This window comes from Pseudochaenichthys georgianus, chromosome 13 (genome assembly GCF_902827115.2).
Source record: "Pseudochaenichthys georgianus chromosome 13, fPseGeo1.2, whole genome shotgun sequence".
NCBI lineage: Eukaryota > Metazoa > Chordata > Actinopteri > Perciformes > Channichthyidae > Pseudochaenichthys > Pseudochaenichthys georgianus.
Genome location: NC_047515.1, coordinates 21,188,210 through 21,297,683, shown reverse-complemented (window position 1 = coordinate 21,297,683; position 109,474 = coordinate 21,188,210). Strand labels below are relative to the sequence as shown.

The 109,474-nt window shown below is 41.3% G+C and overlaps 4 protein-coding genes across 5 annotated transcripts; 1 reads left to right on the top strand and 3 right to left on the bottom strand.

Moving 5' to 3' along the window:
- Positions 1–2,676: 2,676 nt before the first annotated feature.
- Positions 2,677–5,176, bottom strand: LOC117456921 (zona pellucida-like domain-containing protein 1). The gene is made up of 10 exons (XM_034096787.1): positions 5,077–5,176; positions 4,752–4,978; positions 4,413–4,597; positions 4,248–4,320; positions 4,060–4,157; positions 3,897–3,977; positions 3,603–3,774; positions 3,390–3,486; positions 2,935–2,964; positions 2,677–2,813 (listed from the first exon to the last, which is right to left on the bottom strand). Exons 1-10 carry the CDS (start codon positions 5,174–5,176, stop codon positions 2,677–2,679), a joined length of 1,200 nt encoding a protein of 399 aa, XP_033952678.1.
- Positions 5,177–19,877: 14,701 nt separating this feature from the next.
- Positions 19,878–24,252, top strand: hspa8b (heat shock protein family A (Hsp70) member 8b). Its single transcript, XM_034098185.2, has 9 exons — positions 19,878–20,040; positions 21,192–21,401; positions 21,487–21,692; positions 21,833–21,985; positions 22,192–22,747; positions 22,861–23,063; positions 23,167–23,365; positions 23,459–23,691; positions 23,791–24,252. Exons 2-9 carry the CDS (start codon positions 21,197–21,199, stop codon positions 23,998–24,000), a joined length of 1,965 nt encoding a protein of 654 aa, XP_033954076.1. The 5' UTR covers positions 19,878–20,040; positions 21,192–21,196; the 3' UTR covers positions 24,001–24,252.
- Positions 24,253–24,948: 696 nt separating this feature from the next.
- lim2.3 (lens intrinsic membrane protein 2.3) lies at positions 24,949–26,314 on the bottom strand. Its single transcript, XM_034098060.1, has 4 exons — positions 26,077–26,314; positions 25,452–25,601; positions 25,227–25,361; positions 24,949–25,132 (listed from the first exon to the last, which is right to left on the bottom strand). Exons 1-4 carry the CDS (start codon positions 26,249–26,251, stop codon positions 25,071–25,073), a joined length of 522 nt encoding a protein of 173 aa, XP_033953951.1. The 5' UTR covers positions 26,252–26,314; the 3' UTR covers positions 24,949–25,070.
- Positions 26,315–37,525: 11,211 nt separating this feature from the next.
- On the bottom strand, positions 37,526–109,235 carry LOC117456849 (roundabout homolog 2). 2 transcript variants are annotated; one of them, XM_034096686.2, is made up of 26 exons: positions 108,743–109,235; positions 98,820–99,146; positions 81,406–81,563; positions 76,803–76,923; positions 75,999–76,137; positions 74,600–74,727; positions 71,496–71,620; positions 69,061–69,232; positions 68,447–68,652; positions 66,194–66,275; positions 65,832–66,000; positions 63,298–63,464; positions 62,861–62,982; positions 62,444–62,660; positions 61,787–61,905; positions 58,290–58,467; positions 57,085–57,303; positions 56,267–56,306; positions 56,051–56,184; positions 55,668–55,955; positions 50,753–50,891; positions 49,120–49,439; positions 48,804–48,920; positions 47,925–48,104; positions 47,479–47,600; positions 37,526–38,116 (listed from the first exon to the last, which is right to left on the bottom strand). In XM_034096686.2, exons 1-26 carry the CDS (start codon positions 108,795–108,797, stop codon positions 38,105–38,107), a joined length of 4,056 nt encoding a protein of 1,351 aa, XP_033952577.1. In that variant the 5' UTR covers positions 108,798–109,235; the 3' UTR covers positions 37,526–38,104. The 2 variants fall into 2 exon arrangements, with proteins under 2 accessions (XP_033952577.1, XP_033952578.1); XM_034096687.2 differs by having other exon boundaries at positions 47,925–48,086.
- Between the last annotated feature and the right edge of the window lie 239 nt (positions 109,236–109,474).

The following is a 109,474-nucleotide window of genomic DNA, read 5'->3' as shown; positions in this document are numbered from 1 at the left end:
ACCCCTGCTGTAAATAATAATAAAAACCCTTGATTTTTAACTTAAAGGTGGTGTAGGTAAGTTTCAGAAACCGGCTCGAGATACACTTTTTGTTATATTCCATGGAATGCTCTTAACATCCCGATAGCAATGAATAGCTTAAGTGCTTTGACAAAAAATCCATAAAAAAATGTCATCTGTAGAAGCCGTAATACTGTAAAAAGTACAACTTGACTCCATGTCAGCCCAGATTTACAAACTCCTGGCAGGACAAGCTCCAGCTCAATTCTCTCACTGAACAGAACAAAGTGAGAGAGGGACTGCAATATAAGAGGGAAAGAAAGAGAAACTTTAAAACTGTTCAATTGTTATGATGTGTAAAGACTGATATTGTTCTATAATCGGCTGAAACTGTTAAGTCATGATGTGAAACGGTTAACAAAGAAAAAGGGACACTCAAGCTGCTGCTACACTTTATTTTATTTATCTAAAATTAAGCACTTTTAAGATGCACATATTTTCAAAAGCTATTTTATTTATTTTCTCTATTTTATTTGTAAATGCAGCCCGAGAGGAACATTACACATATCCACAGTATTTAATGTTAATTGACAATAAATATTGTTGTTTTTGAATTGTACTTTCTTTATTTGATTGGCAGTCAGTTGTTGATTACATGCAGACGTTGATAAAGCTACAGGTCACTTCAATATATATCACACTAATTCATGAAGCAACTTAGACATTTTGATGTTCCGGACCTTTGCATGGGGACATTTTCTCTAACTGGACCTCGTTGAATTTTAGTTGAAGACCCCTGTACTAGGGCATTGCGTTCCAAGAATGCAGGGTTGTTGGTTGTTCCTAGAATCTCTAAAAGTACAATGGGAGCCAGAGCCTTTTCTTATCAAGCTCCACATTTGTGGAATCAGCTTCCAGTTTGTGTTCGGGCGGCAGACAGCCTATCTGTTTTTAAGAGTGTGCTTAAGACCTTTCTTTTTGATAAAGCTTATAGTTAGGGCTAATTAGATTCAGCCCCTAGTTTTGCTGATATACTGTAGGCTTAGTTTGTCGGGGGACACCTTACTTCTTCCTTCTCTCTGTCTGCACCAAATTTTCTTTTTCTTGTCTATCTACAGCGGGATCCTGAGTCGTGGCTGATCCTGTTGCTGTGGTCCTGAGTCCTGGATCGCAAGCCCTGGATCTTGAGTCGTGGCTGTGCCTGTTGCTGTGGTCCTGGATCATGAGTCCTGGATGGATATCCTCGTGGATTCATCTTCCTATTATAGACACATGCATTTCCAAACATTTGGACTACCTATGTTGTAAATGTATTATCTTTTCAATTTACACACGGCATCTATTGCACGTCTGTCCGTCCTGGGAGAGGGATCCCTCCTCTGTTGCTCTCCCTGAGGTTTCTCCCATTTTTCCCTTTAAACTGTGGGTTTTCTCCGGAAGTTTTTCCTTGTACGATGTGAGGGTCTAAGGACAGAGGGTGTCGTATTGTCATACTGATATTCTGTACAAACTGTGAAGTCCACTGAGACAAATGTAACATTTGTGATATTGGGCTATATAAATAAACATTGATTGATTGTATTATTGGGATGGCAGTGGAAATCTGAAATCTCAAAACCAATCAGAGACTCATTGTTAGAAGACTGTGCAATGCCACAGATAACACATATGCTGGCCAGAAACCCAACTCGCTATGAATAATGATGTCACTTCCACACTGTCGTACGTGTAAATAAGTAACTGTTTGCTAAGGCGTCAACCATATTAACTCAAAAGGTGATGATATATCAATGTTCATAACTATTTTCCACTGCTCCAAAAAGATCAGTTATTGCATATTAAAATACATGCACCATGTAAAGTTACTAATATTTACTAATAGTAACTGAAATAATAATGGCTTAAACATTTTAATATAGCTTATAAAGCAATGCTTCACTATGAAATGGGGTGTAAGATTTGGTTAAAATCGTTATATATACAGTCTAGGTAAACATGTATAAATAAGGGCTTTTATCATTTTAGTTTAATTTGCATTTTAGTGTTGAATATTATCAAACAAATATGTTATTAATCAAGTGAGCTATTGAGACACATTTTGGCACACACTGCTGACCATACAGTGCAGTATACCAGAGTGATTATTTAATGTTATTCAAAGCCTGCATGTGAGGACAGTAAAAACTATTATTTATATTTGGTCATAGGCAACCAGACTTGTATCTGCAATTTTTTCATGTTTTTTTTATTCAGTCTTTTCAGCCATACAGTGAGAGACAGTGAACATTTGAATGTTTGACTAAGCAGAATTGTTTTCATCAATCTCATTGAGAACAATTCAAAAGTATAACATTTCTAAATGATAACAAAAATCTTAATCAACCACCATTCTTTAAATACTTCAATATGACTGTGACAACATGATTAAACTAACATATAATTATAGTAAAGATTCTCCATCTCCATATTAATAAACAATGTGACAAATTATGATTATCAAGCAAGCCTAGATTACTACTAATGTTATAATGTGTGTAAAATGGTAATATGATAGTATGACATTTCTGACTAACGTCTCTCAATTAATATCTGTGTATAACATCATTGCTTTGTAGATCATGAAGTACTAAGCTGGCACTCAGATTGGGGAAGGACTCAGCTCTCAGTCAGGGTTTGTTACTGGATGATTGGTTTTCTCTGTCTGCTGTACAATGTAAAGTAAACAGCCATGGCAAGGATGAGAATAGTCAGGACGACAATGCAGACAATAACAGCCACCACGGGGCTGCTGTAGTTGCTCTCAACTGGTGTACCTATGTGAGCGGGGAAGAAATAAGGCATAATGGCATCACACAGTACTACACCTCATGGTAATATTAGTTCATGTTGCTAATTACTGACTGAGAAAGTAACATCAATAAACTCGATTCTTACCGTAAGAAGCTGAGAAAGTTTGAGCTTCTCCTGAAGATGAAACCAAACTCAATTAATAATTGACAGGGTTCACTTGAAAAAATAAGTTGATGCTATTTGCTAATAAAATCATAATATTTCATGCACAAGTTGTTTTTGTGCCCTAACTTTACAAAATCTTGATCATAATGAAACCTGTTTTTGTTTTTTTCACGTTATTTGAAAGCATAAAGATAATGTGTTTACCTGCTAATAGTGGATGTTCAGAAAGTGCTTCTGTGGTTTTAGGCACCAACAAACTATGTTTTTCTTTTGATACATTCAGAGGACTCTTTTTGTTTAAAAAAGTGTACTCAGTACAATTTGCACATTTTATGGTACTATACCTAACCATTTATATCTTTTTTTCACAAAGGAAATTGTTATTGTTATCAGATGAGGGGATATATCAGTTCAATTGTGCCCAAAAGACTCACCACTGGTTTGTCTTCCCACCAGAATGGCAGGCGAGGTGACGGTAGCATTGGGCAACACATCCTGGACCGCTCTCTTTCTCCGATTTGTTGTACAGTCCTGTTCAACATTAATAAAGATAATCAAAACTACGGTGTATAAATGAATTATTGTAAGTAACTATTTGTGATATCTTTAAAGAAGGTCCTTTTAAAGGAAATCTGGTGTCTACTCACAGGGAACAATTTGCTACACGCCGACGGCTCACAGAGCCTGGTGACACAGTGCAGGAAGAAGGTGGAAACTGTCTTGTTTTTGTGCTGCACAAATCTGAAGGCCTCAAAGGAGAAGTGTGCCTCCTGCTTCTCTCCATTAAGATCCACCTTAGTTTGTGGGTCACGGTTACACCTTGAATGAAAAAATATGGCTATGTGACTGCAAGTGGGGAAGTACCATAGCTGGATTGGATTGGAGTGTAAAAGGAGGAGGTTTCATACTGTGGTAACTTGTAAACTTGGATTGAGACTCACCCGACAAAAAGGTCATAATAGGTTAACTGAATGGGATCTGGATTTGTTGTTACGTAGCATCTGTCTAGCATCACGTTGAACCTGTGAAGACAGACAGGTGTTTTTTATGTATCTTTTCTTGATGTAACACGACGTTTGCTGTTAGCTGCAACATCATAAATACCTGTCTGTTAGATTGTTTGCTTTAACTGCAACATAAATCTTGGTCTTCAGATTTAGTCCTGTTTCTGGTATAATCAACCTTTCTTGGTACAGTTCATCCTGTTCCACAGAAAAATGAATACAAAATGCATAACATCATAACATTTTGAAACATATTCTCTGTCCAATTCCTAAAGAGAGAGAACTTACTTTGAAGAGCAGAATACTCAGTGTGCTGATGAAACTACCATTGTTGTCTCTTATGGCAAGACTCGAACCTGATCTGTATCGAATGAAAATAAACTTAAATTAATACAAATTTCACTCAGTGCCTATTTCCCATGCCGTGTTCAGTGCTATTCATGACATACTCACACGCTCAGTTGGGTGTTGTTCACGAGATACTGCATCGGGTAGAAGCAGGAGAACTTGTATAAGATCTGCGGGAGATAAGTGATCATACCTGAAGAGGGGTCTACTGAGTTTATAGTGCCGGAGATGTTGACATATTGGACTTTGGAGAAGTCAGCAAAGTCTCCAGTTCCAACCTGATCGGATATCTGTTGAAATAAAACAGCATTTATTTCACAGAAATCAGTGTCTGATTCATTCTTTGATGTATGAGTGACTAAATAATCCTTGAGTTTTATATACAAAATGAAAACTTTTACCACATGGCACCAATTCTCTTTTTAAAGGTATAGTAAAGAATACCTTAAAGTCATTGTTGCAGGATGAAACAGAACTTTCATTCATTGGAAATCTGAATTTTAAGACTGGTGGGGTCATGGTCCAGTCGGCAGTCCCAAAACACTCAGGTGTGTTTATCTGATTATTGAGGACCATCAGAGACTCATTGTAAAGCGCTTGGTACACTGGACAAATGTAGATGCTCAGGTCCATAAACTGAGTGCCGCAGTCCACAGTGATGTCCGAGTTTTCTGAGGGATTTAAAAAAAAAAGGTGGATATAATTCAAACTACGATGGAGAAATTTGAATATCAGTCATTTAAGACTATGTGTAATAAACGTCACAAACCTGGAGCTCTGTTTGTTTCGCTTAGAGCGCAATCTTCTGGTAGCTGGGCCTCAGTCCTCATAAAGAGGCTAAACAGGCACACAAGGATGACCAGCCTCATTGTTCTGAATGTGGACCTGTAAGAAAACAGCAAAACAATGGGAACTGAGGCATTCACCATCTTCTTTCAACCTTAGTGTACGCTAGGGAAATCCCTACAAAGGTAATATAATTACTTCAGGCCATTAGACAACATACAATCACTCTAAAGAAGAAAAATGAATAATTCAACCAGCGCTATCATGATTTATGTAGTGTTTTAGAAAAAAGTAGCTTAACATAAAATAACTAGTAGATCCTTCAATTCGGTTACATTTAAAACCACTATATCTCGACACAACATACTATCATGCATTTTGCATTTTATTCAAATTAGAAATAAACTTCCATTATTGATCACATGGTGACCACTCAGATTAAATTGCATATGTCAGGTTTGATTTAACAACCTAAATGAATGCATGAAAAAATAATTGCAGATTTTTCTGTGTTGTTGATAGACAAATTATTAAAAAAAAAGTATATAATATATTAATGAAAGAGGTCTATTTGATGCAAAGCATTATAAAGCCATACAACCTATACTGTAGGTATGCTGACACCAGCAGAAATATACGTTATAATGTTATCGCAGGGACTCACCAGTAAGTCTTCATTTTCTGTCTTGATATCAGCGACCAGAGCTCTACATTTATACTGTCGCCTCCACAGGGGCGTGTGCGGGAACATCTCACACAATAGTGTAACGTGAGTGGAGCTTGTAACATCTTTAATTTCATTTTTTTAATATTGTACATGCATTTTGAATTTGATTAACAATAAATCTAAAATTAAGAGGGTTGAAGATTCTCCTTCTATTGATTGTAACATGCAGCTTTTAAGCCACTTTTAATCCCACATACAGCTCTCTGTCTCAGTTCACTGGTGTTTTAGAATACTGTTTTGTTATGAGGATTTATTAATCAGCAGTTTGGTTGGAATTATTAATGTGACGATATGAATCTCACAGCGAAAATGTAATTAAGCTTGTCCCATCCTCAGAGAGCTCAGATAGACCAATAGAGACATTTGAGAATTGTGTGCTTTTCTTTGAGATGTGAAGGAGTTCTCTGATAAGTTACAAGACAACATTGTTTTATCAATAGTTTGCTTTTAATAATGTGTTTTGTGTTGAACAGCAGGGTGCCAGATTGATTCTGAATTGTTTCCCCCTTAATGCCACATTAACAGAATGAGCTTTATATACCCAGTATTGCAATGGCAATCATCTCATCTGGTCTGGCATAAGATGCAACTTGATGTTAATTCTAGGTTGATGTAGATGCCGTACGATAGAAAAACCTTTTGTTGCTGTGTTGGGTATGGGCAGGGAGAGCTTTGCATAAACCTTAAGAAACCATAACATATACATAACAGCAGTGTTTTATTTTTCGTAGGTTTATGAAAGAGCAGGGTCAGTGATCATAACAAGGTGCACCTATTCAGAGATCTTATGATGTGATACTAGTCTCATTATTGTTCTACCGTATACTTTTTGTAATGGATCAGTTTTTGTTATGGCCTCAGGCTGTAAACTGTATATAGAACACTTCAGTGCTGTTTTGTACAGTCAGCCAATAAAAGACACACCTATCTGAGAGAAATCCAAAGTCTTTTGTGCATCACAACACGAAAGAGACTCCTGAGTAACTCGGGTCCCCAAAGAACAGCACCACAATACACCATGACGATACAGCCTGAAAAAGGTGCTTGTTATATTACTTTACACGTATCCAATGTCAAATGCCAGTTTTAATCTCCCCTTTGTTGTCCAAATACGTTTTTGTCCGCAAGACATGCCATCAGTGTGACTGAGGGCACATTTCTTTCAAACTTGGGCCTATAAGCAGCAATTGTGGTCACACTTGGGAAATAAAGAAATTAACCTGGTACAAGCTGTGGGGAATATAGGTCGGAGTAATTATCAAAAACCAAAATGTTTCGTAATAAAGGAAGAGGATAACGTTTGTGTGCACTCAAGGTTTGTTTGAATGTAAAGGTCTCACAAATGTAGTTCTTTAATCCAAATGATGACTCTTGACTGAGTTTGTATTTAAAAGTGTACAATACTTGCAACAGACAGAGTTATTGACTGGCTGGAGAACATAGTGGAGAATTTAGGAGCTTAAAAAGCAGATTTTTCCAACAGGAGTTACTAAACGCAGGATGTATCAATAAGCAACTGTTTGCCCACATGTATGCAATATTAACTTAACAGATATACAGTAGGCCTATATCAATGTTGTGTTTACAAATCTGAATCTTTAAGAAATTTGTATCAAACATACTTGCTTGCTTATGCCATGTCTTTGTGTTGAATATCAAATGTTTCCAACTCTCAATAGCCATACTGAAAATAATATTGGCCTCAGAAATTCAGTATCCACTGTAAACAGCTGACAAGTATGGTGGCCCTGAAGTGCAAAATACCACATCATTTCAGAAAACACTACAGCATTTTAAAAAACACTACACCGTTTCACAAAACGCCACAGCATTTCAGAAAACACCACATCATTTCAGAAAACGCCACAGCATTTCAGAAAACACCACCACATTTCACATTGGACGGAAAGGGTATTGCTTTAGGGAGAACACCTGTTTGTGATTAGACAGAGCCAGCCAGAGAAGCACTGCTATCTTGGTTGTTTTTGCTGCCAGTCAAGAAATGACGCTTCGTGATTGGTCAGCAGCACCCGACAGCTCAACATGTCCCAATACATTAGCCGTTAGCTGTTAGCACACACTCAGAGCTCACAGCCCCTCATATCTATTCAGAAACTGGACAAAAGTTAAACATGTACAAACCACAGACTGTCTATGTCATGGCGAATACAGTCGCTGCTTTATTTATGTCTGTATGACGTTGTTGTGAGTGTGGAGGACGGAGCAGCTACGGGTTAGTTTAGCCTGATCGGTCCGTCCGCGGGCCCTTCTCACTTCTGTTAAAGGTGACATGTCATGCTTTTCCGGTTATTGCCCGTCCCCTTGTGTGTTATGAAGGTTTTTATGCATTGAAACGGTCTGCAGAGTCAACACCCTCAAAGTACACCATGTAGGGAGTAAAACTCTAAAACAGAAAATACCTCCCCAAAACGCCTCGTTGGAGATACGTCACTGTCCATTTGATTCTTCCGGGTACATCATGATGTCATGTCGTCCCCGGAACGAAATGGACCAATCCATGGAGCCGTTACGTTACGTCCGCGGAGCCGTTACGTTAAGCCCCCGCTGATTGGTCCAAATTTACCAATCCACGGACTTCCTCACACACTCAGTGCATGCAGCTCTGCTGATCTCTCCTCCCTGGCTGCAGGCTGATAACAGACAGTTGGGATCGCGGCGAAATTCTCTCTGCAGACCCATTCTCACAGCGTTTATCAACCTTTTTCTTACTCAATATCAAGCCACACTTATTGTTTTTACTTCGGCTGTGACTTTGTGTGTGCTCAGGGTGAGTTTGGCTGTGTTTCGCTGTGTATCGCTAAACAAGGAAATCACACCTCCACGAAGCTTAGCGCGATTCACAACGTCCCGACTGGTCCCGACCAATCGGAGCACACTGGGCTCACAGGGAGGGGGGGGGCAAGAGCTGCAACAAGCCATTTAGTGGAGAGAGTGAATACACATACTTTACAGAGATGCTGTATGAGAAACCAATGTGAGTTTGGAAAATTGCACAGTATAAATCTATTCTAGTAGATCACAACAATGTAATTATGATCAGTGGAAATGGCCATGACATGTGACCTTTAAATGGATTCCTTGGCCGTGTCTCAATTCAGCGGCTGCACCCTTCGGAGTACGCAGCCTACGCGGTCCACGGAGGACCCAACCCACGTAGACCAGGTAGGCTGGACCGAGCGGCCTACAAAATGAGACGGTCTAGCCTACGGAGCGCTTCGTATTTACGTCACGTGATACGCGCTGTTCGGTTGCGCTGCTCCTGCAGCCTGCTAGCAAATTAGCTTACAAGCTAACTCAGCTGAAAAGGATCCAGTAACTTTACTTTTACATTTTTTGGAGATCACCGTCGGCGATGAATTAAAGAGGACCATGGCCAGGTAAATAAGATGAAGCTGTTCCTTTAGCCCCCAGTAATGTTACAGTAGTAAGTTAACAAGTAAATTATATATAGCTGATGTAATTTAATCATATCCGTCGGTTAAATGAAATCCTTGCTTCCCTCACTTGCGTCGGTTCCCTGCGTCTAGTCCCTTCCACCAGGGAAGCATGGAGGGACGCAAGGAAACCACGAGAAGCAGGGAAATGAGTTTTAAGAGCAATGGGACGTCCTTTCCTCCAGAGCGTCACGTGAAGCGACGTCCGTTTGTGATGACGCCGCACAGCTGTTCGTCTGACAGCAGGGTTGCGTTCCTATAGAGAGGCGAAGTCACGCCCATCTACTTCCGGCCCATGGGACCCCGGAAGCGAAAAATGTACATTGAATTCAATGGAGAGAGAAAACGTATCTTTTGATCCCGTTTGAATTGTGCCACGAACTACACATATGATGTTTGTCAATCTTAAACAATAAGTTCCATGTCAAAAAAGTCACATTTTGTCGTAAAACTGTTGAAATATAAAACTATGAAAAATACGCGACTACAAAGACTACAAATCCCAAATCCCATTCTGGGTCGCGTAAGTGATGTCACAGGCGAAAATGCTCCAAGTGGTTGCGACTCGTAATTAAAGTGAAGAAGAAGAAGATCTCATAACTGATTTATTCCCTCCAATAAATAAGAGATTGCTAAAAATAAATTCACTTTTACAAGATACCTGTGTGCTTTGTACCAGGTTGTAATCACATAAGTGATCATACCACTTGCTCGTTCTATCGATTCCCGTCTGATGAAAGGACCAGGAGTCACTGGATCAGACATATCAGGTAATATACATGTTGTGCATGGAACATAGTCAAGTTAGCTACCTAGCTAGTAGCGACGAGTAGCGAGCACGTTAGTTAGCATTACATTACTTAGCCTTGACATTTTTAGTAGCCTTACCATGAAGTTATTATTTTATTACATGAAGTAAACCAACATTTTAAACAGTAAGAGTATTCATGATGGTAAGTATTTCATGAAACATTTGAAGAGTAGCCTACTGTGCCATCCACCGGGTGCTAAGGAAGCAGTCAGGGAGAGTCGAAGGCAGGCAGGGAGCTTTGCATGACATTCTTCTGGACGTGTTTCATTGTGATGACAGTAAGGGTGAGTCAATCTGTTTGTTGGAAAGACAGTAGTTGAGTGATTACTGAGAGAAAATTATTAGAAGAGATAATTATTCAAAGTGTTGTTACTTTAAAGTGTTGTTACTGACCTTTTTCTCTTTTATTTCCTTTCCCTCACCTGTAACTGCTGAGACCCTGAAGAACATGCACACTGACCTGCTCTGGCAACCTGATTTCCACTGTACGCAATAGTATTTGGTTATGGTATATTATTTATATACATCAAAGGCACAATGCACCCCCCAGAGACACACATGTATTGAGTGTGATATTTTGCATAGGTCAAGTGAAATCATCTTTACACACGAGAAAACTGTAGGAGCGGCAACTTGTTTTGAAATTGAATTTTTAATATCCGATAATAAAGTTGATCTGTTTTCTTTATTCTTCTCTCTTCCCAGCTCCATCCATCACCATGCTCTGTTCCTGCAGGTCCTGCTTGCTAATCAATGCTTTATTTTTTTACACAATTACAAATAAAGTCAATGTATTGTATGACATGAAGTTGTGCTTCATTCTGAGTCAATAATAAATTAATTCTGCCTTCAACTGCACAATGACTGTGGACTGCACCGACATCCATGTAGCTGCCCCCCAGTAAGATGAACCAAGCAAAGAGGGTCACCATCATGCCCAAGGACATCCAGCTGGCCCGCCGCATCCGCGGAGAGAGGGCTTAGACTGACCTGAGACCAGCACACCCAAACACAACAGCTCTTTTAAGAGCCACCTACAGTTTCAAAGAGTTGCAATCCTACATTATTATAATGATTAAACTGGTTCATGTGTCACTTAGTTTACTGAACCGTGATGAATGAAAGAAATGAGTGAGGTAGTGGTTTACTGAAGTTACAAAGACATTAATATATGAGTAACAGGTCAGTGTAAACACAAGCTTCTGTCAATTATGGATCATTCAAACTATATACAAATAATATGTAATAAAGTTCTAAAATAAGTATTCGGTATATTCCTAGATAGCTTTTGGAGAAGGTTGTTTTTAAGTTTACTAAAATCTATCGTTTCAACTGTTTCACTTTATAAAAAGGAACAGGTGAGTAGAGCATTATTGAGTTTCTTATTCTGTCAGTAAATTATCCAAATGAAATGTTTTTCATTATTTTAGTCAACCCTAAACAAATTGATTGTACCTTTTTATAATGACCTTACATGGTCGCCAAAGTTAAATTAACTTCAGAAAATCAAATCAGTTCTGAGAAAAAACTAATAAATGTTTAAAGATAGGAACTTGCCATCCCACTGAAAAACAGTCCGTAGTTGTAGTTCAGTCCAACGTTTCATTTGGATTCATTTCTCCAACAGTCAACTATTTTCATAAAGAATATATATATTTTTCAAAGTCAACTTTATTGTCAATCTTACTCAGTTTGTGTTTATAGACAGAGAGATCAAAAATACTTTTAAATCAAATAAAATTATACAATTTACAGATATGTATACAAATATATATATATCCGATATACACCATCATGTATAATGATGGTGGACACTTCACCTCCAGCAGGGCAGATGGCTGCACAAGTCCATCGGGGGATGCTCCCAAAACACAGACTCACTCACAAAGAGACCAGACTCGAACACTGTCACCTGATAGGCCTGCACAAAAGCCTTCACCCCTTCGGCCTCATTTACAACCCCCCAGTTGACAGCCATGACTCCGTCCAAGTTGTACCCCCCGAGCACCCTCTTCATGAGGGACGCGCATGGAGTGGATGAAAGTCCCGACCGCAGCACAGCACCAAACTTGCTGGCTGTCAACCTGCCCCGCCTGTGTAACTGCCACTGAGGATTTGTCCGCTGTCCTCCGGTGGCTGTCTGGATGGCAGCTTGCTGGTCTCTGCTCAGTCGCATTGAGGCAAGAATTGCCTCAAGCCCCCGACCCCCATGCCCCTCACCAGCTCCGGCATGGTGACAATGGCCTGATGTTGAGGCCGCGGCTCTGGCTCAGGTGACAAAAGCCATGCCATGCCACACTGTGCGCCCCTCAGTGCAGACCTGAACCAGTCTACATCCTCAGTGGCGATGTCTCTGGCCAGTGGGTTGTATGTCTCCTCTCACTGTTGGTAAAGTTGAGACACCGGCTGGACTACTTTGGAAGTGCCAGGCTTCCTCCACTGGCACTCAACATATGTGGAGCTGATCTGCCACATGGCTCATATTGCCAATGCTGCAGCGTGGCTGCATTTGTACATCCCCCGTGCACAATCACAGACAGCGCTCTGCATCGCGCCATCGTCTCCCATGCAGATCTGTACAAATAAAGTAAGTACCATGTTTGTTAGCATGCTATAATAGATTGAATGAGCAATAATACAAGGATGGTCCGGATCTGGGGGTGGGAGGGGTTATTTTTCCATAGTTGTGTCCTCTTGTCTGATTGTTGTTATTGTTTGTTTTTTTCTGTATTTTTTGTAATTTGTGTTGTACTGGTTGTGATTGTACATTGTATTTTTCTAAATGTGTATGAATACAATTTTGAAAAACATTTGATCAACAATAAAAAAGGATTTGGTCAGGATCTAGACTCAGTGTGTAGTTTATTAATTAATCAACGCTCTCTACATTAGGAAAACACATACCAGTGTACCCGAGGAAGTCACACACAGCTGTGCCTGGATAACCAAACAAATTGACAAGATAACCAAAACCCTTGAATCTACACACAGCAAATAAACTCAAATGACACAACGAGATGTAAAAGGAGATCACACATACAGTATAGTCGATATAAAACTGGCCGCTTCAATCTGAAGAGCAACTAAAACAAAATACGGGAGTGTACCTTGTTCTTGTGAACACTAATGTAATCCACAGCATACACAGAGACCACGAAGTTCTTAAGGAGAAAACTAGTTACTGAAACAAAACACGTTAGTGTACCTTGTTAGCTAATGTTAGCAAGCTGACATTAACGTTACACATTGCACTCATATTACTCACCGAAACCTTGTAAAGCCGGTCCCGCATGCTGGCTCTTACAGAACCGACTAACTCCCCTTTCGTGTATGTACAGCTCTCAACGTGTCCAGACTTGTAGTGATGTTCACCTCGTTTTATACTTTTATTCTCATTCTGAAAGAAACAGGTGAAATTTGCTAACGTGACGGCCGTCTTTGTGATGGTGACGCGTATTGTGCGAGACCAGAGACCTGTAGTTCACTCAGTGGTTTCACACAAAAAAATGTGTAACTTCACAGTTTTACGACACATTTTTATTTTCTATTTTTCTATAGAAAAAGGGAGCCTCCATGGGACCCCGGAAGCGTAAAATTATACATTGAAGTCAATGGAGAGAGAAAGGTTATCTTTTGATCCCGTTTGAATTGTGCCACGAATGACACATGATGTTTGTCAATTTTAAAGAATATTTTGCAAGTCAAAAAAATAAAAATGTGAAGTTACACATTTTTTTGTGTGAAACAGCTGAGTGAACTACAGGTCTCTGGTCTCGCACAATACGCGTCACCATCACAAAGACGGCCGTCACGTTAGCAAATTTCACCTGTTTCTTTCAGAATGAGAATACAAGTATAAAACGAGGTGAACATCACTACAAGTCTGGACACGTTGAGAGCTGTACATACACGAAAGGGGAGTTAGTCGGTTCTGTAAGAGCAGCGGGACCGGCTTTACAAGATGTTGGTGAGTAATATGAGTGCAATGTGTAACGTTAATGTCAGCTAGCTAACATTAGCTAACAAGGTACACTAACGTGTTTTGTTTCAGTAACTAGTTTTCTCCTTAAGAACTTCGTGGTTTCTGTGTATGCTGTGGATAACATTAGTGTTCACAAGAACAAGGTACACTCCCGTGTTTTGTTTTAGTTGCTCTTCAGATTGAAGCGGCCAGTTTTATATCGACTATACAGTATAGTCTATACTGTATGTGTGATCTCCTTTTACATCTCGTTGTGTCATTTGAGTTTATTTGCTGTGTGTAGATTCAAGGATTTTGGTGACATGAACATGACCATCGCGGAGGCAGTCCAGTTACCATCCTTCTGTCTCCGTGAGGAGGGTGTGTCATATCACCCATACTGGCACCAGTCCAAGGGCAGCTGCACATCACAGACCGGAGTCTCTGCTACTTTGTTGTGTGGACCACGAAGGAGGCGATCATCATCCTCATCCCCAAAGACCCTGCATGGCATGGAAATCTCCTCCTCCTGGAAAAATTCTACACCCAGCATATGCTCCCTGTGTTGGCCAGTAGAGAGGAGGACATTTAAATAAACATACTCTTAACACCCTCGGACTCTGCGTTGTGTTTCGTATGTGTGATGGGGTGTTATGCAGAGGGGAGGAAAACAGGACACAGCAGATTGGGATTGTGGTGGAGATGCTGAGCAGTTATTTAATTGTTGCATGTAATTATTATTATACTGCGTGCTTCTTAGTTATTCCATCTTTTGCTGTAACATGGATCTGTATGTAACTCTATATTTACTTGTTATCTACCACACTCCCTTCTACATCATACACCATCATTATACATGATGGTGTATATAGGATATATATATTTGTATACATATCTGTAAATTGTATAATTTTATTTAAACGTCTTTTTGATCTCTCCGTCTATAAACACAAACTGAGTAAGATTGACAATAAAGTTGACTTTGAAAAATATATATATTCTTTATGAAAATAGTTGCCTGTTGGCGAAATGAATCCAAATGAAACGTTGGACTGAACTACAACTACGCCTTTAAATCTCTACGGACTGTTCTTCAGTGGGATGGCAAGTTCCTATCTTTAAACATTTATTAGTTTTTTCTCAACAGATTTGATTTTCTGAAGTTAATTTAACTTTGGTGACCAATGTAAGGTCATTATTAAAAAGGTACAATTTGTTTAGGGTTGAATAAAATAATGATAAACATTTCATTTGGATAATTTACTGACAGAATAAGAAACTCAATGATGCTCTATTCACCTGTTCCCTTTTTATAAAGTGAAACAGTTGAAACGATAGATTTTAGTAAACTTAAAAACAACCTTCTCCAAACGCTATCAAGGAATATACCGAATACTTGTTTTAGAACTTTATTACATATTTTTATATAAATAGTTTGAATGATCCATAATTGACAGAAGCTTGTGTTTACACTGACCCGTTACTCATATATTAATGTCTTTGTAACTTCAGTAAACCACTACCTCACTAATTTCTTTCATTCATCACTGTTCAGTAAACTAAGTGATACATGAACCAGTTTAATAATTATAACAACGTAGGATTGCAACTCTTTGAAACTGTAGGTGGCTCTTAAAAGAGCCGTTGTGTTTGGGTGTGCTGGTCTCGGGTCAGTTTAATGCCTCTCTCGCGGATGCAGCGGGCCAGCTGGATGTCCTTAGGCATGATGGTGACCCTCTTTGCTTGGTTCATCTTACTGGGGGGCAGCTACATGGATGTCGTGCAGTCCACAGTTGAAGGCAGAATGGATGAAGGCAGAATGAATTTATTATTGACTCCGAATGAAACACAACTTCATGTCATACAATACATTGACTTTATTTGTAATTGTGTACAAAAATATGAGCATTGATTAGCAAGCAGGACCTGCAGGAACAGAGCATGGTGATGGATCGAGCTGGGAAGAGAGAAGAATAAAGAAAACAGATCAACTTTATTATCGGATATTAAAAATTCAATTTCAAAACAAGTTGCCGCTCCTACAGTTTTCTAGTACGTAAAGATGATTTCACATGACCTATGCAAAATATCACACTCAATACATGTGTGTCTCTGGGGGGTGCATTGTGCCTTTGATGTATATAAATAATATACCATAACCAAATACTATTACGTACAGTGGAAATCAGGTTGCCAGGGCAGGTCAGTGTGCATGTTCCTCAGGGTCTCAGCAGTTACAGGTGAGGTAAAGAAAATAAAAGAGAAAAAGGTCAGTAACAACACTTTAAAGTAACAACACTTTGAATAATTATCTCTTTTAATAATGTTCTATCAGTAATCACTCAACTACTGTCTTTCCAACAAACAGATTGACTCACTATCATCACAATGAAACACGTCCAGAAGAATGGACCACAGATGGAAATTAGCTATTAGCTATAATCTGGCATATTGCATCTCTTCTCTTTGCTGATATTAATGTTTTTGTATGCATGGTCCTTCTATAAATAAATAAATAAATAAATGTCATGCAAAGCTGCCTGCCTTCCTTCCTTCGACTCTCCCTGAACTGCCTGATCTTTTAATGTTCAATGTTAACCATTTGAGCAGATAGCATTAAGTAGAAAAGATCGCAGATGCTAATGTGCCGTTGTTACCGTTTAACTGGTTACACCGGGGAAGTCGTTACGTTACGTTAACGGTAGGAATGGGGCGTGTACTTTGAGGAGCCATTGTCGAATAGCCAGGAAATACACATTTTGATCGCTTCTTTTGTTGTTTACATTTATCTTTTGGTATATTTGGCTCCATAGGAACACTTTGATGCACATTCAGTATCAGTGTGTGAGGTTGTGATGAAAAATGAGAGAGAGATAGCGACAGAGAGATAGAGAGCGAGACAGATAGTGAGACAGATAGAGATAGATAGCGACAGAGAGATAGATAGCGAGACAGATAGAGATAGATAAAACTCAAATAAATGTTTTTCTTTTATGGAAAATGAGCAATATACCAGATATATTCATACAAGATAATAAAGGATAATTGTCAACAATTTTCTTTTTTCCAAGCCATCAGCATAAATATCGTGGATCATAAAATCCATCAGTTGTTTAACAACTCCTGAATCTCTTGATTAGCCCTACAGCTATTCTCTCCCACACACACACACACACACACACACACACACACACACACACACACACACACACACACACACACACACACACACACACACACACACACACACACACACACACACACACACACACACACACACACACACACACACACACACACACACACACACACACACACACACACACACACACACACACACACACACACACACACACACACACACACACACACGCACACGCATACACACACACAACTCACTTACGCACAGCCGATCTTTCTCTATGTCTATCTCTACATTATCTCGATCTATGTCTCTATCGCTCTCTATCTCTCTGTCGCTATCTCTCTCTCTCTATAATCACAAACCAAGAAAGTTGTGACACTTCCGCCGGTTTATATAGCCTAGACAATGTAGGATAGAAATAAATATAAATATATATAGCATGTATATATATATATATATATATATGTATATACATATATAAAATAACAATTTCATTATATGGATTCAACTTGTGCCCCCCCCCGCTAGACTAGTCTGTGGTTTAGCCGTCACTGTGATATCAGTATCAGCCATGGAAGATAGTTTGTTTGTTTCATTCTAAACTATCCAGCAAGGTTATTTTCATTTATGTTTTTTTTTTTCTGCACAGTGTAGAGTCGTGTTGTGATGAGAGGGATGGAGGTATTTAATAAAAACCTTGCTCGCTGGAGAATAGCTACAGAAGTCCTGTCACAAGTTAATCGAGAGGATCACAGCTGGCCACGGATGTCGATGCTGCATTCGGGCTGTGAGTAAACAACTTGTGTCTTACTTTGAGGCTGTCTGGAGGTATGGACAGCTATCAAAGCTACTAAACATCACATTAACAACGATGTACAAATGACAGTCGGAGACAAATACATATTTGAAATGATTTATTCACGTTTGCAATGTTTTGAACAGACATCCCCAGTCACCTCATTGTCATGTTGTAGTCCTCGCTGTACGCGTCCGGATATCGGCATCGCAACCACAACCTCACACACTAGCCGCGTTCACACTGCGGTACTTTTCCCACAAAGGTTCATGCAAACTCTTTAGTTCGCATGAACTAAGTACAGATCGCGTTCACACCAGAAAAAGTCCCTGGGGGTGGATTAGGCAAATGAAGCCGCTGACGTCACTTCTTCTTCTTCTGCTTTGGGTTTACTGGCAGGCCGCAAACCACTTCACGGCGTATACTGCCGCCCAAAGTCCCCAGAGTTGGGGACTGGCTTCAGTAGAAGCTGCTGGGAGTCCCAGCAGCTTCTACTGAAGCCTTCCGAGTAAATCGCCAGAACGCCGACACCTCCTCATCTCCACCGCTCCCATGTTTTATTTTGTGTTGCCATAAGTTAGTCTCTCTGCGTTTCTGCGCTGGGCTAATGCTAATAATGCTAATGCGAGGATAATAAAATGGCGGCTTCACAAAACTTTTTGGGAGTTTTACGAGGCGTGGTTTGCAATCCGCCCAGCCAATCAGGAATATAGCTCTTTTCTCAAAAAAGAGCCGCTCGAAAGTCCCTGCTCTCTAGCAGGGACTTTCGAGGGGGTAAAAAGGTTCGCATGAACTACTTTTAGTACCGGCTCTTTTTGGTGTGAACGCGATCATGAACTAAGTTCGCATGAACCTTTGTCGGAAAAGTACCGCAGTGTGAACGCGGCTACTGATACTGAATGTGCATCAAAGTGTTCCTATGGAGCCAAATATACCAAAAGATAAATGTAAACAACAAAAGAAGCGATCGAAATGTGTATTTCCTGGCTATTCGACAATGGCTCCTCAAAGTACACGCCCCATTCCTACCGTTAACGTAACGTAACGACTTCCCCGGTTTAACCAGTTAAACGGTAACACCGTTAGCTTACCTCCCGCCCCCTTAGCACCTGGTGGAGGGGGCGATAGGCTCCTCTTCAAATGTTTCACAAAATACTTACCATCATGACTACTCTAACTGTTTAACATTTGAGTTTACTTCATGTTAAGGCTAATACAAATGACAAGGCTAAGTAATGTGATGCTAACTAACGTGCTCGCTACTAGCTATGTAGCTAACTTGACTATGTTCCATGCAAAACATGTGTATTACCTGATATGTCTGATCCAACGACTCCTGGTCCTTTCATCAGACGGGAAGCGATAGAACGAGCAAAGTGGTATGATCACTTATGTGATTACAACCTGGTACAAAGCACACAGGCATCTTGTAAAAGTGAATTTATTTTTAGCAATCTCTTATTTATTGGAGGGAATAAATCAGTTATGAGATCTTCTTCTTCTTCCCTTTAATTACGAGTCGCAACCACTTGGAGCATTATCGCCTGTGACATCACTTACGCGAGCCAGAATGGGATTTGGGATTTGTAGTCTTTGTAGTCGTGTATTTTTCATAGTCTTATATTTCAACAGTTTTACGACAAAATGTGACTTTTTTGACATGGAAATGATTGTTTAAGATTGACAAACATCATATGTGTAGTTCGTGGCACAATTCAAACGGGATCAAAAGATACGTTTTCTCTCTCCATTGAATTCAATGTACATTTTTCGCTTCCGGGGTCCCATGGGCCGGAAGTAGATGGGAGTGACTTCGCCTCTCTATTTCAGACGCAGCGATTTGATGCAGGATGATTGGCCAGCATCGCTCCTCCCGTGTTCTAGAGAGTTCTTAGAGGGAGTGCAGTGAGGAGGCGCGGCCGCTCACACTCATTGACAGAGGGGAGAAACGGAGAAACACACCGACACACCGACTCTCTCAGGGCGAAGCCACTGCCAGCCATACAGCTTCGAAAAATAACCCAAAACAACGGCGGACTGAATTTAACGGAGGTGAGTATTAATATACTGTAACTTTTCTGGACAGAGACGTTACATAAAATCGACTACGATTAATGGTTGCGCCAACTTTTTTTGTGTGTGCATGGTATTATCACATGGACATGCAATGGCTGACAACAGGTATTTCCATGTAGCTAACACACTCTTTTGCAATTTGGTTAGGAAATGTGTTAATATTCGATGAAGAAATGCACGTCATACCTGGACTTCATTGCAAGTTATGAGGGAGCGAAAGGAAAGGTCCAGAAAGTTCCAGCCTCCTGAAATGTGGAGTGTCACGCCCTACAGTACTGCTGTTGATAGCAAAGCTAATGGTGCAGCCGGGTGCAGCACAGCCGATTTTATACAGTCTATGAGTAGGCCTACAGTATATCCTACTCTTACCCCGCACGTGCTCTGGTTATGTCACAATATTTCTTTCATAACCCACTTACCCAAATATGAAATGTACCATTAACAATATTTGGGGAAACTAAACTACTATAGTTGCAACAGGAGTCATGTCATAATTGCCTTACCTCGAACATAAGCTTGCATTTTAGTCATTAGTTTCGTTTTGCAAATACAATATGCAAGATTTTGCTTACTGTAGAAGACTCTCTTGCTATATTTTCAGTACTGCAATGACCCAAATAAAATCAGAATACTTAAAAAATAGATCTATAAAGTACCAAACCCTGTAATTGATGTATAGCATATTTATTTAATGAACAGCTAAATATATTATAACAAATTCTTCACTCATGTTGGCTCTCCTGCATAGGCAAAGTTTTGCATTATTTTCTTGACATGAACAATGAACTGATGATCAAAATAGTGGGTGCATAATGTCTCTTGAACGAGTAACATTTTAGCCTAAGGATGGACTAAAGCCCCTGTCCTCCCTGTTGTCTGTTGTTGCCATAACAGAAGAAGCTGTTGTCAGTCCGTCAAATGTAGTAGGCTTAAAAAAACAGGTGTTATAGGCATTTGCCTCTCTGAAAGAGTGTTTCCACTTCTGTTTGAGCTGCTCACCCTCTAAAAATAGCCTCATTACACCATACAAAGGTTCATCGTGATGGCAAGCCGCAGCAACACCATTTGTCATATACACAGATTTGCAGTTTTGTGCCAATATCTGATTTGTAGCTAATCCCTTTCAGGAACCATGTCCAAGGGACCAGCAGTCGGCATTGATCTGGGCACTACCTACTCCTGCGTGGGAGTGTTTCAGCATGGCAAAGTAGAGATCATTGCCAATGATCAAGGAAACAGGACCACACCCAGTTATGTTGCCTTCACTGACACTGAAAGGCTGATTGGGGATGCAGCCAAGAATCAGGTGGCCCTGAACCCAACCAACACCGTGTTCGGTATGAAACATTTTCTTTAAGTTATTATGATACGTTCAATTTTCAGTTCTCTCATTTGTTGCATTTTTCTTAAATTGTTCAACAGATGCAAAGCGTCTTATTGGACGTCGATTTGATGACGACGTGGTCCAGTCAGACATGAAACATTGGCCTTTTACTGTCATTGATGATGCTACACGCCCCAAAGTACAGGTGGATTACAAGGGCGAGACCAAAAGCTTCTACCCAGAAGAGATCTCCTCCATGGTGCTCATTAAAATGAAGGAGATTGCAGAAGCGTACCTCGGCAAGGTACAACTTGATTGCAACAAGAAAAACTATACAAGGGATCTGCAACTCTAATCAAAGTTAACATGATATTAAATCTACTTTTAATGCTGAGAATGTAATTTACGTGTCTTAATAATTACTGTAACTTCTCCTTCTTGCAGACTGTATCAAATGCAGTAGTAACTGTGCCTGCCTACTTCAATGACTCTCAGCGCCAGGCCACCAAAGATGCAGGGACCATTTCCGGGCTTAATGTCCTGCGTATCATCAACGAGCCGACTGCTGCCGCTATTGCTTATGGCCTGGACAAAAAGGTGAAATAATCCTAAAGCTAAGCTTATGTAAATCCAGACATTTCATGTGATGGACAGCACTAAATATTGCTTTTTTTAAGTAAATTGTAGAGTTCACATCAATAATTGAAATATGTCGAAGTAATATACACTTTGATTGCAAGGTTTTGAAATATGTATCCAATTCCAAAATAAACTAACTACAATACAATAATGTCAAACTACAGGTTGGATCTGAGAGAAACGTCCTCATCTTTGACCTGGGTGGTGGCACATTTGACGTCTCCATCTTGACTATTGAAGATGGCATCTTTGAGGTGAAGTCCACAGCAGGTGACACCCATTTGGGTGGGGAAGACTTTGATAACCGCATGGTCAACCACTTCATCTCTGAGTTCAAACGCAAGTACAAGAAAGACATCAGCGACAACAAGAGGGCGGTGCGTCGTCTGCGCACTGCGTGTGAGAGGGCCAAGCGCACTCTGTCCTCCAGCACTCAGGCCAGCATTGAAATCGATTCTCTGTACGAGGGAGTTGATTTCTACACCTCGATCACCCGGGCCCGGTTTGAGGAGCTGAACGCAGACCTGTTCCGAGGAACCCTTGAGCCTGTGGAAAAGGCTCTCCGTGACGCCAAGATGGACAAAGCTCAAATCCACGACATTGTCCTGGTTGGAGGTTCCACTCGTATTCCCAAGATCCAAAAGCTGCTGCAGGACCTTTTCAACGGCAAGGAACTCAATAAGAGTATCAACCCTGACGAAGCAGTGGCTTATGGTGCAGGTATGAGCCCTTCATGTCCATAAATCAAATTGTAAACAAAGATCCTGACAAAGAGATTCAACAAGAAATTAGCTGCAAATGTAAAAATCTAAATCCATTATATTGTATTGCAGCTGTGCAGGCAGCCATCCTGTCGGGGGACAAATCGGAGAATGTGCAGGACCTGCTGCTGCTGGATGTGACCCCCCTGTCTCTGGGCATCGAGACTGCTGGAGGGGTCATGACTGTTCTCATCAAAAGGAATACCACTATCCCCACCAAGCAGACCCAGACTTTTACCACCTATTCAGACAACCAGCCTGGTGTGCTCATTCAGGTGTGACCACAGTCATTAGACAAAAAGAGAAGGTCATTATATAAGAGAATGAATTACATTTCAAAGAAATCATAATTAATGTTTTAAACCATTGCATTAACAGGTGTTTGAAGGGGAAAGGGCCATGACCAAAGACAACAACCTCTTGGGGAAATTTGAGCTGATTGGAATCCCCCCTGCACCACGAGGGGTTCCTCAGATTGAGGTGACCTTCGATATTGACGCCAACGGCATCATGAATGTGTCCGCGGCTGACAAGAGCACCGGGAAGGAAAACAAGATCACCATCACCAACGACAAAGGTAACCTGAAGAAGAATGTTGACGCTGTATATCTCCATTGTGACATTTGATACGATATTACATTTTGTTTCAATTTACAAAAAATACTATCAGGTCGCTTGAGCAAGGACGACATTGAGCGTATGGTCCAGGAAGCAGAGAATTACAGGGCTGAGGACGACGTGCAGAGAGAGAAGGTGATTGCTAAGAATGGTCTGGAGTCTTACTCCTTCAATATGAAGTCCACTGTGGAGGACGAGAAGCTGAAGGACAAGATCAGCGACGAGGACAAAAAGAAGATTGTGGACAAGTGTAACGAGGTCATCAGCTGGCTGGATAGAAACCAGGTATGAAACAAAATATGTTTGGTGGTCAGCTTTGGCAGCATAGGTGCTAAAGAAAATATGTGTTGGCATCAGATTATTAACTTCCTTTCCCTTTCTCAGACTGCAGAAAAAGAAGAGTTTGAGCATCAGCAGAAGGAGCTGGAGAAGCTCTGCAACCCCATCATGACCAAGCTGTACCAGAATGCGGGGGGGGTGCCCGGAGGGATGCCCGGAGGGATGCCAGGGGGGATGCCAGGCGGCTTCCCCGGCGCTGGTGGTGCTCCGGGAGGGGGGGCATCATCCGGCCCCACCATTGAGGAGGTTGACTAAAGTAGAGCTTCACAAAATGGTTATATTCAGAAAAATGTACCAGGCAACTTTGGGTTTGTTTTGTTCCTCTTTGTACACCAGGCTTAAGTAAACACTTCTACTGTTTGTTCTTGGTTATTTTCTAGCAGAGCTCTTCATCCAATTAAACCAGTTATTTGTATCACCGCAGGTTCTTTTTTTTTAATGGAGTTTGTTGTACGGTTTCAGTGCATTTAAAAAATAAGACTAAATAAAATAATTTTTGAACTTGAAGTAATAGTGCACCTCATTCATAAAACTGTGACTGATTTTGTGTGTCAGTGTATATATGCTTAACACAATATTTTTCAGAAATTATATTATTATATATAAAGCTATTCATTAAGTGAATTGTATGATGTGGAGTTCAGGTATAAGTCATTTTAAAGTTGTTTATACCTGAACTCTACATCATATAATCCAGGGCTGCAGTTGATCAAATATATAAATATTCTGATCATGATTTTAACTTTCCACAATACAATGAACATTAAGAGCGATATTGTCAAATGAATTCACCTGCTCATAGAAAACTCAAATGAATATCATATAAAGTGATTCCTAAACCAACAGCCAGCCAGCAGGGGGCGATCGAGATGTTCTGGCTTCACTTTTGAAGAGTCATCACTTTGCTCTGGCAGCATTTAGAAACTGAATGTTTTGACTGCAGTTGAAAAAATGTAAAAGTAAAAGGGAGAAAATGCAGTGAATTCAGGAGGACATAAGAAGTCTTATTTTTGATTGAATAAGACTGTGATATGAATGATTTAACTACACACTTTTGGAAGACGTTTAATACTAAAATGGTCACTGCTTCGGTTGTAAACATTAGCTGAAATACATTTAGCTGCATCACCTCAAATGTTGGTATACCATTGTGTCCCTCTGCTTAAAGTTGTATTAATTTAGAGAGACAATACATCCAACAAATGCCTTTTTCTTCCCTAATTTTATTTTGCTTATTCAGGAAGAAGTTGAGTTCATTTGAGTATTGGTTCCTCTTGGTCATACATTATAGACCAGTGCTTTTGTGTGTGGAAGTCATTGGCAGGTTAGCGCGAGTTAGAGTTTCTTGGGCATTCGTGCATCCGGTAGGCACACATGTAGAAGATACCTAGAAGAGAATAACCAGATAATTAGACATCATCATATATATCCATGATGCACACATATGTGTTTTATCTGAGTTGATCTGGTACGATGCATACCTGAGAAGAAAGTGAGCACCACTGCCACCCAGCCCATTATATAGGACCAGGAGAACCGCCAGCTGCCATAGCGTTTACCATAGAAGTTCACCGTCACTCCTGTGTAGACAGCCATGGCCAGCAACACAAAGAAGCCTGCACAATATATACAATCATTAGGTTTAACTGACCAAGGTCTTCCTTACAAAAGAGAGGCGTGCATGTAGCTCTGGTGGAGGAGCTTACAGGAGATGAAGAAGAGAATGCCGGCTGCAAATGTCTTGTCAAACCCATCAAAGGAGGAGTAGTGGATGAAGGCCATGACGCCGATCACAATGCCAATGAAACAAGCCAGCAGGGAAAGAATCATGAAGGCACGGGTGGCGTCCCAGTACGCTGTGGGTGAGGGATGAGTGACACATCAGATTTATGTCTTGTGCTCAATGAGGATTTCAGATTTATTTTAATATTTTATTCACATAACCCATGTCATTTATAGTGAAGGAATGTTTAATTTTCAGTCATTCATTTAAACATTTTTCTTATCTAGCTTTTTATCCAATAACGTTTATGACAGATTACTGAAAATGATTTATTTCCCTTGCATATATTAAATATATCAAGGTACTATTTCTTAAAAGTCACAAAAACAATTAACTTAACTAGCAATCTCACATGACATATAGCCTACTACTTTGCATTTGTAGGCTTAACAATCGCTATATTTTAGCCAACAACCCAACAAGGCTAAAAAAATAGGTAATTTCCACATGGATCGGGGTAAGTGTAGAATTGAGAGTTGACAGACTGGTTGTCAGCAAACTAATACATATAAATGAGGATGTGCCCCTGCACATGCAGCGAGTCTTACCGATGCTGTCAGTGTGAGCCATGCATTTCCCGGGCACACAGTACCGCCACAGACCCTGGTGCATGTAATTGCTGGAGTGACGGTACTGCATCCAGTAGTCAGTTGCCGTGGAGACGATGAGGAGTATGTTCCCGATTCCGGCACAGAACAACCCACCTCCCATGAAGCTGTACATCCTGCCAAAAACACTGACAAACACACAGAGAACAGCAGAGCAGGTCAGACTATCCCAATTAGAGCAGGCATGTCCTGTTTCAGAGCATGGGGATACACTCAAAGTGTATAAAACAATATCTAATACAAATTCAGTAGGGTGACAGAAAAATGTGCTGGACCTTGACATGTCTGAATATAGTAACAGTACTCAATGACACTGAGAGGGAATCTACACAGTGGACAGGCGGCCAACTCACCCTGACAATTAATTAACCTCCAACACCACCATGCTGAGAGGTGGGTCCAATTAAAAAAAAAAACATATTTGTATTTTAAATAAGGACCACTAGTTTCTAAAGATACTTTACATATCATTTTGAACTACGAAGGTGAATTGAATAAAATGATGGCCACCACATAAAGAATACTTTCTTTATAATCTCACTGTTAGGTATTTATAATATCATGGCATCTTGGAGTTCAATAGTTCATCAAAATAGGGGTGCATGCCCCACAATTTAAAGCTCCTGAAATGGGTAATCATGTGAGATAAATGAAGAGTTCAAAAGGTTAACTAACAATTGTTGGATAAAGAACGATAAGACAGAGAATTAATCTTTTGAAACATGAACATAAACTCTATTTCACACAATATATTTTGATATTGATAGCCTACCTTTATCTTCTTCCCTCAGAAAAAGTCAGAGATTCCAATATTTCGTGTTGTCAAAGCACAGAGGAGCCCAATATTGCGCAGAGCAGGCAGGAAAGTTTTGTTTGTGCGTAGGAAACCAAGCGAACAAACGGGTGATGGAACAATGGAGCATGCTGAGCCACAACCAATCACAGAGGATGAGTTTTGTGTTTTAGGGAATTTGCTGAAAATACAAAACTGTTAAAGCGCTGTGCACATCTGAGTAATACTGATGACACAGAGCTTTTAATTCAAAATGCTGCACAACCAGTAAACTCATGGCCTGCAATAGGCTTAACCAGTAGCCATTGCTGGACAATCTTATTTAACAGTTTTGAAACTAACTCATTTTTAATTATGTTTCTGCTTATATGTTTAGGGACAATCATTGTCTATAATGGTGATGTAATTAACATGAAATACTCAAGTCCTTTCTGCCTTTAAATACAAATGATTGTAATTAAAGTAGTGTGCTCATTTATATAAAATCAATACTTTTTTAAAGGCATGACATATAAATGATGAAGATACTAAAGCAACAACACTCACTGTGTGTGCTTGTAATGTATTTTCATCTTTCATAATAAAGGTTGAAATACACACTTTATTCATTAATATTTAGACTCATACTTAGTGTTTGCACAGCACTTAGTTGGCAAGGCTAGACCAGGGTCAGTTTAAATTATATTCTAGATGGAAAACTGCTCAGACATTCATAAAAAACACAGCTGCATAAATCCACAGGAGAAAATGCATACAGATAACTTTTAGCAGCAAAGAGTATGATGATCTGGATGGTGGACTTCTGATGACATCTGTGTTTACATCTGCTTTGTAATCAGTAAATCTGCTGCTAAAAGATTGTTTTTTCATAGCATCATGTAGAGTAGGAGTTGGAAAATAGTTAGTATTGCTGATAAATCATTTACTCCTTTCATGGTGTTCAGTAGCGTTTTAAATAGAGGAGTGGGTCACAGATGATACATCAGGACATTGTACTTTTAAGATAGAAACAGTGGTGGGGCAACAAGTACAACATCACCAAGTTACAATTTCACACTTGTGCCATTTCACATCTCCCTCAAAGTTAAACGGTTTTATCCGACTGGGTAGGCTACATACCTTCTCTACTCAATGTGCTGTTACCGCTCAATCCTGTATGCTGCGGGTACAGCCGTAGGCCTAAATTAACGTCTGCTGAGCAAACTAATTTTACCACAAGTTACCATGCTGCTTGCATGTTTGGGTAACTCTCAGAAAGATGCTTGGGATCCTGACAGCCTGAGAAGGTATGCTAATATCCCTTATGGACAACACACATGGTAAGCTAGCATTTAGCCATTTGGTTTTTGGGAACCTCTCCATATTATTATTTATGTAGATAGTTTTGAGACATGCTAAGGACACAAGGTGATATTCATTCCCCAAATAGCTACGCTTTCAATTAAAACTTTGAAAACCAGATGCTCTTTATTTGCTCCTTATACAAGTTATTGAAAGATTCTGTTCCTTCATTCCTGTTTCTTCTTGTTAATGTAAAAGTAGGTTTTTACGTTGTGTTACCTGGAATAGGTGCGACTTTTTCTCGAGCGACCCACAGGAAATCTCCCACGTTGAGCTTCCTCACATCGAAGCTCACTCCGTTCCTCTGCAGCTCTTTGACCAGATCCTGCTTGCAGTTTTTGCTGCCGCTGCACAAACACACCGACAATTCAGGAAACACACACACATTTATACGTTTGATTCACACAGATAAAACACACAGCTGTCTTAACCAGTTGTCTCAATGAAGTCAACACAGAGGATGATCTAGGAGCCAAGAAGAAGACTCCATGCATTTGGGGTTCTGCTCGTTGCCGGTACATTTTGGGGTTTTCCTGAAAAGAACATTCCAGGAATGACAATCCTCGGCTGGGAAGCAGAGGTCGGCCTCTCTGTAGGTCTGGAAAAAGAAAGTTCAATTAATTTTAATGTATTTACAATCAGTTCAACAATAGTGCAATCATAAGACATACTGAAGATATTTCTGTCTTAAATATATTACTAACACATCCATAATTGGAGAGAGTTCATGTATTAAACAGAAACATTACAAGCTAAAACACACAAAGTAAAGTCAAGTAAAGTCTACATATTTGTATATCTACTTTTGCATTTTACTTGCACCATTCTGTTTCTTTTTGGACTATATGTATTCCTTTTAATGTCGTTAGTTGTTGGAAGAGGCTGGGATTTAGGATTGTCATGACCAAGACTATAGGTTATTTTGAATCTTGAATGTTTAAATGGTCCCAAAACATTTATTGTATCAGTCCAAGCATAAGTTAAAATATATTGATCGGAGAAACACAAACATATGACAAGGAGGAAAATAATGGTACGAATTAAATGCATTTCAGAGTAGAAACTAGTAGTACATTATCTTTTTGAGATAATGATAATTTTTGTCCCAGAAGAAGGTAAAGACTTCTAGGTTTTGAAGCACACTCACTGTATTATCTCCTCTTCCTTCTCCTCTTCATCATCATCACTAGCAGTGAGGTCAACAAGCCCCGGGCCACTTTCCTCTTCATCTTCCTCCTCGTTTCCTTCACTCCTGTCCTGGCCTCCTCTCTATCTCCTTCTGGACCTTTGGTTGCCTCTAAAGACTCTAAGCGCTGCTCTAAAGCCAGACTCTCTTCTGTCAGGGAAAACCTGAAGAGGGAGGAAGAAATCCTACAGAAACAATTTGTGTGTGTGTGTGTACCTTGCATGGGTTGTGGGTCCTGTGAGAAATACAGGTAATATACTACTACTACTACTACTACTATTACTACTAGTAGCCTACTACTTCTACTTTTACTTACAGTAGCCTATACTACTATATACATTTGATATATAACTCCTTCAGCCCACTTTCAGCTCGGAAAACCATTGAACTATAACATTTTCCAGCTATTTCAGGACATTGAGGCTATAGTACATGTTGTTGTTAAGCTTCATCACTATTTTTCCTACTCTTCCAATTCAACATGTCAATTTGAAGTTTTCAACAAAGTCAGTGCAATGCATTTGAGCTGTTAACAAATCATTTAACTTTTCTGCATTTTTCCGCAAAGTTCAGCAATACACGTACTGTAGGCATACTTGGTGTCTGCTGCTAAAAGCATCTCACCATTCAACTATTAAAATATTCAGCTTTTTCTGCATTTTTAGCTAAATTAAGCAACACATTTGCGCAGCTTACACCATTCGCACGCATTTTCTAGTTATACGTCCATGTTCTTATTATACATCCATGATCCATGGGCCCATCCCGATATCTATGATATCCATCCGCTGTACGCATGCGCACTGATGGCTGTCCACATTCGGGACACTTGACTTTTGGTGCGTGCGCATACTTACCGAGGAAATTTTTTTTTCATAAAACAAAATACAACCATTGAGCTATTGAGCTTAAATGGTCAATTAATGATTAACAACAGCAGCAATCGAGGATGTTTCATGATATTCATTTGACTTGGATATCCATTTCTTAATTCCTTAGGAAAACGATCTGCTTTTTACTGCCAGCAGGTGGCTCTTTGCCCATTGCGTCAATCAGATTCATTTTTATTGGACATTTATGTCGACTCGACACACAAGGGATTTGATCCCATTTCCCAAAACCCTGTATGGCTACCTTAAATGTACAGGACAATATGAAAAAATACACATTATAGCCTATACAAAGATAGCTAAATAGATAGATATAAACACACTTTAAAGCTATTATATATAGCCTTAAAAAACATTCTACAATTTATACAGATCATAGTGTTACAACAATATGTATAGGGTTTTGGTGTGTGCAATAATGCACGTAAATATGTATATTGATATACTGTATATCTGCTAAGACTGGTGCATGTTAACTAAATGATATGATGTTAGAGGCCTAAACACTTAGGATAGCACAATGCTCCCCATTATACATAGTTTATGTTAGTTGGAAGCTTTTAGACCACTGTTGAAAAAGAGTATATCTGCCAATGGCAAATTCAAGATGTTCTATTTGAATATATAAAACATGTGTTTTTCCTGCTAAGACAAGTGCAAATGTCTCCTTGTTATACCTGATGTTATGTATTGATGTGTGACACCTACCCGCTCCTGATGATGCTTTAAAAAAACCATAACCTTATAAAATCCAACAGCAGCTGTTGATAGTGGATGTAGGCTACTGGTTATTCACTGCCACTCTAAATGCTACTGCTTTAAGTTCTGGAGCAGAGGTATTCAAAGTAGGACGCAGGACTCCCATGGGGCTCCAGTGTTTCAGGGGAGGCCCAGTGATTGGATTTGAGCTGTTAGTTAAAATAAGATCAGAGATAGAGCACAAGATATATCATTTTGTAAAGACGTTATCTGAAGTAATGCCACACAACAATATTAGACTATGTTTGCCTAATTTATGAGTGCCTTTGTGATCAAATAACATAATCAGGATCCCATGGGAATGAATAAATTAAACAAAATTAAATATAGTAAAGAGGGTTTGCGCCTTTTCAAAGCTTCATGGGAGGGGAGGCCCAGAGGTCCAGACTTTAACAACCCCTCCACTAGAGGATTTACTGATGACCAGCAAAATACATCACATGGGCTGCAGTCGAATAGTCCAAAGATCAGCTCCTAAATTCTAACCCTATCGTCTATTCCTTGACCTCTGACTGAAACGTCACGGGGTTAAGGGATAGTGGACAGGAGAATTCAAAAGGACTTAGGAGAAGAGACTGCGGTACTTTAGAGAATCCGAATGCACTTTCACTATCCGACGTGTTTATGATGCGCCAGCGGACGTCATGAATGTGCGTCTGCTGCTGTGGGGGAACTATGGAAACTACAGTTTTCTATACAGCGGACTACAACATGGATGTTTAATAAGAACGAGGGACGACTGTGAACTCATCTGGAGACTCTGCACAGTGCTCTGATGCTGCTGCTTTGCTTTATGAACGTGGACAACAGAGAAACATATTCTTCAGGACCAAAGTTGGAATTGAAATAAAAAAGGAAAGTGAAACTTCTGCTCGTCCCCCTCTCCCTCCGGTCCACATTAATACCAATGATCCCAATACGTATGATTGTATGAACTAAAGATCTTAAATCAATACAGATGTATTTATTATAAACGTTAGTCCTTAACATCTATCACTGTGTATATCACCATTCAAACATCTTTTAGAAGTTGAACAAACTCCACACAGCTCAGTGAAGACTGTGAAATGTTGACTTTATTTGATCATTTCAGTAAAAACTAACGTTCATATTTCTCTTTTTGATTATAATACTGATGAACGTTCAGAACAAAGCACTTTGGCAACTTACCACCTACGTTTTAAAATGCTTAATAAGCACCGTAACTTTCATGATATCATTTCTCGGTCATAATCGGTTGTTTCCGTGAACGGCCGACTGTTGAGTGACGGCAAATGCTGCGGCTGCAAGGCATTGTGGGGCAGCATTTTCGCTACTCCTGTCGGATAGGGAGGTCCAGTGGTTCCTAAGCTAAAGGAGGCTATAAAGGAAGCTTGAAACCTCCTTTCCTATCATTCTCATCATTCTAGAGAATTCGAACGGCACTTATCATGGCTGCCACTGAGGGACTTCCGGGTCATTTCACTCCTTTAGGAAGGTTCCTAAACTAAATGGACTATTCGACTTCAGCCTTCGACTTCAGCCATGGTGTCCCTGATCACAGTCACCCTGCGTGTCTCCGTTATGACCAACAGATGGGGCTATTTATTCAGTCTTGCAGCACAAATTAAAACCTGAGTTGGATTTCCTTGTTGTTGTCAAGGGGGATTACATAATGACTTTTTTGTATGATCAACTGGTCATTTTTCTTCAAATACATGGTCCGATACAGATTATCATCTGTAGAGTCGGTATAGGGGTACAACGTCCTGCTGGCATGTGGGCTTCAGATAATAATAATAATAATAATAATAATAATAACTTATTTCTTGGAGGTGTTGATGACATTTAGGCTTGCTTTCTTTATTTAAAAATTAAGTTGTTTTTATTCTACTAATGTTTTATTCAATAGTTTAACCTTTTCATTTTGATTTATTTGCTGACTTTATTTATTTGTCAAGGACAACAGAACAAAACAGTTGTTATACTTCATTACTTTCAAAATACAAGCTCACTACCCCCTCCAATTTGTTTAACTGAAATCAAAGACAACATCCTGTCAAAACAAAACAAATAGGCCTAAACCCACAAACATAAATCTTTCTCCTGTTGAATAAATCCAGACTGCACACAGCCATACAATACAGTATCAACATGAACAAAACACTCCAGTAGGAAAAAAAATCCCCAGAAAAAAGCCCATGATTTGTTCAAACATATCCTCCCATGACTCTGTATGTAACTTAATCAAATGTAGTCAGCAGCTCAAAACATTCCTCAAAGCCACATCATTTCCAGTGTCTCAATATTAAAACACAACTTGTTGTTGAAGCCAGACTGATCCATAACCTGTTTTTGTTCATTCAAAGTGATTGTCAGAATGTCAGGTTACAAGGCCAGTACTGTATATTTAAAGCTGGAGATTGAATCAACTGTAATACAAAATTAGTTATTAAAGACGAGATTTAAGGTGAGCCAGAGAAACGTTCTCTATTCAGATGAATTCAGATGAATGTGAAAACAGCCTTTTTGTGTCAAACTCTGCCAACACATCATTGTGCACAGTGAAGGTCATTTTACTGAAGTAACACATAGTAAAACACATTTTGAATGGAGGAAGACTTGAAAAGTAAATTATAGGATGGTTAATGTGGAAAAATAATCATCCACATTATAATAGTGAGTCTCAATCAGGAGTATGTGTACCCAAGGGTGTACTTCCATTTCAAAAGGGTCCCTGGCATATGAAAAATGGAAAAAACGCATGAATAATCCAAAAACTACATGAATTGGTAATTAGCTTGTAACACTTTGTCAGCTCGTGCTGAGATTAAGAACCTGAAAATATGTAGAAAGTGAGATAAGAACATCTGCTGTGATGTGCAAAAGAAGTTTGATCTCCTCTGATGTTTACAAGATGTTTACTTTAGGGCTGATTTGCTCAAACATCATAAGATGTTTGGAAGCCAATTGTGGTCGAAATCTAACCTACAGTTTGATAATTAAACTTTAATTTAAAATATTGCAATCCCTATTATGGTTTATGTCTGAAAACATATCTGGAATAGGCTTAAAGCAGTTGGATAGACAATTTCCAAAATGCAGTTCAAATATATGCATAGAAAAATAAAGGTCTAAAGCACCAGTAACACATCCTACTGTTTTATTTTTTATTTATTTAAACTTTATTTAACCAGATAAAAGCATTGAGATAACATCTCATTTTCAATGCTGACCTGACCAAGAAGGCAGCAACGTTACACATAACACAAACATATAAAATACAGAGAACACAACTAAGAAAACAAAAGACGAAAAAGCAGTCACCACATTGTGCACATTAGGACAGTAAGAAAGGTATACTACTTATTACTGCAAGAGCAGCTGGTGGTAAGGACTTCAGACAACTTCGATTTAAAATATGCTATTGAGACAAGTGCCGTCAGTTTGAGGCTTGATTGAAGGTCATTCCAAGACCAAGGACCATAATAAAAAAGACTCCTTTTTCCAGCCTCAGTCAGTGGCCAGTGGCACCAGCAGGGGGGGGGGGGCCATGGCTATAAAGGTCAATAATAGATGGTGTTTTTGTGTTCAATCACAGTATGTATTTACCATGTTATACCCCTTGTGTTTTTGGGTCCTGTTGAAATAAAATAGTCATGTTTTAAAACTTGATTTAATAAAGTCATGTCAATCATCTTTGATCCCAGTGTGACACAAACAGCTTTGTTCAGTCTAAAACAATTTATAACCTAGAGACATAATATAACTGAAGAACATGTTGTGTTGCTGTTGTGTATTGTATGTGTTGAAAATGCTGAACATTTGGTGCATAACAATAAAGGAACTTATTTAAATTAAGCTGTATTTGTCTTTTTAAAAGGAAAGAACAACTAGCATATAAAAAACAAAACAATAAATAACCAACACATGTATACATAAAACAAGGTTATTTTAAATGTTGTTTGAAGTCAAATGTTAACTATCCGTATGATATTCACTTCAGATGAATAGTATCAGAAAATGTAAAATAAGAAACCAAAGTATATCAGTAGGTGATTCTCTTTGCCATTGTTTTCATCTAGTTTATACTTTTACAACAATTAAATTCTTGGTTTTGGTGGGCCACCCCAAGATTTTCAGTGGCCCCATTTGGCCACCCCTATGAAAGATTTCTGGAGGCGCCACTGCGCACAGCAGGAACCTGGAACCGTATCCAGGCACTGGATCTGAGGTTGTAAGAGTCACAAACTGGGGCAAATCTGGCACATATGTACAGTGGAAGCTTACCTAAAATGGCTTTATACATTAATAAAAACCAATGCTGAATCCTACGCATAGTAAGTGAGGACCATCCAGTTAGGCTATACAGTTTGCAATGATGAGTCCTATAGGGTGCATTTGATATATAACGCAGTGCAGCATGGTAGAGTGGGTCAAGTTTGGCAAAAACAGTGGGACAGGCAAATCTATGGTATCACCGTAGTCCAGCTGGGACAGGAATAAGCCAGAGACCAACCTTTTACGGGATGAAGTTGAAAAACAACATTTAAGTCTGAAAAGGAAGCCAACAGAGATGCCATCAAGAGTGTCAATGGAGAGGCAAGAGGAGGCTGACTTGGGAGCAAAAAGCATTGCTTTGGTTTTCTTACCGTTCAATAGCAGTTTGGAATCAAGAAGTGCATGCTGCAGCGTGATAAAATCAGATTTTAAATTGGAAATGGCCATATCCAGAGAAGGAGCACATGAATATACAATAGTGTCATCAGCATATACAGTACATATGCTAGGTAGAAAATTGCATCTGATTACAAATATTGTTTACATATAATAAAAAGAGCAAGGGCCCCAAAATAGAGCCCTGTGGAACTCCCTTCTCCAAGGTGACAGGGTCAGAGACAGTACCACCCAACCTGACACATTGTGTACGGTCGGTTAGATAACTCTGAAACCAGAAAATGGCATTATGATCGAAACGAGACACCAACATAACATTAGACATAATGTGGTGATCTACAGTGTCAAATGCTTTGGCTAGGTCAATAAGCAATGCAACACAAACAGATTTTTTTATCCAAAGCAGCCTTAATATCGTCTAAGACTTTCAGACTGGCAGTCACAGTACTGTGCTTTGATCTGAATCCAGATTGCATAGGGTAAACGATGTTGTGTGAATTTAAAAAAAGTTTTATTTGAGTAGAAACTAGGGACTCAAGAATCTTTGATAACACAGACAGATTTGAGATAGGACGATAGTTATTCAACTCCGTGGGATCACCAGCTTTCAAGAGGGGCGATACCAGAGCTTGTCTGGTTGATCTAGTTGAGTACATTTGTCTACTCATGTGAAGTGGCCTCAGCAAGAGATGACTGTGTATGTGTGTGTATGTGGGGGGGGGGGGGGGGGGGGAGGACCACAGAGGCCCTAATCCATGCTACAGGCCATGCAATTGTAGAACCCTTTTAAATTGCATCGGATTACCATTATCCTCCTAGCCTGGTGGGACACAGTGAGTATTTGCCAGAGGCAGTGGAGTCCAACTCACTTTCCTCACCATCCAACTGCCTCTCTGCCAACAGACTGTAAACCAATGAGATCTGCACACAAGAGGCTCATGCAGCAGATGAAGGTGCAGACGTGGAGAAAGCCTTTTTATATCCCAATCGCTGTCCTATTTCAGGAGTCGCACAGCGAGATAAAGGTTACCTCCGTCCTTTCATTAGGCCATATTCACAAACAGGTCTTTTCACAATGCAAGAAGGCATCAAATAATTCACTATCTCGTATCAGAAGAGCAATTTTGAAATGTTCTCAGAGACATTTGGCTCTTATGGAAAAATTCCAGCTCACTTTATTTTCCCCTCTTTCTCTCTGTCCTGTCTTTATTCTCCTGCAAGTCATTGATTATCCAACACACATACATGTGGTTTCATGTAAAAAAAATTAAGATATTTTGTTCACTGCTTAAATGGTTTTTACTTGAAATATCCCAGGAAACATTCAAAATGTGTGTTAGTAGATTTTTGATGTTTTGACATCACTGCAGATATGGTCCTCATAAAAGCTATGCCTCAAGATTTACGAGGAATTTCTGTTCATGTCTTTATGTTCTTCATTAAATTAGGAGTATTCTGCATTTATAGTATCACAAATGATCTATTTTACCACAGATATTGTTCATTTCAGAGCCCAAATGTTAAAATTATTTGCATGTCCAGGGCCTCATAGGTCAAAACAGATTTAGTTTTTGACGAAAAATTAACATTAATTTGATCCCCAAAGTTATATTTTCAGGGAGACATCAGACCACAGGACTGATCTACATGACCAGGCATACAATGCTTCAGCTATACTCATGTAATATTCAGTACGATTCACACATGGACAGAAGCATTTTCTAATAAATGTTTTATTGGTCAGTTTAAAAATGTTGACAGAACTAACACACTGGTGATCTACAGGGACAACACAGTACACAGTCACACTGAAATGAGAGATACAAAACAGTTACACACACAAACACCACACCACACACGCACACACGCACGCACACACACACACACACACACACACTGGTGATGGTAACACATTTTCTGCCTCACGTCTTCTCCAGTCTTTTATCAAACACGCGCATTATCATGGTTTCATGGTCAGGGGTAAACATATACATTCATTAATTTGCTGTACAATAATGTTATATTTTCTTCAACTTCCCATTACTTAAAAATACAATATTTTTTAAACCCGAAATCCATCTTAAGTTATTCATCTGATCACATTTAAAACAAAATTAAAGATATCTTTATACACGGAGAGAGGGTGAAGAAATCACAAGAGTTAATGATGATATCATCAAGATAAAACAAAAATAGTTCATGAAAAGGCAGATGGCAAGCCTTGATAAATTCCCTTTAGTCTTCAGTTTCTCATAAGATGCCATGGCAACAGATTGATGGTGCACAAAGACAGGAAATCAGGGAGAAAAGAGGAGGATGTGTGGTCATGAAGCTGGAGTCTGTCTACATGAGGTTCTGGAAACAAACACAGAGAGCAACGTTTAGATACAGGTTAAATACAGACACAGAATTTGTATAGGCTAATACCGAATCAATATCTTTGGGATATTCTTTTCTGAATTTTAATTCAGAAAAAAAATGAACACACACAGACGAGGACATTTAATCGTATGAAAATTGTCAATGCTCTCTAATGGACAAACTACCAGTGACTTTATACCTGGTTTATAATAAACATTTACTATACAATTATTTCACAAAAAGTGGAATATGAATATTGAGAAAAAAAAGTTTATGGTCTTGGCTGAGGTAGAAAACTTTATGCATCGATTAATAAAAAAAGTGCAAAAGTATAATCCAAAAAGACGTAATAAATCATGAAATTCATGAGGCATGATTCATTCTTAGTCCACATGTACACAGGTATTTTGGAAAACAGGGTTTTGTTCTTTTCTGTCTAAAAAATAAATCCCACCCACATTAGCACGGTTTTAAAAAAACAACACAAATGTTCAAAGTCCACGCGTGGGTGGATTGGAAGTACCTCACACAGGTCTCATCAGAACTGGCAATGTTGTAACATCAGAGTGTTGGCGAGGTCTGTTATTTCCTAAAGTACCTGTGTATGTGTGGACGAAGCATTCAATGTCAACAGAAGCTTTCAAAACGACCTCACTGCAGTTTCCAGTCATTCATTCGTTCTACACAGGTTATACTGCCCTCTTTCAAGCCTAAACAAAGTGTTTTCACTCTCAGAAGACACATTTCAGGTGGAGTATGGTATCACTTTAATGATTTATGTAATCCTTATCTTTTGAGGCATATATGCTTTTCTAATAAAAATGAAGAAATGTGACCTCATTAGTGACGCATCGCAAAAAAGATAACTGACATTACAGGCCATAAACTCAATGTTCCCGGTCTACAGGATTAATGAAAATGTTCACTCTAGAATGACAAAATAACTTCCAGTGACCTAAAAACTATAGGTTACTTACGTAACCCCAGTACTCTGAGTAACATGAAGTGAGATGTCTCACTATGGGATGCGCTTCATCGCGGAGCAAACAGAAGCATCAATCTCATTACACCAATCCTGATTGGCCGGTGATTCTTGACGTCAACGTCAGGGGAAATCACCCCCTATAAGTAGCCTGCGCCACGACGCATGCGTCATTCAAAATAAGCACCTCTTCTCGCTTCACCATAGCAAGGAGGGCCGTCTGGTGAGACATTTCACTTCATGTTACTCTGAGTACTGGGGTTACGTAAGTAACCTATAGTTCTCATTCATAACACTCCGTTCGATGTCTCACTATGGGATATTGTAGCTCCCGTATTGCCAAATGAGCTTATCTCGAAGATCACCGATCAACCAGAATTTAACAGGTGGAGTCCCGACTCAACAAGGTGCCCAGCACTGCTCGGGCCACGCTTGGAGTGGAGACGTCCAGCCTGTAAAAGCGGACAAAAGTGAGCGGCGAAGACCAGCTTGCCGCCGCACAGATATCCTGGATGGAAACACCCTTGAACAAAGCCCAGGATGTAGCCAGGCCCCGAGTCGAGTGAGCCCGCAGACCCGAAGGTGCTTGCAGATTCTGACTCGTATAGGCCAAAGCAATCGCCTCCACGATCCAGTGGGATAGTCGTTGCTTAGTAACAGGCTTACCCTTGTGAGGTTTAGCCCAGGACACGAAGAGTTGGTCATTAAGACAAAGATCTTTTGATCTGTCCATATATGTGTGCAAAGCCCGGACTGGACACAATAGATCCTGCTGCTGCTCCCCGGAGGAAACCAGCTGCGGAGGAAATGCCTCAATGTCAATCGGGGTACACGAACCAACCACCCTTGGTGTAAAGGCAGGGTTGGGTTTCAACAACACATCCTCACTCCCAGGTCGGCCTATGTTGACGTTATGTCAAGTCCCCTGCCGGCTTTTTCCAACGCAAGGGGGGGGCCCTTAGCGTCCATTTTCAGCTTTCCGGGATGTCCATGTGCTTCTATGGACGCTCATGGAAGCACGCATTCGTTTGTGTCAACTGCCCTTAAAGGCAATGAAGACACTACACTACCCAGAATCCCCAGCTATCGTTTGGACTACACCATGTGCTCTGTTTGACAAACCCCGTGATAGTCCTCAAGCTCTGTGATTGGAGAGTGTGCTCAGAGGGTTACCGAGCCTCGAACAGCACTTGAAATGGGATGGAACCACGGCAGACTGTCCAAAACTGGATTTGAACGGGTCCACCGCGTCCCCCCTCCCCCACCCCGTCCCCAGAACTACACATGCTGGCTATTCTGTTTCGCAACATGTTCTCTATGGCACGTCTCTACTGGGAGTTGTAGTTTTAAAAGACGTTTTCGTATTTCCCATAATAAGAAGTTGCCAGTATTAAACTGTGTACATCCCTGGAGGTTTAGGGGACAGGAAACACTCACATTTAAAACATATAATTAATAAATGGGTGAAAATTGCTTGTGCCCATAATGGGCAGCATTAATATATATACACACATGCCAGCTAAGGTCAGAAGAGCTTTATTTAACTGCTGGACTTATGTTTGTGACCCCTCCTGTTGTTAATTGATTACATTACATTACATTACATTACATTAATTGATAAGCTGGAAACATGCACTTGTCAAGGTTCAGAGGCACATTTTGCAAATATGGCAGTAGCCATCGATCAGCTTAAGATAAGATATACTTTATTGATCCCAAGTTGGAACATTTGCGTTACATCAGCATGTTTAACAGTTAAATATGCAGTGGTGTTTATTTGTAAATCATTTAGTATAATCACAGAAATTCTGTGTTTTATATTCAACAATTCTGTGTTCTTTATTTATTGATTGTTCAATACCCGACAAGGCCGGAGATGAAATATCTGCATACATCTTATAAGAGTATAATACATTATGTATAATATCAGTTAAAATAAGTGCTTCAACATAGTTAACATTGCTGGAGGTATGCACACATATTGATAGATGTCTTGTAATGCACTGTTGAGGAACCTGCGACCCAAGTTTTTCATTCAGTGCAGAACTACACCATAGTTGTGTAGGCCTATATGATATGTCAATAAACCTTAGAACATCTTGAAATCTTGAACGGGATGTGCAAAATAGTCATTATATACAGTCTTTAATTAACTATTAGTAGAGAATAACGAGTAATGAATATACTTTATAGGGATCCTATTAATATCTAATAATAAAAATAATGAAATTAAATAACATGCTTTAACCACCAGGTGTCTCTTTATATCATCTGTGCACCTTTATGGTGTAAATACAGCCTATCTACCAATTGGATCAAATATAAAAGTGAGCCGAATTAGTGTTGATACGGCAAGGAGACGTATTGTGTGAAAAGAAATGTAAGATGTTGTTTAATGGCTGATATATTTATTTTCAGTTCCTCATGTTTGTCTTCTCATCAGGGCTATAAATACAGAACTACGGTAGATATGTAATATTTAATGCAGCCGAACCGTGTATTACAATGCCGTTATGTGATGACTTTCAAAGAGAAAAGCAAGCACACTCGGAATAAGGTATTATTTTATTTTTTTTAAATGTTTTCGGTCTGTGTTAATGACGATGTGCTCTGAGATGTGAGACTGGAATTGCACAGGGGAAAATAACGTATCTTTAGATGCGGATTGTGTTAAACTAATATGTTTGCGCTGTGGACCAACACTATACATTGACGGGGAAGGGGGTAGCAATAAAGATAACACCATTAAACAGTTACACAACATAACAGAAATAATATCGATAGCAGCGTCCCTAGCAACCACCTTGGTAACAATGAAAACGTTGGACGCGATTTCCTGAAGTAATCTTCGTAATAACTAGCAAACTAAAGATCAAGTACATCCACTGCACACATCATCTGAAATAACAACTCATATTTCTCGCATCAAATGACATCAAAACGCATTTTAATGGCCAAACTAACTTTAAAATAGGCATTTTACACCCAGAATAAAACGAAGTTCGGCCATGTTTTCTTTTTCTGCAGGGAGAAATGTGAAGATCACGTGACGTCAAACAGAGCTTATGGTGTAGTCCAAACGATAGCTGGGGATTCTGGGTAGTGTAGTGTCTTCTGCCATCCTTTACTCCGAAAAAAGATTTGTTTCTCCGAATCGAAGGGGAAAAATACAAAAGCATTGCACACAATTTAAACCAATCAATGTTGTGTAATTAACAAGGATAATCTGGTGTTTTTTAGTCGATGAGTAGTGCAGATATCACTGTAAAATCAATCGTTAGTAAGGGGAATATTTACTTCCGGGTGTACAATTCTCCGCTCTCATTGCCTTTAAGGGCAGTCGACACAAACGAATGCCGTGCTTCCATGAGCGTCCATAGAAGCACATGGACATCCCGGAAAGCTGAAAATGGACGCTAAGGGCCCCCCCCTTGCGTTGAAAATGGACGCTAAGGCCCCCCCCCCCTTGTGTTGGAAAAAGCCGGCAGGGGACTTGACATAACGTCAACATAGGCCGACCTGGGAGTGAGGATGTGTTGGTTTCAACAACACTCTCGTTTGCCCTGGGGCGAACTGAGTGCATGAGGGATGTACAGACAGTGCATGGATATCACTGACCCGTTTAGCGGATGCCAGGGCCAGTAACAGCACTGTCTTGAGTGACAGATGTTTCATGTCAGCTCCCTCCAGGGGTTCAAATGGGGTCATTTTGAGCCCATTTAAAACCACTGCCAGGTCCCATAAGGGCACCAGCGACCTGGAGACAGGGAGGAGCCTGCGCGCTCCCTTCATAAAACAAACCAAAGGATGTTGGCTAGCCGTCTTACCCTCAAAGCCCACATGGCATGCAGCAATAGCAGCCAGGTACACCTTGATCGTGGAAAAAGCTCTGTTTATCGATCAAGTCCTGTAGGAATGATAAAATCACCCCGACAGGACATTGAAAAGAGATGTGTCCTTCTTGAAGGCACCACTCCTCAAACACCCTCCACTTACAGTCGTAAAGAGACCTGGTGGAGGAAGCTCTCGCACTCTGAATAGTGTTTATCACCTTCTGAGGGAGTCCCACTGTATTCAGATTGTACCACTCACGGGTCAGGCCCATAGTGCCCCGTGCTCTGGGCGTGGGTGAAGGATCGCCCTCCCCGCCTGAGACAATCTGTCCCTGCGTGGTGGGGGCTGCCACGGCTTCCCGCACAACAGCTGATATATCCCCACCAGCCCGTATATTGCGGGCTAGGGTGGAAACATCAGAGTAAGTGTGTGGCGTTGCTCTTTCACTCTGGCCGGAGTTAAGGGGAACAGAACCAGGGGTGGGAACGTGTACAGAGGACCCGGAGGTCAATCGTGTACGAGTGCGTCCCCGCCTAACAGTGCGTTTAAATCGTGCATTAAAGAGAACAGCTGTCATTGAGCATTTTCTCCCCTTGCGAACAGATTTAACGCGGCTCCGCCGTAACGCACCCACAGCGGACTCTCGATCCTTGGATGAGGAGTCCAGTCTGCATAGAGTGGTGCACCCTTTGACAGTAATTCTGTCCCTAGGTGCATAACACCCGGTACTTGTGTCGTTCTCAGAGAGAGGAGACGTCTGCCGCTCCAAGGGATCAGTTTGTGTGCTAGTGTGTGTGACTGGAGACAACGCAACCTCCCCTGGCGGTTCATACACGATATCGTGTTGTCTATCCTCACGGGGACATGAAGTCCTCTGAGAGAAGGCAGGAAGCATTTTTGGGTGGGGAACACCGCTAAAAGCTCCGGGTAATTTACGCGTGCCCGCTGGAAGTCTCTGTTCTATGCCCCTTTCACACCAGCGCCTTTTCAGCTCCGGCTCGGAGCTAGAGCCTGAAAAGCGCCGGGTTTTCCAGTTCACACCGGAGCTGCGCTGGCTCTTAGCTCCGGAATCCGCTTCATTTCCAGCTCCAAAAAATTGTCGGTCCAGAGGCAAGAGCTTTGGAGCTAAGAGGTGACGTCGCTTACGTCTCTCTTACGTCAAGGCGTGCAGGAAACTAAACCCACCTCCCATGGGTCGACTGTTATGCCTGCCTACAAGCAGTAGTGCCTATAAACACACTTTATAAAGTCAGGCAACACTAACCAGGCTTCGTGTGATTCTGTTTATTTGTGCCTTACTTTGACCGTCGATCATTGTGGAGAGAGGCAGACGTGTTGTTTTGTATTATTGCAGCTATCGGATGCAAGTAGTCAGTTTAGCTTCGGTTGCTATGCTAACATCACCCGTTTTATACCAGAGAAACTTTCATAACAGCGTTGTGATACCAAACAGTGTCAATTCAGACTGACACACATTCACTTAGGCTAAGGGAACTGGGGATATGCATCAGCTGCTTGTGTGAGTCGGACAGTGAATACTTTAGAGCGGCCGCTGCAGTGTGAGCTAACCGGGAGCTAACGGGAGAATAAACTCCGTGGAAGAGCAGCACTGCAGCGGTCGGTAAATGCTGCAGAAACACATTAATAAACAATGAACCACGGCACTCTGGAGAAAAGTATAAGGTTGGAGAAGTCGTTATTCAATTTATTCTGGCTTCGTGTGATTAAAAGCAACACGATCATCGACCCGACGCAGTTGTTGTTGTGAGCTGCCGTTGGGGAGCAAATCAGCGATGTAAACGGTGACGTCATGACGCAGCAAGGGCAGCTCTGGGGCGCCAGTGGGCGGTGTGCACAGAGCGGGAGCTGAAAAGGGAAACCGGAGCTGAACCAGAAAAGCTCCCGCTCGGAGCTAGAAACTGAAAAGCGCTGGTGTGAAAGCCGCACTAGAGACCTCTCACCGGGCGACCTTCGTAAGTCCCCTGTCAGCCCGTCTGACCTGCGTCCGTGGTGACCACCTTCCGTGAAAGGACTGCACCCGTAGGCGCGTCCCGCACTAGAAAAGTCGGGTGTAGTGCCACTACGCATTTCATAATCACCAAAACTCTCCGTAAGCCGTGGCGTTCGGGGTTTAGTTTTATTATGAGGCCCATGTTGAGCGGGTGCTTTACGAGGACATTTTCCTCCGTAATCTGACTCCGCTCGGTGGGCTTTATAGATAAAACCCTTCTTTCTGGGAGAGAGAGAACCCTTCTCTCCAGAATGTGGGTTGACTCTCTCTGGGTTTGTGAAAACAGATAAATTATAACTGTTTTGAGAAGCCCAGGCAGACATCGTGAGTATCTCCTGCTGTATGCTCCTTAGAGCCAGCTGGGATGTCACTCTTCTGGCTCCGACCTGCACTGCGCATGTGCGTGACGGAGGTGCCTTTTCAGCTCCAGCCGGTACTGCGCATGTGTGTGCCGGTGGTGCCCTCACGGCTCCAGTCGGCACTGCGCCTGCGCGTGCCGGTGGTGCCCTTAAAGCCCCGGCCGGCACTGCGCATGTGTGTGGCGGTGGCTTCACGGACCCATCAATAATCCGTCCTTTGAGAGATGCCGTAGCTGCTCTTGAAAGGGGAAGGATTGACGGGCCGTTCTTTACAGCTCTAGCCGGCACTGCGTACGCACGTGGCGGTAGTGCCCTTAAAGCCCCAACCGGCACTGCGCATGCGCGTGGCGGTGGTGCCTTCACAGACCCGTTTATTATCGCCTTTTGAGAGAGGCCGTAGCTGCTCTCAGAAGGGGATTTATAGTTAACGGACTGTTTATTGGCTTTCTTTTCATTTTTTTTGAGCTGCGCCCTTGGCCGGAGCCTGGATGCGTCAGCAGAAAATGGTTTATTCAGACAGAAAGATGTGACATGAGTTTTATGCGGACTTGAGGATGACGTTGAGGCATCTCTCGAGGCGGCGGGAACACATTCACGGAGGGGAGAAGGAGGGGCTGTCACGGCGCTCGCTTCTTCTTCCTCGACTGCTGGCCGAAATTCTGGGTTGGCTGAGCCTGAGCTGCAGCCGGAACCGGAGATTTTCTCGGCCAACTTGTCTAGTCTGGCCGCAGCGCGCTGACACACGGCTTGTAGGTCCATACTGAGACAGGGCGAAGCTGGTGTGCTATCGCCGAGAGAGCAGCCATCGCTCCCGGCTTTGCAGCCTGAGCTGGTGACACGAAGACGTCGTCTTCTTGCTCTTCCGAGTCAGACAGGAGGAACTCAGAGGTGTACTCTTCGTCCTCCATGTAGTCTAACTCCAGGACATCTTCCGCGGGTGAAACCATGGTGAGGTCCAGTCGGGAGCCCCAGCTTGGTATAGCGTGGGGCCCCGTTCCCGCGTTTCTTGCCGCCACCGGATCTCGGCCTGATATGGCGCGGGATTCCGGTTCTGCGGGTGCCGCTGTCGGTGAGCCCCAGACCGCAGTGAGGGGCTCCATCTCTGCGGCAGACGCCCCCGTGTCTTGATTGCCGGTCGGCAGATCAGTGGACATGAGGGGGGTCCCGTCCCGACAGGTTAGCTTGTTGCGCTAACCTTCGGTGGAGGCTCTTCACGGTGAGGCGGGCACAATGTCCGCACGAGCCGGGGTTGTCGATGGCCTCCTGGGCGTGTTCCAGCCCGAGGCAGGACGAACAGATCTGGTGTGAGTCTGTGCCTGACACTTTCAACCCGCAACCGCAGCGCCGAGCCTCCGAGTTCCTGACTCCTCTGGTGTGAGGGGGAGAGGCATCCATCTCGTTCGCCGTGAGGCGTGGAGAGGGTCCACTCATGACAGGTACGTTCGAGAAAAAAGTATTTACCGATCTGTCTTTAATCCAGGGGAAAAAAGGACAGCGTGGGTCTTTTTCTCTCAAGGATATTACCTGGTATGGTAATATTCCTGTAATCCTTTTCTCCTCCGTGGAAGAGAGAAGAAAAAAGTGTCCTCGCTACCGTGGTGTCGGTAGTGAGGGAAAAAACACAAGTTAGCAACTGGTGTGTTGCTAACTTGAAGTCAAAACCTTACCTTACTCCAGAGGAAGAACGGCGAGGTTGACTATAATACTCTTCTGTGAGAGAATCGGGTAGCCGGCTAACGCCCGTCGACCGAAAATTAGCTTTGGGTTCAGTCTGTGGAGCTAGCCCGGCTACCGTTCGAGATGTGCTCTGAAGTGAGAAGAGGTGTTTGAATGACGCATGCGTCGTGGCGCAGGCTACTTATAGGGGGTGATTTCCCCTGACGTTGACGTCAAGAATCACCGGCCAATCAGGATTGGCGTAATGAGATTGATGCTTCTGTTTGCTCCGCGATGAGGCGCATCCCATAGTGAGACATCGAACGGAGTGTTATGAATGAGAACACCTTTTGTATGAGATGTGACACCTAATAACTACCTGTGAACATATGGACTAAGCCTTAGAGGTTTTTTTTGTCACTTAGTTAGCTGATTACTTTTGTCAGTTTACTGGTAAACTGACGCACACTACACAGACACAATGTTTGTTAAGCACCTGTAAGTCTAGACATACCTCATCTCTCTTCCGGCCTGCGGTGGAGGGTCGCGAAAGGACTCCTCCACCCAGGGAACCGTAGCCTGACATCTGGACCTGGGGCACGAAGCCGGACTGTCCGTATGGGATTACATTCTCCTCTGTGGAGGACAAACAAATCACTCTAAGTTACAGCTGTATTTATATAGGTTAAACCCTAAGTGATGGAGCAGACTGAACATAGACCCCCTGCTACTAAAAGCAGCGCTACTACTAGGGGATAATAAGTGTGCATACAAGGGAGCCCGTTCTTTCAAAGCTCCAAGGGATTTGTATGTAAGCATCACAATAATATGAATACACATCTATTTGGGTGCCAGCTGTTGACACGAGATTGCTCTTGTGACAGAAATTGTTCTTTTATCATCTCTGGCTGACACATACAGAGTGATGCTACATAGGTGAGTATCACATACTGCACTTACCCTGTGGTGACCACTTTGTAGCTCCTCTCCTCTGGGGTGAGAAATCTTCTCCCCTCCTCTGTAGAGTAGGCGAGTCGCTCTCCTCTTCTTTTTCAGCGTCTGTTCGACTGCGGCCCAAAACATCAGCAAAGGGCTGCAAGGAGTCATCTGTAGGGGGAGGGGCTGGTGGAGTGGGAAGTTCTGCATATGATTGATCATTGATGATTATTAAACTACAAAGAGAAATGCTGCTTAAAGAAATAGTTTATTTAGCACAAAAAAGGCATTTGTTTCTTGGGAGTTTCAAGAAAAAAAGCCAGCAGTCAGTTGGCTTAGTTTAGCATAAAGAATGGAAACAGGCAGCCTGGCAATACTCAAAATATCACTTAGATTACCAACATTGCCTCATATTTTTATCTTGTTTGTTGAATAAAACGTGTCAATTTGTTGTTTCTTGGGGGTTAGCTGCCAAACTTGTTCTTGGCAGTTGCCAGGCAACTAGTAGAGGATGTAACTGCTTCTCAAAACTCTACAAGATGCAAATAAAAGCATTTAGCAACATGTCAAATTGTATTTAACATTTGCAACACTACAACTTACTACAATATTTAGACAGCAATGAATGCTGGCTGCATTTTTACAGCCCCATTTCTGTGAGAATGTAGCCTACTGTTTTGATAAATGATTGGATAAACTGGAAACATGAATTGATCACCAACGTTATTATAGTTGAGGTTGAGGGGGACATGCAGACATGCAGTGATGCAACATTGCCACCCATAGAGCTAAGCTGCTGCTGTGGAATAAAATGATTACATAAGAGTCTTATAATTAGTATCATTGTATCTTTTTATGCAAACTAAAACAGAAGTTAGATGAGCTACACAAAGTGTGTCATACCTGCTTGACTATTTAGCTCTCGTCTGAGTTGTCCATACTTGGATGTTTTCTTCTTACCCCTGGATCTGTGTGCTGGGGCTGGGGGGCTCAACTCGGCAGCTGGAGCAGGAAATTGTCCTGACAAGACAGCACACTGATGTTATCCTCAGGAAACTTAGAACACTGAGCTGCACTTTAAATAAATAGGACATGATTTTTCACGTACCACTACTTACTGCTGGGTAACATCATAAACTAAATTATACACGACACTGTGTGGTTGTGCGCTGCCTCTTGGGAAGTCACTTTCAAAGATGTGAACTGAATATGAACTGACCTTTTCCGAGGCTTTCCCCCTTAAAGTCTTCCGCCCATTGGCTGGTGTGGTACACCTTCCCGGGAACATGGGCCTTGGTAAACAGATTTGGGTTGGACTGGGAGACCTCGGAGTGCTGACGGGCCAAGAGGTCAAAGTGCTGCAGCCGTGCGATGTCGCTGGGCTGGAGTGTGTCTCGCTGCGGGGAAGACATCAGTGTTTCTGAGAGGAAAGGCTCGTCTGGTTTGGTGGGCAGGCTGGACAGCTCCTCCCTGGAAGCGTCCATCAGGTAGGTTCTGGCAGGCAGCGGAGGACACCAGTTCTCGTCTTCATCCTCAGAGCTAGAGGACAGACAGCGAGGGTTGGCAGCACAAGTTAGTGTTTCAGAAGGATAACACTGAACATGAATTTTAATTACATGTAATTAATGTGAATTAAACAAGACCTGCCACAACGCAGTTTGAAGCTAGTCTGCTTAGAAATGTAAACTAAAACATCCAAGATACACATTTAAATGTTTATTTTTCTACACTTTGTCTATTTTATTGTCTAGATTTCTCCCAAATAAACAAAGGGTTAGCATTAGAAGCCTAATTTGCATATTTAAAATGTCACCAAAATCAAACAGTGATTTTTATCCTGGGTTTACCCAATGTTTATAACAGAAATGTCGAGGTACTAGCTCTAAACACAAAAGAACAGCTGATTGATAATATCATTAGTTTTCAGATTTTTAGTAATAAACCAAGATATAGGAGAAATTAAAAAGATTATAAGTTATCACAACTTATAACAAGGCCGCTTTCAGACACAAATGTCTTTACCAAAATGAATTGCAATCAATTAAAAAGCTGTTGAGGCACACAAATATCAACCTGCTGGTGACATTTGAGAACAATCCAGGGGATCACACATCTCATAGGTAAACATCTTCTGTGGGCCATGAATATCCGTACATAAATAACAAGGCACGCCACTAAATATTTTAATCTGGACCCAAGCAGTGGACAGACAAACCAAGAATAGCATCCATAAAGACATACCAGTGACATTGCCAAAAAAAAGCAGATTATGGAAAAGAGGAGTGAGAGGATAGTTAAATAATCTCTTTCCACATTTATATGTAAAGGAAAATGTGTTTAGTGTGAGAGAGAACCCCCTCCCTGATTTGTGCTGTCACTTTAGTGCTTTCAGGGCTATTTTAATGATGGACGTGTCATTCAAAATAGAAAGTACTAATCCAAACTGTCAGATCGTGGCTAATGTCATTAAAAAAGACACAACACAGTCAGAACAGCCCTCCGATCCCACCCCGTTATATGTCCGCAATCTATTCTGTCAGAAGCAGTTAGAGGAGCCGCCCGCTCCCCTCTGAAGCCCCGCAGCTCAATCTACTCACTGCCTGCAGACACTACTGTAGTTAATTTGAAAACTCCCCAGACTCCAAACTTCACTGAAGTTTAGTTTGACAGCCTTGGCAGAGTTACAGGGCAGGTTTGATATTTTGCCATCTGCCTTAATTCTCTCTGTCATGAAGGTGAAGCCTTGATTCTATAAATAAATGTAACATTAGATGGTACAAAAGCAATTGTGTTCTTAGAGGAGGATAAAAGGGCCTTGATGTACAACTTCAGTGAGTCTAAATAAGTCTCACCTGTGTGGCATCTCCTCTCTGTCTGTCTTGGCGAGACCTCTCTCTTTGTGGGCAGGAAGGGGCAGCGACAAAACATCCACCCAGGTGAGAGGAGCTGACTTTGACGAAGACCCCGCCGACCTCTGCTTTACCAGTTTATCTATAAAGACAAAACACAAAAGGTCATATTGTTTGCAAGATGTGTATTTCATATCTCCTCCCTGTGGTTGAAGCCCGTGGCTGTATTAAAGATAAATATGCTTTAAGATAATGCAGCTTTTAAACTATTGTTTGTCCATGCTTTGCTACGGAGCCCTGGGGCCTATACTACGAACCTGGTTCAACCTAACCTGGATATGTTTGAGTTAGCCGGTTGGCCTAATCCAAAACATACGCGCTCTCGCTAAACTGTACTACGACGCTGGTTATCAAGTGGATCGCTCAAGCCAGCCGTTTCCTATCTAGTTAGGTGCGCGTTCACATGAAAGGGGTGGTATCTGGAGCATTCGACCAATCACAAACATGGAGAAGCGCACTGACAGCGCAGCGTCATACTTCCTGAATGAAAAGTGAACTTTAATACTAGTCAAAAATGAAGAAGTTAAACTTTAAACATCCATGACTTAAACACTTTATCCAGGATAAAAGCCACAGAGCTGCACCTGCAAGGTGAATACAGCTGGAAAAAGAAAAAGTGTTTGAATGCGTACATTAACAGGTTTATGATATCACTGCCCCGTCTAAAACACGATCTGACTTCAATTACATTTGTCTCGAGTGTTTCGTCAACTTATGTGTTGCTTAAAATAATACTTCTGCATACAGTATGTGACACTGTGAGTGTTGCACGGCCAGATACGGCTCAGCTGACTCAGATAAGGAGATATATGATACATTATGAAGTGATATGCCGCGGACTGTACTTAATGTACTCTGATCCGGTTACTTATGTTGTGGCCGATATTTAAGTAAGCTTTCTTAACGCTAATGTTATAATAGTCAGATTGCTCTGAAGATGGAGGTGATATTCTATTAATGTTCACGTTCACACAGTCGGTGATTTTTGCCGGCCGTCTTTCCTGCGACGGCAGTTTTTCTGTATTTCCTTTCTCCTGTAATATGACTTGATCGCTTTAAACTCCGCACACTGAGCTCTGATTGGTCAGCAGGCGGTGCTTTCACTGAGTTGAGCTCTTAGCCTGCAACCTAACCTGGGGGGTATACTGCGAAGCAGGATTTTCGCTTAGCCGGCTAAATTCAGGGAAAACTCCGGCTTTGCGGTCATGCGAAGCTGGTTCTCTTTTTAGCAGGCTAGATCTCCATGGTAATATATGCTAAGCAGCTAACCTGGTCGGGACCAGGTTAGGTTGCAGGCACGGCTGGCTTGAGCGATCCACTTGATAACCAGTGTCGTAGTACAGTTTAGCGAGAGCGCGTATGTTTTGGATTAGGCCAACCGGCTAACTCAAACATATCCAGGTTAGGTTGAACCAGGTTCGTAGTATAGGCCCCTGGTCCCGACCAGGTTAGATGCTTAGCATATATTACCATGGAGATCTAGCCTGCTAAAAAGAGAACCAGCTTCGGATGACCGGAAAGCCGGAGTTTCCCCTGAATTTAGCCGGCTAAGCGAAAATCCTGCTTCGCAGTATACCCCCCTGGAGGGTTCATAGAGAGAAAAATAAATAAAACGTGGCCACGCTTTAGTAACTTGTGCGCACGCTTTAGTAACTCGTGCGCACGAGTTAATAAAGCGTGCACGAGTTACTAAAGCGTGCGCACGAGTTACTAAAGCGTGCGCACGAGTTAATAAAGCGTGGCCTCGTTTTGTGTGTGTGGGGGCATTTGTTTATGATAGTATCGTTCGTTCCGGTGCACTCCGGCAGGACTATAGCACATCGAGATTAAGATTAAACGAATTTCTTTCACTTGGGAATACACATATAACAATGGAGAACCAGATTTGTGTAAATTACTGTTTGTGGTAATTTGAAAACAAATGCCGGGGGTGTCGGACACACACAAACACACCGAACACGCACACACAGAGCGGAGCTGAGCACACACACACACGCGCGCACACGCACACACACATCATGCGCCCCGGTGACAGGACATCTCCTTCGTAAAAGGCACCGCTCTTTGCAGCTGGTGCTGCTCTTCTCAGATTCTGCTGAATTACACGTTACTGCCTCCAGTGCCCTGTACGACGAAGCCAGTTCAACACACCCTGGATATGTTTGATTTACCCGGCTTAACTAACCCTAACAAACGCGATGTCGCTAAGCGGTCCTACGAAGCTGGTTATCAACTCAGCAAATCAACCAGGGTTTCTCCGTCCGGTTGAGAGTGCGTTCACGTGAAAGTGACGGTGTTACCAACATTTGACCAATCACAAACATGGAGACGCGTGCTGACAGCGCAGCGTCATACTTCATGAATGAATAGTGTAAGTAGCAAATCCTGCTTCGTAGTACAGGCCACTGGTGCCACAGAGATTTCATTCATGCGGCTTTCACACCAGCGCTTTTCAGTTTCTAGCTCCGAGCGGGAGCTTTTCTGGTTCAGCTCCGGTTTCCCTTTTCAGCTCCCGCTCTGTGCACACCGCCCACTGGCGCCCCAGAGCTGCCCTTGCTGCGTCATGACGTCACCGTTTACATCGCTGATTTGCCCTCCAACGGCAGCCATTACGGCAGCTCACAACAACAACAACAACAACAACAACTGCGTCGGGTCGATGATCGTGTTGCTTTTAATCACACGAAGCCAGAATAAATTGAATAACGACTTCTCCAACCTTATACTTTGCTCCAGAGTGCCGTGGTTCATTGTTTATTCATGTGTTCCTGCAGCATTTACCGACCGCTGCAGTATTGGCTGCTCTTCCACGGGAGTTTATTCTCCCGTTAGCTCCCGGTTAGCTCACACTGCAGCGGCCGCTATAAAATGTTTTCACTGTCCGACTCACACAAGCAGCTGATGCATATCCCCAGTTCCCCTTAGCCTAAGTGAATGTGTGTCAGTCTGAATTGACTGTTTGGTATCACAACGCTGTTATGAAAGTTTCTCTGGTATAAAACGGGTGATGTTAGCATAGCAACCGAAGCTAAACTGACTACTTGCATCCGATATCTGCAATAATACAAAACAACACGTCTGCCTCTTTCTACAATGATCGATAACAGTGAACGGATGGTCAAAGTAAGGTACAGATAAACAGAATCACACGAAGCCTGGTTAGTGTTGCCTGACTTTATAAAGTGTGTTTATAGGCACTACTGCTTGTAGGCAGGCATAACAGTCGACCCATGGGAGGTGGGTTTAGTTTCCTGCACGCCTCAACGTAAGAGAGACGTAAGCGACGTCACCTCTTAGCTCCGAAGCTCTTGCCTCTGGACCGACAATTTTTTGGAGCTGGAAATGAAGCGGATTCCGGAGCTAAGAGCCGGCGCAGCTCCGGTGTGAACTGGAAAACCCGGCGCTTTTCAGGCTCTAGCTCCGAGCCGGAGCTGAAAAGGCGCTGGTGTGAAAGGGGCAAAAGTGAAGGATGTTTTCCTTCTATAAAACAGCTGTGGGCAGCAGATTCTGTGAGTCACGGACAGGAATCCCTCAATTTAAATAAAACGAGGCCATGCTTTATTAACTCGTGCGCACGCTTTATTAACTCGTGCCCACGCTTTATTAACTCGTGCGAACGAAAAAGTAAAACGTGGCCACGTTTTATTTATTTTTCTCTCAATGAACCCTCCAGGGCTCCGTACTTTGCCTATAATTGCCTGAAGGACATTTATATTCGTTGACTGTTTTTTATGGCATGTTACATTAATTTGATTATTGACTTGTGTTTCAAACACATGTACAGGTATGCTTCACCATTTAAATTAAATTGCTACAATTAGTGTCAGAAAGAAGGTAATGCTGCTTTTCAAAAAGGGAAAAAAACCCGGCAACTTCAAGTTATGTCTCAGTTAATTGTGCAAATGGGCCTTAATAAAATCTCAGGCACCATTTTCACATTCATTATTTAAATTTCTTTCTTTTTTTGGTGTCGAGTGTGAAGTCTTACATACAGAAACATGAAGAACATGTTCTGTATATTTATGAAAATCAAGTTTACCTCTTTACAATTAGTGCACAATGACTTGCACATTCTTTGAGTAAGGCATTTGAACTTACATCATCATCAATATTAATGTATGGCATAATAATGGGTATCAACATGCATCCAACACAGTTTGGGTCAGCAGTAGTTTGAAATTATTGTGCACGCTGCACTTATCTACTGGTAACCATGGAAACAATACTCAAGGTTCATGTCGCAATACACAGTAATTCTCGGATGAAACAAACTTGGCTTAAAAATAAAAATATGAATAAATAATTGCAAAATGAAAGCAATGCATTTACACATTCCAGCTGTGTCAGATCAGGTGAGATATTTCTTCACAGTTTTATTAACTTTAAATGATATAAAGCAAGGGTGTCAAACTCAATTTCATCGCGGGCCATATTAGCATTAAGGTTGCACTCAAAGGGCTGGTTGTAACTTTAAGACTGTATAAATATACACATAAATATATAATATATATAAAATAATGTATTATATTACATTATTGCCTCTGCATTGGATTATTATCGGATAGGGTAATACATTCATAATTAACTACGTCTGAAAGCAGAAGTCTAGGGCAAATAATTGCAAATAATTGTAAGTCTCTAAGTAGCATGTCACAAAATGAGATGCATTGTGGGACATGTAGTTTATTGGGAACATGCTTCTGTAAAGCGGCATTTACTTAATAATAAATGATAATAATAAACGTATTATTTTCTTTGCAAGCTCTTGCGGGCCAAATAAAATGAAGTCGTGGGCCGGATTTGGACTGTGGGCCTTGAGTTTGACACCCCTGGTATAAAGGGACAGAAAAACCCTCACCGGTGTTTTTCTTTGAATACTGAAGCTTGGCATATTCAGACCCAGACTGGCCGGACTGGATGGTCCACTGGTCCAGGTCCAGCTCCAGACCCACGAGGCCATTGTTTGACAGGATGGGGTTGCTGCAGTAGGGGTCCGGGCCCTTGTTGTAGGACGTGCTGGAGTAGGTGTCGTAGTACGCCAGTAGGTCGTCCTCAGCGGTGGGGTTGATGGTGCTGTAGATGGGACTGTCGTTGGAACCCGTGCTGTGTTTCGCTGTATGGTTTGGGTAGTTCATGATGCCGATCTCTAAACAGCAACGGTTGTTTTAACAAGGACAAATATACACTCAATACTGTGAAATTAGATATTTCTCCATACACTCAAATTCAGAGAGCTCTTACCGTTATAATATCTGTCTGAGTCCAGTTTTCCCGAGCAGTAGTTGACAGAGTCTTTGCTGTGAGTGAGGTTGGGATTGGGCCAAGAGTCAGCCAGCCAGGGGTAGTTGCCCATGTTAGACCCTAACAAGCCAGGCCTGGACATAGAAGTGAGATTATATCAGTGCTTTGTACATCAAATACATAAACATCTGTGTCGAATAATGGTTATTATTTTACCCTCCATTGAGTCCAGATCCTTCACTGTGAGCGAAGCCAACTGGAAAAAAAAGCTCTCAATTATTTTTTAAATCCAAATCAGATAATGTTGTTGTCTAAAGAATAAAAAAAAGACACATAAACATTTTTAAATAAATATTTTATAAAGACATACTTTTGACCTACTTACTGTAAACACATCTGCTTCATTATGCCTGCAATACGTAAACATGCAAATCGTATTTGATCAATGAAGCTTGCTTGTTCAGTCACTAGAGTCGATGGCATCTGAATAAACAAGATATACTGTACCCAAACAATACAATCTTTATTGATAAGTATGGAAATAAAACTAATTTTAAAATATTTATGGGAAAATCAAATTGCATACGCTTTCCCTTTATGCTTTTGGCAGTTCATTGAGTATTTATGAACATGTACAAATATATCAAAGTCAGAAAATAACTGATGTGTTTATGTGCTACTGCGCCAAAAGGCAAACACAATCTCAAATAAAAAGCATACAGTGCTTACTGTTTACTTTTGCATCAGTGTTTTCCTTTATTTCTTCCATAAAACTGCCTAGTGGGGATAAATACATTTTAATTAACTGGATATGCAGCACAAGTGCTTTCAAACTGAAATTGAGAACATTCATCACCGCTGGAAATATCCCCAGCGGTCTATTAAGAACTTGTCACTTAAAGTCTGTTTACGTTTTTTTCTTTTCTTATCCTTTTCATGGACAAAAGATTTATAATATATAAGATGTGACAAGAGTGCCACTGAAGGAGTTCTGAAACCATCCTTAAGATCATTTAAAGAGTCCTCCCAATTACCTGCTGGTGTGTATGCAAAGGATGTGGTGTAGTGTCCCAGCTGCTTCCTCCGGCGGTGGCGGCAGTACAGCCAGCCGCTGAAGCCCGTCAGCACCAGCCACGCAGCCACACCCAGCCCCGCGATGAAGGCCGGCTGCTGGATTACGCTTGTGATCTGCTCCGATATGCTGAGGCTACCATCTTTCTTCACAGACGTAGAAGACTTGTCCAGAGGAAGAGCTGAAACAAAAGCAGTAAAGTTTAAGACAAAGTGGAGTTTTGTTCTTTATCTATGCATCTTGGTGGTAAAAAAATTACCAAGAACAAAATGAAGTGTCAACAATCCAGTTTTATTTTTACTTTAATGAACAATTCCAAACAGCAAAAGTATGTAAACAGTTTGTTTATGAGGCTAGCAGCAAAAGTGACCATCTTGGAAAAATTGATTAACACTTCCAATGTGGAACATCTAGAGTTCATCCTTATCTCATGGTATGAAAGCTGCAGTATTAGCACACACTTTTGAAAGTGGCATAGATTTTCTTATTCGAGCAAATTAGCGTATTTCCCAAATTGCCAAATAGTCCTTTAAGTTGATTATACATCATAACTTAATGTCTTTCTATTCTTGATTTTGAAATCTGATTATCCTCTTGTGAAGAGATAGATATAAGCTTAGCAATGCCTTCAGCCTTGAAACGGCAAATAGCTAGCCTAACTATGTCCAAATGTAACTAAAATAGATGTGTTTGGTACCTGATAACAAGTTATGTGTGACACACATAGACCTCTGATCTTTTTATGAAGTTTTGTGATCACATGGGTTAAACAAACAGGATGCCACATGGTAATTAGTGAGTTGAGCTGGATTTTGGATTGTGGATTTTGTTACATCTGAACAGAGCCAGGCAGGCTGTTTTGAGGCTTTATGTGGGTCATCCCTGTTTTCATAGGGTCCCTATAGTTAGAGAGATGAAGGCTATTTTGGTTGTTAATTAGCAAAAGAACAAAGGAAGATGGACATTTTGAATGTAAAAAATCGATGTGTATCAATGTAAGAAATCAATTAGTAAAGTCAAGATTTTCCACAACTTAAGCATGCCTCTGTTGTAAAGTCACTCACACAGCATATTCAACATTCCACATACAGATCATTCATTTGCGGTGAGCATACCTTGCAATATTTTCTCTATCTTTAGTGTAGTGTAGCAGTTTGAGTGACTCACTAAAAAGCAGGCTGACAGGTGGGCTGTGGGCCCCCACACCCAGGCTGGTGACAGCAGCCAGCACCACGGTGTAGGGGACGTCAGGCACCAGGCCGGTCAGCAGGATGGACAGCACCTCTCCGTCTACTGTGCGGTTTATCTGGTGCTCCTGCTCCATGCTGCTGCCCAGACACCACACCTGATCCACGGCATACAAAGAGGCTTCATGTTTGAATCATGTAAACCTGATAAAGACGCTCATTTATCTGCAAACCCTGTGCTGAGATGTTATTATAGCAAGACAGGCACTGAAGCTTTATCTGCTAGTGCACGGTGGGGATTGACGACAAAGATTCAGCAGAGATGACAGATATTTCAAAGCAAGGACAGTTGAAAGCCTGATGTTGCAAATGTTCGTGCCTTAAGGCATTCACTTTATGTATTGGGTGCGTTGCTTTTCCATTGAAGTTAATGCATGTTGGATTTATGTCTTTTAAAATCCTGCAGTGGGAGAAACTATTTTGAATTCTTAAGTAACAGTACCACTAATAATAAATAGGAAGTCAAAAATAACAACAGAAGTTCATAAAAAGTTCCCAGAATATTTTTGAAATAACTGTAGTAATAGCATACAGAATACCGTTTGATTAAAAGCTAAAATCTTTATCTGCAAATACTATCTTTTAGTTGTATAAATGCAGTGGGTGAGAGAACAGGTAAAGGAGTTTTTATGTACAAATGACATCTAAACATCAGTCAGGCTTCAGAAAGCAACACAGCACCATCACTGCCACGATGAAAGTGGTGAATGATATTACTAGTATTTTAGATAATAAGCAGAGTTGTGCAGCTCTGTTTATTGACCTTTCCAAAGCGTTTGACACCGTTGATCATCGCATCTTAAAGCAGAGGCTACTCAGTATTGGCATATCCAGCCTTGCAGTGGGGTGGTTTGTGAACTACCTCTCTGAAAGGTCCCAATGTGTTCATTTTGATGGACTGTCTTCTGAGTGGTTAAACATTTCTAATGGTGTACCACAAGGTTCTGTTTTAGGTCCACTTTTATTCTCCATATATATTAACAGCGTAGGTGATAATGTGGATGAAGCTACTTTACATTTTTATGCGGATGATACTGTGATGTACTGTGCAGGTCCCACCATTAAGGAGGCTGTTGTTAAATTACAGGCTGTTTTTAACACTATTCAGACTCAGCTCTCTGAACTAAAGCTTCTTTTAAATGTGGATAAAACCAAGGTAATGCTCTTTTCAAAAGCAAAAAAGACACCAGAGCCTGTTTTAGATATTGTAACTACGCAAGGAACAAAACTTGAAGTTGTTGCCTGTTACAAATACCTTGGTATCTGGCTTGATGATTGTCTCTCTTTTAAACTTCATGTCAATAACCTGCTAAAAAAACTGAGGGTTAGGCTAGGTTTCTTTTTCAGAAACAAGTCCTGCTTCTCGCTTCAGGCCAGGAAAAGGCTAGTCACTGTGACCTTTTTACCTGTGCTGGACTATGGGGATCTGGTCTATATGAATGCACCTGCCAATTGCCTGGTCAAGTTAGATGCTGCGTATCACAGTGCACTGAGATTTGTGACAAACTGTAAAGCATTAACCCATCACTGTACCCTGTATGCAAGGGCTGGTTTGCTTTCACTAACTGTACGGAGGCTCAGTCACTGGTACATTTTTATATACAAAGCCATGCTAGGGAAACTTCCATCTTATATCTGCTCCCTGATCTCACGGAGAATTGTAAGTGGCTACTGCCTGAGATCGAATGCTATGGTTTTATTAAATGTGCCAACTGCTAGGACTGTCTTAGGGAAGACAGCTTTTAGATGCGCAGCTCCTCTGTCTTGGAATAGTTGCAAATTAAATGGAAACTGAGCAATCTGTTGCCACTAAATGTTTTTAAAGCTCGGTTGGATGCTAGTCAATCAGAAGCTATTGGTACCTGTTTATGTGGATAATTTTGTAAATGATGCTGTATGATGTCCTTTTGTTGTTCTGTTTATGCTTTTAGGTTTCATGTGGAACTACTTGAACAGGTCTCCCTTGGAAAAGAGATCAATGATCTCAATGGGATTTTATCTGTATAAATAAAGGTTTGAAATGAAATGAAGTGGAGTAAAAAGTATAATAATTGCCTTAGTGCCTAAACAACTAAATGTTTGTATTGAAGGAATCCTATAACAGCATACTGCCAAATCAACATTTCATATTTAGCATTAAAGCCACAGTGAGGCTTGTCCAAAAACCTTGTGTGCAATTCTCAGCTAATTGAATGTTTTAAAAAGGGATTAAGCATGATCCTTGCCTTGGGCTGATGAGCCCACAAAAGGCTCCGGCACTTCATGATCAGACTTGTGAGGTCTTCTCACTAACTTTCTACATGTAGACGCAGATGGGCAGAATAAATCAAAACAATAAAACTGAGTGTTCCTATTTCCCCCCCTGATATAGCAGCCTGATGATTAGTAATCAGTGTTGTGCTCATACTAAGAGACAGATAATCAGAGCTCACGCAGCAAACAGATGACAGGGACAGTCCGTGTTCAATCTGATGACAAAATTGTCTTATTCTGCGCCAGCAATGCATGTACTGGCAGCAGATAAGATGCATGAGTGATTACTAATTGTTAATTAAAATCAGTGTTTTCCATCAAAGTATCAAAACAACAAAGTTGGACACCATTGAATAATGAGTGAAACAGCATGGATTACAGAACAATCTTTTCCAGTTTATTTATTTATACATTTGGGTATCTGGAGTGCTTGCCCATAAACTGGGAAATAAGACCTCCCAGTCAGTTTGTGGGTTGCCGGAGACAGAAAACATAGGATTAAAAAGGCTATTCAGATTTGTTTTCTTTTGCTATATCAAATAAAGGCTCATTTTAATATACCGCCATCCATCTGACTATCTCCACCCATGCCTGAGATCTAGCTTTGCAATGTCTCTGCAAGCCAATCAGAGCAGGCATACATTTGTTTAGGAGCGGGCCTTAAAGAAACAGGCTCAATAGACAAACTGTTCAGACAGAAGATTAATACTGGTATATTTGGACAGACAGTATGAAAAAAAGATGTATTTTTTAGCATTAAAGCAAGTAAACATGTTTTAGTATGAACCCAACATTTGTTCTGTTTTTCTGTTTTATTGTGTTACACTGTTGGTGGAGCCTGTGACCTAAGATGTTCATCTTCATAACTACACTGTAGCTATGTACGTATAAAAGCCTTGAACCTTGAAATACAAGTGTGAACCTGCAAATGAGCATAATATCTCCACTTTATAAAGCAGAAATACAAATCAGAGAATAAGACGGACAGGTCAAGTTAATTTAACTGTCCAATATAACAAATTACACATTTGCCTCAATGTGCTTTGCATTCTGTACAGCTCGAGGCATCCTCTCTCCTTTGACCATAAATTAAAATATCCCCCAAAAACCCAGTCTAATAGGGGGAAAATGATGGAAAGCTCAGGAAGAAGGCTGCCTTCTCACCTTGTACTCTCGAATGATGCCGCTCTGAGTATTATGAGGCGGAGGATCCCAGGACACACTGATACTGGAGCTGTCAGTAAGCTGAACCACTGATACAGCCTGTGGAGGTGCACTTAAAACTGCAGACAGAGATAAGAAGGAAAATGACATTTCTACTATAATTAACTGATATCAGTGTTACGGTAGTGCTCAATTGTACAGGTCCGTATTTTGCAGATAATAATGACCAAGAGGTTTCCTTCAAAGAACAATGTAATCTGGTGCGTTTGTTCTGGAAAATAGGAATACCCTTGAAAGAAAGGCTCAGTTTAAATCCAATTAAATATTCATTATTTATTTATTTATGAAAATGTTATTCTCGATATGTCACATTTGACACATTCAGCTGAACTGCTACGCACTGGCTCTCCTAATTACACTTGCAAATGAAATATTCAAAGTAAACCAATGTAACACTGTCAACTCAAATCACATAGTTATTTTAAGGGAAACGTTTGGAAGAACTTATTGGAAAGTTATTAAATATAAACTACAAGAGTTACCTCCTGTGTATTATTCCTATAAGGACAATTATATTATCAACTAATATCAACTTACCCATAGTTCTTTACGTACAATTATATGCTTTCGACAAAATTACGAATAATCATTTCTTACCCTCCTCAGGCGTTCGCAGCAGGATCATGAGGCTGTCGTGTCCCTGTAACTCATTGAAGTACGGCCGTATCTTGACCTCATACTCCGTGCTGCTGTACAGATCTACTAAGATGGTGCTGTGGTCAGACGTGGCCTCCACATCCTGAACCAACCAGGGGCTGCCGATTGTTCGGTAAAATATACGATAACCCTGAACGTAGCGAGACTGGAAGGCAACCTGCAAAATGTTTGTGAAAAAAGTAAAAAATAAAAAAACAGAGTTTGACATTTGTATGAAACGCAGCTGTGCTTGTGCTTCTGGTGAACCTGTTTTTGTCACGTAATGTTCAGAATTTTTGAAGTTAATGTTTGGAGATTAGCGTGTCCTAGCCGACTTTGAAAAGTAGACTTTTCCCTCCTGCCAAGTATTCAACTCACAGTCCAAGAAATCCTGGCGCTGGAAGGAGACAGAACCGCAGGCTTCTGCAGGTAGACAGACACTTCCCCTAACTCTCTCTGCACCTGTCTGTGGTCCACACCCTGCTCTGTAGGGCTCCCATCTGAAACAACAAAGAAATCCATCCAGCCCAGGCAGAATGAAACAGCTAACGAGAGACTATTCAGCAAAAAAAGGAAAGCTTTTTGATGAATTCAACATTGCTCAAGGCAAAAGAGCATCACACTGGGAAAGCAATTAGTTTTGAGATTGCACATGAAACGCAATTTTTTTCCTAATCACGTAGCTCATTGTCTTGCTCCCAGCTTCAGAATCTTGAATTTTGAAAATATAAAATGAAATCTAGATTCTACAGTAGGACACATATTATGCAAGAGTATACCCAGAAAAAGAGGATTTGTTTGCTTATGTAACTCACCCTGTGTCCTGACAGGCTCTGAGATGGGGCTGGGGTCACTGAGGCCGTAAGAGTTGACTGCTCGGACGATAAAGAGATAAACGGTATTGGGGAAGAGTCCGATGACTGTGTGCCTCTCCTGCTTCACGTGGTCCGCCACCGTTTGCCACATGCTGCCCACTGATTGGCTACAGGAAAAGAAAAAAGAAACAAGACTATAAAAATATGGCCAAAAACGTTTCTTAATCTCCTTCTGATGATCATTTAACTAAACCCATGTTGTGTCAGAAGACAGAATTTCACCATGATTACCTTTTTAAGTATTTTTGGGAGTGTAAGATGAAGGTCAAGATCTTTATCTGGAGGATGTTAGAACATACGGAATAAAAAAGTAAAATGTTCCACCCACTCTGTTAACACTTTTCCAATCCTGTTACAGTATCTCAAGTGCGAAAATTCCTTATCGTGTTATCTCGAGATAATGATCACAACTCTAGGCCCTTTGCTGATAAACTGATTCCACCGATTAAAGTGGAACAGGCAATCACCGGAAAAGACCTCTAATTTGATTTAATGATATGACATCTACTTTATTTGTTTTATTTAGTTATGAAAACATGTGTTGCTCTCTTGTGATTATGAGTAAACAAAATGTGTTTTCTGAAGGTAATGACAAATTAATTGGGATGAGTGTTGTAGCTAAAGATTATTTTCAAAATCAGTTCATCTTTGACTTTTTCAATGAACTGATTAATTGTTTGGTCATACAATTCCAATCCCGGTTTCCCAGAGCACTTGGTGACAGTAAAAGTCAGTTAAATGACAGAAGACACTACCATAAATTGGAAATAGCCATGTTGACCTGATAAATGACAGCTAATTCAATTGCTAAAAGATAATGCTGCTTTAATTATCGTCAACGGACAGATGACTAATGTGACTGAAGGGAAATAGGTTGACATTCATACTATATGATCCAGTTTCACCAAAATCATCTTAGACCTGTAAAGCTTACAATTCTCCAGATAGAATGTATGACCGCTAACAAAATGAACGCAAGAAAGGGAACAGAACATTACTAACAATATCTATATACTGTAACCACGTCAGCATCTGAAACCTTTTTCCGGCCATTATTGTATACATATACTTCTATCACCTGAATCTTGGGTCCATGAGACTCTACAAAGTTGAATTCCTTCTTTTAATTGCAGCTGGTCGTAACGACAGATTCTGAATGGGTCCTGGGAGGATACGATGACATGGTTCTGTGCAAAGTCACACAGCGAGAGTGCAATTTAAAATGTTCTTCAACTCCATGGAGGGGAAAATGGCGAGGTAATTACGACATGCCGTTTTCCTCCTCAATGTTTCCTCTGCCACCCTTCTCACCAAATGTTCTCCAGAGAAACAGTTTTGACATTTAAATAGGGTCATCCAGCTTTCAGAGTCATCAGAAACTGCATCTGTAAATGGGTTTGGAGACGCTGCTTTTACGTAAATACTCCTCGAAGATTTCTTTACTTATAAATTATACAGAAACGTAAGGATTTTACTGTACTGTAAAACGAAGAGCCACATATTTTGCCTGAAAGGAAACACTTCTAAACAATGTGCTGGTATTGGAGCATGCAACAGTGAGTGGATCTTCATTATTAGCTCTGCAAGTACGCCACACTAAGCTTTCCTTACAGACAGCGCTAACTGGACTTGTGTGTGTTTGTGTCTGTACACCCGGCCTGTACCCTCTCGTCTGTAATGAGTAAGCTCTTCAACAGGGCCAGCACCCCCCCCATCCTTTGCCCCAGGACAGGACAGAGCTGCCGAGCTGACCACTGCAGTAATCGTCTCTTCTTTCACTCACTGTCCGTCTCACTAAAGCCTCTGGTTGGTTGTTAGAGCTGCTATAGCTCTCCTCGGGATTGTCACGGCTAAATACTGATGCAGTGAGTGTCACGGTTCCACTTCAGGACGTCACTTAACAGCACTGTGTCTCCCTCAGGCAGAGACTGAAATATCTTTCTCAACTCCTAATGACTCTAAATAAAGAAGACTTCATAATGTTGGAATAGTCAGAGAAAATGAAACAGAAACGGAGAAGACTTTGTGTACAGTTGAAATAGCTACAGATACGAGCACATATCTCTCAATGTTAAAAAACACATCTTTTGGGGCATTATATAAACATCACATTATTTGTTAATACATTATTTTTAAGAGATACTGGTATAGGAGAATTTCTTTGTATCTGTAGAAAGCCAGGCTAGCTATTTTACCCTGTTCCCAGTCTTCAACAGACAGCAATATCAATATTGTCCATCTATACATGTAGGTGTCAGCCATACATACAAACAAACCTACATGAAACTTTAAACACAATGTTTGTTTAATGTATCTGCACCAAAATAAAAAAAATAAAACAGCATTGCACGGTAGCGATCCCTCCAGTGTCAAAACTAAATGTACAACCTCGTTCTCATCGACGCTTTTCCCAACATGTCAAAGTATTCCTTCAACCGGTATTAAATAATGGAAACTTTTTTGAGTAGGCCTACCTGAAGGCCTCGATGATGTAGGAGGTGACAGCGGCCCCGCCTTCGTGAGGGTTGGACTGCCAGGTGAGGGTGACGGTGTTTTTGGTCACGTCCGTCACTACAGGCTTCTGCGGAGGCCCCGGAAGCTGGATGAACTCAGAAGCTCTGGATAAAGAGAAAACTCCCTCCTCTGTTTCAAAAGCAGGAACAAAGCACAGTTTCACCAAACCAATAGGTTCATTCTGATACATGTTTTCACTAAAACTGAAGTTTTTCAAGAATATAGGCAGAGTGTGTAGTTCCTTAAGCGAGGTGTAGTGTGGGAGTGACGGAGTGTGAAGTGTAACGGAGAGACAGCGTGTGGAGAGTTGTGGAGCGAGTACCTCTGACAGTCAGCATCCCACTCCAGCTCGACTCCCCTGTGGCGCTGGATACTGCGCATGTGTACATCCCCGAGTCTGTTTCCTGTTGAACAGCAGTTCACATTTTAGACAGACACCCCGAAAATGGGAAGAGAACAAATGTTGCAAGCAGTTTTTTATATTTGTAGGAGGTTTTGGATCCATTTACATGACTTACAGAATGTCTAAAGCTAAATCAATATATTCTCAAGCTGTATAGAAGTAGTAGAGTATACATACATATTGCAATGAAAACATTGAAAATGTTGACTTTAAGCTAAATGTATTCGGTCAACAAATGTAACATAACTGTATTATCTTAGTTGAAACAATAGGAATACGTTGAACTCATATTTTTAAACTTAATATTATTTCTTTCAACTAACACAGTTATGTGCAATCTGTTAACATAATACGTTTATTTTAAAGTCAACGTTTCAGTTTGTTCAGTGTGTGCTTACTGGAAATACCATTTGATGTACCAACTACTTATTTTTACTTAGTAGCAGTCCCAATGTAGATCCACAGTAAATCATTATTTTTGATCTTAAAGAGAACTAAAGAGTTTTCTTTAAACCAGCAGTGTTAATTGGCACTTGGAAAAACAAGGTGTTTAATTATCACCTGTTTAATTATCACTTGAAATAGTTGGCAAACCTGTTAGCAAAAAGTGGCTCATTGACAGTTACAAAACACATGCATCCATTTAGAGTTGGGTTTGTGTCCACGTAATGATGCTAATCAAATATTCATGCTCTTTTAGCTCAGGTTTTGGTCTCTTACTCCTCAGGGAAATAAGTGACTCTAAATGCTCCAGTGTGTTCACTAGGTAGCTGCTGCTTTTACACTAAAAACAGCTTCCCAATACTGATGGGAGCAGCAAGAGTGAACCAAACGGGAAGAGTTTGGGCCATAAAACCAACACAATGAGCCGACAGACACCAAAAATCTCCCTAGAGCTGAGCAGAACTGCATAGTCGGGTGATAAACCAGCTTTAGGTAAAGGATCCCAACACTTCTTTCGCTGCCTGGTTTGCCATCATCTTAAAATTCACATATAATCCATGCATATCTAAACTCACTCAGTATTCTTCACCTCAGCAGCTCTCAAAGCTCCGTTGCTCCAAACCATTATGACCTGTATGTGCCTTCATGCTTCACTGACACAGCTCTGTCCTGGCTGAGAGCCAGTGTGCTGGAACCATCATGAGACCGTATGAGATCATCCACCGCAGTGTTGACCTCTGGCTGACAGACTGCACAGCGTGTGCGCAGATGAACTTCTTTAGATGACTTCAACTGCTGCTAAAATATTGATGGCTGGTGAGGGCACCATCAGGTAAAATATTTGTAGTCCCTCACTCGTCAACTCCATTTCCACTCTGCTGTTTTTCCCCTTGTCATCCCCTTGATGCCACACTAATGCATCTCTTCTGTTCCATTGAGCACATTGGCATGGCAGATTTCCCCCGCCTCACTGGTGCATTGGACCAAACCTTAATGCTTCAAGTTGCTGAGCACCACACCCGGAGTAAAGCGGACGAGAGAGGAAGTGAGGAAGCATATTTGGGGCAGGAGATTTAATTAAAACCCGGTCAGATGATTAATCGTCTATCGCCATTAAATTAACGCAAACGATGCTGCTTTTGCTCCGTCCGGCATGCACCGGCTGACCTCCAGGTGGGGTTATAGCATAAAAGGGATGCCAATTGCTCCTCCATCAAAGCAGAGCACATTAGCATTTACAAACAAGCACCTTCATTAACATTACAATTACACACCGCATGAGCACATAATTGCGCTGGAGAGATATGCTCTGCCTTGGAGAGATTGTTCTTTGAAACTCAGTCTCACTTTAATTTCACAAACTAAAACGGAATTTATAATGGCAGGGAAAAAAACATGTTGCCACATGGGATGCAGAGAAAGTGAAAGAAGGTCAGACTGGAAGGTTTACAGTACCCTGAGCTGCTTTTTTTGTAATTTACATCACTCACACAGTCAGTTTTTCCTTCAGTTTGACAGCGAAACTCATCCTTTTCACGCCCTTTCCAATAAATGACACACACACACACACACACACACACGCACACACACACACACACACACACACACACACACACACACACACACACACACACACACACACACACACACACACACACACACACACACACACACACACACACACACACACACACACACACACACACACACACACACACACACACACACCTTTATGTCTGTGATTTGCAAAGTGCCATTATCCATCAAGGTCAGTCGGGGTTTATTTCCCAGAAGTCTCTCTCCATCCTTCTCCCATGCAATCTTGACTGAGGACCCTCCGATTACACGGCAATGCAGCTGGGCCGTTGCACCGCGAGATACCGTCTGATTGGCTGGTCCTTGGCGAATGATAGGCGGGACACGACCTGAAGGACCTACCAGTTTGAGAGGAGAGGACGCAGAATATTCCTCCGATCAGATATACAGTGGAGAAAACAAATTTGGAAAGCAAACAAAATGCAGATATAAAAAATATTATAAAGTTGCCCGGCGCTAACAGTGCAAAGGGGAAAATCATTTAGATGCTTAGTAGGCAGAACAAAATAGGCTTCATAAGACACAACACAAATAAAATCAGGTGCTTGCAAACAGTTGAAAGAAGAACATTAAGCCTCAGATTCATTGCTCATTCAGCATGGGGTAAGTGTTTTCTTTCTTGCTCTTTGTGAGTCTTATTGTTATGCATCTCCCAGCAGTAGTAATTAATTAGTTTTAACCTCGTTAGCTGATGAAGAATAATCCTCCACCAGGTTCAAACGTGAGTGTGCGTACTGAATTCTCACCTCCCTCCACCTCCAGCAGTGCCTTGGTCAACACACTTCCTGCTACACTGATGGCCTGGCAGATGTAGAAACCAGAGTCCTCGGGGTGCACGTCAGCGATGGTCAGCTCTCCGCTCATGGAGACAGAGTAACGGCCAGACTGTGATGGGGGCTGGCCGGGGAACAGCAACATCTAAACACATAAAGACACAACAGAACAGAACATATAATTAAGGCTATGTTGTGTCTGTTCTTCAATTGATGTATTCATTATCTAATATATAAATGGCATGACATTGTGAATTCCTCCAATCATAATTCCCCATGGCGTGAAGTGACATCTGCATTCTGTCAACATCAAAAACATATTTGATAAGATCAGAGGAACATCTTTTTGGCATTGTTGATGAATTAGTAGTATCAAAACTACTATTGGAACATCATTTTTTTGTTGGACTGTGCTAATTGTTCAACATTGTTCAACATTAATCTGCATATCATTTTCTCTGTAATTGGTCTGTAATTTTCACTGTCAAGATTTCCTTTCCTTTATTCATTTCTCTAAAATGTCAGAACAAATATATTTTTTAAATCATAATGTTTCAGAGCCCAAGTTCACATCTTTAAAACATGTGACAAATACAAATCTGACCTGATGTGGGCCCTTAATGAAAAATGAACAAAATGTCTTGGCAATCTAGCAGAGGCACTTCCCTCCAAAGCGGGAAAGTTACCCTGGGTGGTGCTAGAAAACAACTCAGGAGATCCCCAAAGTCATTAGGACCCATATTTCTAAAACTAGTGCAAATGGATCCAATAGTTCAACGGATATTTCAGTCTGCACCAAAATGCTGGGGTGGGGTGACAGACCAACATCCCAGCTAGCATGGGCTAAAACTGTAAGAGATGTTTTTTTGGTGTTTTGGGGATGATGCCCACTAACTAGATAATGCCCTCAGCTGGAAGGCGCATGTTCAAGGTCTGTGCTCTAGACTTCAACAGCGATTGTACTTTCTGCGTCGACTCCGGGCTTTCGGAGTCGACCAGAAGTTCATGTTACTGTTCTATCATGCAGTGTTGGAGAGCATCATTAGGTATGGTATCACTGCCTGGTACGGTAACTTGACAGTGCAGTCAAAGTCACAGATCGCTCGCCTGGTACAGACGGCTATGACAATTAAGGGGGTTAAAAAACACCCATCTCTCCAAAACATATATGAGCAGTCCATTATCAGACAGGCAAACAAAATTGTGTCTGATCCCACCCACATACTCCACCCATAATTCCAGCTCCTACCTTCTGGTAGAAGGTTCAGGGTTCCCAAGAGCAGGCTGAACCACTATAAGCACTCATTCCTACCTATGTCGATTAAGCTTCTTAACATTCACATGAAATTAAATGTAGTCAAATGTAATGAAATGTACTTTTTAAATGTTGGCCATGAGGGTAGTGCAATAGGTCGCCATTGTCAGTATGTGCGTCTGTGTATTGTGTTTGTTCAAACGGTGTATGACTGATGATGTGTATGTCTCTTAATGTCCACTATGTTTGTATATGTACATGTATGCAGAACTGCAGGACAGAGTCCAGAACAAATTTCCTTACGGGGACAATAAAGTATATCGTATCAGAGAATTAAACGCTGTCCCATTCTGTGTTTTCTATAAGTGAGACGTATGAGAACAAGGGGGAGGGATGCACTTCAATCCAGTCAGCCATCCATTTCATTCCTCTAAGAGGCTTAGACTTTGGTGGAGGGAGTAAGGTTATAGGGCTAAAGATAATCTCCCCCAAATGCAGCAACAAGATCTACAATCAGCAAAACCATTCCTCGGCCTTCCTGCAGACGGGAGGTACTGGGTATACTTAAGATCTGAAACAAGCTTCTGAAAACACCTGAAGCTGCTCCAAAGTCTCTGATCTCAGCTGCTGTTGAGCAACAGGGTATTTATAGTTGGGTACAATCTAGAAGGAGGACAGTGTTTGCCCTCAAGAAGCGCTTCACTAAACGCACCTGGTGTACTTCCTGCCACGTATTCCTCCTTTATTTCTACTTCATCAACTCCTCGTCATTACTCTCTCAAACTTCGGTTTCTAGTAAGAGAAATCATTTCTCGCCAACGCGATAGCACAATGCCTTCCAACACTTTGTCTCTAGTCATATCTCTGAGCCAAATGCAAATGTGAAGCAATCTCCTGTTTGTATATCGCCTGTTTCTCTTAGAAAAAAGTGTGAACCACCTAAAAAAACTGTCAGAAAAACTATGATTAGATCGGTAAGTCTTTCTCACTTTTTAAACAATGAATTAATGCTCAACAATTCAGTATGAGTCAGTTTTACAAAAATCCCCAAACGACTGTAACAACCTAGGGTGTGTAGTCCTTCAACAGGAAATGAATGTACTGAGTGTGAATATCTGCAATATTCAAAGGATCCTCTGTTCCCTTCTCTTACCTGGCTGCCCTCTTTCTGCCAGAAGATTGCAGGTGGAGGGTTTCCTGTTGTGCCACATTCGAAGGTGACGCTCCGGCCCTGGCTGGCAATCTGGTCTCTTGGCTTTGACGCAATCTGAGGTGGTACTGGAGGAGAGAGAGAGGTGTGACCACCAAACGCCTTTTTTCAGCATGAAAACTTCTCAAACTGCTGCCCTGGTCTCATTTTCCATTTGGGAATCTACACTTGATGTTAACAACTGGTGGAAGAAGTATTCATTTCACATTCATAATACTGAATAATGACGAGTGAGCCAATATAATTTTACCGTTGTAGCTGGATAAGGTGGATTTGACAAATGTATATGCAGTAGTGGTTCCCAACCTATTGGTCAGGTGGCTCTAAAGGATCACAAGATAAATCGGATTGATTGTGAGATGATTAAAGACATAAATAAATCAACAACCAGCAATCATTTCTAGATATGTCACTAATCTTGATGAATTATGTAACAGTTTTGCTTCTTTTGGAAATGTAAAGTTTCTAATCTAACGCTGCTTTTATGTAGGGGGGTTATGACTCATGACCAACCGTTGGGAATTACTGGTAAAATCTATAAACAAGCATTGGATTTTAAAACTCTTGATTTATGTAAAATAATAATATAACAATTATAATATGGCTGACAATAGCTGTGAAATAATTGCAGTGGAGGAAAGCTAGTATCGATAAGGCACTCTATCGCTCTAAACAAGCAGAGAGTTGCCTCTTTATCCTTCTGAGCGTTTTGATCTATCACAGCACTGTCATCGCCCTCTCATCTTTAATGAGAGACTTCACCTTGGTGTCCTCTGAAAATAACAAATCATCGTAGCGCTCGGCAGAGGTGTTCAGATGACATTTGCTCAGTTATTTTTGGAAAGGTCTGGGCAGAGCTGCCATTTTATAGTTTGGGTCGGATCATTGGGTTCGCCACATCATCAGATCCTCTGTGGATTTACACTGACCACTGCCTTCTACCTCCCGGCTGAATAATTGGCTCACGCTTCCTGTCAGATGAGAAGCTTCTCCAGTCTGGATTCATCCTTTCTACACATCTCTGCACAGCGCATATGCCAAGGCACACACGCGTAAGAGAGCATGCAAACACATATTTGGCACGATACCCAGGGTATCTGACTCATCTGTGCTGTCTCATAATGTTCTCACAGAGAGCATGTTCACAAACACAGAAATCATTTCACACTTTCATCAACGTGTTTGATTACATTTTGCTGATTTTATTCTTGAGATGCTCCAATGTCTTTAAACAAATCGGACGTGTTAGTTTCATACACTTATGGTAACATGGGGGGATGCACAATATTGGATCTTTGCCTCGTTTTTTCCGACTTCTTTTTTTGTCGATGCCTACTTCATTATATTGTAGGCACATGTTTTTTTCAATATAAGTGCAGAGTATCAAGTCTTTCCATTAGACAAGAAATACTTTTTTTTACAGTGTGTTCTCTTTAACACAACAGTTACAGTCGTATTTTTGTTCACCCCTTTTGTTTTGTAGGTTAGCTTGGATTTACCCTGATTATAACATGTCTTGGCATGTCATTGAAGAAACCTTTCCTCAAACATGTTACAGTACATGAGTCATGAACCTCATGCTTATTAGTTTTTTATTGAGGAGTACATAACGCAAAATCAGCACAAGAGATGCTAAGATAATTACTAATACTGATAAAAGCAATAATACTAATAATAGTAATACTACTTAAAAAGGGACACATCAAAATTCTATATCATAGTTAGTATAGCTATGAGGAATATACATTTCTTCTGCAGCAGCTTCTGTCAAGCCGGAGAAAAAAAAAATAATGTTGTCAAAGAGATTTCATCAGGTTGTTTTGGGTCAAGCTTGCGTCTACAAATGTGTATCAGACATTTGAGACACAGATATTACAAAAAGAAATCCTACAGAGTTACATAAGAGACTAAAAATAAGGCTATCTCTTCCTTTGATGCAATTAATTTTGATCATTATTTCTTATCATATTTGTATTCTCTTATGAGTCCCCTGATGTTATGGAAGAGCTGGAGGGCCCATTTAATAATAACTGTCTTATCATTGAGATTGTGAAATGACGAATATGGATCCACCCAGAATGATTAATAGTAATAAAGCAACAGTTATATTTTGGTCTGAAAAAAAAACTCAATTCAAATCATGTCCTCATTTATAAGTAAGAACTTCCACTAAGTTGTAATCAAAAACCTGTTGTATTTTTGAACTTCTGAAATTACAATTGAGAGAGGATTTATACAGCGTCTCACTTTCTCTGACACTCCTCTCCACACAGCAGATGTTTGTCTCAGTCCTTAATCTGTTGTACATGAAGTCACTGGCTTACTTAATGCCTGACTGCAGCAACAGGCATGTTGTTCACAATTCAATGCCTAATGGAGGAACTTATTTACACCATTACACATTGATTCTTGATTTAAAACAAATGCTTTTCGTTAGAGAATAATTAAATGGAAAGTGAACTTACAGAGTGGGCCGACTGGAATGATGATAGGGTTTGAAAACGTGATGAGAGAGATGGAAAAATAATGAGATGGATGAAACACTGAGCGACAAAACAAAACCGGTGGTAGCATAGAAAGAGAAAATAAAAGAGGGAATGGAAAACTGCCCGGTTTGGATTTCATTTTCACTGATAAAAGCATTAGTGGATGAAGTCGACTAAGACTATTGAGAAACCAGGACACACAGAGAAAAAGAAAAGGGACACGTAGAGAGCGAGGAAGCGAGAGGACAGAGATAAAGAGACAGGAAGGGAGTCATGTCTTATTAATACAGGGACTGCTCTCTGGCAGTGAGTTAAAGCACACATCTACCAGACATCTGTCAAAAGGCGTAATCCATACGGTTTAGCATAAGCTCATGGCATCACCGCTGGACAGGGACTCAAAGATACAGTGATATAAAAACAGAGGGCATTGAACAGGAAATGGTAACCTGTTTTTTTATGATGCTTTTGCTGTGTGCCTGTAAGCCTGAACATGAGCTTTTTTACCATGCATGCATAAGTATGTGCGCGCATATACAATATGCATGATGTGTTGCTTACCGTGGATCTGCAACATGGCCGAGGCCTCCGTCTTCCCCACACTGTTCTCAGATGTGCAGGTATACGTCCCTTCATCCTCCTCTTTCACGCGGAACAAACGGAGACCGTTGCCGTTGCGGATTTCAAACCTGGGAATGAGAAAATGAGAGATAATGAAAGATCTAACAGAGAAGCATTGCACAAAGAAAATTACCATGCTAATCTTCAAAAAAAGCGAAGAAAATATATGCCAGTAGCATGAGATAGTGTCATTTATTTCATGTCAATCAACATGTGGCTATGGTTTTTTTTCAAAATCAAGTTGTATTATCTTGAAAGGAACTGGAACAATACGCCTTATCTGACTCAGATAATGTCACAGGTTCCCGTACAATTCTTGGAACAGTTGAAAATCAATTAGAAACAAGTACGACTGGTTTAACCCATTGACGGATTTTCAATAGATTCTAGGAAAAACAGCATATCATTTCTTAACAGTACATTAGTTATACCGTTTCAATAGATTTTGCAAAGCAGAGTTATTCAAAACACCAAATACATCCACAGTAAAGAAAGCTTATTCAGTTGTGGTAGTCATTGAAAGGGGTATGTAGAACAAAACAATATGAATTGCTTCATTTAATAAAATATAGAAGCAAAACAAAAGAAATACAAGATAACAAAATAGGTGTGAGACTGATTATAATACAGCTTTTTAGAAACATGAGAAACAACCATTCAATGAGTATGTTAGCATCACAATTACCTATTTTCAAAGTAGACCAATTAACCCTAATGTCTGCACATGAGGCAGTTATCTCAGCATTTTAACCTTCTTGACGTTTAATTATCATTTCATTATTCTTTATGGCATTAACTCCCACATCAATGTCAGCACCATAAAGGGACAATCCACTCAACAGCTGTTGCAGAGCAGCGCTGCAGGGAGGACATATATAAACATAATTTGTATTCATAAATGAAATAGAATATAGAAAACCTGTATTGTATAACCTCCGCTCAACATAGTGTTGGTTGAACTTTATAGGTTATTTGTTAAATGTATCTATCATTTAAGTTTCATTATATGAGTATAAAATGTAATTATTTAATAGGCTTAGCTAAATAAACATTAATTTGAGTTTAAATGGAAAAAAGGGTGTAACTGGTCACATGATGATTCCCTCAACTAATGAATCCTCTCTGGTCTCTTCCATTTATGAATTTATATTAGCAGGCTTATGGGAAGATGTAAATGAATGAAGAGTTATTAGGATTTCTGGGTCACATGAGTTAGTAATCCAGTGCCCGACGCGCCTCTGATAAACTGTATTTCTTATTCAGCCTCAAAAGAAGCTGTACAGATGATCATCAGCAGTCTGACTCTCCATTGGTCCGTGCTCATGTCAGTCACTCTCACCTCCCGCGGGGAAGCTCTCCTTCCTCTCGCCGCCATCGGACAGTGGGGGGGGGATCCCCATGCACCTCACACAGGAAGTCGACCGTCTCTTCCTCCATGACCACCTGGTTCACCGGCCTCCGGACCAACACAGGACGCTCTGCAGGAGACATGAAGTGTACAAAATGTGTCTATTTCTTACACACTGTGCCTCACTAGGGAACATTTATGTGTTTCCATTTTCATCATTTTGGCAAGCTACTGTGCTTGTTTTCATTCAAATGTTAGTATTCCAACCTCAGTTCCTATTATAAACAAAAACATCTATTATAAACGGTATGAACTGTTAGACACTTTGAAACCCATTAAAAAAAACACTTTCGATTCCAGAGCCATTAAAGCTTTCAATCATACTTTCTATTTTATCTGGCTTCAAATCTAGAGCCCGTTTAATTTCTTTCACTATTTTCCGCCAGATTGAGCCATTTTGCTTATGATTGCAGTATGGGGCAAATACATTCTATTTTCTTGATTTCCTGCACTAAAAAATGAACTTTTTGATTTTCATGGACATTTTAAAAAGTCGAATTATGTGAACAAACTGTCATTAAAAGGGTTAACATTTAGAAAATAAATTAATCTTTTTTTCTTGTGATCAGGACTGAATATGAAGATTGAACTCTTAAAGTGGGAGAACATATGAATATAACCTCTTTCATGGAAGTTTTTGACGTAGACATTTATAAACATCGTAGCAACTTTTTAAAGCCAATGATGTTATGACAGGTTAAAGGACGTTATGCTGCTACACAGACAATTGCTCACCATACACCACCAGCTCTGCAGGATCGCTGTCCCTCTCTCCCACCATGTTGGTGCCCACGCAGACGTACATGCCAGCATCGCTCTTCCTGGTGTGAGAGATCATCAGTTTGCCCCCACGCATCTGGAAAAGAGCACAGTGACAGTTTCAGAGATTAGTCTGGGAAGTGTCCCGAATAAAGACATCCATTACATCCATTAAACAGCCTTCAATGGAAAAAAACAATAATTCATCCTTTATATTTGAAGTACTATACCAGTCATTCTGGTATACTTCTGTATAGTATCTGATGAAACAAAGTATTTACACTCATCACTTGAAGAAAATCACTAACAATAATAACCTTTTTCTTATATTGTTTAATACTGTCACACTCACCACCAGGCCATTTGTCTTTTACTTTTGATTCTTTAACAACATACAGTTGCAAGAAAAAGTATGTGAACCCTTTGGATTCTCCACACATAGCGTTGTGTGTTCCTTCCAAACAACTCAACTTTGGTTTCATCTGTCCACAGAATATTTTGCCAGTAGTGCTGTGGAACATCCAGGTGCTCTTTTGCAAACTTCAAACGTGCAGCAATGTTTTTTTCTGGACAGCAGTGGCTTCCTCCGTGGTGTCCTCCCATGAACTCCATTCTTGTTCAGTGTTTTACGTATCGTAGATTCGTCAACAGAGATGTTAGCATTAGCATGTGCCAGAGATTTCTTTAAGTCTCTAGCTGACACTCTAGGATTCTTCTTCACCTCATTGAGCATTCTGTGCTCTTGCAGTCGTCTTTACAGGAGGGCCACTCCTAGGGAGAGTAGCAACAGTGCTGCACTTTCTCCATTTATAGACAACTTGTCTTACCGTGGACTGATGAACATCAAGGCTTTTAGAGATACTTTTGGTACCCTTTCCTGCTTTATGCAAGTCAACCATTCTTAATCGTAGGTCTTCTGAGAGCTCTTCTGTGCGAGGCATGGTTCACATCTGGCAATGCTTCTTAAGAATAGCAAATGCAAAACTGGTGTGTATTTTTTATAGGGCAGGGCAGCTTTAACCAACACCTCCAATCTCGTCTCATTGATTGGACTCCAGGTTGGCTGACTCCTGACTCCAAGTAGCTCTTGAAGAAGTCTTTAGCCTAGGGGTTCACATAAATAAAAACATGAAAACATATAATTGTTTGTGTGGTATTAGTTTAAGCAGACTGTGTTTGTCTATTGTTGTGACTTAGATGAAGATCAGAACACATTTTATGACCAACTTATGCAGAAATCCAGGTCATTCCAAAGGGTTCACATACTTTTCTTGCAACTGTATTGATGTAAGACATACATAAATATGAGAATTTACATAAATTATCATACATAAATGTCGAGCATTTTCGATGCTGGACTTTTGCTTTTAATTAAGACATTCTATATTGTGGTGCAGTATTGTGACTTTTACTTAAGTGAAGAGCCCGAATAAAACACCATTCTTTTACTAATGCAAGCACTGTCCTTCATCAGCTTCATCAAGAAATTATAAACGCCTTTCAAATCCCCCGGAGATGGTGTCCAGCTGTTGATTTCACAAATGAGGAGAGAGAAGAAAAATGACAACAAAACCCGAGATACTTTCCAGTGAATAGAAAACCAAGGTGTCTGCATTGCAAAATGTTCTATTGAAAGTATTCAAGTCAGTGTAAATGAGTATCTCTGACTTTCTCCATGAATGCAGAATGATGGTCTACTGTGTCTATGTCAAGGCCATTAGCTCCTAGACACGTTAAAAGGTAAATCTAACACGTGCATGTGAAGAAGATTACTTTAACAGAATTAAAAAGTAAATTGGCAGGGGTGGGAGAAGTACTCATATCTTGTACTTAAGTAAAAGTAGAAGTAGCCTACCAGAGAGCAGGAATACTTTTACATTACATTACATGTTAGATGCTATTATCCAAAGTGACTTACATACTCAATACTGTGGACAATCCCCACAGGAGCAATTTGGGATGAAGTGTCTTACCCAGGGACACAACGACATGCTGACTGCAGTGGGGTTTGAACCCTGATCCGAACACCAGCACACTATTCCACTGCGCCACACTCCTCCTACTTACAACTGAAAGTTCTGCATTCAAAATGTTACTCTAGTAAAGGTACAAAAGTATTAGCATTAAAATATACTTAAAGTACCAAAAGTAAAAGTACTCATTATGCAGATCGGTCTATTTCAGAATATTAAATGTATTATAATTATTGATGCATTAAAGTGTTATCAAAGCTGGTAAAGGTGCAGCTAGTTACTGTTTGTGAATTTAATCCAGGTGTAGCTACAGTCTTATTTAATTATATACATCTAAAGATGTGAAATAAATGTAGTGGAGTAAAATCACAAGATTTACCACTGAATTGTAGTGGAGTAGAGAAGACACAATTGAAATATTCAAGTAGGCCTACATGTATCTCAAAATTGTACTTAAAGGTGGGGTAGGTACATTTCAGAAACCGGCTCGAGATACACTTGTTGTTATATTCCATGGAATGCTCTTAACATCCCGATAGCAATGAATATCTTAAGTGCTTTGACAAAAAATCCATGAAAAAATGTCATCTGTAGAAGCCGTAATACTGTAAAAAGTACAACCAATCCGCCGGCTAAACGGATTGGATGGCCTACCTGCCTGTCAGCCTTCCATCGGGGCACAAACTTATCTCGTGCCCTCATTGGTCATGTACGCGTTCGTGTGTGTTGGAGGAGGGGCTCTATAAGGAAGTGGCAGATTTTCTCCGGTTGTGTATTTTCAAATTCTAGCGATCTCGAGCCGGTTTCTCAAACTTACCTACCCCTCCTTTAAGTACAGTGCTTGAGTAAAGGTTCTTAGTAAATTTACAGCACTGTAAATCAGTTCATCATTAATTTTCAGCTGTGGATTTATACACATTTTCTCTAGTGAGACTCTGTTTCAGGTATTCTGGAAATATGGTTAAATGTAGGCTATGAGGGGCTGTACGGGACATTATTCAGAAATACCGCTCACACACACATGTGAAACGCACTCACACACACATATGAAATGCTCTAATACACATGTGAAACGCACTCACACGACACACCTGAAATGCGATTTCAGTATGTTGTGTGAGGGATTTCAGTATGTTGTTTGAGGGATTTCATTTCAGTATGTTGTGTGAGAGGGATTTCAGTTGAAACGGAAGGCATCTCAGTTGAACAGGAAGTCGTTTTAAAAAAACAGCATAGAACCGCGAATTTCAAAAAAGCGAAAACAATATTTTTCATCATGTCTGCTCAGCAGCAGCCTTCACAAAGCTTAACTGATGCAGCAGCGTTGCTAACTAGTATTCTGGCCTCAGCTGAGACTATTCGAACGCAATCGAACGCGGCCACAACCGGGCCGCAAACGACTGTTGGAGCTGCAAGTGGGAACGCACTGGACGGTCAGCTATCGTCCCTCTTCCCGTCCCGCGGCGGGCAACGGACCACTACAGCTCCCCTTGTAGGGAGAGACTGTGCACCCCGATATCAAGCACAACACTGCTTTGCTCTGCAATTGATTTAGTGGTGTTGAGGGGAATAAATAAATAAAGATTAAAAAAGCACAACAGCATTATAATGGATAATTATAGATAAGAGACAAAGAGGAAAGATGATAAATGTTAGTCATTTCCGATGTATGACATATATGTATTGTGTTAACTGCGTTGAGGTTTTTTTTTAAAACTTTTTCTTCCATAGACCTATTGAAGAATGAAAGCATTTCTTAATCGTATACACTTTTATTCTACTGCGGTCAAGCCAGCCAGCCGCCCGCACGTTATATTGCGGTGCGCGAATATCCTATGCATTACGGTAGAGGCCTGGGAAAACTGCCTTCAAAATAAAAGTGCTTACTCGGTCAATAACAAATATACCAAACATATTCATATATACTGGAGATTAAATTAAGAAATATGCACTATATAATGTGATCAATAATAATTTAAAACAAACTAGACTACGTATAACTACCACATTATAACTGAGTGAATGTAAAACTTCAGGAGTTTAAAAATAAAATACTTTTGAAATCTCATATGGGCCTTCTGTTTTTAGATAAGAATAAATACAAAACTGTCAATCATCAAAGACTTATTTCACTTCAGGGTGATAGCAGCACATAGCAGTTTCACGTGTGTACGTGAGAGCGTTTCACATGTGTGTGAGAGCATTTCACATGTGTGTGTGAGATCGTTTCATGTGTGTGTGTGTGAGAGCGTTTCATGTGTGTGTGTGAGAGTGTTTCATGTGTGTGTGAGAGTGTTTCATGTGTGTGTGCATTTCACATGTGTGTGTGAGAGCGTTTCGTGTGTGTGTGTGAGATCGTTTCACATGTGTGTGAGTGTTTCATGTGTGTGTGAGAGCGTTTCATATGTGTGTGTGAGAGTGTTTCACAAGTGTATGTGAACGGTATTTCTGAATAATGTCCCTAACGGCCCCTCATAATATGTGTGCAATGTGTGCAATGTTTGTATTGAAATGTGACTGATGCTTGGCTGAACAACATGGGGAGTTAAAACTGTGTATTTTGAAATGGGAGCTGTTCCTTTCCTCATTGTATATGTTAAACTCACCGAGATGCGGTCATCCTTGGGGCTGACTCGGACATTGTTGCGTTTCCAAGCCACAGTGGGCTCGGGGTGACCACGTGGAGGCACACACTCCAACACTGCAGGCTCTCCAGCAGCCACCACCACATCGCTCGGGGCTTGCCGGAAATCATCTCTCAGGACTGAGAAGAAAACACAAAGAAATCTAATTAGCTTCTGAAGCCCTGGTCCTCTGATGTACTGAAAACAAAGACTGTAAATCAAACCCACAGATCGGTGAGCTGCAGCACAAACACAGGACCACTATCCTCAAAAGAAACACCATTTCGGCATGGAAATCTTTTCTACTTGTTCTCCTGAGTGACTCTATTCTATTCTTGCAAAGGGTGAATAAAAGCTTATTGAGGGAAAGTCAATTATTATGTTGGCATTTGCATGACTGCTCAAATCCCTGTCAACGTCCTTGTTAGGCTGCGCTGTTTTAATGTTTTCTGTGTCCTACTCTGCTGTCTCCCCTGTCAGAGGAGATGAATAATGCACATCTCTCAGTCCAACATGGAGTAAACAAATAACAGCGCATTCATAATTTAGCCCATGTGTGAGGGAGAAAAAAATGGCCTCTGCATTAATGAAGGGATTGTGTCTCTGATTCAAAACACTATCTTACAAATCAGCCCTGAACTGTAAATCTATCATCACGTCACCCATGTGGATAACGACAGGATGAGAAGATTTTGACACGGCAACCTTTGATATCTTCTAATCTTCGCCGGTGTCACAAGTTAGACACTTCTATTATTGTTTGTTTGATGCCTCATCTAAACTCTCCTGTCATTTCAGATCCCGCTTTCCTCCAGGCCCTTGTAATCAGCTCATTTCCCTCACCTTTTCATTTCATTTCATTTCAAACCTTTATTTATTCAGATTGGTCCCATTGAGATCATAGATCTCTTTTTCAAGGGAGACCTGCAGCATATAGATTCCACATGAAACATAAAACAATAAAGGACATTATACATTATATTTACAGGATACATAGTTATAGACATTTACAAGTGCCCATCGTATCAGCAAGCATTTCATTTAGCCTAGCTTTAAAAACATGCAGAGGAATGAGATTGCTCAGTTTCAATTCTTGCTGAAGATTGTTCCAAGCAAGTGGAGCTGCGCACATAAAAGCTGTCTTACCGAAGACAGTCCTTGCTCTTGGCACATCTAACAAGACTATATCATGTGACCTCAGACAATAGCTGCTTGCAACTCTCTGTGTTATCAGAGAGCAAATATAATACGGGAGTTTACCCAACAAAGCTTTATAGATAAACGTGTACCAATGACTGAGCCTCCGTACAGAGAGTGATGGTAAACCTGCCTTGGTATACAGTGTACAGTGATGTGTAAGTGCTTTACAATTTGTGACAAATCTCAGAGCACTGTGATACGCAGCATCCAATTTGCTCAGGTAATTGGCAGGTGCATTCATATACAACAAATCACCATAGTCCAGCACAGGTAAAAAGGTCACAGTGACTAGCCTTTTCCTGGCCTCAAGCGAGAAACAGGACTTGTTCCTGTAGAAGAACCCTAGCCTAACCCTCAGCTTTTTAAGCAGGTTATTGACATGAAGTTTAAAAGAGAGACAATCATCAAGCCAGATACCAAGGTATTTGTAACAGGCAACAACTTCAAGTTTTGTTCCTTGCGTAGTTACAATATCTAAAACAGGCTCTGGTGTCTTTTTTGCTTTTGAAAAGAGCATTACCTTGGTTTTATCCACATTTAAAAGAAGCTTTAATTCAGAGAGCTGAGTCTGAATAGTGTTAAAAACAGCCTGTAATTTAACAACAGCCTCCTTAATGGTGGGACCTGCACAATACATCACAGTATCATCCGCATAAAAATGTAAAGTAGCTTCATCCACATTATCACCTACACTATTAATATATATGGAGAATAAAAGTGGTCCTAAAACAGAACCTTGTGGTACACCATTAGAAATGTTTAACCATTCAGAAGACAGTCCATCAAAATGAACACATTGGGACCTTTCAGAGAGGTAGTTCACAAACCACCCCACTGCAAGGCTGGATAGGCCAATACTGAGTAGCCTCTGCTTTAAAATGCGATGATCAACGGTGTCAAACGCTTTGGAAAGGTCAATAAACAGAGCTGCACAACTCTGCTTATTATCTAAAATAGTAGTAATGTCATTTACCACTTTCATCGTGGCAGTGATGGTGCTGTGTTTCTTTCTGAATCCTGACTGATGTTTAGACAGGATATCATTTATACATAAAAACTCCTTTACTTGTTCACTCACTAAGCGTTCAAGAACCTTAGCCAGAACTGACAATTTAGAGATTGGCCTATAGTTATTTAAAATAGTTGCCTCCCCTCCTTTCAGTAAAGGCAAGACATAAGCAGACTTCCATACTTTTGGAATTGTGTTCGTGCTGAGGGAGAGGTTAAAAAGAGAAGTAAGAGGTGGAGCAATAAAATCTGCAGCTATCTTTAAAAAGAAAGGTTCTACGTTGTCCGGGCCAGCCGGTTTCCTAGGATCTAACTTGGATAATGCTTCATGAACAATACCAACAGTTAAAGGAGTAAAACTGAAAGGGTTTTCCAGACCACATTGTTCAGAGTCAAGGATTGGAGCGTTCACAGGAGCCACACAGCCAAACAGAGAGCCACAAGACACAAAATGCTCATTAAAACAATTTAGCATAGTAGCCCTGTCTGATATAATGTCAGATGCTGTGGTAAGGCACGGAGGTAGCTCATTTGGGATATCACCAGTGGAAATCGATTTGATGGCTTTCCAAAATTTCCTAGGGTTATTCAGGTTTTCTGTGGTAACCGACAAATAGTACTTTGATTTAGCACTTTTTATTTGAGATGTGAAGCTATTTCTTAGCTGCCTAAAACGTAGCCATTCTACCTCTGAGCCTGATTTCCTAGCCTTAGCCCAAGCATTATTTCTCTCATGAAGGAGACTGGACAGCTCAGCAGAAAACCAGGGATTGTTTCGTCCCTTCACTCTAAATTTACGCAGAGGTGCATGTCTATCTATAATTTTCATAAAACCAAGATAAAAATAAGACCATGCAGTTTCTACATCAGCACACAAATTGATTCTACCCCAATCAAAATCAAACAGATCATGCACAAAACCCTGCTCCACAAAGTGTTTTTTGTCTCTCTTTGTGACGACACGTGGTTTAACCTTTTGGACCTTAGTGTCCCTAATTGTGGCTACAACACAATGGTCACTCACATCATTAGCAAATACTCCCACAGATGAGTATTTATGTGGAACATTTGTTAAAATTAGATCAATTAAGGAGGATTTGTTTGGGGACTTAATATTTGGGCATGTAGGACTGTCTATAATCTGGGTAAAATTCAAAGAGGTACACAGGTTTTTAAAATCCTCTGACATAGAAGTTAACCAGTCCCAATTAAAATCACCAAGCAGCACTATTTCCTTGTAGGAAAGTTGCGATAACAGTTTTGCCAAAGACGATAAAGAGTCCTTGACAGCCGAAGGAGCCCTGTAGCAGCCCACCACCATGAGCTGTTGACCCTTTGTTACCTCAATATTCAGATTTGGAAACCATATTAGTTACACAAAACTTATTTTTCACATAAATGGCAACGCCACCACCTTTTTTAGGCCGGTCAGTACGATATACACTGTAACCATTTATGTAAATGTCAGAGGCCAAAATAGATTTATCTAACCACGTTTCTGATAAGACAATGACATCAGCATCAGTCGAACTCGCCCAAATACGGACAAAATCTAATTTAGGTAACAGACTACGCACATTTAAATGAATTAAACCTAGCCCAGATCTAGATATAAAATCAGCAGGAGTAGCTATTTGACTAATACTGCTCAATGGACCCGGATTTGGCTGTACATTTCCTGATAGTAACAACAATAAAAATACCAGGCACCTTTTCCTCTTAATCAACACACATACATTGTCAGTTGATCTAGAGTCACCAGCAAACTTCGCGAAAGTGAGATTAGAGTTTAAAAAACAATTCTGAAGGACCATCGTGGCAGGCATGTGAGAAAGACAAACATTTTCCGAAATGAATGTCCGCGACAGTGCAACCAGCAATTGTTTGTGCAACACCTCCGAAACTGTACAGGGGAAGTCCACTGCGGGCGGCAGAACATACCCGAATCCAGTAGATTGTTCAGGACGACTAGCGATCTTCTCCTTGTCCAGCACAGCCAAGAAAAGGCACAGCAGAAACACGACACCCGCCATTCTCCCAGTCCAGCACAACAGTATCCACGCTGTTCCCGGAGCAAGGTGGAACCAGGCCTCAGCTATAGCAGCACAGCAGAGTAGAGAAGGTAATCCCACCACGTTACACCGGCTGTTTAATCCACTTTACATCTCCGCCGGTACATCACCTGGTCTCCTCAGCCCTTCCCCTCACCTGTTACTCATTCCCTCATCACTCCACAGTATTTATACCACCTCATTATCAGTTGTCCTTTGCCAGATTGTCTTGTCGTTTCCGCCAAGCTCTCCAGTGAGTGTTGTGCTCTAGTCCCGAGTTTTGTCCTGCCCAGTTTTCGATTCCTGCCTGCCTGTCTGACGGATTTACTGGTTTTGACTCTGCCTGTCCTTGACCTGGAATAAACTGAACATTACTATACTGGTTGTATCTGAGTCGTGCTATTGGGTTCTGATCTGTACCTGTGATCGTGACAGTACAATCTGGCCAAACATGAATCCAGCCGACTCAGCGACAGAACCGCCTTCGCACGATATCGTGTTACATCGCCACGAGCAGCAGCTTACCTTCATGGCTGAAGCGATGCAGGAGATGGCCGCTCGTTTCGAACGGACCTTTGTGAATCTCCGTGATCATCTTCAGACCCGTCCTGCAACGGTCCATGGCCCGGAACTAACTCCAGCTTCCGCTTTTCGAATCCAGAGCCCTCCGGCATCGGATGCACGCCTGCCTCCTCCGGAACGCTACTCTGGAGCCCCAGGTTCGTGCAGACCATTCCTGGTCTAATGTTCCCTCACCTTCGAGCTTCAGCCTTCCGCCTTCCCAACAGAAAGATCCCGGGTGGCGTATATTGTCTCTCTTCTCACGGGCAAAGCTAAAGACTGGGGTACCGCCGAATGGGAAAGACAATCCTCTGCCTGCTCGTCTGTAAGCGTATTCTCCGATGAACTAAGTAAAGTTTTTGATCACGCTACACCCGGAAGAGAGGTAGCTCGGGGACTGTTTAACCTGGTGCAAGGAGGGAGATCTGTGTCCGATTACTCCATCGAGTTTCGTACCATAGCCGCCGAGAGTAACTGGAATGCTTCTTCACTTCTCGATGCCTTCTACAACGGTCTGTCGGATCGCCTTAAAGAACAGCTGGCAGCTAGGGACCTTCCTGCTGATTTAGATGAGCTGGTGGCTCTCTCCATCCGCATTGACTGCCGTCTGCGGGAGCGGAGGAGAGAGAGGGTTTTCTCCGTCGCCCCTCAGGCTCCGCCTCTCCCGTCAGCGCATGCTACTGAACAGGTGAGAGGAGGATTTTCTAACTCGTCTGAACCAATGCAGCTGGGGCGGACCTGGCTCTCCGAGGCAGAAGGACAGCGCCGCCTGCGGGACAACTGCTGTCTTTACTGCGGCCAGCAGGGCCATCTTGCCTTCTCTTGTCCTGTAAAAGACAGGGCTCACTAGTCATCCAGAGGGCGCTGGTGAGCCGTATGATGAATTTAGAAATGCCCTCTCGACCTCTAACCCATGCTCAGCTGAGCTGCTTGGGGAAAATGCACACTGTGGCAGTTCTTATTGACTCTGGTGCTGATGCCAGTCTTTTGGACATAACACTGGCCTTTCAATTGGGACTTGGTCGGGAGGCTTTGGAGAAGCCCATCAATGCTACAGCTCTAGATGGTCGTCTTCTCTGCAGAGTAACACACCGTTCAACTCCAGTTCAAATGAGCATGTCAGGTAATCACAGCGAAACACTCTCTTTTCACCTTATCCATGCACCACATCAGCCTGTCATTTTGGAGTTTCCTTGGTTAAGGAGGCATAATCCTCATATAGATTGGGCTTCAGGGACTATTAGAGAGTGGAGTGCTCATGCTGTCTGCTTAAGATCTAGTTCCTCAAGGATCTCTGAGTGTGAAGACCTTTCCGGTGTTCCCAAGGATTACTGGGACCTTAAAGAGGCCTTTAACAAAGTTCGGGCCACCTCACTCCCGCCTCATCGTGCTAATGACTGTCCTATTGACCTGTTACCTGGTACTTCTCCTCCTAGAGGTCGACTATTTTCTTTATCGGCTCCTGAAACTAAGTCAATGGAGAAGTATATCAATGACTCTTTGGATGCAGGGCTTATCCGGCCTTCATCATCTCCTGCTGGTGCAGGGTTTTTCTTCGTGGGTAAGAAGGATAAGACTCTGCACCCATGCATTGACTACAGAGGACTCAATAACATCACTGTCAAGAACAGGTACCCCCTTCCACTTGTTTCCTCTGCATTTGAACTGTTACAAGGCGCTACTATTTTTACCAAGCTGGATCTACGTAATGCGTACCATTTGGTGAGAATCAGGGATGGGGATGAGTTGAAGACGGGATTTAACACTCCTAGTGGACATTATGAGTATTTAGTCATGCCTTTTGGACTCACCAATGCACCTGCAGTCTTCCAGGGGTTGGTGAATGATGTTCTGCGGGATCTTCTCAATATCTGTGTTTTTGTATACCTGGATGACATTTTCATTTTTTCCAAGTCTAAACAGGAGCATGTGGTCCATGTTCGCCTAGTCCTCCAGAGGCTCTTGGAGAACCACCTCTTTGTCAAGGCCGAGAAGTGTGTGTTCCACACCACATAAGTCCCTTTCCTGGGATTTGTGGGCTCCACCGGAAACATAAAGATGGATCCTGAAAAGACCAAGGCGGTCACTGACTGGCCACGCCCTTCAACACGCAAGGAGCTCCAACGCTTTCTGGGTTTTGCCAACTTCTACCGGAGGTTTATTCGAAACTACAGTTTGGTGCCAAACCCTCTCACAGCTCTCACCTCTCAGAACATTCCCTTCCGGTGGTCCTCGGTGGCCGAAGGGGCTTTTGGTGAGTTAAAGTCACGCTTCACCTCTGCTCCCATTTAGATTTTTCCAGACTCTACTCTGCAGTTTACTGTAGAGGTAGATGCGTCGGACACTGGAGTTGGGGCAGTTCTTTCTCAACGGTCGGCCGAGGATCAGAAGATGCACCCGTGTGCCTTCTTCTCCCGGAAGCTGTCTCCAGCAGAAAGAAATTACGACATTGGAAATCGAGAACTGTTGGCAGTGAAACTTGCCCTGGAAGAATGGAGACACTGGTTGGAGGGAGCAGAGCAGCCTTTTGTGGTCTGGACGGATCACACAAATTTGGAGTACATCCGTTCAGCTAAGCGGCTGAACTCTCGTCAAGCCAGGTGCGCTCTGTTTTTCACACGCTTTGATTTTTCTCTTTCATACAGACCTGGTTCTAAGAACATCAAACCTGACGCCCTGTCTCGCCAGTTCCAGCCAGAGAGCTCTCCATCTCATTCTGAGAATATCATCGCTTCTACATGTGTCATTGGTCTGGTGACCTGGGAGGTGGAGGATAAGGTCAAGCGCTCTCATGCTGAACACCCAGCCCCAAGTGCCTGTCCTGTTAACCGTCTGTTTGTTCCTGCCACTCTCCGTACCCAGGTTCTCCAGTGGGGTCATAACTCTCGCCTGGCTTGTCACTCAGGAGTGAGACGGTCCCTAGCCCTGATTCGACAGCGATTTTGGTGGTCTTCCATGGAGAAGGATGCCAAGGAATTCATTGCTGCTTGCCTAGTCTGCTCCCAAAATAAGACCTCACGCCAAGCTCCCTCCGGTCTTCTTCATCCCTTGCCTATCCCTCATCGTCCCTGGTCCCACATCGCCTTGGATTTTGTCACCGGACTACCACCCTCAGACGGTAACACAGTCATACTCACAGTCATAGACCGGTTTTCCAAGTCTGCCCGGCTTATTCCATTAACCAAATTACCTACTGCCAAGGAAACGGCTGAAATCATGCTACAACATGTGTTCAGGCTGCATGGTCTCCCCAGTGACGTTGTGTCTGATCGGGGACCACAATTTACTTCTCGTTTTGGTCCGAGTTTTGCAGGCTGCTGGGAGCCAGTGTCAGTCTCTCGTCCGGATTTCATCCCCAGTCCAATGGTCAAGCAGAGCGAATGAACCAGGAGATGGAGACTGCCTTACGCTGTCTAGCTTCCTCCACTCCCTCCTCCTGGTCGAGGCAGCTTCTATGGGTTGAGTATGCCCACAACACCCTTCCTAGTTCTGCTACTGGTCTTTCTCCATTCCAATGCTCCCGCGGATACCAGCCGCCACTTTTCCCGGCATAGGAACGGGAGGCCAGCATCCCATCTGCACAGGCGTTTGTAAGCCGATGTCGACGCATGTGGTTAAAGGCCCGCTCCGCGCTCCTGCGCTCCTGCGCTCTTCCGACCGTTATCAACGGACCGCCAATCGCCGTCGCAAGCCAGCTCCACAGTACTCCCCAGGGCAACGTGTCTGGCTCTCCACACGGGACCTCCCTCTCAGAGTTGAGTCAAAGAAGTTGTCTCCCCGTTTTGTAGGCCCATTTCCCATAGCTAGGATTATCAATCCTGCAGCTGTCCGCCTGCGTCTGCCCCCTTCTATGAGGATTCATCCTACCTTCCACGTGTCCAAGCTCAAACCAGTTAATGTGAGCCCTCTTCAGCCCCCCTCTACACCCCCACCACCACCCCGGACTATCGACGGGGAGACTGTTTACACTGTCCGTCGCCTCATCAGGTCCCGGCGACGTGGTAGAGGGTTGCAGTACCTGGTACACTGGGAGGGTTATGGTCCTGAAGAGCGGTCATGGGTGCCCGCTCGCAGTATCTATGACCCATCGCTCATTACTGACTTTCACCAGGCCCATCCCGATCAACCTCGTAGGACGTCAGGAGCCGTCCATAGAGGGGGGGTTCTGTCACAAGTTAGACACTTCTATTATTGTTTGTTTGATGCCTCATCTAAACTCTCCTGTCATTTCAGATCCCGCTTTCCTCCAGGCCCTTGTAATCAGCTCATTTCCCTCACCTGGTCTCCTCAGCCCTTCCCCTCACCTGTTACTCATTCCCTCATCACTCCACAGTATTTATACCACCTCATTATCAGTTGTCCTTTGCCAGATTGTCTTGTCGTTTCCGCCAAGCTCTCCAGTGAATGTTGTGCTCTAGTCCCGAGTTTTGTCCTGCCCAGTTTTCGATTCCTGCCTGCCTGTCTGACGGATTTACTGGTTTTGACTCTGCCTGTCCTTGACCTGGAATAAACTGAACATTACTATACTGGTTGTATCTGAGTCGTGCTATTGGGTTCTGATCTGTACCTGTGATCGTGACAGCCGGTGACTGACAGATGAAAGCCTCAGAGTGAACTGTGAACTGGATCCTTCTCATGAGACCTCCAGTACAATGGAGACTCATACTCGAATGCTGACAGGCTAAATCCATGGCACATTAATTATCCATCAGTACGCCCGACAGGTCTGTGTCAACATGGCAGCCATGGCTTTTAACATAGCATCAATATTCAGATGCACTGGGTTTGAAGGAAATCTAATTTAAAAGGACTCACAGCTGTTCAAAGAGAGAAAATCATTCCTCCCTCTATTGTTTGACGACCTTAATTGTTAGGAATAAACTTCTACGACTTCTCAAAACTAGCGTCTGACAGTTTTCTGTCAGATATTTAGTGGACATAAGTCAACCCGTAGCTACACTATATGCCCTTTTCTTCAACTTGATACGTGGCATGAATTAATCAATTACACGTACCTGCCTTCTTAAACTGAACTTTATGGAAATGAGTGAAAGTCTACTTTCTTCACCAAGTGGGACTTTTAATGCTATGACATTTAGGATAAGGACAGTGAGAAGTCTTCACAAAAGAAAAACTATGCTGTGAACTTCTAACCTCTTATATTAAATGTCTTATCAGTGATGTGTTAATTATTATTCATAGTCAAACACTGGTACAAGTACAGCGCTATGCAGGTGACTACAGAAGAGACACTTTATCTCAACAGGGAGCTTTCAGCCATACTATCATGGACATCTGCAGGGAGAAGTAAAACACCCAAAAGACCCTCACAAACATGGACGGTGGAGCCTTTGCCGAGTTATAACAAAAGCATGGGTGCACTAAAACCAGTAAAGTCACTGACTCTCCTCCCATATCTCTTTTCACCAAATGACCATGACCCTGTTCACTTGGCTGCCTGTTTCAAATGCTGCGCAGAGCTGAGGGGCTAATTGAGCACGGCATTATTCTTAGACCTCCGTCTGTAAGGCCTGGTTAAATGTGTGCACAGAGACCTTTGTTTCACTGCCATGGTGACTGAAGTGAAAAAGTTATGGGTAGGGAGCTAATCCCTGAACTGCACACTCACAGACAGGAACGCAGATGCTCGCACACATCTTTAGAATTTGAAACCCAGAGTCTGCGGGAACCGACATGAGAAAGTGGGACTTTTGAGGGTTTGAAACACATGCCAGAGACCAGAATATATTCCTAACATCACACGCCCCCCCAAACACTGTGCTCCAAAATGTTCTTTGAAGCTATGTTCAAGTTAATGTGATCCTTCCTTGCTTCATCTTAAATGCCTGCCACGGCAAACAGTTCCTCACGGATGTTTGTGTGATGATGATCATCACAGAAACACAAAGATGAACCCTCCCTCCAGCTCCTGAGGGGCTACTGTCCCTAACTTAACTTTATCGGACATAATACGAATAGGTCTTCTGAATAATCTCCTAAACTAGGCCCTGCGTTCTCGCTTCCCTCGGTCCACGCTGGGCTCAGTCGGATACTGCCGGGCAGCTGAGGGTTGACCCTTCAGAGGCAAATCCTCACTCCACACAGCACGTCCCCTGAGCTTTAATAAAGGCAAAGCAGGACTAAATGACTCCCAGCGATTTCATCATTATTTCTCCAGGCGCTATTACGAGAGTGCCTATCCATTTTCATAACTTTTATATTTCAGGGATATACAGATTAGGAGATTTAATCTGCACGAGAATATTCATCGCTTGATTTTAAGTGTCATCTATATCTATAATGATCCGTATAATGTAGGGTTCAGCAGAGAGGAGCTGTAGGACTGCAGAAAGACCATCTGCTAGTTGTTTTGGAAAAATGAACAAAGGATAAAGATAGATTAATCACAATAAAAAATGATGTATGTCAGTTGTGATTTGTATTGCATCCACCTATTAATGTACTCTATATTATTGCATTTCAGTTAATATGGACTCAAATCAAGCAGCAACGAGCAAATTACTTACAAGTTCAGAAAACATTTACGTACCAAGCAAGAGACACATGATGGATGAGTGTGACGGACAGGACAAGGGGGAAAAATGCTTTTGTACTAAACACGAGGTGACAGTGAGTGTGAGTCGCAGACAGGGCAGCAGGCGTGGGCCGGACAGATGAGCGGCTCCAGAGCTGTGTGTTTTCACGGCTGACAGGTAGGAGGGTGGACAGGGAGGTTAGAGGACAGCGGATCTGCTGCCTGGCTCCTATTGTTCTTTTATTTCAGAGAGCAATAAACCCGTTAGGGAGGTGGACTAATCCCATTGCCATGATACTGCCCTGTCACAGCTAATGGTGGCTTTGCCTACAGAGAAGAGAGATTGCTTTAATCCATCCATTGTCTCACGGTGTTGATGGAGGATGAAAAGAGACTCCTCTGCAAATACTCTTTCTGAAACTCAAGGATATACATTCCTCCTCTTTGCATTGTTCGTGAAGCATTGTGTCGCTCATAGAAACCAAAGCGAAGGTGATATGAAAATGTTTCTTGTATGGAAGTACAAATTAATTATAAGCTACACACATAAACCATATCCATAAGGGATGATATGTATCTGATATCCCCAGTGAAAAGAGAACGAAGAGCCGTAGAAGCCAAGAAACAAGCTGCAACCACAATTCTTTTGTAATCCCTCATCAAGAGTAGGAGGAACATCTGGCTCTAAAGCCTTTTAAGCAAGTTTTATTTTTTATTTGTCCTACTTTGTTCTAATCCTGCCGCACCATGTGACTGTCTACTTGCTGATACACGCAGACATTCAAATGCATGATATAGAAATAGACACCATAGTATTTTTACCGCCTTCTAGTTTAATTTTAAAGCCAAAAAACACAGTTTCTGCTTAGTTATTCTGTCTTTTTTCAAACCGCCGTGCAAGTCAGCCGAGCACTGTAAGCTCACTCTTAACATGGAAGAAAAAAAGAGAACACTGACGGCTGCTGGCATTTCAGAGTTAAGCGAACTCCTCGCTACAAGGTACGCTAAAAAGGGAGCAACAGCTGATATACAAAAAACATCACTTGTGGACCTCTGGGTGCACAAGTGCATTTGAGCATAAAAAGCATCAACTCGACTGTGAAGAAAAAGAGACTGACTGTACAGAGCAAATACATCCGTTTTCGTCCTTGAATCCTTTTAATGTTTTGAAGTCAGCGTTTGTCTCAGCTTTTTCATTCATTGATATGCAAATCTATTATTCCACCTTCTAATTATTTATTTTACCAAAACTGTGGCTGCCTAGAGTTAGCATTATACGGTGTTCCCCTTTTCTCAGAATATGTGGTAAATAAATGATTCTGTGAACTAAAGGTCTCACACCTTGAGTTGGTAATAGGATCATATAACTGCCTTCTAATACAGAGGGATAGGAGCATGGACTTGAGTGAGCAAACATGCAAAACTGTTACAGAGCCTAGGGATGAGTTTCCAAGTTCTCAGCCTCACCAACAATCAAGTGAAGTAGCTGTGTTATGAACTTTCAGCATCTGTGTGAGAAAAGGTTTATTTATGTGGAGTTGATCAAAAAGAGAGGTTACATCTTTGTTTGAATATGTTGTTTTTGTCAGCAACTAAACCAAGAAACCATTGTAAGTTAAACAAGGTTGAGTTCCACCTCCTTCAACACAAAGCGTTTGGAGGTACAGCTTCAGAGTTTTTCACATTGTTCTTTAATTCACTGTCTGTAGCAACAGAGCCAATGATCATTATTACAATGAAGGGGGTACAGTTTGTATTTGTTTTTAAGCTATATGAAAAATAAATATACCTGTAGCAAACAGCTAAAGCTGGAATTATGCTTCTCGAGTCTGCATGTGAGCAAATACACACATTTGGACAGGTTGTTGAGCAGTATTTTGTGCTGAGTAGCAAGCAGTGTCATGTTAAGTAAACCACAATGTAAAGAGAATATAGAGTAGGGCTGCACGATATATCGTGTCGTGACGATAATTGCGATATGCGCAATACATTTTTTTCTTTTCTTTTAGGACTTGCGATATTAAATAGGCAAATTAACTCAAACACGTCATGTTACAATTATTTTGCTGCTTGCTACAAAAAGGAAAACTTGCGCGGCTCTCATGTCAGGGGTACTTGAGTGAGTGACATGCAGGCTCTGCATGCACAGCAAACCACAATCAAATCTCCAAAGCAAACGGACCCGGTGATTAAAGGTAAAAACACTGAATAAAGTAGTTTCATGTGTTTCTCCAGGGCAGTTCGGCGCTGCTAACCAAGCTAGCTCAGCTTGTTGCTCTGATAACTTAAGATCCAGACGTCCGTGACTAAAATCCTTCATCCGGTTAAATATAGTTAAAAAAATACCAATTGTATAGCATTCAAGTTCAAGAAAGGATGGTTTGCGGGGAAAAAAAACGGTCTTTTCTTCAATTCCTGTATGTTTTCATATCGCAATATATATCGCAGGGGGAAAAAAATCGCAATGTCCAATATTGTGCAGCCCTAATATAGAGGCAATCAGGGAATCAAATGTGCCAAGGCTATAGTGTAAACAAAACACAGCATCAGTAAGGTATCAATGTAAATAGACAGGATGGTGACAACATGGGCAACAATATTAAGTTAATTAAAAAGGAATTTAGTTGTCTTTGCTCTGCCACAATATTATTTTTGTGAGTGCTACATGTATGCTAAAACATGTGCTCAAACCCTGCAAGAATAAGTAAATAAAAAAATCTCAACCTGACGTTGGATCACCCAATCTCGAAGCTTGCTTGACATGCAAGCCCACATTATGCGTTGTTGAGATTTGGGAGATTACCCATAACACCCTTTTCTGCATAGCTTTGCAAAACCATGTATCTCTGTGGAAGCAATGCCAGCCAACACTCGCCGACGCCAGCTCAGAGAAAAGTTATCCTGGGGCTAAGACCTAAATGGCTGGAGCGAGAGGAGAGCAGTGCAGAGAAAGTCTTAGTCATGTGGCACAATGCATTATGTATCATTCAATGACAATTAATGTGTAATTAATGTGGTTAAAACCAGGTTAGTTTTAGCGATCCTGCTCCACACTCAGACTACCGGACAGATGCATCGGTAATAATTACTGCTCAGTGGGAGTTTCAAGCTATCTCCCTCCCACCTGTTGTCCCTCAGACTGCTGCCTCACAGCCAGCACCAACACACACATTTCTGCAAGACCACCAGCCTCTAATTACCACTGTGCACTCCCCCCGCCTCCCTACCAAAGCTAATTGGGTAACTATTTACCCCACAGTCAGCACAACTTCACACAGAGGGGAGGGGGAGTCTGAGACCACCACCATGCTGTTTTGGCATATGCCCTCTCTAGCCTGGAGGCTGCAAAATTAGGATTAAAAGCAGGTACTTGTTAATACTGTTAGTCACTGCCTGCAGGTGAATCAGCCCTTTACCAATATGACTGTGCCGTTATCTCCAGCTGCACACGCCTCATTTCATTATCAACGATAATATAATACATGCATCACATATTATTCCAACTTTGATATTTGTATTAGATTCAGCTGCTCATCCATCCAAATATATAGTAATACTATTTTTGGATGCGAGAGCTACAGAGGAGGTCAGCCATCCATGAGCTCTTACACACACTAGTAAGGAAGCCTCAATAAGAGGGAAGATAAGACTGTGCTCAAATTGCTGTTTTGTGTTTTTTAACGAGGACAGTACTTGCTAATCTGTAAGGCTCCATTCACTAATCAACCCGGTGACTAATCCATTTCCTCATGCCAAAGAGAAGCTGCAGTTCAGCCCAGGGCCAGCCACAATGGCACAATTAGGAGGGAAGACAATAGCACGTGTCCTCAACCGAGGAGGGAAGACAATAGCACGTGTCCTCAACCGAGGAGGGAAAATAATAGACACAGAGAGCACTTCACTTCAGTGCACTTTCAGCAAGATAGGAGAAAGCTCACACTCCCCTGCTGTACTCAGCAGCAGCAGACAACACAAAGAAAACCCAGCTTTAAATGCATGCTCACACACATGATGTTGTTGGTGCCCACAGAGAGGGCTTGCAGGTGATGTGATTATAATCTAGCTTGCCTTAGAAAAGGTCGCCACGTGTCAGCAACAACAGTTGTGTTACATTTCTCTTAAAACTGACTGTTTATTTTCTGTAGACACAGTAAAGCAAAAACAACACAAATTCCCAAAATGTGATGATTTGCTATTTGACATACAGGACAGTTTATTGAAAAGCCCTGGGTTTTGCACTGTTGGTCAGACAAAATAAGACATTTGAAGGCATTACCGTTTACATTTTGTAAACATTTAATATTATTTTTATAATTGTATTTTATAAACATTTTATTTGTAGAGTTAACTAGGCTACATAAATATATTACCCAGACATGACAATTGTAGCCTGGACAGATGGGAACAATTTAAGGGGAACATTGGATATTACTCGGGTGTTATCCTCTAACATGTTGTTATTGTGAATATTTGGATAACTGAGACTCTGACAAGAAATATGCTGATCAGAATAAGAAAAACAAGCCTCCTACAGCTTTCCAAAATACTTGAGTTTAATAGAATCATCTGAAACACATGTCATTGAGACGGAGCGACAGAAAACTCAGAAAAAAAGTCCCCCGCAGCTGTTGGAGCGAACTGCATAACAGATGACATAAAGACAAGCGTTTTCAGGTAATGTTTTTTCTGATAACCTGAAGTGTTCTTAGTTTTGATATAAGCTCCCACTTGTAACTGACTAATGTTGATCTTGCCAGAGTTAGAGCTAGAGGTGGCAAATTAATTCAGTGGTTAATCAATCATTGATTCAAACATCAATACCTAGACAATTAGTAGTCCTTTCCTGACTACTACTGGTAGAAGAAACAGTATCACATCCATTCCTATCCAGTGTGTCTCATTGGTTCCTAAGGTAAATGTCATCATGTTCAATTCTTATTATGGACACAATTGTGAGAAAGACACCCAGGAAAAAACATGAATATGACATTTCCTTTAAAATCTAAAGTAAAACCTCACTTATACAGTGTAATTTACAACAACGGTATATATTCTAAAACCAAAATATAATCAAAGTCAGCCAAAATCTCAATAAACTAAAGCTGTCATAGTATTGCCTATACAGGTTAATGATTTGCTAGATTAGTAGTTACCTTGCCAACAAGGTCATTTGGAAAGGATTGCTTTGTTTGTTTGTCAGACAAAGCATAGCATTGGCAGAGGAAGAACCCACTACATGTTGGAGCAGATCTGAAACATAAAGCTAATCATTTTCTAGTTTTGTAGCATTTTTGTAGCATTGCGTCCTTGGACTTGTTTTGCTGCATTCATGTGGTGTCACAATAATTATAACAATTCGTTTTTAAAATTTCACATGAACACAACAAAGGTGGAACCAAACGACTTTCCGATACACCATGGCCCTAGGCTGAGGTTCACTCTCTCCAATAGGCATACTAGTTAAACACAATAAAACATGTTTAAATTCACTGTGACCCCTCTCGAGCCAGATATACACACCTTAGGGCTAAATAACAAGTACAATGTAGCAGTAACATTAAATAAGGAACAGACCAACAGACTATAACTCATCACTAAATGTATCTCCAAACACACCAGCATTTTTAGGGTGTTTGTTCTTGCAGTTTGGTAGTTTCATATCATTTTTCCTAGGCACGGCAAACCCTCCAGTGGACCTCCATAAAGCTGCCAGACGGCTGCAAAAAGATCTGGGACACTACTGCGCAAAGCATCTGCAGAGCCCACACGCTAGAAACACACACACACACACACACACACACACACACACACACACACACACACACACACACACACACACACACACACACACACACACACACACACACACACACACACACACACACACACACACACACACACACACACACACACACACACACACACACACACACACACACACACACACACACACACACACACACACACACACACACACACACACACACACACACACACACACACACACTTTTAGGACTGTGATCAATTATGTAGACCCTTACTGGCAACGTCTAGCGAAGCATTACGACTAATGGCTTCTCCCAGGTAGTTGCGGGCCACACAGGTGTAGGCGCCCTCGTCTGGTTTGCTCCGGCGTCCGTGCACAATGCGCAGGAAGAAGAGGGAGCCGCTGGGCAGGAGCATGCGGTGAGATCGGGGGTCATCTTTGTCCGTTTCCACACGCTCGCCATCCTTATACCATTCTATGCTGGGAAGGGGTCTGCCCTCTGCCTTGCAGTTGAGAGTGGCAGGCTCCCCCTTGGACACGATCAAATCCGAGGGGTCCTCCACAATCCGAGGTGCGCTGTCTTCAAACCGAGCCCGGGACCCTGTGGAGGAGGAGATCAGGGCAGAGGTTATCTATCTGACTACCTACCATTAATGAAAACACTCATCTGTAAGTAACAGGACAGACAGCAGCAGAGGCATTTGAAAAACAACAATATTTTCCTTTGGAGGTTGTTCGACAGAGACAGTGGTTGTGTGTTGGATACATATGTGTGTAGCGAAGCAGCAAATCATGGGTAATCTCTCTTTGAAGGTCAACTCTCATTCAAGGGAAGACGTTTTGACATTTTAACCGTTTGAATCACGCTTTCCACCAACAACCTGTGCCTTTCACGTCACTAAAATTGATACGATTTGTTTCTGCAATATTCAGTGAATAGAAGAACACAGAAGCCCCAAATCACTGTAAGAGAGCAAACAGAGTATATACATACAGTATATATAGGGAGTATTTTCACAGAGGACAACTCCTGTGCAAAAGATTCAATCATCCATGTGATATGGTAATGGTCTATCTCTCTGTCAATCAGGACTGTTGCAGAGGTAGGAATGGTTGGTGGAAAGCTGGGAGCAGGACAAGCAGATCTATGCATTTAAGAATTGAAAGTGTTGAAAAAAGAGCAAGTCAGAGAGATATAGATAAATCCCATATTCTTCTCTCTAGGGTTCCATTACTATCTTTCCTTGACTGAGAGGCACACTGCTAAAAATCCTAAGGTAAGCTTTTAGAGGAAGACCAAACGTCTCTAACAGTGTGTTACAGTTAGAGAAATGAATAATTCAAAATGCCACTGCTTTTACGAACAGATGGTCTCTCACTCTGGAAAAATAAAGAAAATGGTCACTGTGCCACTAGTAATTGTACCGCACTTGGTCTGATGCATTATTTTCAGCACATAATCTGAACTGCATACAAATCCTCATCCATCATTGAAGAGGAGCAGTCAGGAATAACCTAATGACACACATGTTGTCGCACATGCATCCGCTACATTATATTTAAATCTGAGGCATCAAGATAAGCCCTCACTTTTCAGCTGTAAGCAGATTTACGTCTTTTCATGAAATGATTTGATCCATGCGGGGCAGGAGTTGCCATCATGGCACAAACCTGAAGTAAACATCTAAAGAGCGATGTGAGCTCTCTCAGCGAAAACACCCCGAGGTCACCAAGCAGGACAGCTCAAAACACTAATGCAGGATGTGGATGAATACTAATCGCACCATTAAAATGTGCCATGGCACCTCCAGTCAGTCCCAACAAAAACACACACTTTGTTTATAAAAAGAGAACAAGTGTGAAGCATTTCATGGCCTGTAAGCTAATCCTTTAAGATATTATAATGCACTTTACTTTAGATTATGTTGCACATCTGCATGATATCTGTGACATGGACATCTTGCCACATCTGACTGTTTGTCCGCAGAAAATGATGTCCTGGCGTTGAACCGTGTCTTTAAAGCACGCAAAGGTAGTTCAAATCCCAGCTCATATACTACAGTTACATCACTCTGAACTCTTACTCTCAATCAGAACTAGAACACAAATACTGCGAGAGAGTTGAACAGATTACTTCCAGCAGAAATGGTTTTTCTGACACTGAAAAGGGCAATGATGTTGAAGAACAAACCCTGCATCCTAAACTTCCGATAATGCAACTTTATAGCTTTGTTTATATTACTGTCATTTGAATGGCACACAAGCCTTGACAGTTCAGCTGTTGTCGGGCTGAATAGCATTTCTCACAGCAGGTACATTGATGTTCATGTGTCAAATTATTGGAATGTCCCTTTAACTTTAAACTGGCCGGCTAACAAATTATTAAAACTAGATCTTAAACAGGATCTTTTGTACATGACTTTTCTATATAAAGACAGATCTTCCTTTTGAAGCAGTTTTTTATGCAGTTTGGAAGTAGATAAACAAAACTGTAAAACCAATATTTACAAGTTAGTGGTTATACTGTATGGTCTCAACCAAAAACAATAAGCTGACACAAAATATAAATCTCTGAGAATTTGAGTGAATCGAACGTCCTGCAATGAGAACCCCCTCTGTGGATCTGTCACTATGAGCGACTGTCCCCTTTGACTGCACATCCATTGTTTACCTGAACAAATGATCATTGAATCTGTAATTGAATGTAAGAGGGAACACTCATTTCTCAGGGGGACTTTAATGTGTTAGCTCTTATTTTAAAGAATATTTGTTTTAATTAGTGTGTTTGAGCTCAGTGATATTTCCTGAATAATTAAAGTGTAATTAGTAACCTAATGTAGTGTTCAACCCTTTTTTTTAGGATCTTTTATATTTACGTTTCACTGTATAATCATTTAAATGTGCTCTCTTAAAACGACTGCTTTCGTTTTAACTGAAAATAATTTAACCCATAATCTTCATTCTTTTAAATAGTTATTTGTCTTCTTTAGTCATACTGTAGATCATCTCTGATCAGTTCCTTGTTATGGTCCTTAAACTCTCATAGAAATATGGAAAAATAACTTTATGTTACCTATAAATTCCATTATATCTAATAATTGTTACCTTATAATTTCAAGCTTGAATAAAACCATAAATCTAACATTAACATTTTCCTCCCTGTATTCGACACATTTATAGCGACTGTAGTCTAGACTTTCTGTTTTGGGATGTTTTTAGTTCCTGCTTACTGAGATCCAGCTGTCCTTGTGCTGCGTGTATCAGCACATACCGGAATTTCTACACTGAACAAAGATATAAATGCAACACTTTTGTTTTTGCTCCCATTTTTTATGAGACGAACTCAAAGAACTAAAACATTTTCTATATACACAAAATAACCATTTCTCTCAAATATTGTTCACAAATCTGAAAAAATCTGTGATCGTGAGCACTTCTCCTTTGCCGAGATAATCCATCCCACCTCACAGGTGTGGCATATCAAGATGCTGATTAGACAGCATGATTATTGCACAGGTGTGCCTTAGGCTGGCCACAATAAAAGGCCACTCTGAAACGTGCAGTTTTGCTTTATTGGGGGGGTCCGAAAACCAGTCAGTATCTGGTGTGAGGGGTAGGGTTAGGGTTAGGGTTAGGGGTAGGGTTAGGGTTAGGGTAATGTTGTGAATCGAGTGGCCCATGGTGGTGGTGGGGTTATGGTATGGGCAGGCGTATGTTATGGACGACGAACACAGGCCACTCGATTCACAACATTACCCTAACCCTAACCCTACCCCTACCCCTCACACCAGATACTGACTGGTTTTCGGACCCCCCCAGACCCCCCCAATAAAGCAAAAATGCACATTTCAGAGTGGCCTTTTATTGTGGCCAGCCTAAGGCACACCTGTGCAATAATCATGCTGTCTAATCAGCATCTTGATATTATTACATTACATTGCATTTAGCTGACGCTTTTATCCAAAGCGACTTACAATAAGTACATTCGACCAGGAAGACACAACCTTGAGGAAAACAGAATCATATAAGTACATCAGGTTTCATAGAGCCAAACAGTTCAAGTGCTACTCAACTGGCTTTAGATAAGCCAGTCCTTTATTAGTATATAAGTGCTCTGTTAGCAGTTCTTTGTTAGTCATTCTATCGCTCGAAGTGGAGTCGAAAGAGATGAGTTTTCAGTCTGCGCCGGAAGGTGTGTAAGCTTTCTGCCGTCCTGATGTCAATGGGGAGCTCATTCCACCATTTAGGAGCCAGGATAGCAAACCCACGTGTTTTTGCTGATGGTGTGATATGCCACACCTGTGAGGTGGGATGGATTATCTCGGCAAAGGAGAAGTGCTCACTATCACAGATTTTTTCAGATTTGTGAACAATATTTGAGAGAAATGGTTATTTTGTGTATATAGAAAATGTTTTAGATCTTTGAGTTCATCTCATGAAAAATGGGAGCAAAAACAAAAGTGTTGCGTTTATATTTTTGTTCCATGTAGTTGCTTTAGTTATTTGAATGGCACACATGGCACCACGACAAATCCTTGTGTATTCATTTGATTTGCTGGGTTTATATTTTAATAGGGCTAGATACGCCTGCAGAAAATGTAGACACACATTTTAACAAGCTTAACTATGCAGACATAGTCCAGTTAAGAATTAAAAGTGTATCAGAAAGTTTTTCAGTATTTTAGGAGTGGGGATTATTATTGAGGGTTATTGGGTACAGACAATAGCTACAGCTAGCAGTCAACTGTATCAATGCAACACCAATTATTATGGACAAAGTGGCAAAAAATATTAGCAAACAGCTTCACGTTGACAAGCAACAACTTGTGCCTGTGACAAGTGTGTAATCAATGTAAAGTCTACACCACCTTGATACGACAGCAAAACATTTTCTTTGGAAGAAAGAATATTTTCACAGTTGCCTTTTCTTTATGACAGGAAGATTGCAGTGCAGTGGTTGAAAGCACATTTCAGCAAAAAGAAAAACAATTTTAACGTTACGGGCGCTAATGGGGATCTCTGTGAAGGTATGTTTTAGTCAGATCATAAACGTAGCCCATTAGAGCCGGCAGTGGGCCCAAAGACACTATGGGAAGAAGGAGTGAGACTGGATTTGTCTGAAAATATTAATCTGGGGCGTTCTGGCGTGAAATGACTTTCATGTTTACAGGGAACTAACAAGAAGAAGTGGAAGGACATCTGATGTTGTAGAATTTCACAACATATGAGATTACCACTGAAAATAAACTGCTGCTTCAGTTAATTTAGGCTACATTTGGTGAAACTCACAGCTTTGATCGAACAACAACAAGATATTATTTTCCATTTACAGTACTGTACATTAAGATTCATCAGTATTTTTTGGAGACTTTAGAATTAAAGATTGGATTTAGTTCTGACTGCTTTACGTGGTTTCTCAGCAGTAAATAAAACAAAAAGCAGTGGTTTAATAATCAAAGCTTAGTGTTGTTGTTCTCCTTAGCAATAGGAGACATCAGCTCAACAACAGGCTTGCCTTAACAGAAGGTACACAAACATGCCCTATTCAACATTAATTCAACAGGCTTGTATTGAATATTATAAGTCAAAACTGATTTAATTCCCTGTAAGACAAGCACCATCTTTGTGCTAGAGCTCTATCGGAGAGGACAAATCAATTAAACCCTGTAAAACACATCTTAACTATGAACCTCTTACACATTCAGCGAGAGCTGCAAAAGACAATCAAGATAATCCATAGGAGTAAAAAGCATTCAACCTTCAGCTGTCGTCAAGTATGAAGGGGGCTTTGTGAATGACAGTGTGCACGGTCTCATGCAAGGTTATCGCTCCTTTTTGCGCTCTCAAGGCCATGAGGCTGAACATCAGATTGAACAGCTCTTCTCATTTGATACTTGTTGAAAATCAAACTGATATATTTTCCTGTTTCCTGGAAATAAATAGTACTGATAAATGGCCTTTATTTACCAGTATTTATTTTTGTTTGCCTCACCATCTTGCAATAGGCGAGGCTCAGCCTAATCTCTCTCTGAAGGTATCGACCTTGGAGTAGATGATGGCTTTGTGTACAATGTTCAAGAATCTGGCTTTCACCGACTGGCAGCCATTTCACTCTGGGAGACCCTACAGTATAGTCTATATACAGTACTGTATGTATGGTGCTGTTTGTCTACATTCATCTATATGACCTATCTCTGTGATCTGTGAGTAAGGATGGTTAGATGTCCTAATTGACATGATTGCTTTTGATCTGTGGTAATTTATTCATTCAAAAACAAATAAAAGTCCAGAATAAGCAGGCAACCACAGTCAAATTATGCCCATTAGTGCCGCATGAGGCTCTGATAGACAAGCTATAGCATTTGTATTAATTGCAAACGCAGACACACGCCCACATGTTTGCTCACGGCGTCTTCTACATTTATGCCTCATCTAACACACATTGTTAATGTGCTGGGAGGCTGATCAAGATCACGTCTTGAAAACCCTGTTGATTCAGGGCTTTGGAATTACATAACAAGAGGCGCTTTCATAAAATTGGTATTTCAAAATATTAACCTTTCATTCTCCCAAGAGATAGAAGTGTACTGCTGTCACCCTAATGATTGAAAACAACGAAGCGCAGGGCATGTGTGTTTTCATTTGGTTCTTAGTGCTTTTAAACAACAGCTGGGGTTGGAGCGAAACACATACAAGCAGCTAGATCTGCCTCAGTGCTTGAAATCTGGTAAAAAACACAAGTGTCTACAGGCTGAGGCAGACTGCTCACAGGCCAACTTTCTAAGTTAAAGTGAGACAGGAGCAGAAGGCTGGCAGCTTGTCTGTGGGGTTGGTGGCTGTCTGCTGAGATGTACTTGTCTTTTCCAATTTCAATTAATTTACATACTTGAAAAGGCAAAAACATTCAAGGAGTTATGCTGGCATTGCCAGGTAATCTCTGAAGGAGGGCGATAAGGTCTCACAGAAAACTCAATTTCAAAGCGGTCAGGTTTTATTATCATCTATCAACAGTCTTTTGAGGCACATAGTGGTTTCATAGTCCACGACTGTTTCATCAAGAGGGACTGTGAGAGGCTTTAGTCAGCCTTCAGCCATATTTGTCACCAAGTAATGAGCAGGAGGACAGAGTGGACACAAATCACCAGCTAAGGCTTGTTTAGCATCGATTAGTTCCACGTCGAGCATGTCAACAAGTTGAGTCTGAATACAGCTCAAGATAACGGACATTTCAATGAGATGCATTAGGGCTGACAGACACCGTCTTAATTAAGGATTGGTGTTTGTGTCAGAGAAAGAGCTGCTGTGAATCAAGCACAGTTTGTGAAGGAGGCTGTTGTTTTAGCTCACAATCACACAGCGGATTTAGAAAACATATACTAAACCCCACCATGCATCTTCAGACAAACGGAGAAAAACCGGCAGGACACAAAGACACAAAGACACATACCCCGCTATGATTTTAACATTCTTTTTTTCTTTTGAATAAAGACGACAAATCGGCTATTTGTTTAAAAAGCAGCTCCCGCAGAGGTCATGATGCCTGTTTGAATACTCTTCCGTATTCTTATTAAAACACACATCACCCTAAGGGTACGTGCAGTATAATAGAGGTGGGAATGAGAGGAGATATACACTCCACAATGGACGTAGGAAGATGTTGTGGGTGTTGAAAAGTGCCTTTAATGTTGAGAGGTGGCATCAGTTTATTATAATGAAGCAGAGTGAGTGGCAAGAGGAGTCACAGAGCTCAGGATTTATAGTCAGATTATAGTCATCAGTGAAGAAGACGTTAAATTGAACTGACTGATAGATGTTTGCCCACGTTGATTTATCAGCTGTTGTTATCTCATTTCAGATATTGGTATTATTGTTTATGTCAGCCAATGAATGACAATACATTGCAGTACTGAAAAAAAGCAGAGGCCTATAGATGCACATAGAGGCCTGTGTTTGGAGGTTACATAAACAAACACCACAAATTGTCCACAATATATACTGTATGTATATATATTACACACCTGACTCTGTTTGCTTTAGTCTGAAGACATTTAAAGGGCCCATGTCATGCTTTTCCGCTTATTACCCGTCCCCTTGTGTGTTATGAAGGTTTTTATGCATGTAAACGGTGTGAGTCAAAACCCTCAAAGTACACCCTGTAGCGAGTAAAACTCTAACACAGAAAAGACCTGTCTATGGTGCCCCAAAACGCCTCGTTGGAGATTTCTCATTTTCCATTGTTTTCTTCCTGGGTTTTGTGACATGTAAATACCCAAATCAACAACAAATGACCGGATTGGCCCAAATGGACCAATCCGCGGAGCACCTCACACACCAGGATCCCTTGGCTAACTAACAGGGAGTCCCCATTGACTTGCATAGAGCTCCCTGAACGCTGCTAATAGACGAGTTGGGATTGCAGAGAAATTCATAGCCATGACATGGGACCTTTAAGACATAACCTCAGACTTTAAGAAACTGGATTTTCAATTTTGTCACACATTTTTTAACATTTTGTGGACCACACGAATAATGTAGAAAATAATCTGCGGAGTAATGACAATGTGTAGGTGCAGCCTTAATTCTTCTTCACAAGTAATGGATCACATGACTTCATACATGTGTAAGGGACGCATATGGAAACACAAATATTTATTGCCCAGCTTTGCAGATTCCCTCAGCTCTACGAAAACCTTTGGCTTTATGTCCTAATTCTGTTTTGGGTTTACAGAACCTGCTTTTATCAGTGCTTTTACAACGCCACTTTGCAGATGTTACCATGAATAAACTCTCAACTTCATCTTGTTTCATGCTATATTTGCAGCACCAAACAGCAGACAAACAATGTAAGCCACCAGCTGGTGAACATAATGGAGCAGCGAGAGGGTTAGATATCTTAGTCATGAATTGCTGTACACCAAAAACAGAGCCCAAAGAAAATGAATGTTGGACTTACAAATGCCACCTGGTGAGAAACACAACTCCAAATGAATGCTAATGTTGCTAATATATGTGTAGATAGTAGCAATGCTAACAGTTTATAATGTCAGTTAATATCAATTCAGAAAATATATGTGCAGTTTTATTGTAAACAAAAATAATATGTTTGGCATTCAGTGTTTCTCACAAGATCCCATTTTAGGTATTTTTGAGGCCTAACAAACGTGCTGATTTTCAAACCTTCTTCTTAACTGTTTTTGGCCTGTTATGGCTACCAAATCCCAATCAGCAATTCATTAAACCATTGGCAGGATGTAAACAGTGACACCATGTAGCTTACTTGTTCAAATTCACAACAAAACAGGGACCCACAAAAAAATTGCTCAATTGCGCTTCTAGTGGTAAAATAAAACCCAATCTAAAATGTTGTGTATGAGTTTGTGTAAATAGCTGCTGATATTTTGTTTTCAGATTTTTAAATTTAGGTTTTAAAAAACACAGCATGAGTGGGAATTAAATGATAGCAGTGAATATGTTTAACTTTACTTTCATATCCACTATAGCTAAAGCTGCGTTTGATTAATAAGAGTTTAAAACTGAAACACGCCATTCAATCTTTACAAACAAAACCTCTGCACTCTCATGAATTATTTTTCTGGGCCATGGTTTTTGGGGGAGTTTGGATTAGGGCTCAAAAATATAATCTGTTATTAAAGCAAGGGTTAAACAAATATAATCCCTTTCTCAAAGGTAATCAAAATGAGCTTTTAAAAGCATTTTATAATAATTATGTCTGCATCCTCTAAAACAGAGTTGGGGCAGATGGAGGCTTGATAGGCCACTGAGTTTATGTGCTCATAGCTGAAGTAAAAGGGACACTAAATGGTTTCACTTTGTCCACAGTGAGTTCTGACCTCTCCTGCTGCCTAATGGACTCCCTGTGTGACCACCTCAGTGATTGGGGGGGGGGGCTCTGGGGGAAATGTGCATCTTCCTGGCTTTTCACCTAGTGGTATTCAAATAGTACAAATCAATGCATGTGCCTAATTATTTGTTTGTTCGGTGGTTCATGCCACAGCCGTCTGTGAACGTGTTCCAGCTAAACACAACATTTATATCCATCTGAAGGGACAGCAAACAAAATAAGACGAGTACACCGTGAGGCTGTCACGCCATATGGGCTGAGTAGAGTGCGTGAGAGGAGACAGAGGGAGAGGGGTGGGCATATTTAATTTGTGCTTTAAATATATAATATCATACCTGATGCGGTGGTGATGAATGAGACAGTCACAAGAAGTAGATTTCCAAAGTTCATCTCCACACTCTCCCGAGTTTGCAGACTCTCGACAGTCCACTCAAATGATCAATTAAATCAAACCTCCAGCAGGGAAATCACATGGGTTTTTTTCTCATACTAAATCTAGATGCAACTGAACCGTCTAAGGAGTCTGAGCCTCAGCTGGACTATTTCAAGCGAGTAAAATCCTCCCCAAGAAAAAAAAAACTTTCGCGTCACTCCCACAAAGCCATGACAGCAGCAGCAGCAGCAGCAGTATTAGCAGCAGCGCCCCGAGAAACCCAATAGAAAAAGTCAGCAGCAGCACTTCTTCATCCCCGCATGGTCACACACACTTCTTCTTTCCAACATGTCCTGCCGCTACTGAAAGCAGAACATTATCAGGTTTAACAATGTTTAGCCCGGTCATAAAACAATTATTCCCTCCGTGTGTGTGTCTGCTCAGTGGCAGGTTGCAGCGTCAGTTTGAGCGAAAATAAAGCGCTGCACACACTCCTCAACAAATCCTCTCCTCCAGGAGCCATGGTTTTAAAGAGACAGAGACCACATCTGTGCCCAGAGCGTGTGTGTTTAACTATATGAGGACCACACAGTCCACTCTACATGGTGGGATGAGATCAGACTAATAAAAGAAGAGTTATTTCTGGGTTAGGGTTTCAAGTTTCAGTTAAAATGATCCTTTGGTTTTGGATTAA

Coding starts and splice junctions, on each gene's coding strand:
- LOC117456921 (XM_034096787.1), bottom strand. CDS start 5,176: ATGAGGCTGGTCATCCTTGTGTGCCTGTTTAGCCTCTTTATGAGGACT. Junction 3,978..4,059: donor GCAAACAATCTAACAGACAG/GTATTTATGATG, acceptor CTGTCTTCACAG/GTTCAACGTGATGCTAGACA. Junction 3,775..3,896: donor TATTATGACCTTTTTGTCGG/GTGAGTCTCAAT, acceptor TTTTCATTCAAG/GTGTAACCGTGACCCACAAA.
- hspa8b (XM_034098185.2), top strand. CDS start 21,197: ATGTCCAAGGGACCAGCAGTCGGCATTGATCTGGGCACTACCTACTCC. Junction 22,748..22,860: donor AGCAGTGGCTTATGGTGCAG/GTATGAGCCCTT, acceptor ATTGTATTGCAG/CTGTGCAGGCAGCCATCCTG. Junction 23,366..23,458: donor CACCATCACCAACGACAAAG/GTAACCTGAAGA, acceptor AAATACTATCAG/GTCGCTTGAGCAAGGACGAC.
- lim2.3 (XM_034098060.1), bottom strand. CDS start 26,251: ATGTACAGCTTCATGGGAGGTGGGTTGTTCTGTGCCGGAATCGGGAAC. Junction 25,602..26,076: donor GGCTCACACTGACAGCATCG/GTAAGACTCGCT, acceptor CCTCACCCACAG/CGTACTGGGACGCCACCCGT. Junction 25,362..25,451: donor CATTCTCTTCTTCATCTCCT/GTAAGCTCCTCC, acceptor TATATTGTGCAG/GCTTCTTTGTGTTGCTGGCC.
- LOC117456849 (XM_034096686.2), bottom strand. CDS start 108,797: ATGAACTTTGGAAATCTACTTCTTGTGACTGTCTCATTCATCACCACC. Junction 62,983..63,297: donor AGAGCCTGTCAGGACACAGG/GTGAGTTACATA, acceptor TTGTTGTTTCAG/ATGGGAGCCCTACAGAGCAG. Junction 48,105..48,803: donor AGAGCTAAATAGTCAAGCAG/GTATGACACACT, acceptor AATCATATGCAG/AACTTCCCACTCCACCAGCC.